We start from the raw sequence: 144,179 nt of genomic DNA on the forward strand, positions 1-144,179 counted from the left end.
ACTACCTACAGGATGAAGTTCAAACTCCTTAGTCTGGCAAGATCCTTCATGGCACTAATGTGTCTCTCTTCCCCTTTATTTTACTTTTTCCTATAGTTACTTTATATTTTGGCCAAAGATGATAATTGGCCATGAACTGAGGACTAGGGTTAGGAGAACCCTCTGAACTTCAAGAGAGGGAGAGCAAGAGGGAGAGAGAGAGGGAGAGGAAAGAAGGAAAGAGAGGGCTCTGGATTTAGATCTTAGCTTAAATCTTAGCTTCACCATTTACTAGCTCTATGACCCAAAGTAAGTTACTTAACCTTTCTGATCCCCAGTCTTCTTATTCATTTTTTTAAAACGGTACTACGCTGCAAGCTGGCTGTGAAGATTAAGTTAGATAACACATGCCAAGTGCAATGCTTTTGTAAAATAAAATGTGTTTTTAAGCTTACAGGAAAAAAAAGAGAAATGAGACATGTTAAAAACATAGTTTTTCAACGAAAATCAGAGTTGTTCTATCAGTACTTATCCTAGTGTATGGTCCATATCCAGAGCTAAATCCTTTTTTTTTTTAAAGCTGGGGCTGGGATCAAGCACACCGGCAGAGAGCTTAACCTTGGCAAGGTGAGGGAGCACGTCTTCCTGAGAGCCGGAAGCGTCTGAGATGGCTATGTGGAGATGGCTCCAATGGAAGCCGAAGAAGCTCCTGTCAGTTGGCCTCAATCTTCTCAGTAATGAAGGAGGTGAAGTCATCTCCTGAGAATGAGGGGGAGGGCTGGGGCTGGGGGCTTGAGGAGAGGGCAGGAAGTTTGGAGCAGCTGCTGCAGGGAATGTGATAGGGAGCCAGCAAGCGAGGAATGAACGGATTGTTGAACAGCCAGAGGGGCCAGCTTAGGGTAGAGAGCATGCGCTGGCAGTGAACCCAATGAGCAGGGTTTCTCCAACAAGCCAAGAGTGGAAACACTCACCTTCCACTCAAGGGGTCACCCAGGGCTGCAGATTGGAAGGGCAAGAGGAGGATACGAGTTATGGTGGTGAAGGATTCTACAGTGGGCACAGGAACGGTGGAAACATCCACAAACCTGGGCTAAAAAGGAAGGCTCACTCATTCGTTCAACAGATATTTAACCACCACATGCTGTATAAATATTATACAGGTACCTGGGCATGGGAGATGTTGCAAAGAACCAGACACATAAAATCTCTGCCTTCAACATATATCTACATAAAGACTTGTAGACAAATGTTAATAGAAGCTTCGTCCAGCATTGTGAAAAACTGGAAAAAACCCAGATATCCTTCAACAGGTGAATGGATAAACAAACTGTGGTACATTTCTACAATTACTCAGTAATAAAGAGAAACAAACGCTCGATACATGCAACAACATGGGTGAATCTCAAAATCAGTATGCTGAGTAAAAGAAGTGCATACTGCAGGATTACATTTATATAGAATTCTAGAAAATACAAATTAATCAATAGCGACAAAAAGCAGATCATTGATGGTCTGGACCAGTAGGAAGAAGGCACAAAGAAAGGATCACATGGAAACTTTTGGTGGTAATGGGTATGCTCATTAACGTGATTTTGATGATGATTTCATAGGTGTATACATATGTCAAAATCAACCATGTTATGTGTTTTAAATGTGTGCGCTTTTTAATGTTAATTATATCTCAAAAAGTTACAAAAATAAATTTTACATGTTTTAATTGACCTAAAAAAGCCCTGCTTTCATGGAACCTACAGCCTACATGGGAAAGATGGACAATAAACTATGATATTTTTAGACAGTGCTTTGTGCTGTGAAGTTAAAATAAATAGGGTAATGGAATAGAGAATAGCGTGGGGCAGAGAAAAAGGAGCAACTGCGTATAGGATGGTCAAGGAAGGCCTCTGGGGAAGTGATGTTTGAGCTGAGACTGAATGATAAGGAGGAAACAGCCTTGAGAAGATGTGGAGGAAGAATATTCCAGGCAGAGGAAACAGAACATGCAAAGGCCCTGAGGCAGGAATGAGCTTGATGTATTCAAGGAACAACAAGAAGACTAGTGTAACTTGAGTTTAGTGAGCAAGATGGAAGAGTATCAGAAGATGAGGTTTAGAGAGGTCAGCAAGGGTCAGATTGCATGGAGACTTGTAGACCAGGGGTCTCCAACCCCCGGGCCATGGACCGGTACCCCACCTCCCCACGTCCGTGGAAAAATTGTCTTCCACAAAACCAGTCCCTGGTGCCAAAAAGGTTGGAGATCGTTGTTGTAGACCACGATAAGGAGTTGAGATTGTATTCTAATTGGATGGGTCATCCAATGGAGGGCCTTAAGGAGAGATGGAACATGATCTGCTTTATGCTTTAATATTGCTCTTGCTGTTGTGTAAAGAACTGACTGCAGGAGGACCAGTTAGAAAGTGTTATATTAGTCCAGGTAAGAAATGATGGGGGTGTAGACTAGGGTGGTAGAAGAGAAGATCACGAGAAGTGGTCATATTTAGAATCCTTTTTGGAAGTAGAGTTGAAAGGACTTGGCTCCTAAATTGAATGTGGAATAGTGAGGGAAAGAACAGAATCAATATGACTCCTGTTTTGGCCTAAACATTTATAAAAACAGGGGGGGAGAGATTAATGCATTAATGCCTTCCAGCTAACAACCACCAGGAACAAACCTGCAGTTGAACAAGTTAGCTGTATTACTCATGGCAGGAATGAAGAATTCACAGCATGGTGAACCATGGGTATCTAAGTAAGAAGTGTAAGAAATATTAGAAAAGACTTATTATTATTGGGTTGGAGCTTATGTTAGGTGTTTTTAGAGTGGGTCCAAGGAAGCAAGTGTTCACTCTAAGTTGGATGCGATTACGCAATGAGGCTAATTCTGTGATTGGGTATCTTAATAAATCTTATCCAAAATGAAGGAAAGCTAGAGCAAGACTAAAGCTGTGATGGGTAGAGAAGTAGCGGTCACTCAAATTGGCTGGGAGAAGAGGATGTTTGGTACTTTGTGAGTTTCACAGTAACCTTGTTTTTTGTCTGTACTTAGATAACATTATTAAACATTCTTGTTTTGTCTCATTCCATCACAGTCACAGAAACATGTCTTGTCTTGTCTTGTCTGATGTGGGTGCTCTGTGAGATGATTACTGTCTGACAGGAGAATAACATGGCTTACATGTGAACAGCTTCTAACCAACAGTGAGGCCTAGATGCAAATGTCAGACCAGTTCCCAGATGGCAGGAAACTTTCTTTCTCAGGTGGAGGAGTAAATTTTGAGGGAAGGGACTCAAAAGCTCTGATTTGGGCATGTAAACTTTGAGACAGGTATAGATATCTAGGTAAAGATGTTAAGTAGGCAGTCAGATATGAAAGCCAGGAGCTCAGAGTAGTGGGTTTTAGGGATAAAATAATATATATCATTGTAAAGATGGTATTCGTATATGAAGATGATATTTTGCATGTTGGGACTAGTCGACATCACCAAGGGAGAGAGAATAGATGAAAAAGAAAAGAAGTCCTAGAATAGAGCCCGGGGCAACTCAATATTGAGAGGTTGAGGAGATGACAAGAAACCAGCAAAGGAAAGACTAAAAAGAAAAGGGGCTGGTGAAGAAGGAGGCAAACCAGGAGACTAAGGTGTTTTGGAAGTCAAGAAAAAAGTTTCAAGGAAGGAGTGATCGATTGCATTAAATGCTGCCAAGTGTCATAGAAAATGAGGGCTGAGAATTGAGCATTTGATTCAGCAGCATGCAGGTTCACTGGTGACTGTGACGAAGCAGTTTCATTGGTGTAGTGTAGGTGACAACCCTGCTTGGGTTGGGGCAAGATTGGAAGCTACCATTACTGAACTTTTACCCTGAACCAGGCACTATGTTAAGTATTCAATCTTCACAATTCTGGGAGGTAGGTATTATTTCTTCCATCCATTTTACAGATGGAGAAAGGAAGCTTAGAGAAAGTCAAGTAATGTTCCTGACATTACATAGCTGATGAAAGGCAGACGATAGATGTGTACCTAAGCAGTCTGGCTCTAGAGCCCATACCCTATGCACTACACTATCTTATTTTACTGGATGAAGGAGAAAGTCAAAAGATGGGGGCTTTTGAACTGACCAGCCCCCTGGACTTGCTAGAAGGAAAGCCCAATTCTCTGATGGTTAGTGTCAGTTACTTGGGGCCGGGATGGGGACTAACCCAGCTGATTCTAGAGCAGCTTCCGCCAAGCAGGGCTTGCCATTTGGCTGCCGCCTTGGCTTGGTACAGATGTATAGGGAGATGGCAGAAAAATAATACGAATTCTATCTTGACAGTTCTCCAGGGATCCATCCTAATATTTCTTTTCTCACTCACCTCAGCCATTCCTCTCTGGTGTCCTGTTTGTTAAGTTAGCCTTCCAGTGTAGAGAGACCTAACTGGGGAGGAGGCCAAGGGTTTCTCACCCTTCTGCCTGTCCTAGTTACCCCTATCCTCACCCCCATCCCACCCTCCACCCCAGGAGGCTCACCTGGAAATGCAGGTGCCCTCCTAGATGGCTAAAGTTTACAGTCTTCTGAACACCCCCAGAAGGAGTGGGGATAAAGAAAGAGCCAAAGTTCTGTCCTTGAGCTTACCACAATGATGTGACTGTCAGAGACGCCTTACCCAAATCAGATTTGAGAGTCCTAGGACAAGTCCCCGTTGACATCTCTCTCTTTCATCCAGTGTCTGAAAGCCACCGTTAAAGATACACTCCTTGGATCATCGCTGGGATGAATAGCAGATTAGATTAAATGAATAAGATCATTAGACCCTGGCAGTAGGGAAGAAACAGTTTTGGAGGACTGAGAATGTCAAGGGGAAGCTTGGAACAGGAAGGGGGAAAATGAGATGAATCCCAATTCCATAGTTTTGCCGAGGGCTGGTCCTGACCACAGTGGCCCCCAGAGTAGTGGCCCCACAAGAAGAGGAGCAAAATTAATGTGCCCCCTTGTCTCCATTCTTTCTCCTCCAGGCTCGCGGGAGCTGCAACCCCTGCTAGATCATATCTAGATCCTAAAAAGAGCCAGGGGAAGGCCTCTTGTCCTTCCAGAGACCTGAAGTGTTTTCATGAACGGACATCTTGTGAGTCAGTTATGCGGGAATTCAGCGAATTCGTACTGAAATCCAGTCATCCATGGCCACCCTGGTCCTCCCCAGGGTTCTAAGAGCATCTGGCAGTAGGAGTAGGATGTGACTTGAGAAGTTGTGGGAAGTTCAGTACACCTCTCCCCCAAGGACCTTCCCCAGCGTGCATAGACATCTCCAGATAGCTCTCCTTCCAGATTCCACTGAAATTCACAACTCAAGAGTCTTTCCTTGGGTTTCACCTTTACATCGCCCTGAGTCGTCTATTATAAAGTGTGAATACCCTAGAGGGGGAGTCATCTGAGCATTGATTAAGCCCTGCTGCTTCTATATAATTTAGCTGCTTGCATTTTTCTCTGACTTCAAGGGCACTGTGACAGAAACAATATGAATGCACTTAATGCTACTGAACTATATACTTTTAAAATTGGCTAAGATGGTGAATTTTATGTTATATGTAGTTTATCACAATTTTTTAAAATAAATAACTAAATTTATTTAAAAAAATGATTGGCTAGGTGGGACATCATTAACGTTTTTTAAAAACATCTTTATTGGAGTATAATTGCTTTACAATGGTGTGTTAGTTTCTGCTTTATAACAAAGTGAATCAGCTATACATATACATATATCCCCATATCTCCTCCCTCTTGTGTCTCCCTCCCACCCTCCCTATCCCACCCCTCTAGGTGGTCACAAAGCACAGAGCTGATCTCCCTGTGCCATGTGGCTGCTTCCCACTAGCTATCTATTTTACATTTGGTAGTGTACATATGTCCATGCCACTCTCTCACTTCGTCCCAGCTTACCCTTCCCCTTCCCCGTGTCCTCAAGTCCATTCTCTACATCTGCGTCTTTATTCTTGTCCTGCCACTAGGTTCTTCATAACCATTTTTTTTAGATTCCATATATATGTGTTAGCATACGGTATTTGTTTTTCTCTTTCTGACTTACTTCACTCTGTATGACAGTCTCTAGGTCCATCCACCTCACTACAAATAACTCAATTTCGTTTGGTTTTATGGCTGAGTAACATTCCATTGTATACATGTGCCACATCTTCTTTATCCATTCATCTGTCGATGGACACTTAGGTTGCTTCCATGTCCTGGCTATTGTAAATAGAGCTGCAGTGAACATTGTGGTACATGACTCTTTTTGAATTATGGTTTTCTCAGGGTATATGCCCAGCAGTGGGATGGCTGGGTCGTATGGTAGTTCTATTTTTAGTTTTTTAAGGAACCTCCATACTGTTCTCCATAGTGGCTGTATCAATTTACATTCGCACCAACAGTGCAAGAGGGTTCCCTTTTCTTTACATCCTCACCAACTCTTGTTATTTCATGTCTTTTTGATAATAGCCATTCTACCAGGTGTGAGGTGATATCTCATTGTTATTTTGATTTGCATTTCTCTGATGAGACTGGCAGATACAGAGAACAAACTAGTGATTACCAGTGGGGAGAGGGAAGGGGGGGCAGTATAGGGGTGGGGGAAAAAGGGGCTTATTATGGGATTATGTGAAATCATGTGTGTGAAACTTTTGAAAATTGTAAAGCACTATAGAGTTGAAAGAATCTTTCGTTCAATTAAAAAAAAACACATCTGATGAGGGACTGGTGGGGTCACCTGGTCCCATGCTCTGAGATCTAGCAGAGAAAAAAAGAGTTGCCTTAGTCACATCGTTTGTCTTCCTGGACAGGCTGTAGTGTAGGTTAAGTAACAAAAGGGGCTGTGAAGTGACTTTCCAACCAACTTCTTCTCTCAAAGCCATTCTGATGGGTGGTTCAAGTTCATCTAGGCTTGGCTATTGACCGATCTAATCTATTCACCCTTGGGGGTCCTCGTTCATGCTCCTTCACAGAACATTCTAGACTGCCCTTCCTCCTACCTCTCTCATGAAGCCCACAGCCTGTGATTCTTTCCCTTCATTCTCTTCTCTTATGCCCTCTCTCAATCCCTGACCCGTGTCTTCAGTGTCTAGACATCAGTTCTGGTGGAGCCCTGAAAGTACAGTATGTATTCTTTTTTTTTAAAAGGGCACTTGCAAGCCTACAGGTAAAGGGGAGTAGAGTAGGATGGTGAGACAGTTATGCACAGATTCCTAGTCATCCAAGATTCTGAGAATGGGGGGAAAAGGCTCAGAAATCTGGGAGCTAGTGGCCAAGTCACTGCAATCCTCTTCTTTATAAAATAAGAGTAGACTATGCAGTAGAGAATTTTCTCTTCCCCACTTTCCCTGCACTGCCCAAGGGCACTCTCCCAAGGAAGGAAAAGGAAAATATAAATGTAACACCTTATACTTCTATAGCTGCTGTACTTCTCCTTTCCCATATGTTATCTCGCTTGATCCTCAGATTCCCACAGCTGTGGAGACAGGCCCAGAGAGGTTAAGCAGCTCACCCTGAGAAACAAAGCTTGTTAAGTGGCAAAGCCAAGGCTGGACCCCAGTTCTCCTGATTCTCGTCTTATGCTCTCTCCACGACACCACAGTGCACTTGCTTTAGCCATCAGGCAAGCCTCTTTGGAAAGCAGCCCGTTCCCTTTTCTCTTTGTTAATACAAATCATGTGCAGATCTTTGGTTTCTAAAGGATATGACAAATTGAAAAGGAGATGGTAGCTACAAACAAATGAAAGACCCCATTTATATCCCTCTAGGAAAGTGACTCGACAGCACAGAATTATGTCTGTAGTGGGAGAAAAGCTTCTGTTTATTTTTGCACCGTCGATGAGCACTTCCAGACATTGGAACTCAAAACATCTCCTAGCCCCACTTGGTTGAAAGCCTCAAGTTACAAGTAAGGAAGCGCGGGTCATCTTCTTCGTTATTATTATGGAGCAAAGATCTGAACCTGAACTGAAACGGGACCTGCTTACACAGAAGAAATAGACTGCTGGGGGAGGGAGTTGGAAAAAATTCACTCTAATTGATTAGAATCACATTAAGGAGAAGGCTAAAAATTTCCCAGTTTGTACTGTCAGCTCGCGCTATTCAGGAACACATTATTAAAACTGCAGGCTGGCCAGGCCTCTAGTTTTTCTTTCTTCTATCTCTTGCTGACCACAGTGTGATCACTTCAATGCTGTTGACACCCACACTGGTTGGTAGAGAGTCAAGTGTCCAAACTTCTGGGAAACTTCATTATCTGGGACACAGTTGCAACCCTGAAAGTGTTTGGGGAAAGTGGGCAGTCGAGCAAATCGCTCTCCCCAGACCAGCTCACTTTTCTCACTGGGAAAACTCTGTGGCTACTCTCACTACATGTGCTTAATGAGGAACGTCATCATCATAAAAAAGGTTAAAATGTGTTTAAAAGCAGGAATATTTTGGCAGTGGGATTTGTTTCCCACAGCTGGCACGTTCATGCTTATTATGGGCATTATCCCAACTGCTCCCAGCTGCCTTTTTTTTGGCAATATATATTTTTTAATGTCTATGAAAAATAGTACAGATGCTTACAAAATTTCAACACCTAAAGCAGTGAGGATGCTTCATTATCAAACAACCTCGTGTCCCCAGTTATGCCAGATCAATGAGGGACATTGTTGTACCAGAAATTCAAGGCTGAGGCCTGCCCTCCCCCCCCATGCCCCTGGCATGGCTGGGTATCTGTGCCCTCCCTCCGCATCCCACTCAGGCCTCCCTGCCTGGCCCTGAGATGGCTCTCACAGCATCACCTCTCTTCGTCTCGTTATCTTGGACCACTGCCCAATCCCTGGCCCACACCTGCAAGGGAAGGGGTCGACCTTAGGGCTGGAACTAGGACTGGAGAGGAGCCAATGGGGTAAGGCCAGTATATCTTCAAGGAGTGAATCCTGGGAATGAAAGTAAGTTCATTTAACTTATTAATAGCTCCAGTAAAATACCATATGGGCTACAAGGTCAAAACCAATGCCTTGAATGAGGCTTGTGTATTATCAGTGCATTTTAAGTAACCCATAATATCTTTGTCCTGCTATAACTGAGAAAGCAGTTGTCTTGAAGCAAGTTGGCTTAACGCTAAGAGGTGATTTTATGTGTGTTTGATGAGGCCCAAACAGCCACCATCAGGTATAAGCATTTAAGCCCTAAGCAGGCAAGTTTCTGATGACCTTCAAAGAAGGAGAATAAATCAATAAGCCTACACCTCTAAATTTACCCATCATTGGTTAAGACAGCTTAGCTCAAGCATCTCCTCTCTGACTTAAGATTTACACTCTTTGGTGGCTTTTTCTCTTTTAATAAGCCGCTTCTTTGAGAGAGTTATGAAGGTGGCTTCTAAAAATTAACTTTGATAATAGCTAATAGTGATGGGTGTGAGAGGTTGTTTTAATTTAAAGTGTATCCTGAAAAACTGCAAGAGGTAAGTGGGAAATCCTTATTTAGCATTGTGATATTTGAAAGTGCTTCAGAATTAAGGGGAAACGAGTGGAGAAGTAAGAAAGTAGTTATAACTTGGAAACACTTGAAAAAACAACCCATTTAGCCATACATAAACCCTTTTCTTCACGCACAGTGATATCTGTTGCATTGGAACTGGATATATAGATATAGGTAACAAAACAACCCAACTCCCCAATCTAAACATTATTTCCAAAAGCAAAAAGGGTTCCTTCTCTATATAGTACTGGGTCTCAAGGCTGGGATCTTTGAGAAAAGAGTCTCAGGTTATTGTTTAAACGACCTTTATTACCTGCCTCTGACATTCCCCAGGTTACAGAGCAGGAGACGACTGAGCCTCATGTTCCATGGATGAAGCAGACAGCTGCCATGACAACTGAATCGATATAGGAGAGGCATTGGGAAGTATTAGGGTGATACGCCCAGCAATGGTTCCCCATGGCAAAAGATGGCAGAGCTACTCAAAATTAGGCAAGTTACCTTCAGGACGACAACTGGATGCAAGAAAACCATACAGTTGGGGGTAATAGGTCTTCCCCACCCTCTGAGCCCCCCATCCCCCTCCAGTCCCATTAAGTCCATTCTATGCCACAGACTGGTCCTAGTGTCCTGCTAGCTCCCTGCTGAAGGAGGAGGGAGGGAGGGAAAAGATGTCTGAGTTCTCTTCATTTTCTTTGTCTCTGTCCCTAAGGCAACAGGAAGCTGGAGCTGCCCCAGCCGGCCTGGCAGTGATGGCAAGCCCGTTGGCTCTGCAGAGTGAGCAGTCCCTGGCAGCCCCCGGAACAGCTGCCAGTTAGACGGCCCAGAGTTCGGATAGACTTCATTGCTTCAGTTCAATGCCAAGTGTTGGACGTGTTGGATTCAGTTCCCAGAGGGCTGGAGCGTGCTGTCAGGGCCGTCTGAAGACAAGAGAGCAGAGGCAGTTTAGTGCAGTGGGTTGTGCGGGGTCTGGGGGAGGCGGGGGGAGAGGAGGGAGAGGCTGGCCCGGAGGGGGTAGGGTGGTGCTTCTTCCAGGGCCTTCCAGACAAGGTCTCCTGGCCTCTCAACGTTGTCCGGGCCTCAGGTGAGGAGAGCCCTGGAAGGGGAGGAGAGGAAAAGGCGGCAAGGCAGGCGGGTGCCGCGCCCAGGGATGAGCGAGCTGAGGAGGGCGCGGGCGAGCCAGCGAGCTGGGGCGGCGGTTCTAGACCCCCTCGGCGCCCCGGGCGAGGGCCGGGGCGGGCAGCCCGGCGGGGGCGAGCTGGCGGCGGTCCTCGGCGGGCGATCCGGCGGCTGTCTCAGCGTCTGCGGCGGCCGGGGCACCGCCCGGGAGCCACTCGTGCTGGGCGCAAGCCTGGGACGGCTCGTCCTTGGCCTCGACGAGCTTGCGGGAGCGGGTGTAGGCCAGGATGAGGCCTCCGGCCAGGCAGGCGTAGAAGATCATGATGAGCAGGATGTAGAGATAGGCGTCGTTGCCCTTGGCGCTGGTCACCTCGCGGCCCACGAAGGGGTCGGGCACGACCCCCATGCCCATGCTCGGGCCGGGGCCGGCGCCCAGGCCGCTGGCGTTGCCCCGGTGGTGCAGCTCCAGCAGCAGGCGGCTCAGCAGGGTCCGCAGCCGCTGGCTCTCGCTGCAGTTCATAGCTGTCGGGGAGTGACACGGCGGCTCCAGACCGCTGCTGACCTTGCCCCCGGGCCGGGCCGAGGGGATGCGGGCGAGCGGCGGCGGCTGCACCCGGCTCCCGGGCGGGCGACGCAGTGGCTGGGGGACCCCGCCGCCCGGGCCTCCTTATCCCCTCACCCCGGCGCCTCCTCCCCTTCCCCACCACGCCCCCTCGGCCCGAGGCCGCCTCTTCCCAGGCTCCGGCTGTCTCGCCGCCCCGGGGAAAGGGGACAGCTGGTGGGGGGAGGAGAAGGGGACGCGGGAGGGGGCGAGGCCGGGAGAGGGGCGGAGGGGGCGGGGGCGCGCGGAATGCGCGGGGCCCCGGGCGGCAGAGGCTGGCAGGGCGGCTCGCTGGGGCCAAGCGTGGACCCCGGGCTGCGGAAGAGAATTCCTTCCACGTTCTGGCCACCTGCCCTGCAGGCCCAGCTTTGGCCCAGATACAGCATCTGGCCCCCACGAGGCGGGCCCTGCACCGGGGTTCCATCAGCACTCACGAAACGTGGCAGCCTAGACCGCGGGTCCACATCTCAGGGCGGGTGACTACTCCCATAGACAAGAAGCCTGGCCTATCTTTCCAGCCCTCACTGCTTCCCCTGGACCGAGGTGAGCATCTTATTCAGAAGATGCTCAGGACAAATTTGGTGACTGAAGTGGAGTAGGACGCCCGGGGCTTCCAAAAGAGGTTTCTGATATTATACCAGCCTCCTGGGAAGCACCCCTGCTCTGATTTCCTATCACATTTTTAGAGGGGCCTCCACATCTTAGCGTGTGAGTGTACCATCCATGATATGACCCTGTTTCCCGTGGGCGGCAAGCCATCTTCCCAGAAATGCAACCAAGTTCTTCCATTAAAAGGAGCAGGGACATTTAAATGGCCCTTTGGCTACACTCCCTAGACGTCTCGGGATCTGAAAAGTGCCAGTTCTAGAGAATATGCTTACCTCCACATCCAATTAGCCAGACACTCAGCTCTGTGCCTCTCTGGGGCTTGGGAACAGGTCTAGGCCCTGCTGGCTCATGAGGCAGCCATTTTTTTCTCAGAGGGTATCTTCCTTTAGGGGAAAACAAGTCACTAAGACAGAAATAAATCCATAGTATGTCAAACTGGAAACAGACTGGGATTCACAAAGGGAAAGTGCTCAAAGGCTTGATTTCTAGACAGCGAGTAGGAAAAAAAAAAATGAAGTAGTGCTGGTCAGGTCGGGTTGTATATGATTGCCAAGTAAGAACAGAAGGAATGAAACAAAGCTATATGCCTTTATGTATCCCTTGCAAACCAAGGTGCCTGTTCAAGACCATCCGGTCCAGGGACCATTCAATCTTCAGGGACCATGGGTTAAAAAAAGAAGGTTTTCTGATGCCTCTGCTTCAGTCACCCTTCAGCCCTCTGTCCACTCCGGGCTGTAGCCTTCTGTGTGTTGGAGTGAGGTTGGCACCAAACTATATCCAGGGTCTCAAACAGAGCCTTGCTTAACAGCCTCTGCATACATCTTAGAGACATTCCACGTGCCCCTGACCACTGGCTCCCTCCTAATCACCTTGCCTCAATGTCCTAGCCTCAGAGGGGCTCAGGGAAGAATTGTTCAAGGGAGTTGGCGTGACTAACGACAGAGGACACAGCTAGGCAATTCTCAAAGCAGTACCAACCTAGCGACAGGACTGTTAAGCTAAAAGACTCCCCTGATCTGTTAAAACATGCCCAGAATCTCTAGGGTTTTTTTTTTTGTTTGGGGCAGTGGGAGGAAGAAGCCCCTTCACTGTAGCATAAAAACAATCATTTAAACGTGTATTGTACTTTCAGCAGCCTTATGAACCAGTAGATTCAAATGGCGAAGCAGCAGAACTAGAATAATAAAGTTTGACCTTGTTCTATGTCATAACACGTGACTCTTGTCACATGGGCTGCCTCCATTTCCCCACCACTCCCTTCCCTGGAACCTTCTAGAGTCCAGCGCTTTCTGCCCAAACCACTCCCTGTAAGTAAGTTCACCAGCGGCCTCCCGGCCAAATTTAAGGGTCTCTGCTCAGTTTGCATCTTTGACCTCAAGGATGAATTTGATACCATCAACCACCCACACCTTCCTGTCCTACCCTTGGCTCTCATGGCATTGCGTTCTCAAGTTTCTCTTCTTATCTCTCTGACGCATCACTCTCTGTCTCCTTTGCTGGCTCCTCTTCTTTCCTCCTCCCATTAACTGTTGGAATTCCCGAAGACTCAATCCTCAGCTATTCTCTCTTAACATCCATTTCCTTGGAAAGTGTCTCCTTACATGCTTTCACCTACCACCTGGCATATATTTAGCCAAATTTGAATCTCTAGCTCTGATTCTTTCTTGGTAACATCTCTCAAATCCATCCGCTCCTTCCTTTCTGGTTTTATTGCCACAAGCTTAATCCAAGCTCTCGTTACCTCAGGTCAAATATGCAAACTGAGAGTCTCCTGGCAGATCACCCTGCCTACAGCCCCGTCCACCCTGCTATGGCTGGAATAATCCTCTACCAACACCACTTCCATCCACTCACCCCTGTGTTCAGAGACCCAGAGTTGCTCCCCACTGCTTCTTTAATGGAGCCCAATCTTCTTTGGTGGACCTGAAGTCCTCACCACCAGGAGACACCGCCTTCTTCCTTTGCACTTGAAAAACAGCATATTCCTCGAGTTCCTCTCCAATACTCTGTGCCTTTCACCTTCCTCAAAATACACTCACAAAAGGAAGTCTTGCTTGATTCCCCTTATTTGTGCTCTCAGAGCCCCTACAATGCACCCCTCCTGATAGCGCCCCAATTCAGACTGCAGCATTCATTGCAGAAAATTTGGAAAACACAGAAAAACACCAATAAGAAAAGTCAACAATAGCGCACATGGGTGGCATATGGACACACACACACACACACACACACAGGCACTATACATCATTGTTTTGTAGCCTATTTTTTCACTTAACAAGATACTGGGAATTTTTCCCCATGTCAATTACTATTTTTTACAACATCATTTTACTACCTATACAGTATTCCAGACTATGGATCTGCTATTATGTATTTAAATTAGCTCTTATTGTAAGATTTCTGATTAATTTCCAGGTTCTCGCTATTAAAGATAATGTCTTAATGAACACATACAAGGCCAATTCTAATTCCATTAAAAGAAATAATTACCAGAGAGAAAGCAAATTAGAAATTTACGGAAGACTGCCTTAGGGAGCAAGAGATGTATAGAAGGGGGTGGAAACAGGAATGGAGACTAGTCATAAAATTTAAAAAGGCCCAACCCTCAGAAAAAAACAACAGGTGTGTGTGTGGGAGACTCTGGCTTTCTTTTCACTCAAGGAGCTGCTGGACATCCCTTCAATCCCAGCCCTGAATGGCTGAGATGCCAACCCCCTTTTCCTCCCCACACTTAATGAAAGTCCGAATCCATCAGACAACGACTGAGTCTCATTCCTCCCCAGACTTCCAGCCCCTCTACACCTGTCCCATACCTGTCCCATCATCATCTGTTGATCTCTTGTCCCGAACTCACTTGTTTCCTGAACGGTAATCAAGTGTGTTGACAAAGGGAAGTAATTTATAATCATGTATTTTAGACTTTCAAAAAGTCTTGGAAAAGGTTCTGTTCCATGCCAAGGTTGTTTTAAAAGTACAATGGAGGCGCCATGGGCTAGGAAATGCTTTCACCATTCCTTGAGACTGTGAATGCTTCCTGCCAATAGTACAGCTCCATGGAAGTTGGTTGAATTGAACTGAGTTGAGTTTGGCTAGTTGCCAAAGGACGGGCACAGATGGTAAGCACTGTTGGAGTCCAGGAGGTTGGCAAAGCCACAATGGGCTCTGAGGGAGGGGAGGAAAAAAGTCTTCGTGAAGCACCAACTACAGACCCAGAAAGGATCACTCATTCATCCATTCATTTATTCCACAAATACTTGTTGCGCGTTACACTGTGCAAGGCACTGTGCTGGGTCCTAGAGACACACCAGTGAACAAGTCACACTGGTGAACTGCCTGTGGCTTTGGTGGCTTACAGCCACTTCTTTGTGAACTGGGGAAGAGCAGGCAGTGCCAGGATCTGGAGTGGGATGAGCAGTGGGCACGAAATCCAGCGAGAGTTCTGATTTGGAGAGAATTTTGACTCTGGATCCAAGTACTAGAGTCCAAAGCCTTGTTCAAAAAAGGAAGATCCCTCTTTATTCAAAAGAGGGAGGAGAATAAATGGGACAGTTCCTGGGTCCAACTGGGGCTTCTCAGTTGCTTCATGGGAATATATGCTATATTTGGGGTGGGGGGACTGGGGTTTGATAAAGATCGATATTTATGGGTTGGAATGGACCCCAGGGGCTTCGAGTGCCTACCTTAAAGATTTCTTGGCGGTCTTGGTGGGCTTGTGCTGGGGTCACCCTATAGCAGGCCACATACTGGAGCATTAAATATAGTCCCTGATCTCATTTATCAAATGCCTAGCATGTGCTATTAATTAACCTTACAGCAACCCTATGAGGTGGGTAGGGTTGATATTAAAACTATTTAACAGGGACTTCCCTGGTGGCGCAGTGGTTAAGAATCTGCCTGCCAGGTCAGGGGACATGGGTTCGAGCCCTGGTCCAGGAAGATCTCACATGCTGCGGAGCAACTAAGCCCATGCGCCACAACTACTGAGCCTGGGCACCACAACTACTGAAGCCCATGTGCCACAACTACTGAGCCCGTGAGCCACAACTACTGAGCCCATGTGCCACAACTACTGAAGCCCATGCGCCTAGAGCCCGTGCTCCCCAACAAGAGAAGCCACCACAGTGAGAAGCCCATGCACCACATCGAAGAGTAGCCCCCGCTCGCCGCAACTAGAGAAAGCCCGTGTGCTGCAACGAAGACCCAATGCAGCCAAAAATAAATAAATAAATTAATTAATTAATTTAAAAAAATCTATCTAACAGCCTTATGTCTTGGACACTGACCAATCAGAATGGACTAGCAAACAATCAGAATAGATGCTGGCTGTAAACAACCAGTATAGCCTTACAGACGCACAACATCATGCGGCAAAGAGGTAGGAGAGGGGCACAGACCAAATAGCTTCCCGATTCCCAGAAGATGAAACCAAGATCTCATCTCCTTGGACTTCAGAGCTGTCCCAGGTCTTTCTGAACCCCCTTCCTCCCTGTGGATGCCTCCACTTCTCCCTATGTTCATAGCAGGTACGTGAAAAGATCCCTCGCCTGCTGACTCCTCTAAAGCAATGATATCTACTGCAGCTGCCCCCTTCTCCCAGCAATTTTCTAAGGATGCCACTTGTTGGCTCAAAATTCTTGAATGTGCCCCATCGGATTGACAAATTATCACCTTAGTGTGGACTTCAAGACTCTCTGTGCTCTGGCTTGAAGACACCTTCCAATCATACTTGCAGCAATAACTACCCACATGTCTCCAATACCAGAAACCTTTTCTTTTTTTTTTACAAATTATTTTTTATTCAGATATAATTGACATGTAACACTGTGTAAATTTGAGGTGTCAAATGTGTTGATTTGGTACATGTGTATTGCAATATGATTACCACCGTAGCGTTAGCTAATGCCTATATCACTTCACATAATGATCATTTCTTTTTTGTGGGGAGAACTTTTAAGACACTCTTTCAACTAGATGAAATCTCACTGTCCTTAGCAACTCGACAGCATAGGATAACAGTGATATGTGTGCTTGTCAGATGGCCCCGACAATCCTTTTGAGGGCAAGGGCCGTATTCTTCCTCTTCGTATTCCTCACCTAGCCTGGAACAGTGCCTGGCATTATAGTAGGTGATCAGGAAATATTTACCTGGGTTTGAGGTCTGCCTTCCTCCAACGAAGGCTTTTAAGTTTGAAAAAAAATTGGCTCCATTCAGGATATGGAACTTTGTGGATACATTTTTTTCCAAAAATTTTTGCAAATTTCAAACATACAGTGGAGTTGAAAGAATTTTCCAGTGGTGCCTTGTTACTAGCCAGATTCTACCGCTAATGTTTTCCGATACTGGCTTTATCCATCCCTCACCTATCCATCTGTCTGTCTATCCAGTGTCTTTTCTTTTTGAAGTTGCAGACATCAGTACACTTCACCCTTAAGCACCTTCCACATACCCATCCTTAACTAGAGTTCAATATTTGTTTATTATTCTTTTGTTTTCCTTTTGAAGTAACATATATGTTCGATGAAATACACAAACATTAATTGTATATTTGCTGAGTTTTGACAAATGTGACTGCGTAACTTAGCCCCCTACTAAGATGTAGAACATTACCACCACTCAAGAAAGTTTCCTCTTGCCCCTTCCCAGGCGATCCCCTCCCTTCACCCCTAGAGGCAACCACTGCTTTGATTTTTTTCCATCATTGATTAGTTTTGCCTGTTACAGAACTTCATATATATGAAATCATATAGTATGAAGTCTTTTGTATAAGACTTCTTTTACTCAGCCTGATGTTTTTGAGAATCATCCACATTGTCGCATGTACCTGTAGCTTGTTCCTTTTTACTGCTGAGTAGTACTCCATTGTATGACAATACCAGTTTGTTTATTGATTATCCATTTATCCATTATCCATTCTCCTACTGATGGACACTTGGGTTGTTTCCAGTTTCTGTCTATTAAAAGTAAAGTTGCTATGAATGTTCTCAAACAAATCTTTTTGTAAACATATGTTTTCCTTTTTCTTGGGTAAATATCTAGGAGGAGAAATGCTGGGTCACAGGGAAGATGTAGTTTAGTTTTATAAGAAACTGCCAGACCTTTTCCCAAAGTGGTTGTATTTTTCTATACTCCCACCAGTAATGTATGAGGATTCCATTTGTTTGTGGTTACTTTTGCAGCTCTTTGCTTCAATCGCACACTTAACTTTGTCTTGTACACATGACATGCGTTTACTCTTATGATAGGGCCAACCCTGATTGTTTGTGGTTTATTACTTAAAGCTCCCCCCCATTTTCCTGACTACTAAATGCATAGCCAAACTCTAGATGGAGTTGCTAAAATGTGAGTCAACTCTATGAGATAATAGCTTTTCCTGAAAGCTTATGTGTGCCGAGCATTGTGTTAAGCACTTTATATGCATTATCTCACTTAATCCTTACAGGAACCCCATTATACAGATGAGGAAACTGAGGCCCAGAGAGGTTAACTTGCTCAAAGTCACATAGCTTGTAGGTGGTCGAGGCTTGAACCAGAGTCCGTAATCTATTACCATCATGCTATAATGCTGCTGCCTAAGGTCCTTTGTCCAGAGGCTAGCAGGAAAAAAAAAGAGCTTCTATGTTCCCTCATCTAACCCCCTTATTTTTCAGCTGAGGATACGAAGGTCCAGAGAGGAGAAAGGACTTGCCTGAAGTCCCCTATTAGTTAATGGCAGAGCCATCAGAATCCAAGCCTCCTGCCTCCCAGTCAGGAAATCTTTCCACTCCAGTGCACAGCCTCCTTCAATGCTTTGGGCAATTCGGATTTTATTTCTAGCTTTTTAGTGTATGACAAGAGTCTGAAAATCACTTCGAGATCTTTGAAAGAAGCCCGTGAATATAAGAGGGTGGAGTAAGGCCAACCTTCCCTTTGGGGCCAAAACATGAGGTCATAAATTGTCAAATTTGTGTCAATTCATACCTAAACGTTATCATGAAAAATGTTTCTCCCGCCCACTCAGTCTTCTCTGGAAAACAATGTGAAGACTTGGGGTATTCTGTGGGAAAGGAATGGGAAAGGAAGAAGCCGGAGGGCACTTTTCTCTTGGACTCCCACATCGCCATCTGGTGGAAGCCTTGCGTTTTTGTTTTTCTTCGTTTTTCTGCTCCCACGTTTGTTGCCCTTTTCTGTGCCACGCCCTGCGTTAGAAGCCGGGGATCCAGATGAGACTTGCTTCCGGACGTAATGGAGCTAAAACTCTAGGGGGCAGGGGGGAGGCTACCCAAACCCTTACAATGCCATGTGGTAAAGGCCCTATTAGAGGCAAATAAGACAAACCTGCATTTTCGTTCTGGCTTGGCTACCTAGCAGCTGTGTTACCTCGAGCAAAGTCACTTAACTTCTCTGTGCTCCGGTTTCCTCTTCTGTAAAATGGAAATAATAATAGAAAGCGCTCCCTGTAGGATTCTGTGGCAAGGACTGAATAAGATAATGCTGGGAAAGCACTTAGCAGAGTGCCTTGAACATATTAAATGTTCAAAAATGTCAGCAGTGGTTACTTCATTATTAACAATAAGCATACGGTGCTGTGAGGCCCAGAAGAGAGGCATTTAACTCAACCTCGGAGAGCTCAGAGAAGACGTCCCCGCGGATGCGACATCTGAGATGTTTTGAATAGGAAGTAGCCATTCGGATCCTTTCTCCACGTGGAAAGCAATATCCGCAACGTATGAATAAGGAAAACAACAGCGTTCACCTCCCCTCACCCCTGCATCACGAGGGACGGCACAGCGTCCTTGCCTCGGGGGTGCCAGGGGTTTCAGTGAGGGCCTCTGAGCTGGAAGATGATGTGGGAACATTTAGGAATTATTGGAATCGGGACCCAGACCAAGTGAGAAATTGGTTCCCACAGTGGGTAGGCAAAGCTTGACTTGAAATTAGATGCTAAGAGAAAAATCAAGACCAGTTGTGTCAACTACCACGTGTTTGTTTTAATTTTGACTTTGTTTGGGGGCAATAATGCTTCAGTGGCTCTTTATTCATCCAACATTATGTTCAATAGGCATGACGGAGCATGCTCATTTCCCACTGCCTCAAAACATGAATAATTCTGGGCCCCTCAGCTGCTCTCGAAATTTTGCCTGGCACACGCCATGACCACATCTGATTCTGTTCATACTGTTTTTCCCTGCCAATGCTTAACCCTTCCACATTGTCCAAGTTTTACTCATCCTTCAAGGTCTAGACTTTCTCATTTGTTCATTCATTCATGAAATATTTTCTTTTTTAAATTAAGGTATAATTGACCTATAACATTAATTAGTTATAAGCGTACAACATAATGCTTCAATATTTGTATATATTGTGAAATGATCACCACAATAAGGCCAGTTAACATCCGTCACCATACAGAGTTAAAAATTTTTTTCTTGTGATGAGAACTTTTAAGATCTACTCCCTTAGCAACTTACAAATATGCAGTACAGTGTTATTAACTATAGTTACCATGCTGTACATTACATGCCCAGGACTTATTTATTTTATAACTGGAAGTTTGGACTTTTGACCCCCTTCACCCTTTTCTCCCACACACCTCCCAGCAACTACCAATGTTTTCTGTATCTATGAGCTTGCTTTTTTTTTATGTTAGATTCCACATATAAGTGAGATCATGCAGTATTTGTCTTTCTCTGTCTGACTTATTTCACCTATTCCATTGTATATATACACCACGTTTTCTTTATTCATTCATCCATTAATGGACATTTAGGTTGTTTCCATATCTTGGTTATTGTAAATAATACTGCAGTGAACATGGGGGTGCATATATCTTTTCAAGTCAATGTTTTCATTTTCTTCAGATAAACACCCAGAAGTGGAATTGCTTGATCACATGGTAGTTCTCTTTTTAATTTTTTGAGCAACCCCCATACTGTTTTCCACACTGGCTGCACCAATTAACATTCCCACCCAACAGTGCACGCGGGTTCCCTTTTCTCCACACCCTCTCCAGCACTTGTTATTTCTTGTCTTCTTGATAATAGCCATCCTAACAGGTGTGAGGTGGTAGCTCATTGTGGTTTTGACTTGCATGAAATATTTTCTGAGAATGTACTATGTGCCAGGCACAGTGGCAGGCGCTAGAGATATAGCAGTGAACAAGACAGACACAATCTGTCTACCTTCCCAGAGCTGACAGTCTGTCTGAAACTACAGACATGAAAACAAAGCATTGTGACCATGTGTTACCAGGGCTTTCTCAGACGAGGGATATATCTAGAAGAGTGCTTTCCAATTGTTTTCACCACATAGCACACATAGATAACATATATGACCCCCTAGGATAAATGGATAAGAAAGCAGCCTGCCAGGGAGCTCTGGCCACTCCAAGGGCAGAGGGCATCAACACCTCAAGCACACCTAGCATCTCTGGGAGATCTCTGGTTGAGAATCTCAAGCTATGGCCCATGGCATTGCTGTTGCCCTCACCCCACTTTGTCCTTGCAGGCTGATGGGCACAGAAGGGAAGCTGCTGCAGATGAATACACACTCTTTGTTATTAGCTAGAAGTTGGTAAGAGTCACTCTTGCCTCTTCAGCACTAGGCTCGGACTGGAGGCTCCAAGGAAGCCTTCCCAGACAACTGAAGCCTAAAAAGGATCTCTGTCTTTTCCAAATTCCTACATATTTAGAGTCTTCAGCTCACAGTTCAGCTTCTAATTCACCCCCATAGTCTGACATTGTATGCTGAGAGCATAAGACCATCTTTTGTCTCCTCTATAGCAATACTACATATGAGAGGGCTCAGAAGTACTTCTTAAGTGTCATGTTTCAAGACAAAAGAAATCTTATTGGAACTTAAGAGGGCCTTCAAATGGAAATGGCTTTGCTATCTAAGAAAAGTTCAGTGCCCAAGCCATATTTTAAAACTTCAGAGAGAAAATCCCAAAGCTGTAAGAGAATGAGGTCATCCAGCTCCAGGCCAGTTTGGAGTTCTTCTCTGAGCGCAACCAAAGGCCAACCAAGATATCCCACAACCCCAGGAGATGGGGTCGAGAGAGCTATTGTTTATATCATGAGCAAAAGGGAAGAATTCACAAGCAAAGAGAGCCAAAGGGGCGTCTTGCAGAGAAAACAAAGACTCCTGCTGAAATGAAACAGAAGAGCCCACATCCTTTCCTTCACTGGGACTCCCTGAGAAAGGTTAATTCTCTCACCATCAAGAATCCTGATGGCTAATGAAATGCAGATCCAGTTTAGAAATGATGCAACCTCCAGGAAGGCTGGGGGGCAAATCTGACCAATTTTAACTCTTCTCTGTGCATTGCTTGCTCAAATAGTTCGTGATTCAGTCACTAGGCAGGAAACCTTCCTGATTTCCCTTTCTGGCTCCGTCTCTCTCCCCCACTCTTGGGGAGCTACATTGCTACTTTCCTATACTGATGCGTACAATTCACCATCCCAAACTGAACGTGGGCATTGGAATGCCTTATCCTAAGGAATGTCAAAGATACAGCTAAGGTAGAGCTGTTGACCATAAAGAAGAAAATATGTGCGGACATGTCTGTAACATATACATATGTATACATATATATATCTTGTTGAGCTTCTTATAACTCCATGAGCTAGAAAAAGCTGGGCACAAGAAGAAATACCTGACTTCAAAAGAATCATTTTCATAATTCTGCTTCAAAAGTCACTCTAAAGAGATACATGGATGGGTCAACGTATTCTCTCTTCTTTTCCCTTGTCCCTAGGAGTCTCTTGACTTTTTTTTATTATTGATTTCTCACAGCCCCAAGGCAAAAATATGAATTAGGTAAAGTTGATGTTTAGCACTGCCAAGCGGTCCCACCACTAGAGCCCATTTCTGATTCTTGATACCCTTAGGAGTGTCTTCCAAGAAAGTAAACTGGTTCTAGATCTCATTCTCTCAGAATCTCTCAGGTTTTCAAGTGTCAAAGGAAATAGCTAATCTATCAACACAAAAGAAAAATCAATCCCCTATCAACAGGAGAGGGTTAGGGGAACCAGCAGTTAACCAGGAGCCTCCTTCCTTGGTAACCTGTGAAGACTGCCCTCTCTTCTGTGAATTATTTTGTAGTTTAATCCTAAGGACAGGTGTTAAAGGAATTTACAGATCTAGCAAACAGGTCACTGTTGGCCAGTGAGAGAGGACGAGGCACAGGTACTGTTTTTTGTTTGTTTGGGTTTCGGTCGTTGTTATTGCTGTTAACCTTCCCATGTGATTCCTAAGTGCAGCCAGGGTGAAGAACAACTTGGAGGGATGAGCTTGGCAGATTGGAGAACACAAAAGTGAAAGAGAATGGAGTTAAGGTAAGACAGGTAAAGAGAGATCTTCTGATTCAGGGACTTGAATACCAAGCTGACATTTTGATTTGAATAAGAACAGCATCAACAAGGTGGTATTTTAAGAAGGTAAGTTTGGCAGATCTCTATACAAGATGGAGTATACTGCGTATACTGGCAGTGATGGAAAGAAAAGACTTGCCAAGAAACTAGTTAGGAGGTCGGTATAGCTCTTCTAGGTGAAAAGGGGTGAAGGTCTGATCTAGGGTGGTAATAGCGGGAAGAGAGTAAGAAATGAACTTTAGGCACATGATGTCATGTCTCTCAAAAACTAAGCCCAACTGAGACTGAAAGTGGGTGCAAACACTGAAATATACTGACATACTTCAGGTATTTTAAGTTCACCCAAGTTGTCTGTGTCCCTTACTTCACAGCTGCCTAGGTCTACTTCCTCCCAATCAAGCCCACAAAGATGCTTCTCATCAGATGAACCTTTCAGGTTCTCCCACACCCTTAATTAAACACACTTGTTCCAAAGACTGAACAGCTTGATGATTAGTACATGCTGGGCAGAATATGATGTACCTGATTGGTTCATCCTCTTCTCCTCCAACACACCCAAATACACCCAATTTTCAACTTCTCCTCTATACTATCAATCTTACCTGCTCATGCCAGACATGTCTGACCCTACCTACCCAGGATGCTCATGTAAACAAGATATGGGACATTTTCAACATGCCAGAAGATTCCTTCATGCCCCTTTCCAGGCAATACCACTCTCTTCAGAGAAAACCATTACCCTGGATTCTATCACCATAGGTCTGTTGTGCCTATTCTCGAACTTCATATAAATACAATCATAATGTACCGTGAATAGCTTCTTTCGTACATCATAATTATGTGAACATAATTTATCCATGTCTTTGCATGTAGCAGTTTACTCTTTTTACTTCTATGTAGCGTTTCCTTGTATGGATATACCACAATTTCTTTGTCCATTCTCCTGTTGATGGACATTATAGTTGTTTCCAATTTGTGGGTCATTATGAATAGTGCTGACATGGGATCAACTTATAGCAAAGCTTTTTTAACAAGCCCCACCCACACTGTTTTGGGAAATTTTCTTGAATTCTTGTAATTCCTTTTGTTTTGTTTTTTTTGTTCTCTCTCTCTAGAACTTCTGTTATTCAAATGAGGAATCACTTGGGCTGATCCCTTAATATTCTTATCTTTTTGTTCCTATTTTTCATCTTTAAAAAAATACTGTTTGGAATTAGATAATGGTGATGGTCGTACAAAATCGTGAATATAATTGTCACCTAACTGTACACTCAAAAATGGCTAAAATGGCAAACTTTATTATATACATTTTACCACAATAAAAAACATTTGGCCCCTCCAGAAGTTCTACTTCCTGAGAGATTTCCTCTACTGGCTATTTCAACCTTTCTCTTGAATTTTTCATTTCAGCCATCATGTTCATAATTTCTAAGAGATGTTTTTATATTTTTTTGTTTTCTATATATTCCTTTTTTGCAGCCTTATGTTGTTTAATGGTAGTTTTAAAAGTTTTTTTTTAAAGCTTTCTTTATTTACCCTGCAGAACCAATTTACTCCAATTTGCTTTTTTCTCCTTGCTTTTATCTCTAGTCTTCCAAGGTTTGGTAATCCTTGCCTTCTCATTTAAGAAGAGAGTACTAGTACTGACTGGGAGGTCTAAGAGTGTGGTTGCCACTGAGGTAGAAGAGGTGGGAGTATGATGGCAGGGGATAGCTTTCTTTCATGGACATCGTAGGATAGCTTTCAACCTGTGCTTTCCAAACTGTGGCTTGCAGACTCTCTAAAGCCGTGCTGTCCAACATGGAAATGAAATTAAAAATTCAGTTCCTCAGTCACACTAACTACATCTCAAATGCTCAATGGCCACACGTGACTAGTGGTACTATAATGGATAGCACAGATATGAAACATTTCCAACCTCACAGGAGTTCCACTGGACGGCACTATCTTGTGGGGTCATGAAATCAGTTTAGAGGGTGACAACCAATATTTAAATAAATGAAATAGAAAGTCTCATTAGTATTGTTTTTTCACATAAACATTGTCATAAAATATTGTTTTATATACACATAAGCGTGTGTGCACAGCATCGTGGATCACAGTAAAAAAAAATGAAAGCACTGCTTTAAATTATATGTGCACAACTCTGATTTTTAAAGAGAGAGAACATGAGAGTAACAGAAACTCCTTGTACCTAGCAGAATCCTCACTTCTTGTGATGGCATCAGCCACAGCCTCATATCCCTATAGGAAACTTGGGACCTAGGGCATCATTAAAAACAAACCAAAAATCACCTTGGGACAGCAAAATCACAATATGAAAGCTAGATGTGATGGGCCTTAGGGACAATTACACTCCCTATTTCTTCTGTCATTCATCTTTCCCTTTTTACAAAGAGCATCTTTTTTTGAAGTCCAGTCTTTCCCTTTCTTTCTTTTTTTTTTCTTTCTGTTTTTCTTTCTTTTTTCTTTATTTTTTTCTTTCTTTCTCTCTTTCTCTCTCTCTCTCTCTCTCTCTCTCTCTCTCTCTCATACAGGAAGAAGAAACTAAAGCTAAGGGGGGTATTTTGAGATTTGTCCATGGCTACAAACCTAGTGATACAATGAGCCCAGGTCTCCTCACCTCTAAATCCAGAAGTTTTTCTTCAAAGTCTTCAGGGACAAGCAATCCTTTAAGGCCCTGAGGTGCGAACCAATATGTTAAATAACTTGACTCATGAATGTTACCTGGACACAATGATAATGATAACAGCTAACATATGTTTACTATGTTTTAAACACTTTATATGGATTAACTCATTTTTACCCTCACAACCATCCTCTGAAGTAGATCCTATTTTATCCAGCAACCCCATTTTTCAGGAAGGAGAAACGCAGTGGAGGGATGTTAATGAACTTGCCCAAAGTCACACAGCGAGTGAGTGGCAAAGCCAGGAAATAGATTGAGGCAATGGTTCCAGAGCTCTAATACCATTTTACATACACCGTTGTACAACTCAGATAAATTAATTTCTCCCTAAATTTTAATTAGCCTAGAGGTAACAGTTACCATTTATTAGCACGTACTAATAATCCACACAACATGACTATGTTGTGTCCCACAGTATCAGTGCTGCAAAGGGACTCTACTCTATTAACTGTACGAAAGTAACAGCTTTGGGTGCAAATCCTCCAAACTAATAGATATGATTTATACGACCCAGGTTATCTGCTTAATGCAATTCTATAAACCTAGAGATGAATACTTCTGAAATATGTGTTTAAAAGTTTGGCTAATATTCTTCAAACTTGCAGATTTTATCTTGACGCATAATTAAGCACAAATTGGCTTGATAACGTGGGTGGATTTATTTCTTAAGATTTGAGTGCAAACTTAAAAACCAGAACAAACGAAGCTTTTCATCAAGGAAAACATGAAAACCTAAGTAACAATGCTGCAATCGTGCATTTTAACAGAAAGTAGAAATATGAATACATTCTAATTTGTAACTACATTTGAAAATTAAAATATTTCTCTCCAAATCCCAAATACCACACAATCTTTAATCTGTTCTCATCTTGTTACTCCAGAAACATCTGTCACGTGCTATCAGGAAAATATAGGCAAGGATTATTAATCAGTCTTTATGACCAAAGAAACATTATTCTCCTTAACTTCTGACTTTTTGAATCATTCATGTGTATCTCAGTTCCAAAAAGTGACACAATTATACCTCTACTCCAGAAAAAAAAAAAATCAATACGAATATCAAATATCAAGGAGGCAAGGTACTTTCATGTAATTAAAGCAAAAGTCACAAGTGTTCGACTTAGAAATGTACATAATTGTAGGAAAATTTTTAAGTACAACTTTATTTGATGGCTGACATGTAATAATAACAGTGAACAATTTAAACAGGTATAAAAATGTAGGATCAAAATCTTTACGCTCAAATACTTGAAAAGTCACTATGAATATGGAAAGATCTGTTTACATAAACACGTATATTTGTTGAGGAAAAATCAGGGGGTAGTGGCATCTCCCTGGTCCCTTAATAATATTTGGATTTTCGCAAAGAATTAGCAGCACCCAACCTTAAGTGTTAATTATGCGTTTCTAAAGGACCCATACAACAGATTAGTTGGCAGTGTTCTAGCTTTTGGGAGATGGGAGCGGGTGAGGGTTCAAATATCTGAGTACGCATGCACTCACACATTTAAAATCACCATTCCAAAAGGAGGGGACTCACCTACTGAAAAAGTCGAAGAACATCATCCTTAGAGGATCAACAGTGGGCCAGGAACAGTGGAAGCTGAATAGTAGTCTACTTGGTAAGAAGGATTTTTCACTCTTAGAAGGCAAGTTGGGAAGAATGAGAATACTCACATACACATAACTCAGGGAGACCTTGCTTCAAATTTTACACTGCAGAACACGGAACATTCTTTACAAAAACCTCCATTCTTGCTTATAATAACACCAGGTGATTTTTCCTTTTTACCACCATATACATAACATTTAAATATTTTCTTTATAAATATTCTAGAGCAAACAGAATGTGTTTTGTTGCAGTGGTGGCAACACTGTACAAAGCAATGTAAGCAACATATATATATAGGTATATATATATATATATATAAAATGATTAAGAAAAAAGTGCAAAGAATAACAGTATTAAGAATTTTTGTTTGTTTTTTTTTTACAGTAATTATGGTTCAAGTGTGAATACCTATCAGGGATATATAATCCCAGATTTTAATTAAAGATTCAAAAAGAAGCCCACATACCAAGTTACTGCACAAGTATCAGTCCCTTAGTAACTTCCCTTCTCCCAAATCCAGCATTTCCAGTTTCTAAACTCTTCTCAAACAGAAAAAAAGTGGTAACAGTGTGTTCTTCCCTTTAAGTTTCCAAAACTCATCCAAGTTAATTAATCATTCATAGATTAAAACAAGATAGTAGGGAAGTCATTCATCATAACACTCTTTTGCTAAAATTAAAGCAAAATGAAAGGCTTTTGGTAATACAAACAACTGATCAAGAATCAAATCAGCAACAGCAAACAGATCTTAAATTACAAGTGTGATTTAATACACTTTAAAATTAATCCCTGTTATCAGAGATAAGTTCAAAGTCTAAATCCTCTCCCAGGTTCAGTGCTGTGCAAGGGTTGGAATTTTAAATACTTATGATTTTATCACCTTTTCTAACAGAGAAAATGCTTCCTGTTAAAATTTGATTAACTTTCTATTATTTTAACTCTTGGTTTGTCTTATTTTGAACAAACAGAAACGCAATGTTCAGCATTTTTTAAGATGTACTTTTACTCTTAAGTCATTCAAATAATTACAGTTACTGATTTTACATCTCCAAGTTTCAAAAAAGCAGTTGAATTTCCCTTTAAATATATTACTAGATATTTTTTGGTGCATTTATATTGTTTTATTCTTACTTCAGGCACTGTAATTATTCACAATATTATAATGATTCTATGAGTAACCTACACAACAATTATGAATGCTAAAATGGTTTCCAAGGTATTATTTGATTCTGTATATTATATTATGATTCAATACAAATGATTGGAAGAGAATTTTAAAGCCCTGCAGCACTTCTGCTTTGAGTAGTGTTAATATATTTTTTGGTCATGCTTAATATTTGATGCATCTTCTGAACTAGGAAGACAATAGACATCGGAAGTTGCAAATTTCCTCAAACTACATTCTGCTCCAGCTCCAACTTATTTTGTTCAACATTAAATATTTTTTCTTTAATGAAACAAGTATATCTTAGGCTAATTTTTAAAAACAGAAATTTTGCTCTAAAATTAATAACACAGCTACAGGGAAATAACTTTTCAGTTTCAGCTTCACTAGAACTATGCAAAACTAAGTTAAAGTAGACTCAACAACTATTTTAATCACTTTGGGTTTTGTTTTTTTATTACCATGTTTTTAGAATGATACACTTTACATTCTAACAGACAGCTCAAACAAGGCTGAAAACTCCAGAACTGAAAAACCACCAGGCCACCTCCTGCACAACTGTAAGTAAGAGAGCAGCATTTTATTTGCCCCCATACATTCGCTCAATGTCTTTGAGGTAATGGTTCTTCAGTTCCTTCCTTTTCAGTTTGAAAGCATCAGTGACCAAACCAGTTTCAGGGGTCCAGGGCTCTGGGCTTAAGCGAACCTTGATTGGAGTTTCAAATCGCTCCAATTTCACTGAAATGAGAAAGGGTGGGTAGGAAAGAGGGAAAGGGAGGGAGAGAGGGGAAAGGAGGGGGAAGAGTGACAAGGGTTGGGAAAATGGGGGCGAGTAGGAGAGAGAGAAACAATAAAACATGAATTTTGCAGGATTCACCTAGATGATGCAGGTGATGAGACAAACTTAATGGTATGTTATAGTTAATTAATGATACCACCACCTTACAATTTCATTTTGTATTTCTCAAAGTACACATCAATTGTTTCAGTTGGATGGTTTTGGACTATGCAGTATTTTTTCCTAATATATATGTAGACACCCTCCTCTTCAGAGTCTTTCTATCTGTTGCGCCCTCTGCCTGGGATGGCCTTCCCCACTGTAGTTGCATGGCTCGCCTCCCTACCTCATCCAGGTGTCTGTTCAAATGCCACCGCCTCAGAGAGGACTCCCTTGACCACTCCTAACAAAACAGAAGTCCCTTTGTCTCTCTGTATCCTCTTATGCTATGTCTTCTTCAAAATACTTATCACCACCCCATATATTATATATTTATGTCACCTACTAGAATGTAAGCTCCATGAAAGCAGAAGCTTTGTTCTGTTCACTGCCATCCATAGGCTACACTGAGCCCTCAAGGAACATACATATTTATTCATTCATTCTACAGAAAATTAGCCTCTAGACAACTGTTCTTCATAAGCTATATTCAAATAAGAATCAAAAGGGGGGTTGTGGGTTTCATACTCTTAAATGATATAAGAATTGATGCAGCACATATTGGATTTGAGTTAAGACGACACAACACATGTTGAAAGAAATGTAAGAAAATGGTGAAAATAAGGACATAGAAGCAATCCATACAGTACTCAATAAATTTAAATTCAATAAATTATATTCAGTGAAGTTACTTATTATTAATACAAGGTCATCCTTAAAATTCTGAAGGCCTACTAACAGTAATGTTAATCTACAGATGAGCTTTATTTTATATGCAATTATTTAAAATAGCAATTTCGAAGAAGCAAACATCTGCATGTTTTAAAACTACTGCTAAACAGCCTAGGTAACTTGAGAAACAACTTGGTTTCAGTGATAAGCACAAAGAACTCAAATTCAATGAAGTTTTTGTTCTAAGGCTAGTCTGAGTTTTACGAACGCTTGAGTGAATTAGCGAGTTTCTCATTAAAATAAGAGAAAAATATAAAGCTGAGTGTGAAAAGTAATCTTTCAAATTACTTAGAACCAACTTCCTAAAAGTAATGCCTAAAAAGGTAATAAAGGAATATAAAACTTGTTCAAATTAACCATATCTACTCTGATGATAGATTATAGCTCAGCTATACAGAGGTGCCTGAAATAAGGTCACATTTGGATCTCAAGGGAATAGTTAAATTCTCAAATATTGATCTGGCTCCAAAACCTTTTATTTCATATTACTTTACCTACTTACATAGGTTGTGTTCCAGAAACACTGACAACCATGGGACAAAGCAGGCACATTATTTCAATTGCACACAAGCAAATTAAGCATTTGTTTTTTAATGCTGCATTAGAGGTTTCATAGTTTTGGAAACTCCTAAACATTATCTAGAACCACAAGCTGTAGAGAGCAACGGGCAATCACACAGTTTCCTATAAATTAAATAAATTTACAAATTGCAAACAAGTGAAAAAGATTAGGGGAAGAAAAAAACAAAAACAATTTTACACGTGGCATTTTATCAGAATTACCTAGGACATTATGAAATGTGACCTGCAGGTGGTAGCAAATGTCAATTTTTCTAGCCAATGATAGTTGTCAAATCACCCCAAAACCATCATTTTGCATTCTTAGGATACTACCTATACCTTGCACTTATATTTAAAACATGAAGAGGCCTGCTATGAACGATGTATGATTTCAGGCAGATTTAACTGAATACAATCAAAACTATTTTATACTTTTTGGCCTAAGTCTCTGAAATTATAATTTGAAGCAAAAGGTTAGTAAAATAAATCTTCTGTGGCACAGACGAGCTTACGAGTTATTTAGATTTAGCTCATGATTAGTGTTCATTATCCAAATCATGAATTGTTTGATTTCACGCCTCAATCCAAGCACAGGAAAGTTATGTAGGCCTAGTGGGTCCTAGAATTTTATTCCATTTTCCAGCCTGAAAAACTTTCCCCACTGTTGCTTTTACACAGGTGAATATTCAATGACAAATTATTCAAGTCACATTCTGCTCCATTAGTACGTTCAGAGAGTGACTAAGAGTAACAGCCTATTGGCTGAAATACTTTTTAAAATACTACATTTAAAGAAAAAAATGAGGATTTGTATCAAAGAAAATTCTGGAAGCCTGATGATATTAACATTAAAAAGTGTGATATGTCAATAATACTATAATTAACAAAACCAACTTTAAGAAAAAAATTAAGCTACTGTCTTTGTGCTTATACAGTAACTTACTTTGCAGATTATATTAATAGGTAACTGCTATTTAAAACTTTACAGTGACCAGAGTTAACCAGAAGAATGTTCTTCTTGGGGAAAATAGTTTTTCAACTTGAACTTGCTAACAAATGTTACAAACTATATTTTTTAACCAAAATGGAACCCAAGTAGTTAATTTAAAAAATAAATAATAGGGCTTCCCTGGTGGCGCAGTGGTTGAGAATCTGCCTGCTAATGCAGGGGACACGGGTTCGAGCCCTGGTCTGGGAAGATCCCACATGCCGCGGAGCAACTAGGCCCGTGAGCCACAACTACTGAGCCTGCGCGTCTGGAGCCTGTGCTCCGCAACAAGAGAGGCCGCGATAGTGAGAGGCCCGCGCACCGCAATGAAGAGTGGCCCGCGCTTGCCGCAACTAGAGGAAGCCCTCGCACAGAAACGAAGACCCAACACAGCCAAAATAAATAAATAAATAAATAAATAATAATTAAAGGTGCTAATAATTTTAAAAAATTTTAAAAAATTAAAAAAAAAATAATAGTAGCCTAGTTAGGGAAATAGGTGTGCTCATGTATCTCTGACAGGAGTATAAACTAGTCCAGTTTTTCTGGGGGAAGACGGAGTTATTTGGCAACATAAGGGAAAAAAGCTTTTAAAATATACATTTTTCTTGACTCAGAAATTCCATTTCTAAGAATCCATATTAAGAAAATAATTACATAAGAAAATTAATTAGATTAAAACAAATATATTCTATTTGTTTACAGTGGAGGGAAAAAGTCTAACAATAAGGACTTAAGTGGACACTCCTATACTGGAATACTATTTAGCTTAAAAAAATGGTAATTCAATTCTATATCTACTGACTTAGAAGAAAGTCGATGACGTTGGTAAGTTAAATATATATAACAGAACGTAATGTCACCACCCAAAGGTAACTACTATCAAGTGATTTTTACTTCCTCCTTTAAATTTTCTGTATTGTCCAGTACTTTATAATGAATATAGGTACCTGTAATCAGAAAAATGATATTTTCATTTCTTAGGAGGGAAAGCAATAGGTTAAAACTAGGTTAATAGCTTCCAATTAAACATGAAGAGTACACAGTTTCTCTCTGCTCCCCTGGAAAATAAACAGTTTAAAAATAACTTTTTAGGGTTTCCCTGGTGGCGCAGTGGTTGAGAATCTGCCTGCCAATGCAGGGGACATGGGTTCGAGCCCTGGTCTGGGAAGATCCCACATGCCGCGGAGCAGCTGGGCCCGTGAGCCACAGCTACTGAGCCTGCGCGTCTGTGCTCCGCAACAAGAGAGGCTGCGATAGTGAGAGGCCCGTGCACCGCGATGAAGAGTGGCCCCCGCTCGCCGCAACTAGAGAAAGCCCTCGCACAGAAACGAAGACCCAACACAGCAAAAATAAATAAATAAATAAATAAATTTACAAAAATTTCCTACCAAAATTCTAAAAAATAATAATAATAATTTTTTAAATTAAAAAGGTATTAACCACAAAGAAAAAATAGAAATGAGAGAAAGAGGACACTGGGTGAGAAGGCCCAACAAAATCTTAGAAGACCAAAAGCAAACAGGCCAGCAGTAACTGACTGGGAGCCAAGAGAGCTAAAAGCTAACTGCCCACATCGAAGAACGCCAACAAGAGGCAAACCAATCTCCCGAGCCCGTAGACAGAAGCTGAGGGACAGAAGACAGAGATGAGGGGCATGCTGAAAACAGCAGGGCTGGCCATCATCTGTTCAGAGGACAGTTCTCCCTCATCCTGCTCTTCCCCAACCAGGCTGGAGATAGATTTACCTTTTGGAAAAACTGAACTAGAGAGATTCTGGACTCAGGACACTTACAATAGAGGGAGGGAGTAAGGCTGAAAACCTAAGGGTTCAGTGAGGGGAAGACCTACCCACCCCAGCCCCAGCCCCCTTCCAATGCCCTTTTTTTTTTTGGCTACCAGAATATTGGCAGTCATGCTAATATCCCCCAGGTAAGAGACTGCAGAAGTCTCCTCTGGAGAAGTGGAATGACTCAAGACACTAACATTTGAATAACTTTTCAGTGAAGCCCAGCAAGCTTTCCAAACAGCTTTTTAGAACCTCATTCTCAAATATGAATGGACAGACAAGGATCAGCAGATATATGCGAGGCTGACCAAAGCAAGCAGAAAGTGGAACTTGAAGGAAACAGAAACAATAACAGAAGGAAACTTCATAAAAGGAATCCCTTCAACATCCTCAGAGGATGACTGCACCCATGAAAGAGCAACAGGATGCTATTAAAAGGACACTAAGAAAGCAGGAAAGAGCTCTTGAAAATTGAAATTCTGATTTTGGAAGTTGGAAGTTCAATAGACAGAGGCAATGATAAAGTTGCGGGATCTGCCAGAATATAAAACAAAAAGGACAAGATATAAAGAAAATGTGGCACATATATACAATGGAATATTACTCAGCCATAAAAGGAAACAAAATTGAGTTATTTGTAGTGAGGTGGCTGGACCTAGAGTCTGTCATACAGAGTGAAGTAAGTCAGAAAGAGAAAAACAAACACCGTATGCTAACGTATATATATGGAATTTTAAAAAGTGGTACAAATGAGCCTAGTGAGAGGGCAGGAATAAAGTCGCAGATGTAGAGAACAGACTTGAGGGCACAGGGTGGCAAGGGGAAGCTGGGATGAAGTGAGAGAGTAGCACTGACATATATACACTACCAAATGTAAAATGGATGGCTAGTGGGAAGCAGCCGCATAGCACAGGGAGATCAGCTCAGTGCTCTGTGACCACCTAGAAGGGTGGGATAGGGAGGGTGGAGGGAGGGAGATGCAAGAGGGAAGAGATATGGGGACATATGTATATGTATAACTGATTCACTTTGTTATAAAGCAGAAACTAACACACCATTGTAAAGCAATTATACTCCAATAAAGATGTAAAATAAATAAATAAATAAATAAATTGCAATCCTCCCACCCCCAGCAAAAAAAAAAAAAAAAAAGGACAAGATAGATTACAAAAGAAAAAGAAGATAATAAGATTAGAGGATGAAAGTAGAAGGTTAGAAGGTCAACAACCATATAAAAGTAGTCCCAGATAAAAACATGAACACAAAACGTAGAGGGGAAAAGCAATGAAAGAAAAGCAAACAAACAACAAAAGGTAAATGGAGATTTCCCAGAACCAAAGGGCAGAGATCTCTAGATTGAAAGGGCCCACACCAAGTAAGTATACGCAATGGTAAATGATAAAACATTCACACCAGGGCACATTAGTATGAACTATCAGAACAAAGATGGACCATTCCAAACACAGACTAGATGACCACCTAGCAGGGATGCTGTGACATGCAATAAGAACTAGTTAGGTTATTCTACCATATAACATTTAAAGATCCTTCCAACATGGAAATTCATTATGTATATTTAAGAGGCAGGTTTTTTAAAACACAACATAGTAAATCGACTATACTCCAATAAAAATTTAAAACAAACAAACCAAACAGACATCTTGAAGAGTCTAATGCACAGGACCTCATTAAATAACTTTTAGGGACATCAACAGATAAGCCATTTCTTACTTACTGGTATTTGCAGCTTCTCTAATCTCTTTCAGTATTTCAGCTTCCATGGCAGGGTCATTGCAGATATCAACCCAAGTGCCTTCCACCCCTTTCTGTTGTGCCAGAAGCGTCAACCTTTGCTGATTAGGAACCACAAAACTTATCACATAGGACTGGTCACTAAAAAATTAGAAAATAAAACAAACTAGAAACTAAAACATTAAGAACAATTATTCATAAATTATTCAAAGAAATAGTACACATAATTCTGAATATATATTTCTCTTATTTGTTACAGCTTCATTAAGAAGTAATAAAGCCCATAGTACTGCCATAAAGACAGACACATAGATAGCCCAATGATATAGAGAGTCCAGAATAAACCCCTGCATATATGGTTAAATGATCTTCAACAAGGGTTCCACGACCGCTCAATGGGGAAAGGACAGTCTCTTCAACAAGTGGTATTAAAAGAACTGGATATCCATATACAAAGGAATGAAGTTGGACCCTTACCTTATAGCACATACAAAAATTAACTCAGAATAGATCAGAGACCTAAATCTGTAAGAGCTAAAATTATAAAATGCCTAGAAGAAAACATAGGGGAAAAGATTCATGACACTGGATTTGGCAATGCTTTCTTAGATATGACACCAAAAGCACAAGGAAAAACAGAAAAATAGATGAAGAGTACAACAAAAATAAAAAATGTTCTGTGTATCAAAGGTCACAACAGAGTCTAAAAAGGCAATCTATGGAACTGGATAAAATATCTGCAAATCATACGTCTGATAAGGGGTTTATATCTAGGATGTATAAAGAATTCCTACAACTCAACAACAAAAACAATAACAAAATAACCCCATTAAAAATGGGCAGGGGGCTTCCCTGGTGGCGCAGTGGTTGAGAATGTGCCTGCCAATGCAGGGGACACAGGTTCGAGCCCGGGTCTGGGAAGATCCCACATGCCGCGGAGCAACTAGGCCCGTGAGCCACAACTACTGAGCCTGCGTGTCTGGAGCCTGTGCTCCGCAACAAGAGAGGCCGCGATAGTGAGAGGCCCGTGCATCGCCATGAAGAGTGGCCCCCACTTGCCGCAACTAGAGAAAGCCTTCGCACAGAAACGAAGACCCAACACAGCCAAAAAAAAAATTAATAAATAATAAATAAATTAAAAAAAAAACAAAACTGTAAGGAATTGGCTTAAAAAAAAAAATGGGCAAAGACCTGAAACCATAAAACTCCTAGAAGGAAACATAGGGGGAAGAAGCTCTTTTGACATAGGTTGTGGCAATGACTTACTGAATTTGACACCAAAAGCAAAGGCAACAAAATCAAAACTAAACAAGTGGGAGTATATAAAACTAAAAAGCTTCTGCACAGCAAAGGAAACCATCAACAAAATGAAAAGGCAACCTACAAAATAGGAGAAAGTATTTGAAAATCATATATGATAAGGGGTTAATATCCAAAACACATAAAGAGCTCATACTACTCAATAGCAAAAAAAAAAAATCAATTAAAATATGGACAGGGGAACTGAATAGACATTTCTCCAAAGAAGACATACAGATGGCCAGCGGGTACATGAAAAGGTGCTCAATATTACCAGTTATCAGGGAAATGCAAATCAAAGCCACAACAAGATATCACCTCATACCTGTTAAAATGGCTATTATCAAAAAGCCAAGAAACAACAAGTTTTGGTGAGGATGTGAAGAAAAGGGAAGGGAACCCTTGTGCACTGTTGGTGGGAATGCAAAGTGGTGCAGGCACTATGGAAAACAGTATGGAGACTCCTCAAAAAATTAAAAATGGAACTACCATATGATCCAGCAATCCAACTTCTTGGTATAAATCCAAAGGAAATGAAAACAGGATATCAAGGAGGTATCTGGTCCATGTTCATTGCTGCATTAATCCATAATAGCCAAGATATAGAGACAACCAAGTGTCCATCAACAAATGAATGGATAAGGAAGATGTGGTGTATATGTTCAATGGAATATTACTGAGCCATGAGAAAGAGATTCTGCCATTTGCGATAAAATTGATGAACCTGGAGGGCATCATGCTAAGTGTACCAAACCAGACACAGAAAGACAAGAACTGCATGGTATTGCTTAAATGTGGAATCTTAAAAAAAAAAAAAAAAAGTCAAACTCATAGAAACAGAGAGTAGAAAAGTGGTCGCTAGGGGCTGGGGGTGGAGGCTGATAAAAGGGTACAAACTTTTAGCTATAAGATGAATAGGGTCTGATGATCTAATGTGTAACATGGTGATTACAGCTGATAACACTGTATTGTATAATCAAAAATAAGAGGGAAAAAAATTTTAATGAGCAAAGGACTTGATTAGACATTTCTCCAGAGGTGATATACAAACGGCCAAACAAGCAGATGAAAAGATGCTCAAACATCACTAATCCTTGGGGGCAAGATATCCCCTCAAACTCATTACCGTGACTAGTATAAAAAAATTTTTTTAAAGTAGAAACAAATGTTACTGAGGATGTGGAGAAAGTAAAACCCTTGTACACTGTTGATGGGAAGGAAAAAAAATAGTGCTGCCATAATGGAAAGAGTATGGCAGTTCCTCAAAAAATAAAAATAGAACTACCATATGATCTAGCAATCCCACATCTGGGTATATATCCAAAAGAATTGAAAGCAGGATCTTCAAGAGATATTTGACTATCCATGTTCATAGCAGTATCATTCACAATAGTCAAGAGGTAGAAGCAAGCCAAGTTGTCCATTGATGGATGAATGACTAAACAAAATGTGGTCTATACATACAACGGAATATTATTCAGCCTTAAAAAGGAAGGAAATTCTGACACATGCTACAATGTAGATGAGTCCTGAGGCGCATTCTGCTAAGTGAAATAGCCAGTCACAAAAAGACAAACACTGTATGATTCTATTTATTCAAGGTATCTAGAGGAGTCAAATTCACAGAAACAGAAAGTAGAATGGTGGTGGCCAGGGGCTGGGTGGGGGGAGGGGAAATGGGGAGTGGTTTAATGGATATTGAGTTTCATTTTTGCAAGATGAAAAGTTCTGGAGATTGGTTGTACAACAGTGTGAATATACTTAATCCTAGTGAACTGTACACTTAGGATGGTTAAGATGGTAAATTTACGTTTTGTGTTTCTTATAATTAAATTTTTTAAAGGGAGTAATAAAGCCCAGAAAAATAAACCATATTAACACATAAAGAAAGAAAATGGTTCAATTTCTCAGGTTTTTTTATTTAGAAAACTTGTACTAGCTGTGTTACCCTCTTGGGAAAATTACCTATGCTAAGTTTCAGTTGTTATGGATGTTAAATGAAATAACTGTTGTGGCATAGCTAAGTATTTAGCAAGACATAGTAGGTGGTCCAGTAAATAGTTAAAATATCTGGATTATCTCAAATGACCTTTAAACTGTTAAATTCAAGAACTTTCATAAATTTATAACATTCCCCAACTCTGAAAGTTTGATGTTTCCCTTATGATTATATCAATTTTTTCCCAATTATCCTTTTACTGTAAGTATATGAAACACAAATGCAACTTTAAAATTACCTTTTGGCAAAAGCACAGATGTTGTCAATAAGCGGACAGTTCTTCAGTGCAGCTTCTACTTTCCCAAGAGATACATATTCCCCTGCTTGTAACTTCACCAGATCTTTCTTACGATCTGTAAGTCATGAAGCATGTTATGTTATCCATAGTACATTTATTAAGGTATGTCCAATTCTGATTTTCTTTCAGTCTCATCACCTTAATCTTTATTTATAAAGATACTTCTTTTAAAATCTTGTTATATCTAATGTTTGCCCATATACATCAGTTAAAAAGAAAATGCCTAGTTAAAGAAGTACTGGCTAAAATGTTATATCCTACACCAAAAGCTTTAATATCTTACTATAATGTTTAATATTATAATGAATTTAATAGAAGGAACAAAGACTTTGGGGCATTAGATTTGAATGGTAGCTCTGCCCGTTACTAGCTATGTGATCCTAGACATGTCATTTGACCGCTCCAACCCTCAAATTTTATCAGGGATAATGATGCCTACCTCATACTGGCATGTAGCACAATGTCTGACATACAGAACACAGTCAATAAATGTTAATTCCCCATTTTCCGGATTTGTCATTATCTTGTTAAAATGACAGTGCACTAATAACGCGCTGGCATAGGATGGCACATCATCAGGTTGCCTTTCATCCTTTGTGTGAGTGCTGACTTGCCTACCCATAGGCTGGGAACCCAGTCTACATGCCACCAGAGCCAGCCTTTGATTCCAGCACAATTAAGGATCAAGGGGAAAAAGGCGGTGGTGGTGTAGGTGGGGGAGTTACTGGTTCTAGACTGAGCCATGTTTCCTGGGAATTTCGCTGGCAGATCAAACTTCTAGGCGAAGAACCAATTTTCCCAGGAAATCTCTAACTATATTCAGGTCACATATGGGTCCAGAGACAGACTTAAATGGACCACTAGAGATAATGACTGAGGAAATTTTATGGCTTGAAAAGGATCTGAATGGGACCCAACAGAGTGGCCCTTATCAGCTAGTCAAATTTTTAACTTTTGCCTGATTAAAATGAGTAGTGTAAGGGCTATTTTGGAGTAGCTCTGAACTTAGTCTATTTCAGTAGGCTCAATAAGGGCAGTGCCAAGCCAACTGACATTCTCAGAAGAACAGATTAATGTTGAGGACTGACATTATAATTTTCTAAGAGTCCAGGCTAGTTAGAGTCATATAAATGGCCACTAGGGAAAATAACATGTCCACAATGCTTCTTGGGTGGGGAGGTAAATGGTGAGGAAGGCCTAGAATAGGGTATGTTACAGTAGATGGTTATACGGAACCAAATGTATCAATAGTTGACCAAAAGAAAACAAAACAAAGAAACAAAGAAAACCTCTTCTGAGCAATTTTTGTTTTCTCACTGCCAACTGCTATTTTCCTGCCCACCCTCCCTACCCCAATGCTGCTTCTGCTACCACTTAGTAAGGTGCACGTACTGCCCTGCTCTAAACATTTTACATGTATCAACTCATTTAATCCTAACAAAACCCCTACCAGGTCAGTATTGCTGTCCCTATTTCACAGATGGAGAAGCACAGACCAAAGTTAAATAATTTTTCTAAAGTTTAAACCAATGGAATCATCAACCCTATTAATGACTTGACCAATATTACCTTTCATATATGTGGAAGTTGCAAAAACTAAAGAAAAGCACAAAAAAGAGAATACACTGACCGATAATCTGTAAACACCCATCGGGATGGAATTCTCCAATATCACCAGTGCAAAACCACCTTTGGCCATTTTCGTCCACAGAATAATCCTCAGCTGTTTTCTCTTCATTTTTAAAATATCCCATGGAGATATTCTGTCCACCGATTACGATTTCACCTCTGGGGTTTGGCTTGTCGTGAACTGTATAACCACCTGGATGTCATAAAAGCAAATTAGTTATTGTTCTAAAACAAATTTACTTGTATTAATTCTTAAAGATCCTTTGCTACTATTGTTCCCCTGATCAAATTTTACTTCACTTTACGGGAGCATATTAGTTAATATTTCCCAGGATCATAAAATTTCACACTTAGAACATCATTAAAGCTTAGGGTTCATAGAGTTCTGTTAAGATAAAATCACCCCCAAGAAGGGTAACACTTGAAGTTGTTAGAAGTAAATTATTAATATGTTGATATCAAATGTGTTTCAGATATATTCTAAGGAGGTTTTAATCAAAGAGCATAGGTAGTTATAAATTTAAAACTATTCGATATTTCAGCATGACACAACCCACTGTACATAAAACATTAAACTCATTCTTATTATATAAAGCAAAGGTTCTTTCATAGCAAGGAAAACTCCAAATATGGACCCACTCTCCAAAACTGACATTAAAGCCCAGTACCAGAAAAATCAGAAAAATAAAAATTAAAGGCAAAATTCTCCTTACCAAGTTTTACAATATACCTTGTTTTTCTGATTCCACTGCTTAATAAATAACCCATTTAGTAAAGCAATTTTGATGCTGATGCCCAATATACATAGACACACACTCTCTATATTTTTTAAGATTTTCATTCTAAAATTGGAAAGGCATTACCACGGGAGAAAGGAGGACTTATTCCCAAGATGTAAAACGCTTGGGAATAAAATTGGCCTTTCAGTGTGGTATTTAAAAAGGAACGGTTGTTTGCTCATAGAGCACCACAGTAATGCACATAATAAAAAGTCACATAGGACAAACACTTTTCGAAACTTCGAATTTATGTCAGACAAAGCCCGTTCATTTTCTTGGGTTCAAACAACCTAAGGGATGTGTCCTACAAGGTAACTGGTCCTTTAAAGGGTGAGTCTATGGCTCTTTACACACAACAATATTGTACTATATTCATCAGACTTGTTTAGAGACTAAAACTTAACTATCCCACCCACTAAAAAGGCAATTATGTAATGTAATAGAGATGCTAAATATCGCTATGGCAGCGATCACATTACAACATTTAAATGTATCAAATTAACATGCTGTACACCTTAAATTTACACAATGTTGTATGTCAAATATACTAAATTGAAAAATAAAAGAGGGACTTCCCTGGTGGCTCAGTGGTTAAGAATCTGCCTGCCAACGCAGGGGACACAGGTTTGATCCCTGGTCCGGGAAGATCCCACATGCCGCAGAGCAACTAAGCCCATGCGCCACAGCTACTGAGCCTGTGAGCCACAACTACTGAGCCCGCGTGCCACAACTACTGAAGCCCTCGCGCCTAGAGCCTGTGCTTCGCAACAAGAGAAGCCACCGCAATGAGACGCCCGCACACCGCAATGAAGGGTTGCCCCCTCTCGTTGCAACCAGAGAAAGCCCGCACGCAGCAATGAAGACCCAAAGCAGCCAAAAATGAATAAATAAATAAATAAATTTTTTAAAAATAAAAGAAAATCTTAAGCTTTTTAATTACTCTTCCTTTGTCTGGCATGGCTAGGCTATTAATTATTTTGCAGTTAATGAATATGTTTAATACTTTTCACAATTTCATCATAGGAAGACTGCTTTACTTTTGCAGATTATCACCAGTGTCTGTAAAGCACAGGTTTCCTCTAAGTGGCTCGCCTTCTGCAGTTACTTATAAAAATTAAACTATACAAATAGCTGGACAATTGATTCTCAACTATAAAAATGTTTGCTGGGGGCGATTGGGATTGACATGTATACACTGATGTGTATAAAATTGATGACTAATAAGAACCTGCAGTATAAAAAAACAAACAAAAACAACAACTAATACTAAACTTTCTTTGGCTTATTTGTATGGAAATATGTTAATATAAATGTTTCAGACATTACACGAAATTTCTAAAAATCTTATATGTTCTGGTATAATGTTATAAGTCATAATTCTAGTTATTACTTTAAAATGTATATCTCAGAAATAACTAAATTTCCTTGTCAATTGCATTATTATGAACTTTCATCAAATCTTTAACTGTGGTCATTTTTAAGTCTTTTGGCATTTACAGACAGTTCTGCGTGTACTCTGATGCTTTTGCAAAAATGTTCCTATAAAAGGGTTTCATCTTCAAGGAATTCATGGAAAAGACTCTGACAAGTACTGGTTTCTGGTAACTGACTATACTGCTGAACTGAATGAATAAGCATTTTCAGAACTCTAATGGAAAACTGATGAACTCATAAAAGCGCTAACAAAAGATCAAGATGAAAAAGAAATTAATTACATGGGACTGAGTGAACTGATGAGGATGATTATAATTTTTGTGACTTTCTGTTTGAATAAAAAAAAATCCCACAAGGACTCAGAGGCAAAGAATATAGAAATCAATTTTCACTGCAAAGTAAAGGAGCTGTTACAGTGGAGGATTACTGGACTGAATGTCAATATTATGACATAGTATGAGTGTGTTTCGTGTTTGGTAATTGCAATCATTGTTGCTTTTGTTGTGGTCATCCATTTACAATGCTTGGTGTCAGTTTATTTATCTCTTGTAAAAATAAAATACAGTGTGTGTGTGTGAAAAAAAAAAAACAAAGCTGGAAAATTCCAAAATACTTGAAGGTTAAATGGTTCTATTCTAAGCAATACATGGATCTTGCTGTCTGTATGTGAACTGAATAACATGCACAGTGACCAAGCAAAAAAAAAAAAAAAAAAAAGAAATACAAATTATCAGGTCTCCTCAGATCTACTGAATGAGTCTTTCTGGAGGTAGGGTCCAGGAATTTGTATTTTATCAGCTTTCTAGATGATTCTCATGCTTGCTAAAGAGTAGGAACCACTCTCTATATGCCAGGTTCTGTGAAAATCTGTCCCCATTGCTACATTCTCTGTGAGGTTGTAAGGCCATATGGATAAGATAGGGAGTAAAGAAGGTAGTTTTTGAAAAGCCAGTAAAAAAACTACTTAATATTGTTCACATAATGCTGTTTGTTAACTTCCTCTTTTCACTTAGTTGTTTGGAATAGCAAATTTTCTAAGTGAGTTTAAGGTGCACTGGTGAATTAAATGCAAAACCTGGATTAAGGTTGAGATTTTCTTACTCCTTGTTCAGACCCAATCCATTCTTTTTATTTTCCTCCACAAGGTTCCCATTTGCCTCTTGAGTAATCCAGTGGAACTGTTTTTTCCTTACTAAACTTCAGGATGTACCAGGAGTCAGGTCCAGGAAAATGTCTTCAAAATAATTCTCTCCTTGGTATCTTTTCTGATATAAGATCTGGCCGAGAGCTTGTTCTCCACTGCAAAATCATATGGTGATTCACTGTTTACCAAAAGTTTGATTGAGCCAAACCAGGGATGTGATTTAGGAGACAGCAAAGTATGGTAGAAAGTGCATCAGTTTTAGTGTCAAACAGTTCTAGGTGTGATTCATGGTCTGCCACTTACTAGCTGTGCAATTAATGTCTCTGAATTTCAATTTCCTTGGCCATTGAATGTGCTGTGTGTTAAGTAATTCTTAATTCACTTGTTTGTCAGTCTATGGGTTTATTTGTATATGCCTATCTCACTACAAACAGCTGATGGAGTTAATGAAATAATTCACATCAAGTGTCTAGTCCTTTGCCTGGAACCTATAAGATATTTAATAAAAGTTAACTCTCTTTAAAAAAAAAATGTTTGCTGGGGTCAAGCGCTAAGAAGTTGGGGGGTGTGTGTGTGTGTGATTAGTCACTCTATCCCCTGAAAATATGGGGTTTCATTTCCCAGCCCAAACCTACTCACTAGCAAAATCTAGCTTCAAAAGATAGGATATACATCCTTCTCCAAATCCAGGGAATGCCCTGCTAAGAATTTTTTCCTCTTTACCATCGAGTATTCCCAAGTTCAGAATCATCATGCCTAGATTCTAGAGATTTCCCTTTCCTCTTGGGAACCTAACAATGTTACTGAAGAAAAAGAAAGCACAGGGAACAAGCAACAGCAAAGACTCGCTTGCTACCGCAGACAACCTAATGCTTTTTAAAAATGGAAGTCTAGAGGCTCGTGGTAGTTTTTAGCATATCTAGAAACACTAGAGCTTGTCATAAAATGCTTACCTTCCTGCCAGTCTTTTAGCTTAATTTCACAGCAAATAAGAGGGGCTCCAACTCTGCCCGTAGTATAGTCAGTAACTATAAGGGAAAGAGCAACAAAGATATTAATTAGTGTAACACATTTCAGACTCCCCCTAATGTGATTACAGGAATATTAAAGTTGGAGCCAGATTCTGAAAGATGACAAAAGAAGAGGCCATGGTGAGAGGAATGCAAAGCGTGACCATTTTTCAATAATTCAGCTTCATTTTTTTAAATTTATTTATTTTTGGCCGCACCGCACAATGTGCGGGATCTTAGTTCCCTGACCAGGGATCGAACCCGTGCCCCCTGCAGTGGAAGCATGGAGTCTTAACCACTGGACCGCCAGGGAAGTCCCTTCAGCTTCATTTTAACAGTGCAATTGATTTCAATGTTGGTACATCATTTTGGCTTCTCATGGCTACATTTCGGATAATCAAGTATAAAAATCTGTTAAGGGAGGAGAGCTGGCTCCACCATTACCTACATAGGATTCTGGTAAGACAGATTTTGATTGGAAGTCCTCCTCTACAACTCACTGACTGGATGTATAAATTGGACAAGTTACTTAACTTCTCTAAACCTCCATTTCCTCATCTATATAAAAGGGGATAATAACAGAACCCATTTCATATAGGGATATGCTGTGAGGGTTAAATGAGATGATTCGTGGACAGTGCTTAACACTTCTTGGCAAAAACCAAAGTGTTCAATAAATGTTAGCAGCTATTATCCAACATGATGATGATGATGATATTATCCTTTTGTAGTTTGTGATTATTGCTTGCAGTAATCAAGTATTTATGGACAACCTATTATGTACCTAGCATTATATTAAACATTGTGAGGAAAACACATTAAAGGTAAGGAGACACTGCCCTCAATGAGCTTACAAACAAACTACCTGGAGAGAAAAGCAAGTGAAATAATTTAGAGCACTTTTAAATACTAAATTGCATGGTACTGATGGTGAGAACAATAGCACCTTGGAGACTAGAAAGATCAATGTAAGATGAAATGTCTGGGAAACACTTAATTGAAGAGTTGCACATGAGAAGATGGCTGTGACCAGATGGCAAAAAGGGCATTGCAAGAGAAGGGAACAGAAAATACAAGAGAGAGTAAGAAGATTGGCCTGTTTGGAAACAAGAATCCTGGTGTGTACACAGGTGGCAAATAATGATGAAGAGGTACAATGGTGCCAGGTTAGAGACATCTTGAAAGCTACGTTCACCAGGTATGAAGCAGTGTTTGAGGTGGATGTGTCTAACAGAAGAATAGAGGATGAATCAGAAGTAATATAATAGAGGCAGACACAGCAGCTGAAAGGCTGTTACCACAGGGCAGTGTGAAGTAATAAAAGGTTAGATGCCAAAGGTGGCAGGCAGTGGAGGGAGCAATCCAATGAAAAAGTGGGAAGATCTGGTGAAAGTTAAAGATATTAAAAATAAACAATCAAATGACTTCAAAGCTAATGCCCTGAATGATTTTAAGGATGGTAATAACACTGTCAAACAATTTGGCAATGGAAAGATGGTTTTGGATAATGGCATTGACTTTGGACATAAGTTTAAAGTGAAAGTGAGATAGTAAAAAAATTACTATACCCCATTGTTTCACAACCTAGGGTGATTTGCCCCTTAAGGGATATTTGGTAACATCTAAAGATATAATTCATTGTCATATTATCTGGCAGCTATCTAGTGGCTAAACATCCTACAATGTGCAGGAGAGCTCACAGCAATAAAGAATTATCTGGTTCAAAATTTCAGCAGTGCTGAAGTTGAGAAACCCTGCTATAGGCTGTTGAAAACAACAGAAAGCAAACAAGAAGTCAGGGCAGGAATACAGATTTGAGAGGGAGCACAAAAGTGATACCTTATTCCAAGAGTGCAGTTCTCCGAGGAAGTGATCATTTAGAGAAAGAAGATTACAAGACCAGGGTGACAGAACTTTCAGGACTGACAATGTGTCCTAAGTATTTACGAGGCTTAAAAATAAAGGGTACACATGACTCAACTACAAGTTTCTAAAACTAAAATATGTAGATTTTCATTGAATCTGATATTACTTAAGAGGTATAAAGTTACCATGGTTCCCAAAGGCAATGCAAATTGGCCTTACCAGTAGCAATTAACATAATTATTTGCCACATTAAAAATGCTTACCTTCAGTAACTGTGCCAGCACCACACGATTCTGTCAGTCCATAACCCTGACCAACCGGGCAGCAGAAGCAGACATTCATGAATCGTTGTGTCTGCGGAGACAGGGGTGCTCCACCAGACAGCATCATACGGACATTCCCTCCTAGCAAAGCCTTCACCTTTTTAAACAGTATCCTTGATAAAAGGGGTGATAAATGATTTTAATATATGCACAGATTATTCTTGGTGACACACTAATTCATAGGCTCTGGAAAAGATTTCTCAACGTTGGTTGAACACCTATATTTCAGGACCACTGTGATAATGAGAGGTGAACAAAGCAACAACTAGTAACACATTGAAAAAAATGCCAGAAAAACTCTTAAAAAGGCAAAAAGAAAAATGTATGGTGTCAGGAAACTACTTTGACACACAGTAAATGAAAGAAAAGGATGATGTCAAAGGAAAAAATGTAAAGTTACCTTTGGAACATTTAGTCATCTATCTTATTTCCCTTCCAATGAAAAATGCTTCCCCATCTCAACTCCCCAGCACCACATTTAAAATAACCGTTATATTCATACACTTAATATGCTATTTTATGAATACAATAAATCAGAAACCTTCACGCCAAATAAATCTTGAAAATCACTTTTTTGAGTTAGAAATGGCATTTTTTAAACTCAACTGTCTTGACACAAAAGTCTACTCTAGTTTTTCTTCATGAGACCAAATATTATAATTAAATCTTAAATATGTACTCAATTATTAACATTTGTTAATTTGCCAAGATCAGAGTTCAAGGTCCTCTGCTTGCTATACAAGCAATGAGGCTTAGAAGTGAATAAAAGAGAAATACAACGTTATGATCATGGTGGTGATGCTCAAACTAAATTAACTTGTCAGTTACTTACTCATCTTCCAGATGTAAAAACACAAAAAGATTTAAAGGCTCAAACTACAGAGTCTATGAGATATACTTACAGATTGCAAAGCGGTGCATCATACCCCTTTTTGATCTGTTCCAATTTGTAATCATACCCTATCTTGAACAGAGTTTTCTGGATATAATTCATCTCTTGGACTTTGCTCATAACATTCTTATAAATTCTATCCATGATTTCCTAAAAGGCAAGCAACATATTAAATAATCTGAAAAGAACTACACCAACACTGAGACAGTCTTAGTCGAAAATACCTTATTTACAATATCTTAGGTAAAAGTCTTTAGTAGAATGGAAATATTTATTATATTGTAGGATTAATTTCACTAACTTGTTCACTATTTCAAAAACACTAAGGACAAGTATAGGGGTTTCTTCAGTTCTACACACTAAGTTTATCTAAAATTTTTTAAACATTGACTGGAGAATAAATAGTTCATTCACCTATCACATAAAGATAATTTTTTTTAATTCTTTTCTTCAAATATATTCACTTATTCTCAAATAGCACTAAAACATCCAACTATGTTGAATCTAATCCTGATGTTTTTCTTACTACTACCTTGTGACTCTTACAGCCTGGCAGAGAGTTTTACAGTTTCTTAAAATTCTTATGTCCCTACAATTTAGGCATGTCTATTCCATTTTAATAGAAGCTAAGATAACAACAAAAAAAATAGGATTCTTGTTCACAGCTCCTTGGAAAATTAGAAGTAGGACTAGGTTTGGGATATACTGACTCCCAAGCTAATACATGCAAAACAGAAAACAAAAAAAACCCAAACAAACCAATAAAAGCCCCAACTATCACTAAATGATGTTTTCTTGGCATTACTTAGCACAAATTAACAAGAGTTATTGCATAAAGCACACCTATTTATAAACACCTAGTTTTAAATATTTAAAATAGCAATTAATGTAAATTCAGTTGTGCTATAATGAATAACTCTATGGATGGCTCTTTCAATATTAGAACAGAGTCATTCACAAATGAGGACAGCAGAACCAGCCCTTGCATTATGCTAAGTGAAATAAGTCAGACAGAAAAAGACAAATACTATGTGATCTCACTTACATGCGAAACCTAAAAAAGCTGAATTCATAGCAACAGAGAGTAAATTGGTGGTTGTCCGGGTCTAGGGGGCGGGGGAAATGGGGAGATGTTGGTCAAAGGGTACAAACTTCCAGGTGAATAAGTCTAGAGATCTAATGTACAGCATGGTGACTACAGTTAACAAGACTGTATTGTATACTTGAAAGTTGGTAAAACAATAGATCTTAAATGTTCTCATCATAAACACACAAATAGTAACTATGTGAGGTGATAAATGTGTTGATTAACATTACTGTGGTAATCATTCCACAATACATATGTATATCAAATCATCACACTGTACACCTTAAACTGACACAATGCTATGTATCAATTATATGTCAGTACAGCTGGGGGGGTGCATGGTACAATGTTGTTTTCTACATTTCCACAAAAGGTATCACTGTTGGATAACTGAAATCTTTGTTTATATCTGTGACTGAGAAATCCCAGAAGTTCCCTAAAATGATTTCAACATCCTATAACTATCCTGCTTTAAAAAGTGTATGGAAACCAGACAAAGATGTCACAAAGAAAGAAACCTACAGGCCAATATCACTGATGAACATAGATGCAAAACTCCTCAACAAAATACTAGCAAACGATCCAACAGCACATTAAAAGGATCATACACCATGATCAAGTGGGGTTTATCCCAGGAATGCAAGGATTCTTCAATATACACAAATAAATCAATGTGATGCACCACATTAAGAAACTGAAGAAGAAAAACCATATGATCAACTCAATAGATGCAGAGAAAGCTTTCGACAAAATTCAACACCCATTTATGATAAAAACCCTCCAGAAAGCAGGCATAGAGGGAACCTACCTCAACATAATAAAGGCCATATATCACAAACCCACAGCCAACATCCTTCTCAATGGTGAAAAACTGAAACCATTGCCTCTAAGATCAGGAACAAGACAAGGGTGCCCACTCTCACCACTGTTATTCAACATAGTTTTGGAAGTTTTAGCCACAGCAATCAGAGAAGAAAAAGAAATAAAAGGAATCCAAATTGGAAAAGAAGAAGTAAAGCTGTCACTGTTTGCAGATGACATGATACTATACATAGAGAATCCTAAACATGCTACCAGAAAACTACTAGAGCTAATCAACGAATTTGGTAAAGTAGCAGGATATAAAATTAATGCACAGAAATCTCTTGCATTCCTATACACTAATGGTGAAAAATCTGAAAGAGAAATTAAGGAAACACTCCCATTTTACGATTGCAACAAAAAGAATAAAATACCTAGGAATAAGCCTACCTAAGGAGGTAAAAGACCTGTACTCAGAAAACTATAAGACACTGATGTAAGAAATCAAAGATGATACAAACAGATGGAGAGATATGCCATGTTCTTGGATTGGAAGAATCAACATTGTGAAAATGACTCTACTACCCAAAGCAATCTACAGATTCAATGCAATCCCTATTAAACTACTACTGGCATTTTTCACAGAACTAGAACAAAAAATTTCACAATTTTTATGGAAACACAAAAGACCCCGAATAGCCAAAGGAATCTTGAGAAAGAAAAACGGAGCTGGAGGAATCAGGCTCCCAGACTTCAGACTACACTACAAGGCTACAGTAATCAAGAGAGTATGGTACTGGCACAAAAACAGAAATATAGATCAATGGAACAGGATAGAAAGCCCAGAAATAAACCCATGCACGTATGGTCACCTTATTTTTGATAAAAGAGGCAAGACTATACAATGGAGAAAAGACAGCCTCTTCAATAAGTGGTACTGGGAAAACTGGACAGCTACATGTAAAAGAATGAAATTAGAACACTCCCTAACACCATACACAAAAATAAACTCAAAATGGATTAAAGACCTAAATGTAAAGCCAGACGCTATAAAACTCTTAGAGGAAAACACAGGCAGAACACTCTATGACATAAATCACAGCAAAATCCTTTTTGACCCACCTCCTAGAGAAATGGAAATAAAAACAAAAATAAACAAATGCGACCTAATGAAACGTAAAAGCTTTTGCACAGCAAAGGAAACCATAAACAAGACCAAAAGACAGCCCTCAGAATGGGAGAAAATATTTGCAAATGAAGCAACTGACAAAGGATTAATCTCCAAAATTTACAAGCAGCTCATGCAGCTCAATATCAAAGAAACAAACAACCCAATCCAAAAATGGGCAGAAGACCTAAATAGACATTTCTCCAAAGAAGATATACAGATTGCCAACAAACACATGAAAGGATGCTCAACATCACTAATCATTAGAGAAATGCAAATCAAAACCACAATGAGGTATCACCTCACACCGGTCAGAATGGCCATCATCAAAAAATCTACAAACAATAAATGCTGGAGAGGGTTTGGAGAAAAGGGAACCCTCTTGCACTATTGGTGGGAATGTAAATTGATACAGCCACTATGGAGAACAGTGTGGAGGTTCCTTAAAAAACTAAAAATAGAACTACCATATGACCCAGCAATCCCACTACTGGGCATATACCCTGAGAAAACCATAATTCAAAAAGAGTCATGTACCACAGTGTTCATTGCAGCTCTATTTACAGTAGCCAGGACATGGAAGCAACCTAAGTGTCCATCGACAGATGAATGGACAAAGAAGATTTGGTACATATATACGATGGAATATTACTCAGCCATAAAAAGAAATGAAATTGAGTTATTTGTAGTGAGGTGGATGGACCTAGAGTCTGTCATACAGAGTGAAGCAAGTCAGAAAGAGAAAAACAAACACCGTATGCTAACACATACACATGGAATCTAAAAAAAAAAATGGTTATGAAGAACCTAGGGGCAGGACAGGAATAAAGACGCAGACATAGAGAATGGACTTGAGGACACAGGGAGGGGGAAGGGTAAGCTGGGACGAAGTGAGAGAGTGGTATGGACCTATATACACTACCAAATGTAAAACAGATAGCTAGTGGGAAGCAGCCGCATAGCACAGGGAGATCAGCTTGGTGCTTTGTGACCACCTGGAGGGGTGGGATAGGGAGGGTGGGAGGGAGATGCAAGAGGGAGGGGATATGGAGATATATGTATACGTATAGCTGATTCACTTTGTTATACAGGAGAAACTAACACAACATTGTGAAGCAATTATACTCCAATAAAGATGTTAAAAAAAAAGTGTACGGTTTGCAAATGTCAAATCATGTTGTAAACCTGAAACTAATATAATATTATACATCAACTATATTTCAATTTAAAAAATCACCCCCAAAGGAAATAAATAAATTGTACCATGTGTACCCTACCAATAAATCATGTGTATGTCATTTTTTTTCAAAAAGTATGTTGGGTGGAAGAGAGCATATGGGAGTGAGACAGATGTGTGAGAACCACTTCCACCGCTCCTTCCAACGCTATATACCAATCACAGGCACAGAAAGGGCTTAATGAGTAAGGACCACAACACATTTGCAACAAGTTGGCAGGGTTTATTGTTAGCACATTCAGTCACCCTTTACCTCAACCTAACATTACATGACGTTCAGTGGAGTCACTGCTTATCAGCAGCAATTTACTCTGAATTCTCACACTGTGAACATGTGACCATTACAGTACTAAATGGATCTTTTATTCTGACTCAGGAAAGAAACAAACTCAGAAAATAGAATCTATCCAAAACAATTCTCAATAATAAGATTTTTGAAAGCCTTATTTACAGACGAGTGGGAGAAGCTAAGGGAGCCAATAAGGTTTGGTGAAGCATCAATGCACTAGCAACATAGGAGGCCATTGACTATCCCTAGGCCTGAAGAAATAAGAGGAGAGAAGTATTACTGGAACCTTCTAGAGGATGGTAACCATGGGAAAGACCTGGTTAGAGCCAACAGGGAAGAGACTGTCCAATGAGCACCTGGCAACAAGTGCCAAAATTCACAGCCCAGCAGGGAGAGGCAAAGGCAGTAAGTATGCAGACCTCTCTCCCTGCCCTCTGAACTTTCATGAGTGCCAACAAGTGGCTAAGCCCCACCAGAAATCAGAAGGCAAGCAAGTCCTCCCGGTAATTCATCCACAGAAATTAGCCTCCCAAGACACAAAGTCAAGAAGAATGAACAATGGGTAATTAAAGGATACATAGCATATCAGCTAACTCCTGTTTATCTTTCAGGCCTAAATTCAGACATTACTTCCTAGACTCCTCGGCCCTTCCCCCTCCCTAATTATGTTCTCCGATACTGTTTCCTAGGAACTCCTGGGTAATAAACCCAACACACTGTTTCCCAAAACAAAACAACAAAGACAATCCTAAATAGACAGCCATAGTGGTTGAGAAGTCTCTGCGATCAGACTGATAAAAGAGTTCAAGCTTTAATGACCACCTATGGGCTCTGTGACCTTTGGCAAGTTTTTTTTTCTTTATAAAATGGGGATAACAGGACCCACCTAGCAGAGTCTTAGGGGGGATTAAGTGAGATGATCCATCTAAAGCACTTTAGCACAGTGTCTAGAACATACTTAAGTACTATGCTACCTATTATTAGCATTTTATTATGCTTTTAATCAGAAGCCTCTCCTTTTAGTTTGTAAACTTGCTAAATTCTACAGCACCTCTAAACAAAAAAGCAACTGCTACTCTGATCTGTTCTAATTCTTTGGTTATTTGGTAATTTTGTAATTAGAAGCTAAAAAAAAATTTATCTTCCATCTGTAATTCTTAGAAAAAATTGGACTGAACACTTCATTGCATAATCGCAGGCTTTCCGTGTGCAAAAACAATTCTTTGAAAGATACTGGGATAAGATGTAAAGTCTGATCATGATACAAGCAGTAGTGATACTCACACTGGAGTTTCCGAAGCCTAAAGCGCTAGAATATATTGGATTATACAAGTTAGAAACACTGCGTTAAATATCTCATAATTTATCATTATAAGGCTATAAAATGTAACATCTTATTTTTATAAAAGGCAATATTTCACATAAGGATTTTGAATATCTAGAATTCAACTTTTTTGTCTGGGAGTTCTCTCAAATGACAGTTTCCTTAGTCTTTCTTAGCCACCATAAGGGTCAGGAGGCTTGGATTCTAGAATCAGCTCTGCCATGAACCAGCTCTGCAACCTTGGATACACTGCCCCAGTTCTCTAGGATGGCCTAGGTTGCCTCATTTTTGAATCAAGTGATTAAACAAAATGATCTTTAGAGTGTATTCTACCTTTAAAATATTATGACCAATTCTCAGACTAGGTAATTTGAGCTAGGTCAGTTTCATCACTTAATTTTCAAGAATTGGCAAACCCTAACAGGCATACACTTCAGAAGTTTGCCATTTCATCTTTTCCCAGTGCTTAGCTAAGATTTTAAGACACACGTTTTGCCATAATTTCCCCAAAGTAAAATTATTTTAAAATGTAGAAAAATACCTAAGAGTGTTACTTTTTTAAAAGTCCAAGTGCAGGCAGTGAATGACATAGACATTCTGTACTCACCGGGACAGCTGCCATGAGCGAAGGCTTCAGTACAGTACAGTCTCCTTTGCTTCCCTTTTTAATTTTGCTGGACTAGAGTAAAGAAAAAGTAAATAGGATCAAGGAAAGAAACCTTCAGCAGAAAACGTTATAATTCAAGTATTAACAAGAGCAAAGACAGACATTTTTTTTTAACATCTTTATTGGAGTATAATTGCTTTACAATGTTGTATTCGTTTCTGCTTTATAACAAAGTGAATCAGTTATACATATACATATATCCCCATATCTCTTCCCTCTTGCTTCTCCCTCCCACCCTCCCTATCCCACCCCTCTAGGTGGTCACAAAGCACCGAGCTGATGTCCCTGTGCTATGTAGATGCTTCCCACTAGCTATCTATTTTACATTTGGTAGTGTATATATGTCCATGCCACTCTCTCACTTTGTCACAGCTTACCCTTCCCCCTCCCCGTATCCTCAAGTCCATTCTCTAGTAGGTCTGCGTCTTTATTCCCATCTTGCCCCTAGGTTCTTCATGGCCATTTTTTTTTTTTTAGATTCCATGTATATGTGTTAGCATACGGTATTTGTTTTTCTCCTTCTGACTTCACTCTGTATGACAGACTCTAGGTCCATCCACCTCACTACAAATAACTCAATTTCGTTTCTTTTTATGGCTGAGTAATATTCCATTGTATATATGTGGCACATCTTCTTTATCCATTCATCTGTTGATGGACACTTAGGTTGCTTCCATGTCCTGGCTATTGTAGATAGAGCTGCAATGAATATTGTGGTACATGACTCCTTTTGAATTATGGTTTTCTCAGGATATATGCCCATTGGTGGGATTGCTGGGTCGTATGGTAGTTCTATTTTTAGTTTTTTAAGGAACCTCCATACTGTTCTCCATAGTGGCTGTATCAATTTACATTCCCACCAACAGTGCAAGAGGGTTCCCTTTTCTCCACACCTTCTCCAGCATTTGTTGTTTGTAGATTTTTTGATGATGGCCATTCTGACCGGTGTGAGATGACATCTCATTGTAGTTTTGATTTGCATTTCTCTAATGATTAATGATGTTGAGCATTCTTTCACGTGTTTGTTAGCAATCTGTATATCTTCTTTGGAGAAATGTCTATTTAGGTCTTCTGCCCATTTTTGGATTGGGTTGTTTGTTTCTTTGCTATTGAGCTGTATGAGCTGCTTGTAAATTTTGGAGATTGATCCTTTGTCAGTTGCTTCATCTGCAAATATTTTCTCCCATTCTGAGGGTTGTCTTTTGGTCTTGTTTATGGTTTCCTTTGCTGTGCAAAAGCTTTGAAGTTTCATTAGGTCCCATTTGTTTATTTTTGTTTTTATTTCCATTTCTCTAGGAGGTGGGTCAAAAAGGATCTTGCTGTGATTTATGTCATAGAGTGTTCTGCCTATGTTTTCCTCTAAGAGTTTGATAGTGTCTGGCCCTACATTTAGGGCAAAGACAGACATTTACACACGGAATTTGATCTCTACTGCTCTGTGAGTTATCTGTGCCAACTAACATAACCTACAAGTCTGAGGTATGAGTGCATTAGTGCTTTATGATGTAGATTATTTCTTCTAGCACATTTCAGCCTTTCTTAGAGGAGAAACTCTGATCCAGGATAAAAGAAAATGGAATATTTTGGTAAACTGAGCATTTTTATTAATAACATATCACACATAGCACAGACCATCCATTTTCAAACAAAAACAAAAACAAAAAGCAAAAAACTTCAACTAAGGTAGATAAAGCAGTAAAACAAGCCTGAAGATAATTTTAACTTTCTTTGATTAGCCAAAAGGCAAAGCCACATCTCAAAGTCACCACTATGAACATCAACTAACATCATACAGAAATACTAATTTGATAACATTTTGGTTGATAGAATACTGAAGACAATGGAAGTAATTATTTGTCTCAAAATAACTTTAAAATATGTAGATAAAGCAATGCTAACAAATCCTCAAGGTTATTTACTGCAGCTGCATACTTTTGCAGCCAAGGAGAAAGTTTTAGCTGAATTAAAATATCTCATGTTTTAGTAATCTATCCTCAGCCAAACACTGTAACTTAATATGGTCATGCCAATATACTGAAAAGCTTGTCACCTGGTCAGAGAGAGTAAGTGGAGAAGAATATCCAATCCTACAACCATAGGTAAAACAAGATATCTCTGCTGTCAGTTCTAGTACATGAGCCAAAGGCAGGTAGCCAATATATGTGTCCTTTGGTCTAAAACAAAGTAAGAGAAACATTTTAGCCATTCTTACAAAGACACTGTAACTTAGAAACATCAATGACCTTAGCGTTTTAATACAGACTAGAGAATGCCAAACATGAGCTCTGATTTCTAAGAAGAAAGTTGAATAATTCTCTCTTACCCCAGTCCAGGAATTCTCTCACACTGGCCTGTCATTCCAGCTATCAGATTGCTATGATGCATCATCACTCCCTTAGGTCGACCAGTAGAACCACTGGTATACATGACGATAGCCAAGTCCGAAGGAGTTGGTCTATTTGGAGGAACGCTTGCTAAATAAATGACAAAGCACCAAATTTTCTCTAGTTTACAAGTCAAATTGCTAAGCAAAGGTAAGATTTTTAGATTTTGCCGTAATGATAAACTATTTAAAACAAATACTCTCTACTGTTAATCACCAGGAAAATGGTTATCAAATTCTGGTTACCTGCAATGAGAATTTCAAACTCAATCTGGCCCATCTTCTGGATATTTAGCCTAATCCCTGTCTGTTCATGCCTCTCTGCACAGTGCTGTTTACAGGGCCTTGCTGTGGAAAGATATCTAAGATTTGGAGAATCAGGAAGATAAGAGTATTTTGTGTGAGCTCCTCAAGCCTCCGTTTTCTCATCTCTAAAATGAGACAGTTGGACTAGATTATGGTTCGTAACCACTAGTGGGCATGAGAATCACCTGTGGAACTTAAATAAAATACTATCTCTGGACCCTAGTTCTGAAAATTCTGATTCTGTATGTGTGACATGGATCAAAGGCTCCACAGGTGACACTCATACACAATCCTGACTGAAAACCACTGGACTTGATTTTTTTCAAGTTTTTCAAAAAATAATTTTATTTTAAAATAATTGAACCATGGATATTGAATTAGAGAACCATTATACATTTAACATATTTTTATTAGATTCCAAGTAGCAAGTAAAATCCAAAGGATATCAAACCAAAACGATAATGCCTACTGGTTTGATTGTTGCTTCTTGAAATCTATACAGGAAATCATTGTTTAAAAGTATTGAAAGTGCAGTGAGATTAAAATTATAGCAGGAGATCCTTTCTCTCTGCTACACACACACAGACACAGACACACACACACACACACACACACACATATGCTCACTCACTCCTGTAGTTAGAATACTTGGTATGTATCTGGATTGGGGATTCTTTTGCGTCTTCCAGAATTAGTGCTTTTTCCCCTATCAGGGCATACCATACTTTGATTCTTTTTAATCAAAATCAGACAGGAATTTTTGGAAACTAAGAAAAAGAGACAGTTTAAAGGGGTTTACAAGCCCTTCATTTCCTACCAAAGGTAATATCTAATCAGTTTCTAAACTTCGTTTCTTCTTGCCCTCTGTCTGCAGGTAGGAACGTTTAATCATCTTAAGGGTCCTGAGCCCCAGTGCCATCTCTGCTTACTGAATGATTGGGGGAGGGAAATAGAGAGGTCTTCCCAACAGATTACAGTCAGCCGTCTTGAGCAGGGATCTGCAGGCTTTCTTTGCAAAGGACCAGACAGTAAATATTTTAGGCTTGGAGGGTCATATGGTCTGTGCCAAAACTACCCAACTTTATTGCTGTAGGGTGAAAGGAAGCATAGGCAGTTGTTAAACAAATGGATGTGACTGTGTTCCAATCCAACTTCATTTAGAGAAACAGAGGCAGGCTGGAGCTTGTTAACCTGTCTGCTAGAGTTGTGCTTCTCAAACTATCTGCTGTGAGGACCCTTTTTTCCCCTAATAATTTACGGATGGGTGCATTTGTAAAATACAATAAAAATGAATTACTGGAACAACGAAGTTAAGAAGACATAACATAGAAGCTTAACATTTTTAGATGAAACAGGCAACAAATCACATTTCAATAAATATAATTAGAACAGTCATACACAGGGAAAAAGAATTAGAGAAACTATAAATGTTCCTTGAAAGTATCTTTCAGCCTACTAATAAAGAGAACTGCTATTACAAGACTTAACGTTTTTTGTCATTCCACAATACTAACTAAACAAAAAGTTGAGTGAAATTTCAATTCCCCGTTTATTAAGTGCCTACATGCACACTCTAAACAAACACTGTGTATGTATATATATATATGTGTGTCAATATTTTAAATTTTAACGTGACATGAATTTGCTTCCAGCTCTTAATCTATCTAGCCTAGGTTGGATGGACAAGAGTGCTGCCCACAAGAGATAATGTATATCTAAACTGTTCATATAGCTTTTTAATAGCTTTATTGAGGTATAATTGATAATATAAAGAACTGAATATATTAATGTGCACAATTTGATGACTGAAAGTAGACAAACATCCGTGATACAATCACCACAATCAGGGCAACAGGCGTGTCCATCACTTCCCTAAGTTTCCTTGTGTTCCTTTGTTGTTGCTGTTGTTGTTGTTTTTGATTTGATCTTTAAGGCGACATCAACTCTAAGATTCTAACATGCTAAGTTTTAAACAGCACACTGGGGCTTCCACTTTCAAGACAGTGTATTGTGCTAACCTAGTAATCTCCTTTCCTTTCTAGAACACACCAAAATAACCAAGAATCCCCAGGCATATGATCGCAATTAAATAAATAAAAGTTTAATAAGGTTGTTGGATTCTAAAAAATGAGTTTATACTCTGTATGATACTATAATGATGAAACATGTCAGTATACATTTGTCCAAACCCATAGGATGTGTAACACCAAGAGGAATCCCTAATGTAAACTATGGATTTGTGGTGATAATGATGTCAATGTAGGGTCATCAATTGTAACAAACATACCACTCTGGGATGCTGATAATGGGGGACGCTGTGCACATGTGCACCTTCCCCTCAGTTTTGCTGTGAACCTAAAACTGCTCTACAAAATAAACTTTTTTACAAATCAGTTTATAAAATGAATCACATTTCTATATACAAGTTAAAATAACCATTTTAAACGGTATGATTTAGTACTGAGATAACCAAAGATAAAGTTATACTTAAATGGGGTAATGTTAATGCTCCTTAAAGGTATCTACTGTCATAGTTTATAAATCAAGCAAACGGGGACTGCATCCTTCTTCTGATGACTGATGGAAGCGGCAGCAGTAGATATGTTAAGGTCTTCTCCGGCTAAGCACACCATGTGACACTTCACTTCCTGTCATCACCATAACAACTGTCTACTCAGGTGAAGTATCACCCCAAACATACGTGTCTTATTAACTGTAGAGATGAGTGGACTAGGTGGGACCTGTGGTCTATGATGCTCGGGCTCACACAAAATTATGAGGACCAATACCCCCCATAGTTTTGTGCCAACCAATCCCTACCAATCAGGACTTCCCAGTCAAGTTTACCACGATCTTGCAGGGTCAACCTGGTGTTGAGAGATAATTCTCCATGGGGCTCTTGAGTTTCTGTACATCTTGCGAGCAGAGGCACTGACTGTTCCAGACTGTCTTTGCAAGGATGACTGCACAGTGAACAGCCTTGGAAGACAGAGAAAGTGCTTCCCTGCAGAGCAAAGAGCAGGCATGTGCACTGTCCAGTACGATAAAGATAATATCTCTCCCCAGAGCAAAGGGCAGGCATACTTATGCCTGTGATAAAAGACTCGGATTACTCATCTAGTAGAGTATCGTGATCTTCTCATTAAACATGAGAAAGAAAAATATTTCAGTGGAGTATTTCATTTGCTCAACCCTCTGTCCTGATGACCAACTGACATTCTGATATAAGACACACTTAACTTGTTTCAAATGAAACACCAACTACCATATCAGTGGTAGAATAATCCAAGTATGGTTTTGGCAAACAGCTCTGCATCCTCTGAGACATGATGAAAATCAGTAGCATTAAGCATTTAAGAAAAAAAAAGTTTACTGAATGGAAGGCCTGAGATCTTTGCCTTACGTGAGTCCAGATTGGAAGGTTATAGTAGGTTTCTTTGAAAGAAGAAAAGTTTGGCAGCAACTGCCATAAGCCTCAACCATTTAGTACTATTTCAAATAGTGGTTACCTTTTTGAGGAGAAAGGGAGAGAAAAATCTTAGTCATATACGGTCTTGATAGTTTTTAAACATTTTTAAAGTTTTTTAAATCAGAGAACTTTGATTTTTTTTTTTAAATCAGAGAACTTTTTTTTTAAATCAGAGAACTGGTTTAAATCAGAGAACTTTACAGCTTTCACTTGCATTACTGCTTTTCCTAACCTACTGGAATAACAAGCCTTGAAGAGATTAATCAATTTGTTTTAACTGCTTTACTTACAGTATTCTGGCTTGGATCCCAACTCTTCTACTGATTGCATGCTGTGAATCTTAAATCCTTCAGGGTATTCTGCCTTATTGATCGTCTTATTATCCACATAAATGATATGTTTAACACAGTTAATATCCAACAATGCATTCTGTTGAGCAGAAAGAAAATCCAGTTATTAAATATAGGTATGCAATAAACTCAATTCTTGAACATTCTCCTATGCTGTCAAACACTACCATGAATTAAAAGAAAATTTCATACTTACCTTAAGTTTACTCTCCAGAAGTTCGACACTAGTAATCAGATAGGTAGCCTCAGATTCATTTAACCCGTGAACTACAGCTTCTCTGCCAAGTGTGGCATATAAAGTCACAACTACATAATAAAAAATGAACACAAAAGTTAAATGATAAACATTTCTTAGATATACTATTTAAGTCAACTTTTAATGACAGATATACTCACAGATGCAAAGACATTTTATAATCTAATTGGATTTCATAGTCTCTGCTATTACCCTTCAACCTTGCCTCAAACTTCCTGGTGGTTACAAATCTTTCTCACAAATTTTCGGGATTCTAACTTTTTAAACCTAAAGAAACCCAGAAATACTGGAAGTGCCACAAACTGGGCAAAAATCATCAGTCAATTCAGTTTCTCAAGGCCAATAGGTTCTGGCTGAACACTTGCTTGGAAAACAAGAGGATCTCAGGACAATTTCACATGTAAGCAAAGCCCACTCTCTCTCCCCTCCAAAAACACCAGGCACTTACGAGGAAAGTTGTACTTAAAGCAGGTCTGTGCTGCGATCATCCATTCAGCCCTGGTCTCACAGAAAATGGCAATAGTGCTCTTTGGCTTCAGTCCCAAGGCAGCGAGTCCACTACCAAAGTTATTCACTCTGCGGTTCACTTCGAGATAGTTCATCCATTTATAATTCCCAAGAATTAACTGTTAAAGTGAGACATTCTGTAATATTAGCATAGGTACTCAAACAAGCAACTAACATACTATTCAAAGTGTAGAACTCTAAAAATACCCTCAAGTGAATATACACAGATGCTGTGAGCACCTTCCGAGAATTAGTTACGGGCACTATGATGGAATGCCAGCATGTTTTAAATGCACTTGATTTACAATCAAGTAAAGTGTACCTTCCCCTTTAAAAACAATAGGAAGCACAAAAATGCTTTACCTTCTTAAAAACCTTTCCATTTGGCTGCATTTCATTTTCTTCACTTAGGATTTCCCTGGTCCCCAGGCTGTCCTTCTTCCCAAACTTGGATACGGCATGATCGAATAATTTATCCAGGGTGTCTACTCCAGGGATGTGTATGACAGCTAGTGAGTCGAAGTGCGTGACAGAGCGATACGGACTTCCAGGTTTGTCTGAGGTGGGCTTAGCTTTTATTCTCTTTGCCATAGCGTTTTTCTTCTTGGCATTGGTAAGAAAATACCACGGAATAAATACAAGGGCACTGTATACTGTTATTAACAAGTGGATAGGCAGCAAAATAATGGTGAGCACATTTTGCTTAAGTTTCATAGTGGCAAGGCTTCTAAAATGGTGTTTATTTCTTGTTATTCTTTGGCTTCAGAAAGCCTGATTTTGCTGAAGAAGGCAATAATGGAAGCGGTAGTAAGAGTAGCAGAAGAGTCAAGGCAGTTCAATTTTAATGATACAGATAAGAGTTAGTAATCTTTGGAAGCCGACAATAAAGTACACCTGTAGGTGAAGACAGTGAACCAGGCAGAGAGCAGGGAAAACAAAACAAAACAAAAACAAAACAAAAGAGTATTAACAAGTTGATAGACCATTGATTTAAATACTCAGGTCTTTATTAGTTTCTATAATTGATTTGATACAAGAAAGCGGAAATAACTGGTCTGAAAGACTGGCATTTTCCAGTTTGAATCATTACGGCCATAAATTTTAAATTTAATTTTTATAGGTTTTTAGGTATACTACACACCACTCTGTAAGTCAGTCGTGTAACACTTCTAGTGCCTATATGAGGGCAGGCATGTGGTATTTAAGTTTGGCTACACTTTGGGAGAGTAGTGAATGCCAATATTGAGGTTTCTCTTAAATATGTATATGTAAACTGGATAGCTCTAAATAGGATTCGGTTTTGTATCCAAAAGAGAGAAAAAATCCACCAATTTCGGTTTATTTCTCAAAGATCAACCCAGAAATATTATTCTGAGGTCTTCTTTAAGATAATTTCTTGGTAATGCTATTATTCACTACCTCCTATCCCCCAAATTGGAGCAATACAATCATAAAATCATTTCCTACCTGCCCACTTTGTGCTCAAAATTGCACCAGTTGCCTGGGAGTGGGAGTATTAAGTCCACAGTAGTGTAAGTCCTGGCCCTTACCCATTACGAGTTAACACTTGTGAGGCCATCAGCACACAAGATAGATCCAGTGTTTTTCAAACTTTGTTTGCAGGAGAAGGTGGCAGCGAAACCATTTCTTCAAATAAACGCTCATGCAGACTTCCCATATATAGACACTAAAGTGGAATTGCTCTGGCTGAAGCAGGGATTGGGGGTGCCCAGAGTCCCACCCTGGACTTCCTGGAACCCCACTCCCAAAGTGACCACTGGAGCCTTTCCGATGAAAAGCCTGTGGAAATACCTAAGTGCTACGGTGTGCAGTGCAAGCAATAAATGTGATAGCAGTTCAGAGCAAGTGCAAAATGGTCCGCAGTTACTAGGGGAGGCTTTGTGGAGATTAGACTTAAGCTGGACCTTATGTCGGGGATCTGGAAACAAAGGAGAAAGAATGGAGGTCATTCTGGGCTGGGGAACCACGTGATAAAAGATAAAGAGGTAGAAATGAAAAGACTTTGGGAGAGGAGAGACTGCCAAAAATAAGGACACTCACCTGAGTGGGGCACAGAGTACTTGCTGGCTAAACGGGCCACAGTAGTACAGGGTCTGACAAATCAGGCAAAGTAGTTTTGATTTGATTTGACAGGAAACTGCAGGTCAGAAAAAACAGTGCCAAATGGAAAGGAACTGCAGAAACGGCCTCAGGGAGAATAATGTCTCTCCAGCAGCCTGCCTTCAGCTGAGAAAGCTGTTTTGCAGAGTGGCAGTGTATTTCAACTACAAAAATTAAAATATTAGTTCACTTTGAGGAGACAAATTGAAGTGCATCCTTCTGCAACTCTTGTGGAAATGGACTACTGACCCCAAGAGAGTTGTGCGTTTTTACACCAACTACTATAAAATGGTAGCTTAATCCTTAATCCTGCCTCTGCTTTTGTTCATGTCCTTCAACTGAGTGTGGTGAAATGAGCAAGAAACTACAGGTGAAAAGACCTGGGTTTCAGACCCCATCTCTGTCACTGACTGGCTGTGTAACCTTGGGCAAAAAAAATCTGTCTGAGCTTAGGATCTGACTAGATCAGTAGCCCTTAACTTCCTAGAGGTGATGCGCCCCTTTCAGAATCCAATGAGAACTATGAACCGAGTTCCCCTCAGAAAGATATGCAAAATGGTATACACAAATTCAGGGGATTCCTGAGTTCCCTGGAATCCATCCTTGAACACCAAAGGGTGACACCACCCTTACACTAAAAATTTCTGGCCTAGATGATTTCCTGGGGCCCTTCCAACTTTAATTTTATGATTTATTATACCTAGAAATTGCTTTCTCAGTCTCTTTGACAAGTCTAACAATCCTCTCCTCCATCAGACGTTCCATGACTAACCAAATCCTCGATAATCTTTCCTTTTTCTAATTTCCCACATCACTTGAAATGTCTACCACTCATTCTGATCCTTGATTATACCATCATTTTTAAACATCTAAGCACCTAAGTATAGAGCACAGACCAGGAGTTCTCAACCCTATCAAACCCAACACCTCTTTGTTATAACAAATACTTTATAATATTCCTTTATACACCTAAAGGACAGTCACAGATGATAGTCTCAGATGATAGTCTACCTACACACACAATTTTTTAAAATAATTCTTTACTGGTAATATAAAGAAGTACTGAAAGGAAATCAATTCAAAATAAATACTTATTTCAATATGTAAATTATCAGGGACAATACCAGAAGTACCACCTCAGGCTCACCCTTGGGGCTGAAGAAGTAGAAGACAGCTTTTGAAGGGCTTACAATCTAGCTAGATTTAAACTGTATTGTACGTGTTCAGTCATTCATGTTGTTATATACACTTAATCTTTTAAACAGACTTGCCTTAAGTCTTGGAGGTAGGGAAACATCTACTTAACCTCATAGTACAGAGACACATACACATAAACACACACACACACACACACACACACACACATAGAGCACACAAGGCTCAAAGAACATTCAGGTAAAGAGAGATCAGAGAGGTCATTTAGTCCAGAAGTTTTCTAATTCTTTCTGGTGGTACTGGGGGCAGGGGGCGAGGCATGGCTCATTCATTTGAATAAAATCTTATGTGGATGTGAAAACACAAGTACAGATAAAAGCAAAAGGCAGAGTTGATTTGGTGGGGGCACACTGGAACCTCCATTTCAGCTCAATATTTGAGCTGCTGATATTGTCTAATCTTTCATCTCAAAGAGAAGCAAATGTGTGACAGTACAAACTGTAACCAAGGCCTGTCCCCAAGTCTGGTGCTCTTTCAAGCTCCCCAGCCAGGCTCTGCCCAGTTCTGCCTATCATCTAAAAATCCTTCCTTATCAAAGGTTTTCCAGTGTTACATCCAGCCTATTGATAAATTCATTAAAAAAAAAAAGATCTGAACTCCTACTATGTGTAAGTTTTGAGCACTTAACACAAAGATGAGTAAAACATGCTCTCAATCCTTTATATGCACGTGTGCATGTACATATGTGTCCATATGTATGGTAGGGTGCAGGGAGATGAGTTCACAAATATATACAGTAGAATATGATAGATCCCATCAGAGAAACAAGAACAAAACGCTAAAGGTATTCAAAAGAGGGATGAGATTACATCCAGTTTTGGGGGGACAAAAAGAGGGAGGAAGGAGAACCATCCAGAAAGGTTTCACAAAATAGCACAGTATTTGGAGTCAGTATGGAGGATGGATATGTTTTCAAAAGGAGAGGACAAAGATTGGGAAATGAGGACAGTCCTCATGGACTGGGGAATGGATGGGGGCAGAACTGCAAGATGTTTTCAGAAAACAGCCAAGTAGAGTAGCAGACGCTCTCGAGCTTTCTGTGTAAAGTGCTGTTCCCCTTTTATGATCTAAGTCAATGGGAAAATTGAATTATCTCAGAGTCAGTGTTACTAGAACGCCACTATACTATAAGAGACACGTGTATGATGATTTTGCAACTCAATATTAAGCACCCTGCTATTATATTAGGGGAAAATGAATTGTTCTCTAAAGAAGAGAAAGTCTGATATCCTGGGTGGTAAATGGACTAAACAAAGTTAGGAGGTCTGGCTTCTAACCTCAGCGTCTGCTCTTATGTGTGACTTCGGGTGAGATATATGACCTCTCACCTAAAAGCTCTGTACCAGTGGCATTGTGTGTAAAACAGGAATATCGCTTGTGTCATCTACTCCATGGCACTGTTGGGAGAATCCTTCGTGGGATCCAGCTTCGATTTCATGAGCGTTAACAATCAGTTCCTGGAATACACTTTCGACCCGCTTGCATCTCTCCCTCTTCGCGGTACTCACTCGGCTAAACCACAACCTGGTTAAATCCTGTCCGCCACCTAATCTGCACTTGTCCCCATGCAGCTGAATTTGGCTGGAGAAACACCCAGCTGTGCTGAACGTCCCCCTTTAGATCCGTGATTGCTCCCGCAGGCTTGCTCTCCTGGGGTTACCCTTTGTTCTCTCTCTTCAGACCACCGAGGCTCCTCCGCCATCCTCATTCTCAGCTGCTGACCTGGCTTCCCACTTGGCTGTGGCCACGTGCTCTCTGCTCTCCCGTGACTAGAGATGGACTAGTGATGCCCCTAGCTAAGGCCGACCCCTTCACCTGTGTGTGACACCCCTGTCTAGACCACAAAGACCTGGCGGCGCCACTCTACCGATTCTTCCCTCTCTCTCCTGCCTCATTCATTTTTCCGGCTCCACTGAATCGGTCCCATCGGCATCCTAACAGGCTATTATTTCTTTCATCTTAGAAACCACTCCCTCTCTTGTACCTTCCTCTCTGGCTACGGCCCCATTTCTTCTCCTTCTCTGTAGGAGAAGGAGAAGAGCTGTCTCTGTGCTCTGTCACCCACTTCCCTCCTCCTATTTCCTCTTGAACCCACTACGCTCGGGCTTTCCCCTCTACCACTCCACAAAATTGCTCTGATCAGGGTCACCGATGACTTCCATGTTGTCAGATCCCAAGGTCAATTAAAGCTCAGTCCTCATCCCCTTTGACCCACCACCAGCCTTTAGCCCCGTTGACCCCTCTTTTCCTGCTGGAAACTTCTTCACTTGGCTTCCAGGAGACCCCATTCTTCAGGTTTTCTTCCGCCTTCCCTGGTCATTCCTTCTCCATCTTCTTTGCTGCTTCTTCCTCATCTCCCTGACCTCTAAATGCTATAGTGCTCAGTCTTTGAACCTTTTCTTTATCTATGCTCACTCCCATGGTGATCTCATTTAGTCTCACAGCTTTAAATAGCATATACATGGTGATGACTCTCAAAATGTTCCCCCCTTAGCCTGGAGGTCTCCCTTAAGCACCTAGGTTTGTATATCCAACTGTTTCCTCAACAGATCCATTTAGATATCAGTTACATATTCAAATTTAATACATATGTTGAAACTTGAGCCACTGATCGTCCTCCCACAAACCTAGCACACCCAGTCTTGCCTGTTTCTGTAGTTCCAGTTGCTTTGACCAAAAGTCTTCGATGACCAGGTTCACTTTCACTCCCCTCTCTTTCTCACACATTCCACCCCCAATTCAACAGCAAATCCTACCAGCTCTACTTACAAAACAGATATCAAATTCAACTACTTCTCACCACCTCTACTGCTACCATCCTGGCTCAAGCCACTATCCTCTCTCACCTGGATAAATGCAATAGCCAATCTGATCTCCCTGCTTCCACCTTTATACTAAATTCTAAACTCAGCAGCCAGAGTGCTCTAGTTCAAGTGCAAGTTAGATCATACCATTCCTCTGCCCAAAATCTTTCAAAGAATCCCCATATGACTCATTCAGAAATATAGTCCTTACTCTGACCTAGGAGATGGGATCTGTCCTCCACCTCAAGTTTCCATCTTCATCTCCAACACTTTTCCCTGTCTCATTCTGCTACCGTCCCACTTGTTCCTTGCTGTTTCTGGGACACACCAAGCATGACCCTGCCTCAGGGCCCTTGTACATGCTATGCTCTCTGACTGGAATGTTCTTCTAAGATACCTGCACAGCTTATTCTCTCACCTTCTTTTTGTCTTTACTCAAATATCACCTTCTCAGTGAGGCCTTCTCTAGCCACTCCAAAATCAAACCCCAAGACCTCCTATCCCTTTCTCGCTTTATTATTCTCCTTAGTACTTGTAACTACTATGTCATATGCTTTATTTTTCATGTTTATTATGAATGCCCCCATTAGAACATAAAAGCTCCAAGAGGCAGAGAGTTTATTGTTTGCTGCTGAATCCTCCTACAACAGTACCTCTGTGTGTTAACTGTTCAATAAACTTGTTGACTGAAATAAGAATGGACATGGAGGGACTTTCCTGGTGGTCCAGAGGTTAAGAATCCGCCTGCCAATGCAGGGGACACGGGTTAGATCCCTGGTCCGGGAAGATCCGATATGCCGCAGGGCAACTAAGCCCGTGCGCCACAACTACTGAGCCCACGTGCCACAACTACTGAAGCCCGAGCGCCTAGACCCTGTGCTCCGCAACAAGAGAAGCCACCGCAATGAGAAGCGTGCGCACTGCAATGAAGAGTAGCCCCCGCTCGCTGCAACTAGAGAAAGCCCGTGCGCAGCAATGAAGACCCAGCGCAGCCAAAAGAAAAAAAAAAAGAATGGACATGGATTGCTCTGAAACTATAAAGTAAAAATGGACGTAAGTGCAATAGCCGGAAGACAACCAACCTTAGCCATCTTTTTAAAAAATCACTTGTCCATGCCAACACTCTAGGAAATGGTATACTCTTAAAGTCCCTGGTAATTAATTTGAACATGTGTTTAGTTGCTTGAGAGAAAATATGAAACTGGAAAAACTGCCTGTTACATGGAGGGAAAAGACAGTTGTTATAAAAGCAAGAGGGTTATAGAATTTTTACTATGTGCTTTTTCACGGATGCCTTTCAGAGAGGAATGCTGTCCTGCCATGTATGAAGAGAAATACTGCTGTCCCACCAGGAGGACATAAACTCTGAGTTGCGCTTCCTTGAAATCAAGTGATGCATTTCTATTTCAGCTGTAAAAGGGTAGGGCATCAGCTTCAGCCAGGGGATAGCTAATCATTCCTGTTTATGTTCGGCATTCTATATGAGAATCAGATTAATAATGACTTATTGAACCTGTACTAGGAGCTAGGCACTGTGCTCAGTCCTTTAGATACATTATTTCATTTAGTCCATCAGAAAACCCTTTTGAAGTAATACCCTGATGACACAGCTGATGATATAACAGTCTCAGACAGATCATTTGCCCAAGTTAACACAGCTAAGTAGGGATTTGGACCCAGGTCTATCTGATTTTAAAGTCCATACTTTTAGCTGTACTGTCTGTGACCTTGGTCATACTGGTATAATCTAAATGAGTGAGAGTGACAAACTTTGTATATGAAAAAAATCCTGATGACAACTTTAAGCACTGATCTGTCCTACAGCCTAAGGCATTTTTATAGGGGAAAAAGGCCCTTTAGGTGTCTAGTAAGTCCTAGAAGTGTAAGTGAAAAGCAGATGCAATTTTTCTTATTTTGAGGTCAAGTTTAATGTTAAGTATTTCATTCCAGTTACTTCAAACGCTCTGAGATAGTTAGGTTAAACACAAAAAGCATTAGTAATACATTAAGCTCTAGTACACAAAGTAAACAAATACTACATACTGATTAAAGTCTGAATTTAAAAGAAATCATCTTTCCCAGCAGCATGTGACACAACACCCATTTAAGAATTAAAGAGAAAAACTAATAAACTGAAGTCAATGCCAAGACACTTTTTTTCAAAAGTTTTTTTCAAAAGTTTTATAAAATAAGACTAAACCAAGCAAGGATGCACACATCTACCAAGCTGAAACACGTGGTAGGGCAAATTAACTTCATCTGTCCTTCTCACCTTATGAAAACACAAAAAATATAAACTTGATAATCAATGATTAACTATGTCAGTGCTACTTTAAGAAATCACATTTTCAAATCACACATCACTTAAGGGTAATTTAAACACCAAATAAAGAGATAATTTGCCTTCTGAAAAGGATAAGCTGTATTCACTAAACTTTAAATCAGAAAATTATAAAAAATCCAAGAGATTAAACAGGTAAGCATACCGGTTGCACTTTAAAAGATCATACTTCTACATAGATATTACATCACCAAGACTTCTGTAAAGGGCTGGGGTGCTTTTTTTTAAAATCCTATTTTCTTTCACACACTATTAAAAAGCTCCAAATGATTTTAAAACATATAGGAGAAAGCTCATATACATGTTAAAGAAATTGGTTGCCTTTGGTTCATGAAATCAAACTTTACAGGAGCTACATTACAATATAATTAACTTTATATTTTAATATTAAAACTTTTAACATTAAAACACTTGTAGACAAATGACTTATTTAGCCATTTTCCTACAAAATGGCTAAATAAGTCACTACAACTCAGCTACCTGGCCACCGTGATGTGAAACTGTATCATGGTAGAAAACAAACAAAACAACTTCACTCTCCTCTTCAGTAGTAAATATACCTTATAAGTGAGATTAATAAAAGAACTCAAAGACTGATAAATCTGTTGAAGACTGAAATCTTACAGCCATTCAGTCAACTCTTGACACTAAACCTAAAACATTAAAATTAACATTTTAACATTAAAACTTTTTAAGTGTTAATATTTTAAGAAAATAAAAGTCATTAAGAGTAGCTAGCAGGATCTTTTGCTAGCAGGAAGTCTACAAGACTGAATAATCATGTGAAATATACATCCGTCTGTCCCTTGTAGGTCTCATCTGACTCAAAGTTAGTAAGCCAATATAATAAATATGAAATAGCTTATACAAGCAAACTTTTAACCCGGTATACAGTAATTATAATAAATACATTTGAAAACTGAAAAAAGCAAAACAAAAACACCTAGGGTGAATATATAGATGCTCTCTAACACCACATTGCACCTGTGCCTAGCTAGTTTGACTAGGAGTGTCTCACAACTATGACTGATCTTTGGGTGTGTCTCTAACAAGATTAACCAAACCCGTTTACTTCATCACCTGGACAGGTATTAACTCCTGACGTCGCCATCCTGCTAGTCTCTTCCCACCTTTCCCCAGCAAAGAAAGCACCTCAGCTGCCATGTCGAAGATGCTCTTTCTTGTTCTAGCACGTGTTCCCTCCCATAACGCCTTAAGAACATCCTCAGCATTCATTCATCAGATAATGCTTTTTCTAGGTCATCGGATAGTATATAATTGGGACCCTACTCACATGTGTTAAAATGAGATCTAGTATGTTGAAATGAGATCTAGGAGCCCACGTTGTACTTCTGCACTTCACACACAGTGTGTATAATTACATATCTCTTCCTCATTTTAAGTGATCGCAACACACGATTTCTTTTTAACATCTTTATTGGAGTATAATTGCTTCACAATGTTTTGTTAATTTCTACTGTATGACAAAGTGAATCAGCTATATGTATACATATATCCCCATATCCCCTCCCTCTTGCGTCTCCCTCCCACCCTCCCTATCCCACCCCTCTAGGTGGTCACACAGCACGGAGCTAATCTCCCTGTGTGATGCAGCTGCTTCCCACTAGCTATCTATTTTACATTTGGTAGTGTATATATGTCAGTGCTACTCTCTCACTTCGTCCCAGCTAGCTTTCCAAAGTTGAGAGTGGGCTGGATATAATTTAATCCAAAGCTTACATGTAAGGAATTTTGAGGATACATCATGCTAGAAGTGGCACCTACTGACAAAGCATGATGTTACAATCCAACTTTATCAGACATCATGAAAAAGGGGAGACAAACTAAGTTCTAGGAGTTATGTGTTTAGAGAGAAATATAAGGGTTCAGTGCTGTAGAAGGGAAGCAGCCGGCACAATGACAATTCCAGTGTTCTACAGCTGCTGCTAAAGAGGATCTGCTACAGGTCCCTGTAGACAAAACCCTGCTGCTACATTAGACGGCCCATCACGCATGGTGTAGACTTGAATTTTGTCTGTAAAGTCTTCCATTTACTGGATATTTTTTCTTTATGATCTTAACATTAGTTAATCAAAAACAACTGGGCTACAGATCTGACCTTTCAAATTAGCTCACAGTTACAAATGTGTTTCATCTGAGTGAGAAATATGCAGACTCTACTGTCATCTTACCTATTTGTTACTCATCTGTCTTCTATCATCTTATCTACTAATTATAATAAAGTAATACAACTGTGGGCTGCCAACCATGAACTCAGGTTCAAATAAAAATCTGTAACCAGCAGTGATACTTCCCACGGGAGTACCTTTGTGTTATAGGGAGAATTTTGCAACTTACATCTTTTTTGGCCACATGCCCTATCTTCCACCTTTGCTAGAGGAGGGACCAGTTTAATAGGCTGGTTCTCTGCTAATGTTGTTTCCCAGTACTTCACACTGTTAAAAGTTATGCAGCAATGTAGTCTTAAACCATTTCTTACAAAATGGCTAAATAAGTCACTACGACTCAGCTACCTGGCCACCATGACGTGAAACTGTATCATGGTAGAAAACAAAACAAAACAAAACAAAAAAGCTTCACTCTGCGCTTCAGTAGTAAATATTCCTTATAAATGAGGTTAATAAAAGAACTCAAAGAGTGATAAATCTGTTGAAGACTGAAATCTTATAGCCGTTCAGTCAACTCTTAAATATTAGTGTTGGTAAGAAAAGGGCACAGGTATTCCAAAGACAATGAAAAATTCAATACGTATTTTTAAATTAACATTATTATTAATTCAATATGTATTTAAATTAACATTGTTATTAATTCAATATGTATTTAAATTATTGACATTGCATTAGTGTGTGCCTGACACTTGAGAAATTAAAGAATTCTTAACTAAAGAAGGAAGCCACATGAAGTCAAACACAAGAAGCCATGGAAAAGTACTCCTAGAGGTAATGTCTCCATGTTAGGGATGGGTAATACTTTCCATTCTGTTCTCTCTTCACGTTCATTTGTTTACCTGGCCCATGCGAGCTTCACAAACGTGAGTGAGGCAAGGGAGATGAGGGAATTAGGTACTTCTGTTTTGAAGTGTATTTGGGGATAGCCAAGGCAGAGCTATGCCAATTGAAGAGGAGTCTCCAAAGTGTCTGTTGACTCCTGAACACAACTGGCCAGATGGTCTCGCTAAGGCTCCTGGCAAGTCCAGCTCTTCACCTTGGTAGTTTTTTTCTGTTACACATCTAGATGGGCTGCAGGCCAACTACTATAAGTATTTATCTATGTGTGTAGGGTGTGTGTGTGTGTGTGTGTGTGTGTGTGTGTGTGTGTGTGTGTGTGTGTGTGTGTGTGTGTGTGTGTGTGTGTGTGTGTGTGTGTGTGTGTGTGTGTGTGTGTGTGTGTGTGTGTGTAGGGGTGGGGGGAGGGGGGGAGAGCGAGAGAGAGATAGAGAGAGAGAGAAAGAGAAAACAGACTCTCTGGATAAATAACTATAGAAGCCTGAATACTACAGCCCTCACAATTGCACTATGGTCTATTTCCCAAAGGAAACACTGAACTTACTGGTATCTTCTTTGTCAATCATGGGATAGCATGCTGCCTATGTAGCTGAATTCAGGGACAACTAATTCTGATGAAAATCTTTGGTCATATTCAAGATGTTTCTAATGCAGGCTGATCAGTAGACTTTAAGCCTTAGCTTTACAAGAACATTGAGTGCTTTGAATTAGCACATAAGAACTACTAGATCTTCTGTTTCAATTTCATAATCTATTATAATGAAAGCAATTCTCAGAAGACCAGAAATACAAGAGAGGCAGCACTGTATACAGGGCTTTGGTCCTAGCTCAGCAGCTTGCTGAGCTGCACTACCTGGAACAAATTAAATAACCTCCTGTCTCTTTCCTCATCTGTACAATGAGAAAGTTGGATTCAGATTTTAAGATATCATGGACCAATAAAAGTTTTAAAAACAAAGAAGGCAGCAATGACACAGCTGCCAATTTTTTTTTTTGGCCAGGTATGGACATAAAAACAAAAAACATAAACCTATCATTTACTATCACCATCATTTCATAAAATACAGAATGCGTCTAACTCCTCAAAATTAGGAGGATATATCTTATAATAAGAAGCAATCCTTTAAATGGAAAAAGTTTAGCTTTAAAAACCTCATGGCCTGGGGCTTCCCTGGTGGCGCAGTGGTTGAGAATCTGCCTGCCAATGCAGGGGACACGGGTTCGAGCCCTGGTCTGGGAAGATCCCACATGCCGCGGAGCAACTAGGCCCGTGAGCCACAACTACTGAGCCTGTGCGTCTGGAGCCTGTGCTCCGCAACAAGAGAGGCCACGATAGTGAGAGGCCCGCGCACCGCGATGAAGAGTGGTCCCCACTTGCCGCAACTAGAGAAAGCCCTCGCACAGAAACGAAGACCCAACACAGCCAAGAATAAATAAATAAATTAATTAATTAAAAAAAAGTCTCATGGCCTGTTGTCTTATTTTCCTCACTTCACCATGGACCAGTAAAAACTCTTCACTGGCGAGGGCACAGTCTAAAGGTCAATGTTTGGGAATCCCTGGACTAGGTAATTTTCAAGGTCCAAGGCCCAAACACTAAAATTCTAACTTTAGGTGCTCTGTTGTATTTCTTTCATTCTATATTATAGTCTAGAGTAGGTGCCTCAGTGAAGGACAGTATAGATGCTTAGATTTTTGAAGATCAGAAATATATGTAAATCAGTTTGAGAAACAGTAACTAGAATAAGCTTCAATTTATTGGAGAAAATATACACTACTACAGATTCAACTTCATCAATATTAATGAACCATTCACTGGACACTTACACTTATTAAGCTCATTTTACAGATGAGGAAATTGAGGCAAAGGGAAGCTAAATAGCTTGTCAAAGACACACCGCCTCAGTAGCCAGAATTGGAACTCCAATCTGTGACTCCATTTTCTGGTAATACTCAAAAGAAAAAGATTGTATTTGGATTTTAAGTATCACTTCCCCTTTCATAAGTGAGTGACAGATAGTTTAAATTTTAGAAGTTGCCCAGAGTAAAAAGCTTTCCTATTTTACTTTCCCAAATATTGCCTTTTTAACACAAACATAAATACTGGCAGGGCTTTTCTAATATAAAGAGAGGAAAAATGCCTGTTAGTTTGGTCACTTAGTTTTCTCCAAAAGCCGACAAGATTGCAAATATAGAATTTTTAAAGGACGAATACTTACAGATTTCCTCTTTTTCTCTTAAGATGAACCCGTATATCTTTCGTGATTCCAATCTGCAATAAGAGACAACATTTATGTGTATAGTGACATGAGAAAAGATCCCCTTTAAAAAGAAACCTCGGACTTCCCTGGTGGCACAGTGGTTAAGAATCCACCTGCCAACCCAGAGGAAATGGGTTCAAGCCCTGGTCCGGGAAGATCCCTCATGCTGCAGAGCAACTAAGCCCGTGCACCACAACTACTGAGCCTGCGCTCTAGAGCCCGCAAGCCACAACTACTGAGCCCGCGTGCCACAACTACTGTAGCCCGTGCGCCCAGAGCCCATGTTCCACAGCAAGAAAAGCCACCGCAATGAGAAGCCCATGCACCGCAACAAAGAGTAGCCCCCACTCGCCACAACTAGAGAAAGCCGGCACACAGCAACGAAGACCCAATGCAGCCAAAAATAAAAATAAAAATAAATAAATAAATTTTTTAAAATAAATAACTAAATAAAAAGAAACCTCACGTGCTGTTTCACATTACCTGTGCATGATAAGCCAGGTACCAAAGGAAAAACAAGAAATGACTAAAAGTCGTGCTATTGGGATCTCACAAAAGTAACTGAGTCTGGCTCTAAGAAACAGTAATCAAAACTCTACAAGTGGGGTTTACCCCAGGAATGCAAGGATTCTTCAGTATACACAAATCAATCAATGGGATACACCATATTAACAAATTGAAGGAGAAAAACCATATGATCATCTCAATAGATGCAGAAACAGCTTCTGACAAAATTCAACACCGATTTATGATAAAAACTCTCCAGAAAGCAGGCATAGAGGGAACTTACCTCAACATAATAAAGGCCATATATCACAAACCCACAGCCAACATTGTTCTCAATGGTGAAAAACTGAAACCATTGCCTCTAAGATCAGGAACAAGACAAGGATGTCCACTCTCACCACTGTTATTCAACATAGTTCTGGAAGTTTTAGCCACAGCAATCAGAAGAAAAAGAAATAAAAGGAATCCAAATGGGAAAAGAAGAAGTAAAGCTGTCACTGTTTGCAGATGACATGATACTATACATAGAGAATCCTAAACATGCTACCAGAAAACTGCTAGAGCTAATCAACGAATTTGGTAAAGTAGCAGGATACAAAATTAATGCACAGAAATCTCTTGCATTCCTATACACAAATGATGAAATATCTGAAAGAGAAATTAAGGAAACACTTCCATTTACCACTGCAACAAAAAGAATAAAATACCTAGGAATAAACCTACCTAAGGAGACAAAAGACCTGTATGCAGAAAACTATAAGACACTGATGAAAGAAATTAAAGATGATACAAACAGATGGAGAGATATACCGTGTTCTTGGATTGGAAGAATCAACATTGTGAAAATGACTATACTACCCAAAGCAATCTACAGATTCAGTGCAATCCCTATCAAACTACCAATGGCATTTTTCACAGAACTAGAACAAAAAATTTCACAATTTGTATGGAAACACAAAAGACCCTGAATAGCCAAAGCAATCTTGAGAAAGAAAAATGGAGCTGGAGAAATCAGGCTCCTGGACTTCAGACTATACTACAAAGCTACAGCAATCAAGACAGTATGGTACTGGCACAAAAACAGAAATATAGATCAATGGAACAGATAGAAAGCCCAGAGATAAACCCACGCACATATGGTCACCTTATTTTTGATAAAGGAGGCAAGAATATACAATGGAGAAAAGACAGCCTCTTCAATAAGTGGTACTGGGAAAACTGGACAGCTACAAGTACCATTATATTTTAGAATGATGATAATCAATTTTAGCCAAACAGAAAATCCTTCATTTTACTCCTAAGTCAAAAATTATTCTTTTCAATGCTAGAAGAACATATAAATTGTATATCCATGACAACAATGAATATTTCTTTATGTAGTTAAATCTGCAGTATCCAGGGGTAAGTTCTTTGTTTCACTTTCTAAGTTTTGAAGCAATGTTTATTTATACTATACCCACTGTCTTTACCCTAGCTCAAAGACAGAGTCTAGTTTGAATGTGAAGAGAAATACTTCAACTCTAGCTAAGAATTCTATTATCACCCATTCTGTTACTTAACTTCTCCCCTTATAATTAGTATGGTAAATTATGTATATAAATTATATATATATACACACACACATATAGTTTTATCATTAGTATGTTTTTATATATATATGCACACATACACACACACACACACAATTTCCATACCACACATATGTAAATTGTGTGTGTATAAAAATGACAAGTACCTAACCTACAATATACGTACCAGACTTCACCTGGGATGGGAAGATAAGCTACATGCATAGAAATTCCACTCCTTACTTCCCAAGTTGCACACTTTCAGAACTGAAATAGGCTTTAAAATGAGAGTAATGAACTAGTCTCTAAAATCAAACTCTCCTCCCTTGCCCCTCCAAATGGACTAAAATAGGGTCTACTTTCTAGAACATTAGGAAAGCAACTTATATGCTTCCCTACACAGCAAAATTAAGAATTTCTTTCTAATCAGTATTGATTAGTTTTACTCTTAAGATGAATGTAAGAATAGTAGAAAACAAAAAAGAGTGCACTATCCCTATCCTTTTGATTACCTTGGATGAAACTAACAACAGTATCAAGAGGGAAAGGCACATTCTTTTTAAAAGCTCTCAATAGAACAACTGCATTTAAATAAGAATTTTTTAAAGCAACAAATATCAAAAATCTACTTGAAAGATCCACCTAAGATATAGCTTGACTATTAGGAAACAACCACTGGGGAAGAAAAGTTTTAATAGATGAAAATTGCTGTCACATTGAAAATTCTTGACTCAGGACCAGCAATCTTTTTTTTTTTTGCTTTTTTGTTTTTTTTTTTAATTTTTAAATTTTATTCTATTTTTTTCTACAGCATGTACTTGTTAGTCATCAATTTTATACACATCAGTGTACGCATGTCAATCCCAATCATCCAATTCAGCACACCACCATCCCCATCCCCCACGGCTTTCCCCCCTTGGTGTCCATATGTTTGTTCTCTACATCTGTGTCTCAATTTCTGCCCTGCAAACCAGTTCATCTGTACCATTTTTCTAGGTTCCACATACATGCGTTAATATGCGATATTTGTTTTTCTCTTTCTGACTTACTTCACTCTGTATGACAGTCTTTAGATCCATCCACGTCTCAACAAATGACTCAATTTCATTCATTTTTATGGCTGAGTAATATTCCATTGTATACATGTACCACATCTTCTTTATCCATTCGTCTGTCAACGGGCATTTAGGTTGCTTCCATGACCTGGCTATTGTAAACAGTGCTGCAATGAACATTGGGGTACATGTGTCTTTTTGAATTATGGTTTTCTCTGGGTATATGCCCAGTAGTGGGATTACTGGATCATATGGTAATTCTATTTTTAGTTTAAACTAAGGAACCTCCATACTGTTCTCCATAGTGGCTGTATCAATTTACATTCCCACCAACAGTGCAAGAGGGTTCCCTTTTCTCCACACCCTCTCCAGCATTTGTTGTTTGTAGATTTTCTGATGATGCCCATTCTAACTGGTGTGAGGTGATACCTCATTGTAGTTTTGATTTGCATTTCTCTAATAATTAGTGATGTTGAGCAGTTTTTCATGTGCTTCTTGGGCATCTGTATGTCTTCTTTGGAGAAATGTCTATTTAGGTCTTCTGCCCATTTTTGCATTGCGTTGTTTGTTTAATATTGAGCTGCAAGAGCTGTTTATATATTTTGGAGATTAATCCTTTGTCCGTTGATTCGTTTGCAAATATTTTCTCCCATTCTGAGGGTTGTCTTTTCGTCTTGTCTATGGTTTCCTTTGCTGTGCAAAAGCTTTTAAGTTTGATTAGGTCACATTTGTTTAGTTTTGCTTTTATTACCATTACTCTAGGAGGTGGATCAAAAAAGATCTTGCTGTGATTTATGTCAAAGAGTGTTCTTCCTATCTTTTCCTCTAAGAGTTTTATAGTGTCCAGTCTTACATTTAGGTCTCGAATCCATTTTGAGTTTATTTTTGAGTATGGTGTTAGGGAGTGTTCTAATTTTATTATTTTACATGTAGCTGTCCAGTTTTCCCAGCACCACTTATTGAAGAGGCTGTCTTTTCTCCATTGTATATCCTTGCCTCCTCTGTCATAGATTAGTTGACCATAGGTGCGTGGGTTTATCTCTGGGCTTTCTATCTTCTTCCATTGATCTATGTTTCTGTTTTTGTGCCAGTACCATTTTGTCCTGATTACTGTAGCTTTGTAGTATAGTCTGAAGTCGGGGAGGCAGATTCCGCCAGCTAGGTTTTTTTCCCTCAAGACTGCTTTGGCTATTTGAGGTCTTTGTGTCTCCGTACAAATTTTAAGATTTTTTGCTCTAGTTCCGTAAAACATGCCATTGGTAATTTGATAGGGATTGCATTGAATCTGTAGATTGCTTTGGGTAGTATAGTCATTTTCACAATATCGATTCTTCCAATGCAAGAACATGGTATATCTCTCCATCTGTTGGTATCATCTTTAATTTCTTTCATCAGTGTCTTATTGTTTTCTGCATACAGATCTTTTGCCTCCCTGGATAGATTTATTCCTAGGTATTTTATTCTTTTTGTTGCAGTGGTAAATGGGAGTGTTTCCTTAATTCCTCTTTCAGATTTTTCATCATTCGTGTATAGGAATGCAAGAGATTTCTGTGCATTAATTTTGTATCCTGCTACTTTACCAAGTTCATTGATTAGCTCTAGCAGTTTTCTGGTAGCATCTTTAGGATTCTCTATGTATAGTATCATGTCATCTGCAGACAGTGACAGTTTTCCTTCTTCTTTTCCAATTTGGATTCCTTTTATTTCTTTTTCTTCTCTGATTGCCATGGCTAGGACTTCCAAAACTATGTTGAATAATAGTGGTGAGAGTGGACATCCTTGTCTTGTTCCTGATCTTAGAGGAAATGCTTTCAGTTTTTCACCATTGAGAATGATGTTTGCTGTGGGTTTGTCGTATATGGCCTTTATTATGTTGAGGGAGGTTCCCTCTATGCCCACTTTCTGGAGAGTTTTTATCATAAATGGGTGATGAATTTTGTCAAAAGCTTTTTATGTATCTATTGAGATGATCATATGATTTTTATTCTTCAACTTGTTAATATGGTGTATCACATTGATTGATTTTTGTATATTGAAGAATCCTTGCATCGCTGGGATAAATCCCACTTGATCATGGTGTATGATCCTTTTAATGTGTTGTTGTATTCTGTTTGCTAGTAGTTTGTTGAGCATTTTTGCACCTATATTCATCAGTGATATTGGTCTGTAATTTTCTTTTTCTGTAGTATCGTTGTCTGCTTTTGGTATCAGGGTGATGGTGGCCTCATAGAATGAGTTTGGGAGTGTTCCTTCCTCTGAAATTTTTTGGAAGAGTTTGAGAAGGATGGGTGTTAGCTCTTCTCTAAATGTTTGATAGAATTCACATGTGAAGCCATCTGGTCCTGGACTTCTGTTTGTTGGAAGATTTTTAATCACAGTTTCAATTTCATTACTTGTGATTGGTCTGTTCATATTTTCTATTTCTTCCTGGTTCAGTCTTGGAAGGTTATCCCTTTCTAAGAATTTGTCCATTTCTTCCAGGTTGTCCATTTTATTGGCATAGAGTTGCTTGTAGTAGTCTCTTAGGATGCTTTGTATTTCTGCCGTGTCTGTTGTAACTTCTCCTTTTTCATTTCTAATTTTATTGCTTTGAGTCCTCTCCCTCTGTCTCTTGATGAGTCTGGCTAATGGTTTATCAATTTTGTTTATCTTCTTAAGAACCAGCTTTTAGTTTTATTGATCTTTGCTATTGTTTTCTTTGTTTCTATTTCATTTATTTCTACTTTGATCTTTATGATTTCTTTCCTTCTGCTAACTTTGGGTTTTGTTTGTTCTTCTTTCTCTACTTCCTTTAGGTGTAAGGTTAGATTGTTTATTTGAGATTTTTCTTGTTTCTTGAGGTAGGCTTGTATAGCTATAAACTGCCCTCTTAGAACTGCTTTTGCTGCATCCCATAGGTTTTGGATCGTCGTGTTTTCATTGTCATTTGTCTCTAGGTATTTTTTGATTTCCTCTCTGATTTCTTCAGTGATCTCTTGGTTATTTAGTAACGTTTTGTTTAGCCTCCATGTGTTTGTGTTTTTTACATTTTTTTTCCCTGTAATTCATTTCTAATCTCACAGCGTTGTGGTCAGAAAAGATGCTTGATATGATTTCAATTTTCTTAAATTTACTGAGGCTTGATTTGTGACCCAAGATGTGATCTATCCTGGAGAATGCTCCGTGTGCACTTGAGAAGAAAGTGTAATCTGCTGTTTTTGGATGGAATGTCCTATAAATATCAATTCAATCTATCTGGTCTATTGTGTCATTTAAAGCTTCTGTTTCCTTATTTATTTTCTGTTTGGATGATCTGTCCATTGGTGTAAGTGAGCTGTAAAAGTCCCCCACTATTATTGTGTTGCTGTCGATTTCCTCTTTTATAGCTGTTAGCAGTTGCCTTATGTATTGAGGTGCCCCTATGTTGGGTGCATATGTATTTATAATTGTTATATCTTCTTCTTGGATTGATCCCTTGATCATTATGTAGTGTCCTTCCTTGTCCCTTGTAACATTCTTTATTGTAAAGTCTATTTTATCTGATATGAGTATTGCTACTCCAGCTTTCTTATGATTTCCATTTGCATGGGATATCTTTTTCCATCCCCTCACTTTCAGTCTGTATGTGTCCCTAGGTCTGAAGTGGGTCTCTTGTAGACAGCATATAGATGGGTCTTGTTTTTGTATCCATTCAGCAAGCCTGTGTCTTTTGGTTGGAGTTTTTAATCCATTCACATTTAAGGTAATTATCGATATATATGTTCCTATGACCATTTTCTTAATTGTTTTGGGTTTGTTTTTGTAGGTCCTTTTCTTCTCTTCTGTTTCCCACTTAGAGAAGTTCCTTTAGCATTTGTTGTAGAGCTGGTTTGGTGGTGCTGAATTCTCTTAGCATTTGCTTGTCTGTAAAGCTTTTGATTTCTCCATCAAATCTGAACGAGATCCTTGCCGGGTAGAGTAATCTTGGTTGTAGGTTCTTCCCTTTCATCACTTTAAGTATATCATGTCACTCCCTTCTGGCTTGTAGAGTTTCTGCTGAGAAATCAGCTCTTAACCTTATGGGAGTTCCCTTGTATTTGTCGTTTTTCCCTTGCTGCTTTCAATAATTTTTCTTTGTCTTTAATTTTTGCCAATTTGATTACTATGTGTCTCGGCGTGTTTCTCCTTGGGTTTATCCTGTATGGGACTCGCTGCGCTTCCTGGACTTGGGTGGCTATTTCCTTTCCCATGTTAGGGAAGTTTTCGACTATAATCTCTTCCAATATTTTCTCTGGTCCTTTCTCTCTCTCTTCTCCTTCTGGGACCCCTATAATGCGAATGTTGTTGCGTTTAATGTTGTCCCAGAGGTCTCTTAGTTTGTTTTCATTTCTTTTCATTCTTTTTTCTTTATTCTGTTCCGCAGCAGTGAATTCCTCCCTTCTGTCTTCCAGGTCACTTATCCGTCCTTCTGCCTCAGTTATTATGCTATTGATTCCTTCTAGTGTAGTTCTCATTTCAGTTATTGTATTGTTCATCTGTTTGTTTGTTCTTTAATTCTTCTAGGTCATTGTTAAACATTTCTTGCATCTTCTCGATCTTTGCCTCCTTTCTTTTTCCGAGGTCCTGAATCATCTTCACTATCATTATTCTGAATTCTTTTTCTGGAAGGTTGCCTATCTCCACTTCATTTAGATGTTTTTCTGGGGTTTTATCTTGTTCCTTCATCTGGTACATAGCCCTCTGCCTTTTCATCTTGTCTGTCTTTCTGTGAATGTGGTTTTTGTTCCACAGGCTGCAGGATTGTAGTTCTTCTTGCTTCTGCTGTCTGTCCTCTAGGACCAGCAACCTTATGATACTGATTTTAGAAAATGTTTTGGACAAATCGATTGCATAATATCAAACATTGGACTTACCAAATCTCTTCCTTCCAAGTTTACTCAAGTAGTATGGTGATACATGGGTGATTCTGAATTCACAAGGCCTTTACTAAAATACTAAAGAACTGAACAATAGTTGAAAGAAGTATGTGTTACTTTAAGAGACCTTGACCAGGAATTACTGCTGTGTAATAAACCAAATGTTCCAAAATCCTGGACAATTTTTGCCAGAAGTTACATTTTGTTTTCAAAGCCATGACTCAATAAATATACGTACAGAAAGCACTAACATAATGAACAATAAGCACTCATGAAGCAATATTTTTTTATTAATTTTTATTGGAGTATAGTTGCTTTACAATGTTGTGTTAATTTCTGCTGTACAGTTCGTGAAGCAATAATTTTAGAAGAAAAGTATTAGCATTTTCCTCTACATTAAAGATGAGATTGATAAACTACTTGAAAAGGAAAAATATATTTTTAGAAACACAGACTCTTAGAGCTAAAATATGGCCTGTTTCAACAATTCTCAAAGTATCTGGGGCTGCCAGTTCGTTGTAGTACTACTGTTTATAATATTACATCCCCCACTTTCATTTCTGCCAGGAATAATTTTTATTTGCTGAAACAGACAGCAATGCACTGGGGAATCCATCAAAAGTAGTTCCAATTAAGAATAAAGAAATTATTCATTGTTGCCAAATGTATACAGAAAGGCACTTTTTATCCTGTTGACAGAAGTGTAAATTGGTACAAGCTTTATAGAAAGCAATTTGGCAATAGGCATCCAGACGCTTGAAGTCACATATAACTCATGACTGAATAATTTCACTCTCTACTTCTACGAATATCCTAAGGAAATAGTCCGAGATGCACACACACACAAAAAATGTAGACAATAGTCACCATTGTGATATAAATAACAGAAAAACTGGAAACAACATCAAATGCCCAAAAGGAGATTGGTAAAATAATGATCTATCCTTATGATTGAATACTACACAGTCATCAAGTGCAGTGTTGTCAAAGATATTTAAGGATATGAGAAAACGGTCAAGATACATGAAGTGAAATTGGTTTAAGATGCAACTTAACCAAATATATGCAGGCTACAAGCTGAAATGTTAATCTCTGGGTTGTAGAATTATAGGTGATTTTTAGTTTTGTCCTTCTATTTTTCCCTACATTTTCTAAAACTTCTACAGTGAACATATTACTTTTATCATTCAATACATAAGTAGAAAATACAGCACCAGTCTCAACTAATTCTAGCGTGTGCCTGTGTATATATGTGTGTGTTGATAAATGACAATGAGTATGGCCCTTAAGGCATTTGGCCCCACTCACGTGGTGAAGAGATGCTACAAAAGGAGCCAAAAGTTGACTTCAACCCCACTACGGAAAGAAGATTTGACACTTCTGTTTTTAAACTAGACTCAAAGAAAAATAAACTTCTTTCGCTCATGTAATATGATCTATGAAGCGAGATAAAATGAGTGGGTTTTTTTTCTTGCCATAACTACAATGTTAAATGTTTCCTAAAGCTAAGCATCCCCGTGGTACCCTCTGTCAAAATGTGGCTAACAAAAATTGACTACTACTGGCAAGTGAACAGACAATATCAAAGAGCCAGATAATCATGAGGGGTTCCATACAGATGGAAATACTGTATCAATAATTTCCTTAAAGCCCAGAGTTCCACTCACTTATCCTATTAAAACAAACAGGAACGCAAATGCCAGATGATACCAGCATAAGATTTAATAGGTATGAGAAGAGTCATACTGGCACTCCTCTGCCCCATAAGGAAACCATTTTTCAGCTAACCAGATGAAGGTATCATGGGCAAAAGGCACCAACTGGGTACCCCTTCTTTGCTTACCACACAGGTGATGAAAGGGACGGTGAAGGGAGGGGATTTCAGAAGTCAGCTCTCCATCAGTATCCACTTGTTTACAACCTGAACTCTGGGACCAACTACTCAGAACTTTAGAGGCTATCATCTTACCTAAGAATGTCTTGCTTCAGACGTTCCAATCAACTGTGGTATCAGCTTACTAATGTGTACTAGCTGACTTCAAAAAGCAGTAGGAGGCAGAAAAGGCTGAATCATTTCTTTCCCTCAAAGTTTTCATTTCAAAATGTTTCAGGCAACAGTAAAGTATCATTAAGTAATCTCACTTCCTGTAAGGCCCACACAGCTCTGTGTCCTGCAGTAACCTCGACAGGGCCTAGCAGCACTGAGTTCACAATGCCCCAAAATTCTAAAAGGAACACAGCTGCTACACATACAATTCCACTGCAATATACAATAATACATTTACTGGAAAATTAATGGTTTTACTCCAAAGTAAAGGGAAAGCTACCTGTGGCTGCTGGTTACCTCAATCGGGTTGAGCCAGTGCTTCTGAAGCTACTAAGCTCACAAATTTGAGCTCTACGTGAATTGGTTAAAACAAGGGTAATCACATTTCCCAGCTTGCCTAGGTCTGTCCCCTGGTTTACACATGTTGTCCCAGAGTAATTCTTATCAGAGTGTCCCCCCGCCTTTTGGCAAAAACATCCCTAATGATGACCCTAGTAATAACCCTAACTCTGGTCGCACGGAGAACAAGGCAAGAATGTATAGCTACATCAGCAGAAGCCTACCTTCACTACTGGAAAGACACTTCCAAGTACTAAGTCCTGACTGAATCCACAGTCACATATAAATGGGAAAATAAATGAAACAACCAGCTTTGTGCCATTTAACACACACACACACACACACACACACAAACACACACACGCAACTTTTTATTCCAAGTGTTTCAACGATAACAAATTAGAATCTTAAATAGTTTACATACAACTATTTATAACCCAACTTCTAAAATCTAGAATTAAATTTTAATTAATAATTTCAAACCGAAGTCAGTTCCTCATCTTACAAAGCACATGCTTGTATATTAAGTACATTAAGGACAAATCAGATCTGTTGTAAGAAAATATCTCCACGAATAGGCTTTTAATTCATGTGACTTTTAAAGACTATAGTCCTATTTAAGAAGTTGTGTTTACCCTTTCACTAACTTAACCTAAATCAGAGAAAAGGATATTGCCAAATCAACTTCAGCAAGCAAACAAAAATTCTAGCCTTGCGGGGAATACATACCTTACACTCATTGTTTAAAAATACGACCAATTACAACTCTACAACCGTAGAGTTGCATATCAAATGAGGTATCTGATTCCCAATCAATGATAAAAGACTAAAGCAAACCCGAGACTTTCCGGGCTAACCCAGATGCTGTAAGCTTAAGGAATTTTTCACATTATTTATAAGCTCTAGTTCTTGGAAGAGGCTGTACCCGGTACAGCTTAACGTTCAGTTTTACTAAGAAAGATTTTATTTAACTTGGCCCTTAAAAAGACCACAGATGAACAGGATAAGGCGCTATGCTTCATCAAAGGGTAAAGGGGGGGGGAAGGAGCCGGGGAGGGGGGCAGGACAATGAAGCGCCAGTATCTATAACGCAGCGTCCTGCTGAGGTAGTTGTGAGCCAACGTGCTGGAGCCAGACGGCCTGGGTCCAGTTCCTGGCGCTACCACTTACTAGAATGGGGTGACCTCGGGCAAGTTCTGTGCCCTCTGTGCCTCATTTGCTACAACTCTAAAATGGAGGGAATACTACTCCTACCTCCCGGGACTGGTGTGAAACTTATAAATGAGTTGATCTCACAGCTCGAGCCATCACAAACTTCTTTTAGGTTCTCAAAAGCACGAAGCTTAATGTCTCACCTCTGCGTCTAGCACATCCTTTTCTCTCTGCCAAGAACATTCTCTTCTCCCTTTTCCTGGCTTCCTTTAGGTCTCAGTTTGAATGACGCTTCTAAAAAGCCTTCCTTGACCTCCCCGCTTTACGTCAGGTGCCTCTGCTGTTTCCTCTCCCAGCACAGCACCTAAAAGCGTTCAAGTTTCTGTTCCCCGGCTGGGCTGTAAGCTCTTTAAAGACAGAAGTCATCTCTGTCCCCATCGCTGCTATAATCCCCAGAACCTAGCACAGTCCAGGTACACAGTAGGTGCTTACTAAATAGTTCTTGACTGAAATAACAAGTCATGCTAAAGAGGAAGGAAACCAAAGAATGATTTCCCAGTTAAATCTTTCACTCTATGTGTGTATGCCTCCTCACATCTGAGATACACAGGCGTGCTTCCTCTCATACACTGACAAGCTTGAAATTAAACACAAGAGGGGCCACATTCTGGCAGAGTACAGATTTTACTCCCATTCTGGGTAGGAATCATGACTTCATAAGCAGAGCAAATAAGTCTGCTCAGTATGTTTACACGTATGATTTCATGTCTCATATTCCAAGGCCTTTACTTAAATAAGGATATCACAGCAAAATTATATGGCTAGTGTAGCGCTCTGATTCTTATCAGCTGGGCTAAATGAAACCCGGTACTGCAACTGGCACAGATGGAGAAAAGAAAAGGAAGATGAGACCATAAACATGGGAGAACAGGAAAGAAAGAAAAAAGTGAAAGTAGAGGTGAGAGCAACATCAGCTGCTCGTCTACAAGGTACCACTCGGTGGCGCCAGTGCCCCTGGCTAGCCAATACAGATACAGAACCAGGAGGCAGAGCCGTCAGTCAGCCTGTATTTTCCAGAGCTTCGGCTGGATGATCAGAAGTCTATTTTCAACACGCTGATGGACAGATGCAATTCACCGGAGTTCAAGTTCTCTGCATATGTCATCAACATAGGCATAAGTCTTAAGGATGTTGTGTTTATCAGAGACACCTGGAAGGTGATTTGTCAACATTTTTGCCTGGTGAAATGTTTCAGAGTCAGCTCACCATTCTAAATGCAGAGATTCTCAGTAGAGTGAGAGGCCAGGGGTTCTCCGTGGAGTGAGAACGGAGGAAAGGGATCAGAATGACCTAGAAAGCTTTTTTAAACTATTAGGTTGAACCATATAAAATTGCCAAGAGTTGAAAAGCTGTTACACACAAAAATATAGCAATTTCAAATGGTTCAACCTAATACACACATATTTAGAATCACTGGGTTAATGAGCCATTGTTACTGATAAGAGTGTCCTATTTCTCAGGTTTGTTGGGGGGGAAAACGTTGAGAACACACGCATAGTTTGGCCTTAAATCATGAAGAATTAAGTGAACAAAGAAATGGAAACAAAATAACTAAGGACAGGGAATTCCCCGGCAGTCCAGTGGGTAGGACTTGGCACTTTCACTGCCGGGGGCCTGGGTTCAATCCCTGGTCAGGGAACTAGGATCCCTCAAGCCACTGGCATGGCCAAATAAATAAATAAATAAATAAGGATAGGGAATAGATTAAACTATATTAAAAATAGCAGACATGGGAAGATGTTCACAAAAAAAATTAAATGCTATATTAAGTGTAAAAAAGCAAATTACAAAACGGTATATAAAACACACTTTGTTTTTTAGGGGAATCCAAAAAGGTTTGGGGGATATGGAAGGATATATACTAAAAAATCTCAATAGTTGTCTCTGCGTAGGGGGACGACTGGTACTTTGTTTTTTTTATCCATACATGTTTTCTAAAATAAACATGTATAACAATTTTGGATCCTGGAACAGGAAAAAAATTGAACACTTTGGTAGTAAAACTAGGGAAATCCAAATAAATTCTATAGTTTAGAGTATTGCACCAGTGTCTGTTATGTAAAATGTTAACATTAGGGGGAGCTGGGGAAAAATATCCAGGACCTCTGAACTATCTTTACAAATTCACTGTAAATCTAAAATTATTCCAAAATGAAACATTTATTTTAAAAAATAAGCCATGTATTAAGATCACATTTTTTAAATCCAGAAGAAAAAATCCATTTGGTTAAGAGATTCCTACATTTAAACAAGAATATGGTGGAATAAAACTTCTTTGGTAGAAAGAAGTCTTGGAAGAAGCTATGCCTTCTAGCATGACAACCGAAAGCTGTAAAGACTTAATGACATATGCAGTGGCTTTCATAATATGAAAGTGATGTTATCCTATTGGGCATAGGCTCACTGAAGCAGGAAACAAACGGTTGAGTCTCTATTTTCTTTGGTTTTGTAATCATCACTGCTGAAGACTAACCACCATAAGGACATTTGAGGGAAATAATTAAAAATAAGTATAGCCAGTAACCACCCTTTTCATCTGTAATATTTTTAAAAATTTAGTTTCCCAAATCCTGGGCAGCTACAGGTACATGCACATGCATTCATTCAAGAAAAATTCAATGAGCATTTATTTACCAAGCCCACTCCTTCTGGAGCTTACTGTTCAACAGACAATATTTTAAGAGGACATGAGACTAACATAGAGAGCAGACATATACGTAGAATAGGAAAGGAGGCATACCCATGAGCCAACCCTCAACCCTATAATAATAGCCCAACCAGACTTTTTTAAAAAGTTAATAATAATAGCTACCCTCTGGGATTATCCAGTTATACCTGTTGATGCTTAGGTACCAGCTGGCTTGCTCAAAATGGATTTTTTAAAATTTCCTTTAAATATTGGGGCAAGGAAAATTATGCAAAGCCTGAAAATGAGGTTCTGAAAAGGAATAAAGGAAAGGACAATGCAGAGCTAAAAACACAAACAGAAAACTAAAAGGTCTGGATCAATTTCATCTGCAGACTACTATCCACCTGTTACAAACAGGTTATAACCTTCTGGTTCTAATCCTCCAGCAAGTGTAAAATTTGGAATAGGTTAGTTCCGCTGCAGAACACACCCAAGGGAGGTTTCCTTACTCGTAGGTTTCCTTACTCGTAGGTTTCCTTACTTGTAGGTTTCCTTACTTGAGTATTGACAGTGTGTCAATATAAGGCACTTTTGCAGAAGATGAGATCCAAAACAAGAATTTCAAAAACAGATTTAAAGAGAAGCACCAGTGTACTAAAAACTCCCCAGCAGAGCAGAAGTCTTTTTCCCATCTCAATGAGACACTGTTTAAGGAAGGGGAGTTATGTGTCCCCATAAAAAGGTCAGCCAAGAAACTTGCTATAACTTCCAACAGTGTTGATATTTCCGACCAGCAGATATCACCCATTTATCCCTAAAGCATTTAACTTCCGCTGTATCTACGATGGGTAATTTGCCTTTAAAACATCCCTTTGCAGTTATTTCTGTGAATAGTTAAGCGAAAATACATCATCTTTAAATTAGGTTATAATTCAATCCTCCTGGAAGCATCTGCAAACAATGTGAGCAGCAGTAAAAGGTAAAGGCAGTTCGCTTCCTCATGTACTATACGGGGCAACCTGCTGCTTACTCTTCTTCAAAAGCAAAACTAAGGTCAACACAGAGGACGTTCTGAAAACAAACGTTCTCTGTTAAGCATACATCTTGAGGCCTGATGGTTGTGTGACAGCAACAGGCCAGATTTTTAAAGAATAAGAAAAGGGATTATCAGAATGCTTCCAGCACCTCCATCTTATGGTTTCCAGGGTTGCTATGCCTGAAAGTAGAAGAGAAAGGCATTGAGGTTCGGCGCCCGGTGCCAAGTCCAGGCAACATCCTGATCTTTCATCAGCAATGGGGTATTGCCGGTAAAAGCAAGAAAAAAAAAATTTTTTTTTTAAAACAAGGTCTAGCAATCGCAGGACATGGCCCCAGATCTGGCCAAGTACCAAACTCAAATTCTAAAAGTTTAGCTCATTCCACAGAACAATTTTATGCAACCCAAATATGTAACTGTATGACTTTGAAACATCATTGATTTTCTTTCACACAGGAGGCAGAGGTCAGCAGCAGAGGCAACAAATCTAAGAATTGATTTTCCATCCTAAACAGACTCCTAATCACTCCTCTCAAAGCAGAAGAAACAATTTCTCATGATCTCATGACAAAATGTTATGACATCTAGAAGAGACCAGACAAATAAAATGACCTTAGTGTCACATTAGCTAGGAATGATGCAAAATTAAAGAAATCAACTCTTGGTTGAAAAGCAATTCTTTCAGCCAAAATTAGCTGCTTCAAAATGAGTTGCTTGCATCTCATCAAAGTCATTAAAGTAACATATATGTGTTTCATAACAACAATCCTGTCTTTGGAAAAACAGAGTTTTGACTCACTTTTGCAGATTTCCACCGGAGACTGTGATAGCAGATTAAACACTGCAAGGCTTCTCAACACACTCTTAGCTTAGGAACCCAATAGGCTACAGCTGGTTTTTTAAATATGTCTCTAAAGAACAAACTGGAGTTGAGATTCCTAGTTTTCAAAACCCAAGGTACGCTCTGGCTAGAGACCATATGTTCATGGCCAACTCTCACTCCTTTGATCATGCCCTAGTATAGCACTGACCTCCTATTTCCTGTGGGCAGTGCCCTAAGCAACATGACCCTTCAATCAAAGGCAGGGAGGGAGGTGGTCAACAGTCTTCCTCACTTGAGGACAGTTAGAAGCTAGATTGTATGGAAGCACTTTCTCCCTAAGAGGTTAAAAAAAAAACCCTACAATCTTTAGGGTTAGGGGCTTTTTGAGAAAAAGATCAGCTGTCTGAAAGTTAAGTTAGGAACGACCCTCCCATTGCACCACATGTACTATATCACTGCAATCATAGGCCAATCACTCCACACAAACATTTCATATAACCAGATAACAACGGCTCAAATGCAGGGTACCACTGAGACAAGACAGAGATTGGGAAGCTATCTGAGCACTGGAATATTCTTCCCCCAAGAGCCAAGTAGAATATTCTTCTACCTTTGCAGAGCCCTTATGCTTACAGTGACTCCAGAATGACCCTACTGAGCTAGGATTCAAGTCAGCCGGCAGGGCAAGTACAAGTATCTTTTTAACCCTAATGAACACTTTGTACTTCTGGGGTTGATCACCCCTCATTCAATTCTACTCAGTCCTAAAAGAAAGGTGTAAAAGTGAGGTTGGGGGGCTTCCCTGGTGGCACAGTGGTTGGGAGTCCGCCTGCCAATGCAGGGGAAATGGGTTCGAGCCCTGGTGCAGGAAGGTCCCACATGCCGTGGAGCAACTAAGCCCCTGCGCCGCAACTATTGAAACCCACGTGCCTAGAGCCCGTGCTCCTCAGCAAGAGAAGCCACCGCAATGAGAAGCCCGTGCGCCGCAATGAAGAGTAGCCCCTGCTCGCCGAAACTAGAGAAAGCCCGCGCGCAGCAACAAAGACCCAATGCAGCCAAAAATAAATAAATAAATAATAATTAAAAAAAAAAAGTGAGGTTGGGGAACTCCATTTCAAAACATGGATTTAAAAAGGAGGTGGGAGATTCACCAGGGAAGTTTCCATTTTGCAGTTGTCTTTTCTAAAATTACTTGCAAAGAAGTAAATTCTTTGGGGGATACTTCCTAAAGAAAGCTACTCCCTTACTAACAGTTTAATATTCAACAATCTCTTGGTGATCAAGAGAATATTAAAATTAATGTAAATATGTGCATAAATTAAAAACCTGCTTCCACATAAAAACCCGGGCCTTTATACTTGACACTAAAAACAAAATCTAAGCAAAGGAATCCAAAAATTTCTGGTGGAAAATCTGTGTTATATAATGTCCTTACGAGTTCATTCTGCTTAAAAATGTATAATGTATAACTATATTTGAATGAATATGCTAATACTGACATTCCTTTCTATTGGGGGAAATAAACGCTACACAGCTTTCCATCTGCAGGTTGCTATAATCCACCAAACAGTGAGCCTGAACCATGACTCTTCTAGTTTCCAGAGTATGGAAACCACCTGCTTCACAGAAATTCTAACCTACTCCTGTAAGGAAGTGCCTGGGCACAAACGGAATCCCAAATATTTCACCAAAGGCTTTAAACCATCCTAAACTAACTTTGCACCAAATCCTGAAGGTCTCTGTGGTTCCAAGTACAAGAATACCATTATCCTAGGCTGCTTTTCTCTTTCCTGCTCTATTTGTCTGAAACACATTCATCTGACAGTTGTTTGTGGCTAGTTCTGCCCAGTTCTACCCCTCAGTCAAGTGATGGTTTTTCAATTAGTCTTTTAAGCTATGCCTCAACTTAGTATCTTCAGTGGTCATGGGGAACATAGCATCTTTTACTTGGATGCATTCCGTGAGATACTAGCGCTAGTTCTGCCTTCTCTTCTGTTTCCAAAGCCATAACTGAACTTTAAGCTCATTCAACCAAGTTCCTGTTTCCTGTCTGCGGGAAATGTTCAGCTTTCAGTTCATTTGAGAAGCAGAAATGACTAACGTATTCTGAGAATAACGAATGATCACCATCTCAGCGGGAGCAGCTCTGCCCATTTCTGCAGGCTTTCCCTGATGACTCATCACTCGGGTACCCCCAGGGGAGTGGTCCTTCAAAACCCTATCATTACTGTTTTTTGGAGTATTAAAATGCTTTAGGCACATATTGAAGGTAATAAACAGGATACCTAAGAGAAAACAGGTATTTCACCATGCCTTCCACTGCCTTAACTTCTTAACAACCACTAGAAGCCACCATAAATATTTCCAATACCTCTGTTAAAAGCCTCATCTCACATGTCCCTGTCATTAATCAAGCGAGAAATGGGAAACCTCTATTCTGACTCCCACATAAAATCTGCTAACTTCACAGCGCCTATGAAAGAAAAATCCTCTTGCTGTGAAATCAATTCCAGAAAGGCCAAAATGCACAAGATGCACAGCCTTGGAGAGCGGCAATGCTATTTCAATCGTCATAACAAAAATATGAGTAGCTATGCTGGGCCATCACATTAACACAATTGTCTACAAGGTAGAATCTTCTTTTATTAAATACTCTATTGAATTCATCATAAACTAAGGTCTTTTCACCTCTAAGTCCCACAGCATAAACCCAGAAAAGGTTATAAAGAGCCTACGGCGGATGTGCTTAATAAATGCTTCTAGAGGACATGTGAGGAGCAGAATACGTACATACTTGCCCAAATCAAACACAGTTCTCCTAATGTTCAATTTTATATACTATAGACTGAGTTACCATAGACAAAAATTCATGTTGCCACAGAGACCTAGATTTTCTTTACTTTTATAAGTTGTGAAAGAACACAACTAAGCCCACACATTTACCAAAAATTAGAGCGGTTGGTTTTTCTTTGAACCAAAATAACTGTTCAAGCTCAGTTTTAAAATCTTCATTAAAACCAAACTCCACCCAAAAGATTCCTAATGACATTTTAATACATTGCACTTATACATCATTACTAGTAACTACAATTTAAACAACGTGTGCATAAATTCCAAACAGAACTGAACTGGTTTAACATTGAGGATTTTTTAATTCCTTGGTTATTTACTTTTGGTGGCCATGACTTTAAGATTATAGTTTGTCCTAGAAACCAGTTATTTTAAGTAGAACACTACATTTACATGGCACAGTGTTGTTCTTTTTCCCACTAAGATGTCTTTTTCACTTATTCAGAGTTACCGAACGTGAAAGATGCTCACAGTATACAGTCAAGTTAAAGGAAGCAAATTACAAATCGGTATGCACAGTAAGAACCCATTTTTGTAGAAAGAAGACACATATGTTTGCACACATGCATGTGTGCACACGTGTGCATGCAAGTATCCATACATGTGTGTACACAAACGTGTCCCCAAAAGTTGACAATAGATCTCCCTGGGTATGGGATTATGGTGCTCTTATTCTTCTTTATACTCATATTTTCAGGGCAGAAAATTTAGATAATACAAATAGTACTTTAACAAAGGGAGAAAATTATTTTTAAAAACTACCTGAGTGCTCTCCAAATACAAGGCACTCACTCCATTTCAGAATCGCATTGTAATTATCCTCCAGTGTGTAATGTTGCATATGAGGAATCTGTATAATTACTATCAAAATAGTAATCATAAATTAAAATGCATTGTAGAATTGTATAGGGTAAAATGTATAAGTATCTCTATACTGCCTTCCTCTAACACCACTCCCTTTTGCCCTAGAGATAACCATTTGTGGTGCATATCGATCACACTTTTTTGTATTAACCATATGCATGGTAAGGTTTTGTTCTTTTAGATAAGTGGAATCATGGTATACGGACTGTTCTATAACTCCCTCCTCTGCCCCCCCCCACCTTTAACAACATATTTTGGAACTCCTATGTCAGTTTATATAGGTCTGAAGGGTTTCTTTCCTTTAATAGCCCCATGTTATTCCATAGAACAGCATGTCATTATTTAAATCATTCCCCTTCTGATGGACATTTAGGTTGCTGCCAAGTTTTCACTGTTATGACCAGTTTCACTGCATTGAAATCTTGTATGCATCTTTATACAAATGTGCAGATATTTCCTTAGAATAGCTTCCTACAGAATTGCTGGGTCAAAATATATGCATATTTAAAAAATGAGAGGATTTTAGTACCCTCTATCAAAAAGCTACACAATTTGCACTCTCATTAACAGTGTATGAGAGTGCCCATTTCTTTCAAAAAGTGGATATTATAGTTTTTGCCAATGTATTTGGTAAAAAAAAAAAAAAAAGGTTTTCATTTCCCTAATTACTAGAATGAATTTGAGTATCTTTTCTTTTTTAATCATCATTTCAATCTCTTCTTATGTGAAAGGCCAATTCATAACCCTGTGCCACTTTTTCTAACAGGTGCCTTTTTCTTATTGATCTGTAGGAGCTCTTTACATATCATAGATATTACACAGTAGAAACCTTTTTATCTAATGTTATTTGGAACACTTGATTAGCTAACTGAAAAGGTCAACTAAGGTGAACAGTCATAAGAAAATATGCACATGACAAACATTTCATTTTATCTTCATTTTATCAGTGGTAAATGTACACTCGTTCATCAAACTTTTGATAAAGGGCCAAGAAGCCAAGACCTTTCTTTAACTCCAGGCCCACAGACTGTAAGGAAACTTAATTTGAATTCTTAGATAATGTAGAACTTCAAAGAACTTAAAAGACACTTGCAAGGAACTATGAGTAGAGAACCCTTCAGATTTTTATATTTATTTTATACAAATCTTTTATCGTTGTCTTACCCACACCTAATTATACAGTAATAACTTGCTTTCATCAACTCTTTCCAAAGCATACCATATGTTTTGTTATAATAAACCTATCCCCCAGCTTCAACAATTGTCTATACGTGCTGAATTTTATTTCTTTCGCATCTCTATGCACTCCGTACCTCAACCCCCATATAATCTGAAGCAAATACCAGACATCATATCATTTCATATGTAAATTTTCAGTAAGAACTTCAATTCCCCACTACTCAGACTGTATCACATTATAAAACATGAAAATAAATTACATATTTACAAAAACAAGAACAACGAGCATATATAGGTTCAGTAATAAAAGCATCTGTTGTGGGGCTTCCCTGGTGGCGCAGTGGTTGACAGTCTGCCTGCCAATGCAGGGGACACGGGTTCGAGCCCTGGCCTGGGAAGATCCCACATGCCGCAGAGCGACTAGGCCCGTGAGCCACAGTTGCTGAGCCTGTGTGTCTGGAGCCTGTGCTCCGCAACAAGAGAGGCTGCAATAGTGAGAGGCCCACGCACTGCGATGAAGAGTGGCCCCCACTTGCTGCAACTAGAGAAAGCCCTCGCACAGAAACGAAGACCCAACACAGCCATAAATAAGTAAATAAAATAAATAAATAAATAAATAAAAAAAAAAAAAAAAAAAAAGCATCTGTTGTACTGGTGGGTCCACAAGCCTGGCTTACCTGAGACCAACCGACTAATAGCAAGTGTTCAGTGCACAGTGTATTTTACAAAAGAAATGAGTATCATTTAATATGGTGAGTCAGTTAAGTAGAAGTCAACAAAAGCTTCCAGTGCATATGTAGAAGTTATTTTCCCCCAGTCTGTCATATGCCTTTTTAACTTTGTTATGGTGTCTTGTGCTTTCCAGAAATTTTAAAAATATATACTTAGATGTTTAAAATACATCCTTAATGTATCTTTGTGTATGATGTGAGGCTGAGATCCATTTCTTTCCAAATATACAGCCCACGGTGCTAACTCAATTTCCATTTTCAACATTACTTGTAGGTAGGACGTTTAAAACAACTAAAGTATGAACTTCTAACTTACGAAAGGAAGCTGTGCAAACAAAATAATAAACCAACAGTCTTAAGGTCAGCTTGATAGGCTCGAACTACTATGTATTTAAAGATCACAGAAGTTTGCGGAGCAGGAGCAACAGTACTGCCATACCTGGCTCCGTCATTACCACTCTGGCTCACAGCAGGCTCTCCAAAGGACATCGCAACTGGATAGGCCTGCTTCTGAATCTCACTATTTGCCATGCTTGTAAATTGACATTCACACTGAAATACCGCACACTTGACGACAACGACAACAAAATCAGCCTTCCCAACCCTCTATCCATTCCTTAATGCTGCTCCTAGACGACAGTGCCTTCAGACTTAGTTAAAGAAAATGAATACACTGTTCTGAACCACAATTTCCCATGGAAATATACCTAAAAGATACTAAAAGTCAAGGTAAAGTTTGTCAAATTTCCTTTATAACATAGAGACTCAATAATTTTTAAGGTTGCTTTAATCTCTGGGCAAACTTTTTGGGTAAAATTTACCAGAGAGTAAATTGGCTTTTAGGGCCGTAAGTTCTCTGTTTCAACTCTGACATTGTATTTTGAATGCAGCCAGACAATACATAAATGAGTGGATGTTTTTATTCATAAAAACAGGTGGTGGGCAGGATTTGGCCACCAGCAGTATTTTACCAGCCCTTGTCTTATACCAATGATTGATCTTTTTCAAATCCACTACCCTGGCTATACACTTATTTGAGCAAATATGGTGACGCTGAAGGGACAAGTAATAATGTCAGTACCACCTTACAGAAATGAATACTCTAAAAATCGATCACTAAGCTCTTCCTGTAAGTTCTCATAATATGAGCACATATATTTTTCAAAATATAACACTGTAAGTCACCTTAAAACTAATGCTCATTTTAAAAGATAATTAAAATGAACATTAAGTAGCTACTATAAAAGAAAAACATGCAGTCTAGACAGACAAATTCAACAGTCTTCTATTCACTATTCTGAGTAGCAAAAGCCTACTAAATCTATCATCATATTCGCAACTTCACTACTTAAAATGCAGACGCACACTTTCAAAGTACATTTAAATGAAAACACGATTTTTTTTCTTTGGACTACTTACCACAAATGTTGATTAGAAACTATACAGTTTTGCCAAAATATTTTAAAATTAGAAAGTGAAACCAAAAATCTCCTTGGCATATGACGTGTCTACTTAATTTTAAAATATTAATTTTAATGTTTCATTTGACTGCCTGGTAAGGCAGAAATTATATTTTAAGGCACAAAAGGATGGCAGCCATTTTTTTTTTTTATTTTTTTTTTTTATTTTTTTTTTTTAGCCATTTTAATATAGTGAGAGCACGTATATGAGTATGTACACACACTGTAAGTCATCAAGACCACTAGTTCGAAGAATACATCTGAGCTCCAGGATTGCTCAAAGAAAAAAATATTCACACTGCTTACAGAAGTACTGGATGTTATACAGAACAGCAAGGAATAAAATTAAATAACAAAGGTACATAAGACCCCTTGACACCAAAGGCATGATCCATAAAAGGAAAAATTGATAAACTGGACCTCATCAAAACTGAAGATTTTTGTTCTGCGAAACCTCCCTGTGAAGACGACGAAAAGGCAAGCTGCAGGATGGGAGAAGATATTTGCAAACCATGTAGCCAACAAAGCACTAGTATTAAGAATATATAAAGAACTCTCAGAACTCAACAGTAAAAAAAAAAAAAAAAAAATCCAACTAGAAAATGGACAAAAGACATGACCACACATTTCACTGATGAAAATACAGAGATGGCAGATAAGCACATGAAAAGATGTTCAACATCATTAGCCACCAGGGAAATGCAAATTAAAACTATGCAAGATATCACTATATACATATCTATCAGAATGGCTAAAATAAAAAATAGTGACAACACCAAGTGTTAGCAAGGATGAGCACTGCTGGGGCACGGGCGGGGGTATGTAAGATGGCACAGTCACTCTGGAAAGCAGTTCGGCAGTTCCTTATAAAACTAAACGTGCAACTACCATACGAACAGCAACTGCACTCTTGGGCAACTATCCTAGAGAAATGGAAATTTATGTTCATACAAAAACCAGTACACAATTGTTCATAGGAGCTTTATTCATAATAGGTTACAAAATACGGGAAATAGCCAGATGTCCTTCAATGGGTGAACGATTAAACTATAATACATCCACAGCATGGAATACAACTCAGGAATGAAAAGGAACTAACTATTGATACAGGACACATTCCCTGCATGAATCTCCAGGGAATTACACGGAGTGAAAAATAGTCAATCTCAAAAGATTACATATCACATGATTTCATTTGTATACCATTCTTGAAATGACAAAATTATAGGCAAGGAAAACAGATCAGTGGTTGCCAGGGATCAGGGAGGGAGGGAGGTGGCTGTGGCTATAAAAGGGCAACATTAGAGACCTTTGGGGTGTTGGAATTGTTCTGTACCTTGACTGTGGTGGTAGTCACACAAATTTACACATATGGTAACACTGCATAGAACTAAATACACACACGCAAGTGAGTGGATGTAAAACTGGAGATCTCTGAATCAGGTGGATGGCCTGTATCTGTCTCAGTTTCCTTGTGACATTATGCTACAGTTATGCCAGATGTTACCACTGGGGAAAATTAAAGGGGATTATTTTTATGATTGTATGAGAAGCTACAACTATCTTAAAATAAACAGTTAAAAGAGAAAGGAAGAAAAAGAATATATAAGACCAGCCAATAGCAGGAGTGGAAAAAATAAAGCTTTCATTTTTGCTAAAGTCTCAATAACTGAAAGTCAAGGAAAGAAAAAAAAAAAAGGAATGCCAAGAAGAGAGTCTACAGGCTACAATTAATACAATCATCTCCTCCTCCCCTGGGGAGCCTTAACTTCCCCAGGATTTTGCTTCTGTTCCTGATTTGACTGTTGTTAATAAAAATAAACTGACATAAAAACTGTCTCTCCAAAACTCCCACCATCATCACCTCCATCCTGGACTATAAAACTAAACCTTGCAGGGTAAGGATTGTCTTCTTAACCATCATATCCTAGTGGCCTGGCACAAAATACGTGACAGATGGAGGAACAAGATAAGTTGAATGAACGAACAAATGAATGAATGACTGAGATGCCTGCATAGTCTTTTCAAGCGCCTAGCCAATTACAGTTACAAGGCAGTATGTACACATTCCCGTACAAATTTCTTAAGAGCCCTGAATGTTTAAAAAAAAAAAAAGTGTGGTATGCACACCCTTCACTTGCAAGCCTAAGTTAGCAATACCTGACTTTTGTAAAATGCTTCCCAATTTATAGACTTCCACATATAGTCATTCATTTGATAAGGATGAATTAAGAATTATGCATATATAGATTGGAACTAGTGTAAGCAGATCTTTCAGAAAAACGTTCTAAGTAACTAAGGATTTACCTTAGCTTATTTTAACTAAGGATTTACGGCACAGCCTTAACGCAAATTGTGATATATATATATATATATATATTTTTTTTTTTTTTTCAAATTGGGGGACTTATACGGATTATTCTGCCAACATCAAGACCCTTTGACAGATGCAAAAATGAAGAGAGGTAAAGCGACTTATTCAAGGTTATACCATCAGCCAGCACTGGAACTGGCACCTGAGCCTCTCCGGAGTCCCAATTCATTTCTCTTCTCACTGAATTGGGCAAGCCTCTCCTTTCTCCACCCATCTCACCCCTACCCAAAACACTCAAACAAAAATCGTAATCTGAATCGCTTATTTTTAAAATGGGGCTTTTAGGGGGAAAATTGAATTTATTCAAGATGTTAATTGTTGCATTACACCTTCTGTGGATTTTTAGGTGTCAAATTACTTCTCCTATCAGAACAATAAGGTACTTTATTCTGTGGTGCGAGCAGACTAACAGTTTAATGTTTCATCCTCCACCTAAATGGCAGAGAGGGTGTTAATTATTACAGGAGTCTTACAAGTCTCACACTTCTTTTCAATCGAAAAGATGAGCTATATTACAATCCAAGGAAGAGGCCTCACACTATTAAAATCTTGACTGATATGCTCATTGACAGAACAGTCATTGGATCTCTGCTTACAGCCTTATGTATCAAGAGCAGTTAAAACTATTTGTTAGAGGCGATATAAAAGAAAAAGTAACGTGGCAAGCAACTACCGGGAAATGAGGATTTCATCAGGTTAAATCTCCGTTATGCTGCAACATGTTACTAAGCATGAGTTTAGAGGTCCTAGAATCAAAACACTAGAAGGAACCTTCGTTCAACATCCTCATTTTTGTAAATGAGGAAACTGAGGCGTTGATTAAACCATTAACCAATAAAGCAGACTGCTTACTTTTTCAAAGGGATTCATTTAAATGCCATTTCGCCCTTATTCTCCATCTCGCCGTTTCTTAGAGGGATGATTTTTTTTTTTAAGGTGAAAAGAACGATTAGAGCAAAGTCATTTCAAGAGGGTGAAAAAAAAATGCCTTTGAAGGAGGAGATGGCTGGAGTGAAGAGAAGAAATGACGTCTTATTTAAAATATGTAACCCCTTAATGGGGGTTAGGCAGTGAATCATATTCTCCTCGATTCTTCTCTGTGCTATTGACATCGACCACAGTTCTTTTCTGTAGGGCAATCGAATGAGAGGAAGAGGAAGTGAATACAGCTGATGCTAAATATACAGCACCCATGGAGAACAGGGATGTAGATAGGTAGAACAGGAAAAAATAAGAGCATGTTTCTGCTAGAAACCAGCCGTTTTTCTAACCTACCGAAAGATACGGAAGCTAAGAGGATATCGGAAGCTAGGGCATCCCACAAATTCGAAGGGCGGATGCTTCTAGGGCCAGAGAGATCCCCTAGCTCTCAGATATAGAGAGACTCGAAGGGGACAAAATGGAGTTGAGGTCCAGGAGCGCCCTAAAGGTCGTTTGGAGGTCTGGCGAGCCCCTGATGTGCTCATTTGGAAAGGGTCATGGCAAAGCCTAGTACCCCGATCGGGAAGATGCTTTTGGCTCTCGGAGGGCGGTGAGCGGCAGGAAGAGGCAGGCCAGGGTCTCGAGGACCCCAGACCTCAGCAAACGAGATGATACCGGGACCTCGGGAATCTTCCTGGCCCCGGAGGAGGCGGGAGGGTGGAACGCCCGGGCTCCAGAAGAAAGCGAGCGGATTCCGGTAATGGAAACGTCCCCTCAACCTCCTCCGGGCTCAGGTGTGGGACGACAGCTTGGCCGGAGCGGGGGCCCCGGCACAGCGACAGGGCAGGGGTTGCCGGGGCAGGAGCCACGCCGGCCGGGGTTACTCACCGGAGGCGCTGCCTGCGGCGTCTCCGCAGCCGGCCAAAGCTCGACACGCGAGAGGCTGGTGGAAAGGAGCCGCGTGCCCGCTAGTGCTGGGGCGAGGAGGGGCGCGCCACGGAGGCCGGAGAAAAAGCCGCAGCGGCGCGCGCACACACGGAGGGCCGGCGGAGGAGAAGGCGGAGCGAGGCGCAGCGCGGCGCGGGCCCGGAAAAGACGCGCCCGGAGGGGCGGGCGGAGCGGGGGCGCGCGGTGGTGTGGCACAGCCGGCCGAATCGCCGGCGAAGGCGCGCTCGGCCCACCCACGCTCCCGCCTCCGCTCACCCCGACGTCAGCCGAAAAGGAGGGCCCGAGCGGGCCGCTAGCGGCGGGGCGGGGGGGTGTTCGGTGTGCTCCGGGGGTGCTGAGCCCGCTAACGGCTCCCCGCGGGCTCACCGCAGGGTCCAGCTCCACTCCCCGGGGCCGGGTGATTGAGCGTGTTTTCGGGAGGTCCGGGCGCCTGATTTCAGCGAGGTGCAGAATGGACCCACTCCCGCACCTGCGCTCCCTTCCCAGGACTCCACCCCAGAATGAAAGTTCCCCTCGGGTCGTCTTCCAGCTGCCCTGTCAAGATATTCATCTTGGGACTTCACTGCTCTTCCTATAGAGAGAGATCTTAACGTTCTTTGCCTAAGACATCCTGCTTCTCCAAGCCCCAGCTAACGCCTCTCTTCCCTTTATCTCGCCTCTCACTGCGTTAAGACCCCATCCAGCCATCCCCACTTATGAAATATCACAAGAATGCAGGGTTTTCACTTAATGCCTTGCATTTCCACGATGGTATAATGGCAAAAGAGCGCATAACTGATAAGGAAATGTCACCGCAGCACTATGACATCTTACTGGCCCCGACTGTTGCTTCTGAGCCAGTCCTACAAATACTGTTCCTAAGAGATTCAAGAAATTGTTGTTAAAAATAAAATGTTGGCGAACAGTCTCGGGGTTTCAAAAGAGACAGACCATAATTGCAAATGAGCCACGACAAACTGCCAAGAATATATCACCAAAAGAAAGAAAATGCCAGTATGCTTCCAGTTGTCTGATGCATGATGGAGGGCTAGCTTCCTCTTCTTGCTAGGAATGGACATGTCATTTCACTTGCTGTTTTGTATTTTCCCATAGAATTACTGGAGGTAACAACGTGTGTGTTTATGTGCGTGTGTGGTGTGTGTGTGTGTGTGTGTGACCACCTCAGATTACAGGCTAGAGTTGTTCTTAGACTTCAGTATGCATCTGAATCATCTGGGGTGATTGTTAAAATATGGATACCTGGATCTGAGCAGGGCTGAGAAATATGAATCTTTAATAAGCATCTCAGGTGACACTGTACGTGGTTGGAGGCCCACAGTTGGAGAGCATAGAGCTACAGCCTTTGTATGTTACTTCTTTGAAGTGGGATTACTCATCCAATTTACAACAGGCCCACCCACTTATATATAATATGCCTGTGAATTTTGCTATGGCAGTCACATAACTTCCTTTTTCGAGATTGACCTAGAAAGTTCAGGACTTCAAACAACAAGTTTAATTGTCATGTTTATTTACAAGATCTTGTTGTAATACCAGAAATAACTAATCATTTCTCGGCTATATAATTCACTGGGTACCTATAGTGACAGAGCACTGTCATGTACAGTAGGGTTAACACAAACGAAATCAAAGAAATGATCATCCCTGCCCTCAACAAACTTAGTGTCTAGTGGTGGAATTAAAACACAGACACAGAACAGACCCAGTGTAGCACATAAATCAGACCAAAATGAAAAAGAACACGTAATGAAAGAGTACTCTTGTCAATTTCCTTTACTAGCAGTCACTGAGCCCAGACCTTTTCCATTAGGTAACTTCCTCTGAACACTGAGTCAGTCCTAGGTTACTGAAGTTCCTCCAACTTTACGAGGTATAAAGGGAAGAGCCTGAAGCTATCAGTTTTTGTTTGTATGTATGAATATGTCTACATATATACCTATGTATAAGGATGTCTGTAAATATAGATATAGAGGTACTTATCAGACAAGAAACTAGTTGAATTTTCAAGATCGTTATCACTTACACTACTCATTAATGCTGACGGTTCTGGCTACCTTTATCACCTACTGTACCCCACCTTTTCCTCTCCAGTTAACCACATCCCGGGTGAAGAGGATAAAAGAGCTACATCTCCAAAAAGGAAACCAAGTGTATCCACACTATTTCTAGCTGCTCTTTTTTCACTTTTTCAGGGTCAAAATAAACCTTGCTTAATTTCTTGTCATCAGAAACCCTCCAGAACAACTACCCAGGAACAAAACATTCCCCCAGCCAACTGTCTGACATTTTAGAGAGAACATTTGCACCATTGTTTAGTAGTTTGGAAGACAGGGGATTATTATCCCTAGTTTACAAATAGAGAAACAGATGCAGGTTAAATGACCTGTCTAGTCATACAACTAACTAGTAGCAGAGCCTGGATTTCCTACCACAGTTCCCAAGACTCCTAGACCAGGGTGCCTGCCACTACATCAGGCTTCCTAGGTAATAAGTTTTGCCCGGAACTACTAGTCCAATTAGAAACAGAAGAGATAAACATATGAAAATGGAGAAGAGTTAGGAAAATGTACAGTGCAATTGACAGATTCAAAATACAACATAAAAGACACCGAAAGCATGGAAATTAAACTGAAGGCAAACAGAATTTACCAAGACAGCTCTGTTAGCAGGTACTGATACATAGGCCTTGCCCATTTTACTCTCCTGTAACAAGAAGCTGAAACAGATAGCCAGGCCGCTCTTGGCATTAGTTATTTATGGAAGGGCAGAAAACAACTGTTCTTCATTGACTGTGTAACAAGCCTTTGCATGTTAAACATACTTCACATGTTTGTAAAATAATAATTTCCTTTTTGGTCCCACGACAAGCAGCAGGACTTTATAATAATATTTGCATAGACAAATGATGTTATGCTTTGTCATTCATGAGACCTTTTTTTTTTTCTCAGACCCAATAACCAAGCCAAATATTGTCTTCAATGGCATGTCTGAAACAACTGGTGAAATCAGAAACCTAGGCAGAAGATGCTCTCACTGTGAACATAAATAATAACCTAGGCTACTCCTTTCAAAAATGGCCAAAGCCACTGCAGCTAGATTTAATGTCATTTTTTGAGAAATGACTTTTTTATCTTTTCAAACAACCATTTCTTGTCATTCCAGTACATTTCACTGGCTTTTAAATTAATTGAAAAGCCAAAACAAATGGAAAGACATTGAACGCATCTGGATGGGAAAACACGGTATAGTAAAAACTCAGTTCTTCCCAAATTCATCTGTAAAGTCCAAATCAAAATCCCAGCAGGGTTTTAATGAAACTTGAATTTACTGTCTCTCATTAACTCATTCTTTCTCTTTTGAAAAACGAATTCCTATCCCCTCTAAATAAAATCCTCCACAATATCCTTGCAAATTGCTTTAGCAACCTTCCCAAAAAGAAAAAAGAAAAAAAGAACAAAATATTCATATTATCCATAAGACCAGAGGCAAATTCATGGGCGGTGGTAGTCATCAAATCTGCAAAAAGTTACCTTTTGTATATTTTGCCCATTTTCTGTAGTGATTCTAGCCCAGTAATGTTAGGGGAAAAGGTCATCAATATCATAACTCACCTTAAATCTCTATTTTCCTTTCCTTTTCACATACAAGAATATTTGATTTCATCACCCATTCTTAAAAGACAAGGCAAATTTTTAAATTTTTAAATTTTTAAATGTCCCTTACTCAGAATCATTGACTACTAGAGTCAGGAGGCCACATAGAGTCAGAGTAGCAGGAGGAAAACTATTTGGGCTTTGGACTTGGACCACCCTAGACCGAGTTATATAACCTCTTCTGAGCCTCAACCTCCTCATCTGTAAGTTGAGGATAATAATGGTACCTCATGGGGCTTCCCTGGTGGCGCAGTGGTTGGGAATCCGCCTGCCAATGCAGGGGACACGGGTTCGAGCCCTGGTCTGGGAAGATCCCACATGCCGCGGAGCAACTAGGCCCGTGAGCCACAACTACTGAGCCAGCGCGTCTGGAGCCTGTGCTCTGCAACAAGAAAGGCCACGATAGTGAGAGGCCCGCGCACCGCAATGAAGAGTGGCCCCTGCTCGCCGCAGCTAGAGAAAGCCCTCGCACAGAAACGAAGACCCAACACAGCCAAAAATAAATAAATAAATAAATAAATATTTAAAAAATAATAATAATAATGGTACCTCATTCATAAGGCTTTTCTGAGGGAGGGTTCAATGAAATCATGCTCCTAAGATGCCTGGCTTATGGCAAGCATGTAGAAAATGGTGCCTATTAATTACTAACTTTGACCTCCTCATTTCACAGGTGAGAAAAAAGGAAACTAGAACCAAAACTCGTATCCTTCCATTACACCACACCAATCTTTCTCCAGATTCTCCTATTTATTGAGTGACTTCTTTAAAGCCAAGGGCTAAATTCCTTTCGAAGTGGTCTACAACCACCACCTTCACTTTCATTCACTAAATCACTCTCTGACCTCCAAGCCAACCCCCATTCTTTTCAATCCTCTAAATGTACCCTTTCTAATGCCTTCTGTGAAATCCACAAGCCCCATCATTATACCTAGGTATTCACTCTGCTTAAACCTTCGAACACTCATTCAAAGCAATCTTTTTTCAAACTAAAATACTGTAAGAAATCTGTCTCCTTCATTTGGACCATATATGGCACCTGGTACAGGCCAAGTTATTGTTATTCAAATGGAAAATCTTTAGCAAGTGATTGGATAATGATGGCCACCAGTTATTGAATACCTAGTATGTGCCGGGCACTGCCCCAAACACATTACATGTATTATTTCATTTTACCCTCGCAATGAGCCCATGAGGTGGATGCTATTATTATTCCAGAGGAAATGTACATAGGACTGAATAAGTAATGTTTCACATGTCCATCTCATTATCACATAAACCCATCTAAGAGAGAAGCAAAGTGTCATTTTGGAATATCCTACTTCTATATTAGACCCAGGGAAAACCCTTCCTATAAAAAGACATTTAAAGCAAATACCTTGAAGGAGAATTCATAGATTTTGAAAGTCACTTTTAGCTATGATATGTATCTAATCCATCCATACAGGCAACTTTCAGAATCGGTGGCTAACCTCAACTTTCTGCAAGCTCATTTCAATGGTATTTATGAAAGAGTTCAACAAATCTGATTTTATTGCCCCTGGGCAAAATTCAAGTATGGCAGTCTAGATCAGTTTATGAATCAGTTCCTGCCTGAGACTATGCTCTCTCTTTATTGAGCCATGGTGCAGATTAGGTCCTACATGAAGGTGGACAAACTCTTAGTAGCTGTACACCACTGTACATGGAATAATACATTTCTGAAAAGCTATTTACAAAGCAAATTTTCACACAGCAAGCCCCGCTTTCCACTGATTGTCTCTTTATTATATATATATATTTTTTTTATTACAAACAAAGTGCGTGTTTACTTCTTTTGTTCAAATAGAAGTATATGAAGTAAAAGAATCTCTGATCCCTCTCCACAGACATAACTGTGAACAATCTGGTATATATCATTCTAAATGTTTGCTGTGCACATATACAGGCACATATACTTATTTTTTCAAAATGAGATTATGCATATTGCTCTACAAATTGCTCTTATGCACTTAATAATATATCACAAACATTATTCCATGTTATTATGTTTGTATGTAGATAGATATCTAAAGAATTATACCTCATCCTTTTTTCACTGTTACACAGTATTCCATAGTATGGATATACCATAATGTATTAGTCATATACCTATTCGTGTACATTCAGGATTTTTCTCGAATTTTTCACAATACTCCAATTAATATCCCTATGCATATATCTCTGTGTATTTGTTCAAGCATTGCTATAGTGGAGCCCTATAAGTGGAAATGATGCTGGGTCAAAGAGTATGTGTGTTTTAAATTTTAAAAGATACTGTCAAATTGTCTTTTAAAAGGGTCAAACAGTCCTACTTAGAGTGCACAACAGTACCATTTTCCTTATATTCTTGAAAACATTGAATACTATCAATCTTTAAAAATCTTGCCAATCTGCTAGGAAAACAATGCCATCTCATTGTTGTTTAATTGGCTTTCATTAAAATGTTTGATAACTGTTTATATTTTTCTATAGAAGTAATAACTATTCATTATAGAAAATATGGAAAACACCAAAAATGCATAAAAATGCTTTTTAAATCCACAATTCTGCAGCCCAGGGAGAACCACTGTTAATATTTTGATATATTTTTTATTAGTTTTTTCTTATGGATTTTTTTTCCAAAATTGGATATTGTGTGCTTTTTTCACTTGACATTTAATATGAGCTCTCCCCCATGTTACTAAAAATTATTTTAAAACAATGTTTAGGATTGCATAATATTTTAGCATATTGAAGTCATAATTTACTTAACTAGTCACCTATTCTTTGCCCGACATTTAGTTTGGGTCATAAATTTTTCCAATACTATAAATGATGTTCTGAGCATTCGTGAGCATAAATTTGTGTCTCCCTAATTATTTTGTTAGAATAACTCCTAGATATAGACTTACTGAATCAAATGATACATTTCAAGATAATTGAATCATATCACCAAAACAGTTTTTCTCTGATTTTCAAAAGAAATTGAAAACAATAATTGTAGTAATAGTCCCATTTATCAATAAACCCCAATAAGAAAACAAATGCAAGTACTTATTTGCTGTAAAATCACAAAGGTAATTTTATTTTATTTTTTTAATAAATTTATTTATTTTTGGCTGTGTTGGGTCTTCGTTGCTGCACGCGGGCTTTCTCTAGTTGCATCAAATGGGGGCTGCTCTTCATTGTGGTGTGCAAGCTTCTCACTGCGGTGGCTTCTCTAGTTGCAGAGCACGGGCTCTAGGTGCGCAGGCTTCAGTAGTTGTGGCACGTGCGCTCAGTAGTTGTGGCTCGCAGGCTCTAGAGGGCAGGCTCAGTAGTTGTGGCGCACAGGCTTAGTTGCTCCGCGGCATGTGGGATCTTCCCAGACCAGAGCTCGAACCCGTGTCCCCTGCATTGGCAGGCAGATTCTTAACCACTGCGCCACCAGGGAAGCCCACACAAAGGTAATTTTAAATTAAATTAAATATAATGATTCTTGAAATAAGTCACCAACAAAATAAATAGTGTTTGGTTCAGCTTAGAGAGGTTGTTTGTTTTTTATAAATTTATTTATTTTATTTATTTATTTTTGGCTGCATTGGGTCTCTGTTGCTGCTCACGGGCTTCCTCTAGTTGTGGCGGCAGGGGGTTACTCTTCATTGAGGTGCGTGTGCTTCTCATTGCAGTGGCTTCTCTTGTTGCAGAGCACGGGCTCTAGGTGTGCGGACTTCAGTAGTTGTGGTGCGCGGGCTCAGTATTTGTGGCTTGTGGGCTCTAGAGCACAGGCTCAGTAGTTGTGGCGCACGGGCTTACGTTGCTCTGCGGCATGTGGGATCTTCCCAGAACAGGGAACAAACCCATGTCCCCTGCATTGGCAGGCGGATTCTTAACCATTGCACCACCAGGGAAGTCCGAGAGAGGTTGTTTCTTTTGTGTAGAATTTGAGTTTCGGAAATTTTTTGGCAGGAGTACAATATTTTAACATTCTGCTGCAGAAGAAAAGTCAAGAAAGAGATAGCTTAATTGAACAGAACACACTAACCTTAAAAGTCCCTTTCAGCTTCAATCACACCTCCCTCTCCCACACCCCATATTCTACCCTGTTTCCCGGCATTTTGCAGAAGCTGCTGCTTTCTGGGAAATAAACAAGCTGACCTAGGGCTAAGAGAAAGACTAAATACAGAAACACAAGGAAAGCACTGATGCAAAGTACACCTGTGAATTAACAAAAAAGAAATAGCCAAGAAGTAATAAATATATGAAAAACAGGTCTTAAGATAATGCAGAACAGACCACTTTTCTGATTAAGTTCTGTGATCATAAATTTTGATAGAGCCTTTATCTTATCTAGTACAGTTTTTTTAACATCTTTATTGGAGTGTAATTGCTTTACAATGTTGTGTTAGTTTCTGCTGTATAAAAAAGTGAATCAGCTATATGTATACATATATCTCGATATCCACTCCCTCTTTCATCTTCCTCCCACCCTCCCTATCCCACCCCTCTAGGTGGTCACAAAGCACTGAGCTGATCTCCCTGTGCTATGCAGCTGCTTCCTACTAGCTATCTATTTTACATTTGGTAGTGCATATATGTCAATGCTACTCTTTCACTTTGTCCCAGCTTACCCTTCCCCCTCCCCATGTCCTCAAGTCCATTCCCTACATCTGCATCTTTATTCCTGTCCTGCCCCTATGTTCAGCAGAACCTTTTTTTTTTTAGATTCCATATATATATGTGTTAGCATATGGTATTTTTCTCTTTCTGACTTACTTCACTCTGTATGACAGATTCTAGGTCCATCCACCTCACTACAAATAACTCAATTTCATTCCTTTTCATGGCTGAGTAATATTCCATTGTATATATGTGCCACATCTTCTTTACCCAGTCATCTGTTGATGGACACTTAGGTTGCTTCCATGTCCTGGCTATTGTAAATAGTGCTGCAATGAATATTGTGGTACATGTCTCCTTTTGAATTATGGTTTTCTAAGGGTATATGCCCAGTAGTGGGATTGCTGGGTCATATGGTAGTTCTATTTTTAGTTTTTTAAGGAATCTCCATACTGTTCTCCTTAGTGGCTTTATCAATTTACATTCCCACCAACAGTGCAAGAGGGTTCCCTTTCCTCCACACCCTCTCCAGCATTTATTGTTTGTAGATTTTTTGATGATGGCCATTCTGACCGGTGTGAGGTGATACCTCATTGTAGTTTTGATTTGCGTTTCTCTAATGATTAGTGATGTTGAGCATCTTTTCATGTGTTTGTTGGCAATCTGTATATCTTCTTTGGAGAAATGTCTATTTAGGTCTTCTGCCCATTTTTGGATTGGGTTGTTTGGTTTTTTGATATTGAGCTACATGAGCTGCTTGTATATTTTGGAGATTAATCCTTTGTTAGTTGCTTCATTTGCAAATATTTTCTCCCATCCTGAGGGTTGTCTTTTCATCTTGTTTATGGTTTCCTTTGCTGTGCAAAAGCTTTTAAGTTTCATTAGGTCCCATTTGTTTATTTTTGTTTTTATTTCCATTTCTCGAGGAGGTGGGTCAAAAAGGATCTTGCTGTGATTTATGCCATAAAGGGTTCTGGCTATATTTTCCTCTAAGAGTTTTATAGTGTCTGGCCTTACATTTAAGTCTTTAATCCATTTTGAGTTTGTTTTTGTGTACAGTGTTAGGAAGTGTTCTAATTTCATTCTTTACATGTAGCTGTCCAGTTTTCCCAGCACCACTTATTGAAGAGGCTGTCTTTTCTCCATTGTATATCCTTGCCTCCTTTGTCAAAGATAAGGTGACCATATGTGCATGGGTTTATCTCTGGGCTTTCTATCCTGTTCCATTGATCTATATTTCTGTTTTTGTGCTGGTACCATACTATCTTGATTACTGTAGCTTTGTAGTATAGTCTGAAGTCAGGAAACCTGATACCTCCAGCTCCATTTTTCTCTCTCAAAATTGCTTTGGCTACTCGGGGTCTTTTGTGTTTCCATACAAACTGTAAAATGGTTTGTTCTAGTTCTGTGAAAAATGCCCTTGGCAGCTTGATAGGGATTGCATTGAATCTGTACATGGCTTTGGGTAGTATAGTCATTTTCACAATATTGATTCTTCCAATCCAAGAACATGGTATATATCTCCATCTGTTTGTGTCATCTTTGATTTCTTTCATCAGTGTCTTATAGTTTTCTGCATACAGGTCTTTTGTCTCCTTAGGGAGGTTTATTCCTAGGTATTTTATTCTTTTTGTTGCAATGGTGAATAGGATAGTTTCCTTAATTTCTCTTTAAGATTTTTCATCGTTAGTGTATAGGAATCCAAGAGATTTCTGTGCATTAATTTTGAATCCTGCTACTTTACCAAATTCATTGATTAGCTCTAGTAGTTTTCTGGTAGCATCTTAATGTGAGGAAACCTCTAAAATTGGAAATAAATACTAATGCAAAGACCACGTCAGCTTCTCTCATCTGAGATGACCAGCTTCAGCCTTTCCATTGGCTTTGTATATTAATCCCAAGATTATGAACATGCTGTACCTACATGTAACATAACCCTTCCCAGATAGATCGTAAGCTCTTGACTCTTCATCAGGGACTAAAGCTGTCAGTTTTACTCCCCTGGCAACGGCAATGAAATGACCCAGAGCTCCCCAGGTCTTGTGCCACAAGGCCTGGAAGGAGGCTGTATGGATGGCAGGGCAGAATCACCTTATCATTTAGTATAACCTTTTCCACAAGTGAAGGGGGTGGGATCATTTCAAAACCCAGTATCTTCCTGCAAAAAATAAAATGCATCATCAGATTAAGTGAAAGTCAAGGTATCTTCACTTGAGGTCACAGAACTTATGGAATTTAAGACTGGTGAAGTTCAGGAGGTGAGAAATGTTTTAGCCACTGACTAGGAAATAGTGTTATGTCCTGTCTGAGCCAGTTGCATTATGTTTGATAAACAAATATCTACGACACACATTGCAAAACGTAGATTAAGAAACCTCAGGGCAGAGGACAGATCATCACATGTAGAAAATACCGAGGCACTTAGCCAGTACACAAAGAGGAGCATGGCTTCAGAACTTGAAAGCCTGTGTCCCTAGGCCTTATTTTTTTTCTCCTTTTTAACTTATTCTGTTGATACATGTTTGAACTGAGGCAACAGTTTTAATTTTTATATATGCAAACATAGAAAAAGTATGCATTGCCTCTGAAATTTAACATAACACATGAACTTCTCAAATAGAATTTTAAAGCTGTAATGGACTTTAAGGATAATCTAGAGTCCAATCATTCATTTATTTACAAATGAGGAAACTGGGGCTTCAAGAGGTTAAGTAATTTATCCAAGTTTACAGAACTAGTTATTTCAGAACTGGGGACCGGAACACAAATCTCCTGACTGGGCTCAAAGCTCAACCTATTTTGCTACATTGCCTACCTCATGTCAATTTGCCAGACGTTTGATAATCTAACCATAAGCAAATTACCATAACCACATTTATTAAAGTGCCCTGTATTGCTCAGATTAAAAGAATAATCAGGAATATCATTTTAAAAAAACAGGAAAATATGGTTTGTTCTATTTATGTGGAATGTGTCTGAGAAAGCAAATGGAAATTTTGAGGGGAAAGGTGATTTCTTCTCCATTACCTAATTTGTTAAAGAAAAAAAGTAAACTCTTCCAATACATTTGTCGATTTTCTGCATGTGGTCAATCTACTCTACAAAGGTCCACTCCTTTGTAGAGGAGGTTGCAACCTTCTCTTTACCCAATGGATACATGGAGTTGGTGGTCAACTTGCCCCATCTATAGGCCTTCCATATTTCCTGTCTGCCACTTTTATGACATTCCTGCTATGATACAGTTAAATGTAACTGTATCAGCAAATATTCAAGGCCAGTAAGACCTGATATCAGAAAGGAACTTTCCAGTGTTATGGAAAATGTGATATTCTCAGGAGTTGAGGCCAGGAAGACATTTGGGGTATCTGCCAAATATAATTTTATAACACTAGCTCTCTCATTCCTGTTTGCTTCTGATCTTTCTATCTTCTGCACAGGATAAAAGAAACTGTAAAAGTTCAGAAATATTCTAAAGTCAGAAATAATCTGAAGATGGTGGAATAGAAGGACGTGAGCTCACTCCCTCTTGCGAGAGCACCAGAATCACAAATAACTGCTGAACAATCATCGACAGAAAGACACTGGAACCCACCAAAAAAGATACCCCACATCCAAAGACAAAGGAGAAGCCACAGTGAGATGGTAGGCAGGGTGCAATCACAATAAAATCAAATCCCATAACCGCTGGGTGGGTGACTCATGAACTGGAGAAAAATTATACCACAGAAGTCCACCTACTGGAGTGAAGGTTCTGAGCCCCACATCAGGCTTCCTCCCTGGGGGTCCAGCAATGGGAGGAGGAATTCCCAAAGAATCACACTTAGAAGGCCAGTGGGATTTGATTGCAGGACTTCGACAGGTCTGGGGGAAACAGAGACTCCACTCTTGGAAGGCACACACAAAGTAATGTGTGCATTAGGACACAGGGGGAAGGAGCAGTGACCCCATAGGAGACTGAACCAGGCCTACCTGCTAGTGTTGGAGGGTCTCCTGCAGAGGCAGGGGGTGGCTGTGGCCCACCATGGGGACAAGGACATTGGCAGCAGAAGTTCTGGGAAGTACTCCTTGCTATTAGCCCTCCCGGAGTCCGCCATTAGCCCTACCAAAGAGCCTGTAAGCTCCACTGCTGGGTCGCCTCAGGCCAAACAACCAAGAGGGAGGGAACTCTGCCCCACCCATCAGCAGACAAGTGGATCAAAGTTTTACTGAGCTCTGCCCACCAGAGCAACACCCAGCTCTACCCACCACCAATCCCTCCCATCAGGAAGCTTGCACAAGCCTCTCAGATAGCCTCATCCACCAGAGGGCCGACAGCAGAAGCAAGAAGAACTACAGTCCTGAAGCCTGAGGAACAAAAACCGCATTCAGAGAAAGACAGACAAAATGAAAAGGCAGAGGACTATGTACTAGATGAAAGAACAAGATAAGACCCCAGAAAAACAACTAAGTGAAGTGGAGATAGGCAACCTTCCAGAAAAATAATTTAGAATAATGATAGTGAAGATGATTCAGGACCTCGGAAAAAGAATGGAGGCAAATATCTAGAAGATGCAAGAAATATTTAACAAAGACCTAGAAGAATTAAAGAACAAACAAACAGAGATGAACAATACAATAACTGAAATGAAAACTACACTAGAAGGAATCAATAGCAGAATAACTGAGGCAGAAGAACGGATAAGTGACCTGGAAGAGAGAATGGTGGAATTCACCGCTGTGGAACAGAATAAAGAAGAAAGAATGAAAAGAAATGAAGACAGCCTAAGGGATCTTTACGACAACATTAAACACACCAACATTCACATTATAGAGGTCCCAGAAGGAGAATAGAGAGAGAAAGACCCGAGAAAATATTTGAAGAGATTATAGTTGAAAATTTCCCTAACATGGGAAACGAAATAGCCACCCAAGTCCAGGAATCACAGGGAGTCCCAGGCAGGATAAACCCAAGGAGAAACACACCGAGACACATAGTAATCAAATTGACAAAAGATAAAGACAAAGAAAAATTATTAAAAGCAACAAGGGAAAAATGACAAATAACATACAATGGAACTCCCATAAGGTCAATAGCTGATTTCTCAGCAGAAAATCTACAGGTCAGAAGGGAGTGGCACGATATACTTAAAGTGATGAAAGGGAAGAACCTACAACCAAGATTACTCTACCCAGCAAGGATCACATTCAGATTTGATGGAGAAATCAAAAGCTTTACAGACAAGCAAAAGCTAAGAGAATTCAGCACCACCAAACCAGCTCTACAACAAATGCTAAAGGAACTTCTCTAAGTGGGAAACACAAGAGAACAAGAGGACCTACAAAAACAAACCCCAAACAATTAAGAAAATGGTAATAGGAACATACATATCGATAAATACCTTAAATGTGAATGGATTAAATGTTCCAACCAAAAGACATAGGCTCGCTGAATGGCTACAAAAACAAGACCCATCTATATGCTGTCTACAAGAGACCCACTTCAGACCTTGGGACACATACAGACTGAAAGTGAAGGGATGGAAAAAGATTCCATGCAAATGGAAATCAAAAGTAAGCTGGAGTCGTAATACTCATATCAGATAAAATAGACTTTAAAATAAAGAATGTTACAAGAGACAAGGAAGGACACTACATAGTGATCAAGGGTTCAATCCAAGAAGAAGATATAGCAATTATAAATATATATGCACCCAACATAGGAGCACCTCAATACATAAGTCAAATGCTAACAGCTATAAAAGAGGAAATTGACAGCAACACAATAACAGTGGAGAACTTTAACACCTCATTTACACCAATGGACAGATCATCCAGACAGAAAATTAATAAGAAAACACAAGCTTTAAATGACACAATAGACTAGATAGATTTAATTGATATTCATAGGACATTCCATCCAAAAACAGAAGATTACACTTTCTTCACAAGTGCGCATAGAACATCCTCCAGGATAGATCACATCTTGGGTCACAAATCAAGCCTCAGTAAATTTAAGAAAATTGAAATGATATCAAGCATCTTTTCTGACCACAACGTTATGAGATTAGAAATAAATTACAGGGAAAAAACATAAAAATCACAAACACATGGAGGCTAAACAATACGTTACTAAATAACCAAGAGATCACTGAAGAAATCAAAGAGGAAACCAAAAAATACTGAGAGACAAATGACAACGAAAACACAACGATCCAAAACCTATGGGTTGTAGCAAAAGCAGTTTTAAGAGGGAAGTTTATAGCAATACAATCCTACCTCAAGAAACAAGAAAAATCTCAAATAAACAATTTAACATTACACCTAAAGGAACTAGAGAAAGAAGAACAAACAAAACCCAAAGTTAGTAGAAGGAAAGAAATCATAAAGCTCAGAGCAGAAATAAATGAAATAGAAACAAAGAAAACAATAGCAAAGTTAAATAAAACTAAAAGCTGGTTCTTTGAGACGATAAACAAAACTGATAAACCTTTAGCCAGACACATCAAGAAAAAGAGGGAGAGAATTCAAATCAATAACATTAGAAATGAAAAAGGAGAAGTTACAATGGACACCACAGAAATACAAAGCATCATAAGAGACGACTACAACCAACTCTATGCCAATAAAATGGACAACCTGGAAGAAATGGACAAAATCTCAGAAAGGGATAACCTTCCAAGACTGAACCAGGAAGAAATAGAAAATATGAACAGACCAATCACAAGTAATGAGATTGAAACTGTGATTTAAAATCTTCCAACAAACAAAAGTCCAGGACCAGATGGCTTCACAGGTGAACTACATCAAACATTTAGAGAAGAGCTAACACCCATTCTTCTCAAACTCTTCCAAAAAACTGCAGAGGGAGGAACACTGCCAAACTCATTCTATGAGGCCACCATCACCCTGATACCAAAACAAAAGACACTACAAAAAAAGAAAATTACAGACCAATATCACTGATGAATATAGATGCAAAAATCCTCAACAAAATACTAGCAAACAGAATCCAACAACACATTAAAAGGATCATACACCATGATCAAGTGGGATTTAACCCAGGGATGCAAGGATTCTTCAATATATGCAAATCAATTAATGTGATACACCATATCAACAAACTGAAGAATAAAAACCATATGATCATCTCAATAGATGTAGAAAAAGCTTTCGACAAAATTGAACACCCATTTATGATAAAAACTCTCCAGAAAGTGGGCATAGAGGGAACCTACCTCAACATAATAAAGGTCATATACGACAAACCCACAGCAAACATTATTCTCAATTGTGAAAAACTGAAAGCATTTCTCTAAGATCAGGAACAAGACAAGGATGTCCACTCTCACCACTATTATTCAACATAGTTTTGGAAGTCCTAGCCACGGCAATCAGAGAAGAAAAAGAAATAAAAGGAATCCAAATTGGAAAAGAAGAAGTAAAACTGTCACTGTTTGCAGATGATATGATACTATACATAGCTAACCCTAAAGATGCCACCAGAAAACAACTAGAGCTAATCAATGAATTTGGTAAAGTAGCAGGATACAAAATTAATGCACAGAAATCTCTTGTATTCCTATACACTAACGATGAAAGATCAGAAAGAGAGATTAAGGAGACAATCCCATTCACCATTGCAACAAAAAGAATAAAATACCTAGGAATAAACCTCCCTAAGGAGACAAAAGACCTGTATGCAGAAAACTATAAGACACTGATGAAAGAAATCAAAGATGACACAAACAGATGGAGATATATACCATGTTCTTGGATTGGAAAAATCAATATTGTGAAAATGACTATTCTACCCAAAGCAATCTACAGATTCAATGCAATCCCTATCAAATTAACAATGGCATTTTTTACAGAACTAGGACGAAAATATCTTAAAATTTGTATGGAGACACAAAAGACCCTGAGTAGCCAAAGCAACCCTGAGGAAAAAAAGAAAACAGAGCTGGAGGAATCAGACTCCCTGACTTCAGACTATACTACAAAGGTTACAGTAATCAAGACTATATGGTACTGGCACAGAAACAGAAATATAGATCAATGGAACAGGATAGAAAGCCCAGAGATAAACCCATGCACCTATGGTCAACTAATCTGTGACAAAGGAGGCAAGGATATACAATGGAGAAAAGACGGTCTCTTCAATAAGTGGTGCTGGGAAAACTGGACAGCTACATGTAAAAGAATGAAATTAGAACCCTCCCTAACACCATACACAAAAATAAACTCAAAATGGATTCGAGACCTAAATGTAAGACCGGACACTATAAAACTCTTAGAGGAAAACATAGGAAGAACACTCTTTGACATAAATCACAGCAAGATCTTTTTTGACCCACCTCCTAGAGTAATGGAAATAAAAACAAACATAAACAAATGGGACCTAATGAAACTTAAAAGCTTTTGCACAGCAAAGGACACTATAAATAAGACAAAAAGACAACCCTCAGTGCTATGTATCACTCAGAGATGGTCCCTTACTGTCCTAGCTCATCAATGATACTCTCTTGAGTCTGGGGCAGGAAGACACAGTGGAATAATGTTTTAGAAACTAAAGCAGGAACTCAGGAAACAGCTTTAATAGCACTCCTTCCAGGAGCTCTGATAAAGCTAAGAGAGGACCCATTACTGTAGGTGCCAGGTGCTGGTACAATAATGGTATGAGTTAATGCATCAGGCAAGACCACAGCCTAATGAGATCTTCTTTCACTCACCCATTGACAAATTGAGGCAGAGATCTGCTAGTTTATTCATTCATTCATTTACCTGTTATATGTATCACACCCTAATAAGTGCTAAGAAAGATGCAACAGAAATTAACCCATATTCAGTATACAGATGGTGCCTAATAAACATTCTTTCACTTCCAGAAGCTTAAAATATTTTACAGAGATAAGATACTGGAAAGAGCTAAGTAAATATAAAAAGTACGATATCAAGGCAGTGTTGCACGATAGAAAGAACATAGGTTTCTACCAATATCAAAATGTATTATTTAAAGTTATTTCTTTATTACTTAAAGTTATAGGAATTAAAATTGTGTTATTCATGTAAGACTAGACAGATCAACGGTATAGAACAGCGAACAGTACCATAAATAACCATGTAAATGTAGATGAAAACAACAAAAAGATACCACTTTCAGCAACCATATTAAATGTTTGACAACACCACCTGCTGGTAAGAGTGGTGAGAAAAGGGAAATCTTATATAGAAAGTAGGACAAATTAGAATAGCTACTCTAGCAAAGCAATTTGGCAATATTATATAAACCCAAAAACACTCAAACCCTCTAATCCAACAGTTCAACTTCTAAGTATTTTTTCTACAGCAACTTTTACACAGTTTCTTACACAGAAACTCCGCCCAAAGAGACACATAAAAATATGCACAATGCATCACTGGGGAAAATGTAATGTCAATTAATCAAAGAATGGTGCTATGAAAAGAGAACCATAGATGTCGAATTTTAAACAAAACTTGGTCATTTACTAAGAATGGCATTGCAGGAAGGAAGGAGGGAACGCTTAATATCCAGAGGCTAGGCAAACACCATACCTCAGTTCCTTAACATGTCAAAAATCACAAACTTTCTTTAGTATATGGCACTTCCTTAAAAAGCCCTTCAAGAATTTTTTTGGGTTTTCAGAAGCCTTCTGACATACAGGTGGATCTCATGACACTCAGCAGGGAGGGGAGAGCAGACCTCATTATCACATGTCAGCAATCTTCAAAAGGTTATTAAAAAGATATGCTTGTAATACATGTTTGAAAGGGGATTAGAGTGTCTTTCCAAAAAAACACAAGTACTTATCATTCTGTTAATGGGTAAGATTTATTTAATGAAGAAGATTTTTTTTCATCAGTGGACGAATAAAATATGGTACATTTATTCAATGTATTTATGTGAATGAAATTGATCTATATGTACCAGCATGCGGACAGATCTAAGTAAAATAAATGGCTGCAAAAAAAAAACAGACAACCCTCAGAATGGGAGAAAATATTTGCAAACAAATCAACAAAGGATTAATCTCCAAAATATATAAACAGCTCATGCAGTTCAATATTAAAAAAACAAACAACCCTAAACAGACATTTCTCCAAAGAAGACATACAGATGGCCAAGAGGCACATGAAAAGCTGCTCAACATCACTAATCATTAGAGAAATGCAAATCCAAACTACAGTGAGGCATCATCTCACACAGGTTAGAATGGGCATCACCAGGAAATCTACAAACAACAAATGCTGGAGAGGGTGTGGAGAAAAGGGAACCCTCTTGCACTGTTGATGGGAATGTAAATTGATAAAGCCACTCTGGAGAACATTATGGAGGTTCCTTAAAAAAACTAAAAAGAGAATTATCATATGACCCAGCAATCTCACTACTGGGCAAATACCCAGAGAAAACCATAATTCAAAAAGACACATGCACCCCAATGTTCATTGCAGCACTATTTACAATAGCCAGGTCATGGAAGCAACCTAAATGCCCATTGACAGACGAATGGATAAAGAAGTTGTGGTACATATATACAATGGAAAATTACTCAACCATAAAAAGGAATGAAACTGGGTCATTTGTAGAGACGTGGATGCACCTGGAGACTGTCATACAGAGTGAAGTAAGTCAGAAAGAGAAAAACAAATATCGTATATTAACGCATATATGTGGAATCTAGAAAAATGGTACAGATGAACCGGTTTGCAAGGCAGAAATAGAGACACAGATGTAGAGAACAAACGTATGGACACCAAGGGGGGAAAGAGGGGGGTGGGAGTGGTGGTGGTGGGATGAATTGGGAGTTTGGGATTGACGTATATACACCAATATGTATAAAATAGATAACTAACAAGAACCTGCTGTATAAAAAAACTAAATAAATAAAATTAAATTTAAAAAAAAGAAATAATCTACACTGAAAATGTACAATAAACACAGGACAAGATGCTCAGCCTCATCAGTCGTTAGGGAAATGTAAATTGAAACCACAGTGAGACACCACATTCACTGAGAAGGCTATAAAAAAAGAAAAAGGAAAATAACAAGTATTGACAAGAATATGGAGAAATTGGAACCCTCCCACATTGTTAGTGGGAATGCAAAATGGTACAGCTGCAGAAAACAGTTCAGCAGTTCCTCAAAAATGTAAACACAGAATTACCATATAATCCAGTAATTCCACTCCTGGCATATACCCCAAATAACTGAAAACAGGTAATCAAACAAATACATGTACAACCCAATTCCCTAGTAACTTTATTCATGATAGCCAAAAAAAAATGGAAACACCCCAAAGATCCATCATTTTGTGAATGGATAAACAAAATGTGGTATAACCATAGAACCAAATATTATTTGGCCATAAAAACGAATGAAATACTCATATGTGTTACTACATGGATGAACCTTAAAGACAGCATGCCAAGTGAAAAAGGCCTGGCACAAAAGGTCACATAATGTATAATTCCATTTTTTTTTTTTTTTTGGCCGTGCCATGTGGCTTGCGGGATCTTAGTTCCCCGACCAGGGATCAAACCCTGGCCCACGGCAGTGAAAGTGCTGAGTCCTAATCACTGCACCGCCAGGGAAGTCCCTATAATTCCATTTATATGAAATATCCAGAATAGATAAATCCATAGAGACAGAACGCGGAAAAGTGAATGTCAGAGGCTGAGGGTAGAGGAGACACTGCTTAATGGGGGCAGGGTTTTACTTTGAAGTTCTGGAAATGTTTTGGAACTAGATAGAGGTGGCGGTTGTACCACATTGTGAATGGGCTAAATGTCACTGAATTGTATAGTTTAAAATAGCTAATTTTATGCTGTGTGAATTTCACCTCAATAAGTTATTTACTAAAAATCTGCATTGAAAGAACAAAGCAAAAGATGATAAACTTTCTATTTTCAAAAGATCATGAACTGGAGCATCAAAGAAGACAGTAATATCTCAGTAATACCTCAACGCTGTTAGTAATACTTCAGAAAATAAAACTGAGTAGACAACGTTCCCTGGGGGTAAAATCTATGTTCAGTGAGTTGTGAGGTATTTTTCTTGCTCACTTCTCTTGGCTTGTTTTCTAAGAGTGAAAGTTTTCAATCTCTGCTTGGGATCCTAAGCCCTAAAGCCTAACAGCTTCAGCATTGATGTTTTCACCTGTCCTCAAGGGTTTTTCCACTTCTCTTAAATGGGAAATAATCTAGGAATGAAATTTTAATTATTTTTAATTCAATTCTGAATTTGTAATTACTTGAATAAATTCTTCACTTATATGCAATACAACAAGCATAACTATTTTCTGATCTAATGAAATTTATATACCATGTAGTGTGCTCCTAAATGATGAAGACTTCAAACTACAAATAGTTCTTTTTAAATATTTTGAACTTGAAATTTTACTCCCCAATTTTCATTTTTTTCTTAAGAGCCTACTGAAGCAAAAAAAAAAAAAAAAAATTTCTTAGAAATTCGCATTTCCAGAAATTTAAAATCTTTACTCCAAACTCATTTATCTATCCATTTTGTCATTAAATAAATATTCATTTAACTCCGACTCTGTGCCAGACTGGGTGTGGGGCACACAGATACAAGCTAAACTAAAGAAACATGGTTCTTGCTCCTAGAGAGCTTGTATGTTAATGTAGAAGACAAACGAATAAGATAACTTCAGAAAGTGGTAAGTGCTATGGACAATATAAAACTGTGGGATCAAGAGTTTTGTGTGGCGGTATACTTTAGACAGGGTGATTGGGGAAAGCTTTACTGAGAAGGTGATGTCTGAGCTGAGATGGGGTTGATGAAAGGAAGCCAGCCATGCTTAAATCTTGGGGAAGCGTAGTTCAGGCAGAAGGATCATCAAATGCAAAGGTGGTACAGGCAGTCTGGGCTCGCACCTTTCACAGTTGGATGGATCAAGAGAACCAAGGGCAGAAAAGCATGGAAAGAAGACAGAAAGGTGGGGAGGGCCTGGTTTTTCAGAGTTTTATAGGCTAGCGTGAGAAGTTTGATTTTACTCAGATGCACCTATGCTCTGAAAATGTCTTTCAGCACCAGAAGTCATCTGGACAAAGAAGTAGCAGAAAGAGTTTGGTGAAACACACACACACAATTTTAAAAGGGCTCTACCAAGATAACTACACCTTTCTCTGGTTGTGATAAATTAATTTGATCAAGTTGAAAGATTGTTTTCTTCCCCTCTAGTCCAGGGTTTCTCAACCTTGGCACTATCGGCATTTGGGGCTGGGTAATTCTTTATTTGGGGAGCTGTCCTGTGCATTATACCATGTTTAACAGCATCCCTGGTCTCACTAGATGCCAGCACCACCCCTCCCCTGAGGTTGTGACTTCCCCCAAAACATCTGCAGATGTTTCCAAATGTTTTGGGGGATGCAAAATTGACCTTGAGTCAATTTGAGTACCACCATTCTAATACAAGGCAAGGAAGTGAAAAGGAGCACGTACAGAGGTAGACTTTGAAGGAAATGGCATTTTCTTTTTCATTTCACCTTCCCACCTCCAGGGTCATTCCAAAGCCTCTCTTGATTCCCAGAACTCATACACTGGTGCTAAGTAAATATTCAGTAAATTCACTCAGTGCACACTACCACTCCGTACTATTCAAAATTTTTCAATAGCAGGGTGATAGGTGGAGGATACCACTGGATTTGAATAGTCTGGGTAGCTGCCTCAACTTTCCGGCTCATTTTGAACAGTCTTAGAGAGATTAAATCTCCTACTTTATGTCTATATAACACCAAAAGAATTATTCATTTTATGTATTCCAACAAAGTTCTCTGAAAATACAACTTTTATTCACTGACTTCAATTATGAAATTAGACCTGTATTTCCATATGCAATATCTAGCATAGTAGAACATCCAAGACTCTAAAGCAGGGTTTCTCAACCTTGGTGCTATTGACATTTGGGGTCAAACAACTCTTTGTTGTGGAGATCTGTCCTGTGCATTATAAGACCAGCAACCACTGTCTCTGCCCACTAGATGCCATAAGCACCCTACCCAGACTGTTATAAAAATCTAAATGTCTGTAATAAATATCCAGGATTCCATACAAATGTAAGTGAACAATGAATAAATAAATATGGGAGAAGAGACAGATCTCCTGTACAGAATTCCAAATAATTTACGTAGATACTCCCCCTTTGACAAGATGGAGCACACCTCACGCTGCAAGGGAGGGCTACACAAGCATGTGACTTGCTTCCAAAGAATAGAGTATGGGATGGGCGGGGCGGGAGGTGGATGGGAATAACTTTACACTGGAGAAACCTCACAAATACTATCTTCAACAGGTGGTCAAGATTAACACCATTAGTGATGTCATGTTGATAGCCTTACATATGATGTGATGAGAATGGCACTTCACCTCTATTGTCCTTCCCCTTAAAAACCCACAACGCCAGTCTAATCATGAGAATAACATCAGACAAATAGCAATTGAGGAACACTCTACAAAATACCTGACCTGTACTCCTCAAAACTGTCAAGATCATCAAAAGCAAAGAAAATCTGAGAAACTGTCACTTAGAGAAAGCTAAGGAGATATGACAATTAATACAATGTGGTTTCCTGGATGGGATCCTGAAACAGAAAAAAGATACTAGGTAACAACTAAGGACTGAATAAGTCATGAACTTTAGTTAATAATAATGTTGCCCATATTGTTTCTTTGGTCATAACAAGTATCATACTAGTGTGAGATGTTAACAATAGGAGAAACTAACTAGAGGTATTCAGGAAATCTCTGTACTGTGTTTGCAACTTTTTTGTAACTCTAAAGCTATACTAAAGTTTAAAAGGCTTCTTTTTAAATGTCTGCAGACATTGCCAAACATCGCCTAGGGGGCAAAACCTCCCCTGATTGAGAAACAGAGCTCTAGGTCAATCTAACCATTTGCTTTTTCGTTATAGCACTTTCCATCCCTTGTAATATTTTACCAAGTCGAGATTCTTCTCTGTGTTGTCAGCAACTCTTGATGTTCAAGAATTTTTCTTATAACTTTAAAATCTCCTGAGTCATGACCCATAGCTTCCAGAACTCTCCTCCTCTCCACTTTTGTCTGGCAATTCACAACATACCTATTGAAGTGGGGTTTACTGTCATTTCCCTCATGGGTAACAATATCTAACAAATCAAGTCTGTAAATTCTTCCATTTCAAGACATGAGGTAATTGTTCAACTATTTCTTTTTTATGGTTTGAAAATCTTCATAGTGCGATAACTAATTTAAAAGGGCTACTTGTGGAGTTTGGGTCTTTTGAACACGAGCCACTGGTTCTCCCTGCTTGGCCCTGCAATAAACCTTTCTCTGCTCAAAAAAAAGGGTGGGGGGAGTACTTGCATGTTTTCACTGTTGCAGTAACTGTAGTTCGAGAGTGATATTATCTTCATAATAAGGCTGGTTTTCCTGAAAAGATACCCCACTGAATTATGGAACAGAAGTCTTCTGCTTTAGATATAAAGTAGAATTAATTCAAGGCAAAGAGGTCTACCAAACTCAACGTCACCCATCACTTTCCATAGCGTTTCATGATGAAAACCCATCTTAACTCATGGTTGTTCAGCCACAAATACTAATTAATCTCTGCACTCTTCTGGATCTAAAGAGGAAGGAACAAAAGAGTTTGACTCAATATTGAAACTAAACCTGAAAAAATGAAAGAGAGCAGTAAGAAAGAATGACAAAGACAGTCAAAACCTCTTTCAAGGTTGAATTCTCTTTCTGAAGTGGTGGTTCCTTTTATACCACTGTTTCCTTCCTCTGATATGCTCTTCCTATTTCCACCCAGGCCCTAATAGAAACATAGCCTATGTTTTTAATATATGTGTAAGAGACTATCTTGACTAGGCTGAAGCTAGTGCTAGAACTTTGTCTGAAAAAAATCAGCTGACACTTTCCCCTATTCCTTCCTTCACCTATTAGCATAATTCTGTATACATGGAGACCTTGTGGTTTGGCCTAAAGAAGGAGTGATAAGTTGGGTTTTTGTTTGTTGGGTTTTTTTTTTTTTGGTTTTTTTGCTGGGACACACGAAAGAAGAAAGAGAGAGCTTGAAAGAATAGAGGGAAAGGTAGAGTGTTGGTGCTCTGGCTAGCCCTTTGGATTCAAGGCTCAGTGTGGAAGACAGAGCCAAAAGCTGAAGAAACCATTTTCATGAAGGACCTCCTGTGATTCTAGGCTCAAATATTGCTGTTTAGGGCCAAATTGATAAAATTAATTGATAAAAGTTGGGTGAGGGTCCCAGATATCAATACCTCAAGGACTGAAAGCTCAGTGCTATTTGCATGAAGGGTATCAGCAGCAGAGGTAGTGATGAGGTGCCTTGTCTAGTAGGCTGGGCTATAAGAATATGAATGATACTGTTATAAACACATGCGGTAAACCCTCTTGCTGAGGATGGCTAGAAATAACTGGAGAGTCTTTGGAAGGGGGTTACATTCCTCTGTGAGCCTGCAGGGCCCTGCAGCTGATGAAATTTGGATAGCAGTGTTCATGTGATCTCATTTCACCCTCTGGAAAAGTCTGGCATATTTGTGTTAAATAATTCTTGTCTTCTAGGCCACGCTTCTAATAAAAACTGGGACTTCTTAAGCCTACCTCCATCATAGAAGACTGCTACTCCTCCAGGCCTAAGCCATCACTCCCCTCCCAGAGCTAAAGGAATTCTACTGCAGTTTCCACCGAGAGTCCTTCAAGCTATCTTATCTAATGTCATTAACTGGCTACAGTTCTTATCCTCTGTAAATTCCCAAGAGTTAGTCTTCCGCAGATAGTCTCTTAAGTCAACAAGGATTCCTCTTCTCCTTCAGAGGAATCATCTAGCTTTATCCCCCGTGGTAAGCTCTAAATATCCTTTTATAAACACTTCACACAGGGAGCCACTTGCTTCCTTCAGTGACCAATGTTTCTTTTTATGAAAGTAGATAGCTTCAAACCATTACTTTGCTGAAAATCCAGACTTTTACAACTCTTGGATAAATATAACACTATTTTGTTCCTTGTCTCATTTTCTTTGAACCGTTTACTTAATGTGGAATAACAGGCATTCATGCTCTTTGCATTGTGACAGATACAAAAAAAATTTCCATCAACACTAAGATTTCTAGAACATATTATCAACTGACAAAAGATTTAGCACAGATTTCTTGAACCCTAGTCACTTGTCTTATTGCTAAGATTCAGATGATGTCCATAAGATCCCATAATAATATGGTCAGTTATATTGTAGATATTGGTATCCTGACCATTCCCCTCAGTCACTAAGGATGTAAAAAAAAATTGTGTAGTAGGTCCATTTTTATCTTTGGTAGCCAAGACTAATAACCCAGCAAGGAATTTAGAAACTCATCTTTGGAGTAAGCTTCCAATCTTCTTCTCAATAAGCATGTAATTCATACAAGATCCAAGTGCTCCTGTAGTCTGAGTGTGTGCCATGGAAGATATTCACAAGATGACGTGCAAATAATCAAGGAAATAAATGCAAATACTACTGAGGTCATTTACTGGCTATATCAATGGAAACATTACATAACATGCTAAGATAATCATGGAGATAGACAACTAAAAACTAGTGACAAATCTTGCTATCTAGACGAAGCAGAAAATCAAAATTATAAAATCGATGTCTCAGGAGATTAAGGAGGCAAGAATAGTGTTAAAGCAATATCAATCTTTAGATCAATCCAAAGATCTTCAGAGTTGGGTCTAGGGTTTCTTTAATAACTATATCATCATTGTCTCTAAAATCAAATGAAAAACGAGGCTCACCAAAAAAAGAGGTCTTAGAATGAAGGTAAGTGGAATTATACTAGGCCTGTTGCACATCCTAACAGTTTCCACATAGCAGGTACAAGTTGGGTAACTATAGACAGGTAGTCCCTCTCCCCAGGAAAATGCCATAAAGTCGAAGTAAAGCAGAACTCTCAGGATTTTCCCATTACTGTAGAATTTCAGACATCCTCGGCAGATAATAATCAAGCAAGTCATCCACAAGCAGAAACTATGATAACGTGCCTTCCACTGTACTAGGTGCCACGGGAGATAATGAAAGAGACATAAGATATAATCTCTTATTGTGGAGACAAGACTTGAATACATAAACCAGAGGAAGCTATAAAACAAAACAAATGGGCTAAATGCCCTGGTACTGACTAGAAGTGTCAGAACAAGTGCAAAAAGGCCAAGGTAGTGGAAAGTTTTACCGAGAAGTTTGGATTTGATGCAGACGGATCCTGAAGGAGGGCAAGAGAGGATAACAGAATACTTCCTTGGAAGAAGAAACAATATGAGTGATGGCGGAAGCTGGGAATGAACATGGCATGTCAAGGAGAGTCTGAAGACTGGCCTGATTGGAGCAGAAGATTCATGTTGGGAAGAGTTGAAAGGAAGTTTGGGAGAGACAGACTGCGAACGGGAATAGACTTTTAGAGCTGTGAACTGTGAAAGGCCACAGAAACGGCACCTAGGTCTCCTTACACACATGAGTGTAGAGGAAACTGCCTCAGTTTTGAGACTCTTCAATCACTCTTCCACACATGGAAGACTCCACCAACAGTGGCATCTTTTAATAGTACAAGAGGCGGTGATCATGATGCAGAGATGGAGGCAAGTAATCATAAATAAGAATGGCTTAGGGTGTAGTCCCTGTCTTCTGAGAGTTAACCATTATTGCTCCACCCATTGAGGTTGAAGTCCTTTTCTTACCAAAAAAAAAAAAAAACTTAACCCTTGCCTGGGGAGAATAATAGCTATTTGATCAGTTGTACAGTTAATATACAATGAAGTGCCTGTCATTCTAGCCTGCCAATATTTCAGTAAGCAACTCACTCTTTAACACAGATCAGATTACCTTTTTGTTTTTAAGGTTTTTATCTAAGCGTTGCAGAGATAACATCTACATTGAAAGGTGGCATTAAAAACATAACAGGAACTTCTGGTTTCCTTTCCAGCATATAATGAGCTTGGAAGTCGGCACTCCATCCTGACAAAAAGTAAAAAGCTGAACAAACTGAAAAATCAACAGCTCTTCTTAGATCCACAGAAGAAGTGAGGTCACAGGGTAAAATGTTCCCTTAAAATTGGAGAGACAGACAGGCAGACACAGAGAATCACAGCTTATCTAAGCAGAAACCTCCAAAGGAACCAGTCTGGGTAGGAAAACCTGAATTGTAATTGATGAATTACTGGAGGCTTAGTGTGGACAAGTCTATGAGTTAAAAACTCAAGGGGAGACCCCACACTTTTGTGAGTTTTATCTCCTGGAGCTCTACCAGGTTCTTTTTTTTTTTTTTTTACTATTTTTTTTACTATTTTTTTAACATTTTTATTGGAGTATAATTACTTTACAATTGTGTGTTAGTTTCTGCTGTATAACAAAGTGAATCAGCTATATGTATACATATATCCCCATATTTCCTCCCTCTTGCATCTCCCTCCCACCCTCCCTATCCCACCCCTCTAGGTGGTCACAAAGCACCGAGCTGATCTCCCTGTGCTGTGCGGCTGCTTCCCACTAGCTATCTATTTTACATTTGTCTACCAGGTTCTTATAGTGAGGAAAAGAGGGGAATTCCCTCAGGCTTCTGGCAGGAAGAAGGGAAAAGTATCCATTTTCAAATAGGCCAGAGCATTCTGTTCTTCTTAACAAGACTTATCCTCAAGAGAATCTATTTTACCAGAGCCTAACCTATTAGGGTTGTAGTGGAGCCTGACTTACTTGGAGGAAATGAAATACTCAATTTTAGCTTACTCTAGCCTTCCACATGAGGAAAGAGAAATACCCACTCCAACTCCCTCCAGCCATTCTGTCCTACCTAAGGTGAGAAGGGAGGACTGAGAAACACTGATGAATTTTATAGCCCAGGGGTGCAGGCTCATTAAAAGACTGAGACCTAATCATAGGACTATAGAAAACTTTCTCTCCCCTCTACACATTACCAGCATATCACTAAAGGCCTATATACCGAAGATCTTTTCATTCAGTACAACATGACTTGCTTTCAACAAAAAATTATAAGGTATACTAAATGGCAAAAAAAAAAAAATACAGCTTGAAGGGACAAAGCAAGCATCAGAACCAGACTCAGTATGGCAGGAATATTGGAATTATGATCATGAATTTAAAACAACTATGATTAATATGCTAAGGGCTCTAAAGAAAAAGTAAGCGATATGCAATATAAGCAGAGAGATGGAAATTCTAAAAAAAAGAATACAAAAGAAACACTAGACATCAAACATACTGTTACAGAAATGAAGAATGCCTTTGATGGCCTCATTAGTAGACTGGACACAGGTGAGGAAAGAATCTCTCAGCTTGAGGATATATCAATAGAAACCTCCAAAGCTAAAAAGCAAAATAAACCCAAAGCAAGCACAGGGAAGAAAACAATAAAAATTAGAGAGGAAATCAATGAAATTGAAAACAGGAAATCAATGGAGAAAATCAACAAAACCAAAATTTGGTTCTTTGAAAAGATCAATAAAATCAATAAGCCTCTTGCTAGGCTAATTAAGAAAAAAGAGAGATGACACAAATTGCTAATATTAGAAATGAAATAGGTAACATCATTAAAGATCCTATAGACATTAAAAGGATAATAAAGGAATACTATGAACAATGCCATGACCACATATTTCTTAACCTGGAATGGACCAATTCCTCGAAAGACACAATCTGCCAAAACTCACACAAAAAGAAACAGACAATCTGAATAGGCCCATATCTATTAAAGAAATTGAATCAATAATTAATAACCTTCTAAAACAGAAAGCACTAAGGCCAGATAGGTTCACTGGTGGGTTCTATCAAACATTTAAGGAAGAAATTATGCCAATTCTCTGCAATCTCTTTCAGAAGATAGAAAGAGAGGGAATATTTCCTAACACATTCTATGAAGCCAGCATTACCCTAATACCAAAACCAGACAAAGACATGACAAGAAAAGGAAACTACAGATCAATATCTCTCAGGAATATATAAGCAAAAATCATCAACAAAATATTAGCAAATCAAATCCAACAATGTATAAAAGGAATTCTATACCATGACCAAGTGGGATTAGTGAAAGAATAGACAAATAAATCAAAGGAACAGAGTAGAGAGCCTGGAAATAGACCCACAAAAATACATATATTCGACTGATCTTTGACAAAGGAGCAAAGGCAATACGATGGAGCAAAGATAATCCTGTCAACAAATGGTGCTTGAACAATTGGACATCCATATGCAAAAAAAAAAATCTAGTTACACTTCCCACGAAAATTAACTGAAAATGATCATAGACCTAAATGTAAAATGCAAAACTATAAAACTCCTAGAAGATAACGTAGGAGAAAACTTAGATGACCTTGGGTATGGCAATGATTTTCTTAGGTACAACACCAAAGCCAGAATCAGGAAAGAAATAATTAATAAACTAGACTTCATTAAAATTAAAAGCTTCAGTTCTGTGAAACACAACACCAAGAGAATGTGAAGACAAACCACAGACTGGGAAAAAAATATTTGCAAAAAAACATATCTGATAAAGAACTGTTGCTCAAAATATACAAAGAAGTCCTACAATTCAACAATATGAAAATGAACAACTCAATTTTAAAAATGGACAAAAGACCTGAACAGATACCTCACTAAAGAAGATATACAGATGGCAAATAAGCATAAGAAAAGATTCTCCACATCATATATCATTAAGGAAATGCAAATTAAACAACAATAAGATACCACCACACACCTATCAGAATGGCCGAAATTCAGAACACTGACAACAACAAATGCTGGTGAGGATGTAGATTCTGGTGGGAATGCAAAATGATACAGCCATTTTGGAAGCTAGTTTGGCAGTTTCTTACAAAATTAAACATGCTCGTAATATATGGTAGAGCATTCACACACTTTGGTATTTATCCAAATGAGCTGAAAACTTACATCTACACAGAAAGCTGCACATGAATGTTTATAGCAGCTTTATTCATAATTCCCCAAACCTGGAAGCAACCAAGATGTCCTTCAGTAGGTGAATGGATACATAAAGTGTGGTACATCCAGACAATCGAATCTTACTCAGCGCTAAAAAGCAATCCAGGCATGAAAAGATATGGAAGAACTTTAAATGCATATTACTAAGTGAGAGAAGCTAATCTGAAAAGGCTACATACTGTGTGATTCCAACTATATGACACTCTGGAAAAGGCGAAATTATGGTTGCCATAAAAAGGTCACTATAAAAAGAGGGGAGCCAGAGTGAATGTGGTGGTTACCAGGGAATAAGGGGGGAGAGAGGGATGAATAGGCAGAACACAGGAATTTTAGGGCAGTGAAAATATTCTGTGTGATACTGTAATGGTGGATACATGTCATTATACGTTTGTCAAAACCCATAGAACATACAACACCAAGAGTGAACCCTAAGGTAAACTCTGGACTTTGGATGATTATAATGTGTCAGCGTAGGTTCATCGATTGTAACAAATGTACCACTCTGGTTCGGGGGAGGCCGTGCATGCCTGGGCACAGAGAGTATATAGGAACTCTCTGTACTTTCAGCTCACTGTTGCTATGAGCCTAAAGTTGCTCTGAAAAACAAAGTCTATTTAAAAGGGGAAAAACCACAATGGACAAAATGTTAAAAATTAAATTATTCTAATGGCACTAATAAGGTGGCATTCTTTTCAATGGTTTACATCAGAAATTCCAGTTGCAAAACTCTATGCCTTTTATTTCACTGGTATTTAAATTTATGGGAGCCCTAACTAGGCCTATTTTTTGCCATCCTTGAATCTACTGTTACAAAACATAAGTAACTATTTAAACTTGGGCATGGCCATGGAATCCAGCCAGTAGCTTTAAGGAATGTAAAAAACTGAAAAGGCCCAGTGTTTGTTCTCCAGGGAAAAAAGTACTGACCCAATGTACTTAAACATACTTAGTCATTCATTCAACAAATATTTATCAAGTGCCTACTATGTGCCAGGCATATAGTGTGTGCTAGGCTCTAGGAATACTGTGCTAAGTTCTTGCTCTCAAAGAGCTAACAATCTAGTGGAGAGACAGACAACAATCAAGTAATCACACTAACAGATGTCAAAAAGGAACTATAATAAGTGGTACAAAGGCTAGTACACAGTGCCCAGACACTTGATAACAGCTGGAGTTGACCTGCTTGGGGACTCAAAATGAGATCTAAAGGATGAATAAGAGGTGAGAAAGGAAGGAACAACAAAGAAATCAAACAAAGAAATCCGGATATGCAAAGGCCCCATAGCAGGAGGGAGCATGGTGGCATGAAGAACTTAAAGACAAATGTGGCAGTAGGTGAGGAAATTGTAGGGGTCTGTGATAAGGCTGGAGAAATAAGTACTTGCCAGGTCATGCAGGGCCTTGTAGGCTACATTAAGGAGTTTTCTTTGTGTTTATTTTAAGAGTGATGGGAAGCCATAAAGCTTTTAAGCATGAAGACAATATGGCATCCCTTATGCTAAGACCATTCTGGCTGCAATCAAGAGAACAGATTAGAGGGGAGCCAGAGTGAATGTGGGTAGATGAAGAGCTATTGCAGTAGTCTAGGAAAGAGGTGGTAGGATGGTGGTAATGGAGATCGAAAGAAGTGGATGGATTCTGGAGATTTTAGGAAGTAAAATAAGCAAAATTTGACCCCAGAAAAGCAGGTTTCAAAGTGGGGGAGGAACAAAGAGGTATCAAAATATCCCTAAGTACCACTGGATAGCATGGTAGCGCAATCCACTGAGAGAGGGAAGGCTAGAAGAGGACCAGGTTGGGGAGCAAGTTGAGTTTGAGGTAGCGTTGGGACATCCTAGAGGACCAGTCCAGTTAGGCATTTGGATATACCAGTCTGAGGTCAGATGAGAGGTCTGAGCTGGAAATATAAATTGGGGAACTCATGGGTGTGCATGTAGCAATTAAGCTGTGGATGTGGGTGAGTTTGCCCAGGGTGAGAGCATAGACATGGGAGACGACTGAGGACTGGGCCGCAGGAAAAGTCAACATCTGTAATGATAAAGTAGCTGTGACAATATGTGGATTCTCTCTCCACTTCCGGAATTCAAAAATCCTGAATTCTTTCTTTCGCTTTGCCACTGAATCACTTGATAACGTCCAAAAAATAACTCTCCCCTCTTTAAATCAACATTCCATTTCTTGAAGGGGATTGTGCTATTTTTATGAGGGGGTACTTTTACTTTTTACCATATATCATTAGGAAGATGTTAGTAAATATACTGTTAATACTTCTCAGTAAAACTGGAAAAAAAATATATATATAGTGTAAATACTGTTAAGTTGAGAATATGATGGCAGAAGTTTAACTTGTTAAAGTAATGAGCCTTATTCATAGATGCGTGGGACTCAGAGATAGCTGCTGTACTCTTCCAGAGTGGTTTCTGGCAGGGTGGGAAAAGGGTAGCCCCTGTACTATTGTGATCTTCAATATGGTTGGGTCCTACCTACCCAACCTTTCTCTGAGTGTAGAGCTATGCTTTCAAATTCTATAGACTTCTGGTCAAAGACTGCTCTGGGAGAAAGAGAGACAGAGACAGAGACAGAGAGGCAGAGAGAAATCCCTTGCCTTCTTACTCAACTCTATAGTGCATTTTTTTATGCCCTTGGGAGGTAGAAGGGAGGAACAAGCGAATAATTTGGTTGATTCAACATGCTGACCTCTGAGTCGAAAAGTTACTCAATAATCCTTTTAGCAGGCGATGCTAAAAGGATTATTGGGGGGGTGGTATTCAGAGTCAGGAGTCTCTCGCTCTAATACTGACTCATACACTAGGTTATCTTGGGGTAAACCATATCAACTCCCTCCGTTTCCATATCAGCAATATCACCTGTCCCCCCATCTCTTGGGGTTGTTATGAGAGTCTGATGAGACCACAGATCTGAAAGCATTTTGAAAATGTCAGGCATTATCATGCCAAAAATTAAGCCATCCACTGGGAACTAGTCTGTTTTGAATAAGACACAACTTCTTTGTTACACCATACAAGTATCAATTCCTGTTCTAATTGTTTTATTTCCAAACCATGTTTCCTTTGAAACTAAAGGTTTCTGAGCTATTGAGATATAAGCTGGCTGCTTTTACCTCTGCAACTAAATATAAAAATATCTAAATAAAACATTATTATATTAATCAATGGTCCAGTTTACAAATGGAAACTCTAAAAGAAAAAATGTAAAACCAAGATTAGTTTTTATCATAACATGACCTGAGCCCACTAGACCTTACATTATCTAGCTCCCAACTATCTCCTTGACCTCCCCATGTACTACTTCCCTCTTCCCTCACTCTGCTTTTGCCCTTTAGCAAAGGCCTCCATGCTATTCCTTGAACAACCCAAGCGCTGTCTTTCCCCACGGACTTTGCTTTGCTGCTAGTCATCCAATTCCCTCTGACATCCCTCATTTCATTCAGGTCTCAGTGGATCCTTAACTACCCTAACTGCCCTCCCTAAAGTAGTACATATCCCTAACACTGATCATCCATGTCTCTCTCTCTCACTCCCTCCTCTTAACTTGCTTTATTATTCTTCGTAGGACTTATAACCACCTGACGTCTTGTGTTTGTTTTTCTGTTTTCCTCCCGACAAGTATGTAAGCTCCACGAGAGCAAGGGATTCTTGTCTGGTTTGTTCCACTGTTGTATCCTTAGTACTTAGAGCATATAGGTACACAATAAATAGCTGTTGAACGGAAGAATGAAAGAACATATTCCTACCACTCCTCTGGCTGGCAAAGCCCTTCCTAACACAGCACCTCAAAACCATGAACTTAAGAAATCAGAATGGAATGCAAAGTAGCAGGATGCTTCCGCTGGGCACGATCATGTGGCTGGTTTTGCAAAAATGTGGAGAGGGGCATCAAGCTCACACAGGGTATTTTGACCTAACCGAAGCCCTTAATGCCATCGACAGAACTGGGCTTCGGCAACTTTTGAATAAATCTGGCTGCCTCGAGAAGTCTAGCAGGTTCACAAGTTCCCTCTTACTAAAACAATATGGGCCTGTTAGTGGGAATTGGACATTTCATCTAGGTGTCCTTTAAGCTTGTTATCTTAGCAAATTAAGTGTGTTGGGGTCAGCTACAAGCTATACTTAGCATTAATTGTCAGGTTAGATTCACCAATAACCAAGTCCTGGAATACAACCAGGCTACTGGCATTGAAACAACTTGAATTCATTGAAACACAAACCAGAGAATAGAGGACACGAAACTTACTGCTGCCAATGCTGACCGCAAATGGTGCAGTTATCAACACAGAAGGCCAAGGCAAAACTTTGTGCACAAACTGAAGCACAGTATGTCCCATCTGTTGGGGGGGGGGGTGTGGGAATCTTAATTTTGTTGCAATTTGGGTATCTGCTCTGTAAATGATCTTGTGTCTGAGATCGTACGACCGCTTTATGAGAGGAGGGGATAGTCAGAGTACATCACTGAACTAACCAGAGCCCGTAAGAACAATGAACAAGAAAAAAAAGAAAAGGAAAAAAAGAAAGGAAAAAAGGGCTAAGCATTGATTGTGGAGACAAAACTGTTTTGATGAAGTCTGTTCAATCATATCAGAAAATTTGAATGAAATGGGTTAGATTTTGTACTCATAATTCATTTAGTGAAATGTGTTCTCATTATTTTTAATATGTATAGAGTATGGCTTATTGATTCTGCACTATAGTTAATTAATTACTGTTTGCTTCCATCTTCCGTTTTGTTTACAAGGAAGAACTAATCAAAGTATTGAGATATTTCTACTTCCACTCACATGCTCACAGGTAGCCAGATCTCTAAGCAGTGAATCCAATACTTGGAACTATATCCTCATCTACTGGCCATGACCTAGGATGAGGTGAATCTCCTAGTGGAGAATTCTTTGTTTTCATCCTCTTCCCCTTCAATGCCATCTCACTTCCAACTACAATAAAGACATTTATTGATTGACTTTTATGTGTCTGGCAGTCTGCCAAGCACTGGGATTTTTTTTTTTTTAAACCTTTCCACATCTTACCTTCAAACCTCAAAACTCTGAGTGGTCCCTCTTGGAAACAACAGCACATGAACTGTCTTCATATTTAGAAATCAGAAACGGGGTGGCTTTTTTGGAGTGAAGGAATCAAATGGGAAGGATGGTAGAGTGGTTAAAAGCACAGATCCTGTGTGGAGTCAAAATCTTCCAAATCAAATTCTTGCTCAGGTACTTCCACAAGCTGTGTGATATTGACATGCAGTGTAACCTCTCTGGGCCTTACTTGCCTCATCTGTAAAGCAGGAATAATAATAATAATCTATGCACCAAAGAGTTGTTGTGAGGAATATATGAGAAAATTCCATGTAAGGTGTTAAGAGCCTGGTTCATTGAAAGTGCTCAATAAATATTAGCTATCATCATGCAAGGTACTCAAAATTTGCAGGCTCAGTAGGGCCGACTTTGGCTACAAATCAAAGAACACCTTCTTTTGTGAAGATTGTGTGGAAAGACTATTAGTTGCCTAATATCCTTTTGTGTTAAGCCCTCACACACAGTGATCATTGTAAGTGTGTAACCAGGAAATCCAGCAATACATGGGAAGTTAAACTCAGATACTGGGCTTTCAAAAAGCCCATACATTTCTTTAAAAAGGAGTTAGCAAACTTTCTCTGTAAAGGGCCAGATGGGAGTTATTTTAGGCTTCACAGGACAGTTTCTATTGCAACTACTTGACTCTGCTGCTGTGGGGCAGAAACAGTCATAGGCAATATGTAAATGAATGGGCATAGCTGCGTTCCAATAAAACTTTATTTACAAAAACAGGCCATGGGCCAGATTTGGCCCATGGGTCATAGTTGGCCCACTCCTGCTCTAAATAGTTATCCTAGCCTATCAGGATTCTAATGGCCATTTCAGCTGAGTAACCACAGAACGCAAATAAATTGCAGAGGGGAATAAAGGGAGTGAGAAGAACTGAAGAAACCGGAGGATAAGCAGTGGCTCCTCCAATGTGCCTCCCCCATCCTACATGGTATTAGATGTCTTCCATGACAAGGGAACAGCATATTCCATTCATTCTCTCCTTCATTTCACAAGTAATGGTGAAACACTCACCAGGCCCCAGGCACTGTGCTGTGACCTCTAATGCTGAGTGAAAACAGACCAAGTCCCAGCCTTCATGTGACTTACAATCTCATCAGGTAGGAATAGGGACCAACATCAGTCCAATAACCACACAAATAAATGGAATCCCACAACTGTGCTGGGTCCTGCCCAAGCTTGTAAGAGGAGGTTTGCTGTAGTCATGGAGCTCAAGGTGGGCTTTCCTGAGGAACATAAATCTAAAACTGGAGCTGGCACCTGACAAATGAGTGGTAATTAGGGAAGATAGTGGAAGAGCATTCCAAGCAAAGGGAACAGCATGGGCTCTTCAGTGGTAGAAAGTATGGTGTGGTCAAGGGATGAAAATAAGGTCACTGTGACTTGAGTCCAGAAAGCCAGGTGGAACGTGGTGGGAGAAGGGGTTGGGAAGGGAGGTAGAGGTCAGACCATGCAGAAACACCTAGAAGCAATCATTTATTTATTTATTCAGCAAATATTTACTGAACACTATGTTAGGCTCTGGATACTGTGGTGAAAAAAGGCAGACAATTAAACAAGCACACAAATAAATCTATAATAACAAAGTTCCACCTCTAGAATTTCAATGCCCCAAAACTCTGTCCAGTGGCCTGATATATATTTTTTTTAATTACCTGGCCTGTTCCCAAGATGCAGTCCCAATTTAACAAGTGCCCTGGTTAGAGCTATACATTGATATATTACTCACTCTATCCATTTCTTTTTGGAATCATGAATGGATTTGATATATCATCCCCAGGGCTCAGCCTGTGAAACACCGTGTATCTCTTTTCTGGGTGTGAGCTTCCAGACAGATGTGGCTCCCTTGGGCTGTTCATATTGACAAGTCTACGCAACTTGCCATTGACGATGCTATCATGGGCAAGACTGTGACAATCAATTAATCTGAGTATTTGACATATAAATTCAATGTTTAAATCTGAGCTCTTTTTTTTTTAATTTGCCACCTGCTTCTCTTACATATTTATTCCTGTGGCAAACTCTATCAATATATTCTAGCTTACATTTTTAAATCCTTAGAAGAAACAGGGATCTATTCTAGGGAACTGCAAGCTTAACAAATGCTTTTTGATTTCTGATGACTGTGAAAACCTAACAAGACTTTTAAACAGTTTCAAAGTGACTTCATAACAATGATACTGTTTCACTCAACGCCTTGGCCTATTTTTCTATCAAAGAAGAAAATTAAAATGTCATGGAATGACTCCCTTTATATAAAGCTGGGCTGATTGCTATCCAGTACTTGACCCTGGAGCAGTTGTGATTCTCAAAGTATCGTTCACAGATGCTTGGGGGTTCCCATGACCCTTTGGGGGCACTGGAGAGGTCAAAATAGGATTTCCTTTTCCTGGAGTGTTGGCATTTGTGCTGATGGTGAAAAAGCAGTGGTGGGTAAAACTGCTTGTGCCTTAGTGTGAATCAAGGCAGAGGCATGAAACTATACTACTAGTCATTGTATTCTTTACCACCATCCACTTACAGAAGAAGACATGCCAGTTTGCTTAGGAATATCCTTGATGAAGCAGTAGAAATTAAAATTATTTTTCATTAAAATGTTATTTTTGTTGACATGTGATTCATTATTATTTTTATTTTTAAGCTAATAAATATTTTTAATTGTCTTAGTTTTAATTTCTAATTTGATCAACATGGATAGCTATCTTTAGGGTCCTCAATAATTTCTAAGAGTGTAAGAGGCTCTTCAGAACAAAATATTTGAAAACTGCTGCTCTCTTAACTTTCCAAGCATGACTCTCAACTAGACAAATTTTCAATTATGGGTTGTACGCAGACTTTTCATATCTCCAGGTCTATCTCTTCTTCATGACTTCTCAAAAGTAATGACTAAGGGCTCTAAATTAGCCTTCTAAAATTCCTTAAACATTCTCCTGTGTGTTCACCCAATTTGTTTTTCTTCACTCTCTCCTAGCATGGTGTTTTGGAAAGAGTGACCTGCATTTTCCAGAATATTGGTGTAGTGGGCAGTGGTAGTTGTGTTTCTTGTCTACCCCACACACTTGCCCATTGTTCTTTGCCTAGTAACATTATCTTCCCTTTAGTGAACCCTCTCCCCATTCCTTCTCTTCCTGGTGAAGCTGTCAATCAAGGGCTCCCCCTTTACCCTCAACTCTGCACTACAAGAATGGGCACATGGTCCAGGCCCGGACCAACCATAGCACAGCATCTCCTGGGAAACGGTGATTGGCCGAAGGGATAGGGCACGTGACCTAGGCTAAGCAAATTGGAATCCTTACCCAAAATTGTCTGAAGTAAAGGTAGTCCTCACTTTGATCATGACTTTTTAAGGGCATATGATTGGGGCTACTACCCACAATCTTTCCCACCATATAAAGAGAGCCTGCATATAGAAGGAATCCAAGCAGAGACAAGAAGAAATAAAGATGATTAGAGAGACATTTCTGGTAACTTTGATTCCTTATTTCAATCTCTGAGGCCCTGGTTCTTGGCAACATTTTCTCCCTTCAATTCTGCCAGGTATCACAGAGTTATGAGAACAAATAAATCCACTTTTGTGCTCAAGTTACCTTTCCAGTTGAAAGAGTTTGGAATAGTACATTTGAGGAAGTTACTTAACCTTCTGACTTCAGTTTCTTTATGGGAATACCCACACCCTCACCTCACAGCTTGGGAGGATTTAATGAGACAATATTAAACACACTGAAAACGGTAAAGCATTAATCAAGTGTTAAGTGTAACAAGTATTCTCTCTCTCTACCCCAGAAGCAAGGTGGCTAGACTTCCTGCCCCAAAACTATATTTAGACCACTAAGTATACTCATCCCAAATCCTTGGGTCCAAGAATGGCTTAAGAGGTCCTTAAATTTCTTCTGGAAGTCAAGTAAGGTTTAGAAACCCTTTATAAGACAGTTATTGTATCTAGAAGTTTCATCCTGCACTTAGGGCAGCTCAAGAATTATGAGGACACCAGGAAAGCAGTGACTATTCAAGAATCTGATTGGAGGTCTGGATTGGATCTCAGAGGACTTCAGTAAGTCCAGAACAAAAAACCACTGAGTCTTCCTTCCTGAGAAGGTTCAGTCAGCCCCGAGTGAAGACCGGCTAGAGTCTTCAGAAGATTGTCACATGTTAACCAAAGAGGACTCCCACACAACTAAATGCCACTTAATCTGAAGCATAAATGAATGAACCAAAAAAAAAAAAAGCTCAAATGGTGGGAGGAACACAGTCAGGTGAATCATCTATGGCAGATGGAATTTGGGGTGTAGGTGGGGGCTACTGCCATGGGAACATTAGCGGCTTCTACAGTGTGCTTATTAGCTCTAGGTTACCAGTATATTTTAGCCCAGTGTTTTCTCACTGTGGCCCGGGCTATCCAAGGACTCCATTGGATCAGAACCAAGCTGTTCTCATTCACTAGTGACTACTTTATACTATGCCTTTTCAGAAAATGACAGAAGGAAACGTGAAGCCTCCTGGGGGGCAGTCTTTTGTTCTTTTTCATCAAAAGATTGACTTCCTCTTAAATGACTCTTCTATTATTTCTCATTGTCTCCTTAACTGAATTTGAGTATGTGGCTACAGAGAGCTCCATTCTCCAGGCGAGGCTTCCCACCAGGAAGTGGATCATTTCAACGGGAGAGTAATTTTATTTCAATTGTTAAAATAGCAATCCTCCCCACTCATCTCTCGAAAAATTCAAGGACAGTGAGACAGGCATTTGCAGTTTATATTCCAGGTAAATATGTAGCATTTTTACTCATTAGCTGAGAAACAAGAATGGCTTTTAATTTTGAAGGAGGATTTGATCATTAATATTCTTTGTATTGTTTTCAATTCTGCCAAGGACCTTCCAGATGGTCTTGTTTCTAGGGGGAAATGTCTTACTCATCACTCAGCTTTCTTTTTATCAATAATATAACAATGCAATAACTCTCCTTCCCTTCTGGTAGTCCTTAGGCCCTCTTTCCTGCCGTTGGTGAGAATGCATGGGGTTTCAGAAGCATTAAATTCAGAGATGAACACAGCATGCTTGTTGAAGGCCTGACTTTACAATATCATCACACCACACACACACCGGCCCTCAAATATCATTGAGCTTATTCCCTCTGTTAAAAAGCAAATTTAATCTCTGAGAACTTTGGTTCACCTGTCTTAGTAGGTAGTATTCCCTTTATAACCACACAGGAATCAACTCTGCAGTGCCTTAAAGTAAATTTGGACATGAAACTTGTAGCTTTACCAGACCAAACTGGAAAAAAAAAGTCGGTTCAGTTCTCCAGAGAGCAGGAAACTCGGCGGCCAGGTGAGGCCAGAGCCATGCTCTAAACAGTCCCCATGACCCAGATCACCACAGCTTTGGCCCTACAGACTGAACAGACCGGAACAGTGAGAGCAAATCAGACTTTCATTAGCTCTGCCTTTCTGAAAAGCATGTTTGTTTGATATGGGGAAACAACCAGTTAATGTTCTACGCCACTCAGGTGTAGCTTTATTACTTTTTTTATACTTTATTACTTATTTATAACGAGGTAGATTTAGCTGGCACCGGAAAATTGCAGAATAGGAAGTTCCAAGGAAGGGGCGGAGCTTGGAAGAGCCGCTTCTCTGACAAGTAGAAATCTCTGTGTGACACTGTTACAAGGCCATTTGGCACACTTTGCTTCCTGACCCAAGTCAGTCAGGTACATTATAAGCTCCAGGGCACCCTCAATTCACCCCTCCCCCAACTCCCGAGTTGTTCTACTTCCATGCATGCCTTCC

General features: G+C 39.4%; 2 protein-coding genes across 8 annotated transcripts; both read right to left on the reverse strand.

Moving 5' to 3' along the window:
• Positions 1–9,747: 9,747 nt before the first annotated feature.
• KCNE5 (potassium voltage-gated channel subfamily E regulatory subunit 5) lies at positions 9,748–11,178 on the reverse strand. Its single transcript, XM_036840116.1, has one exon. The coding sequence runs from the start codon at positions 11,078–11,080 to the stop codon at positions 10,643–10,645; it is 438 nt and encodes a 145-aa protein (XP_036696011.1). The 5' UTR covers positions 11,081–11,178; the 3' UTR covers positions 9,748–10,642.
• A 15,270-nt stretch (positions 11,179–26,448) lies between these two features.
• On the reverse strand, positions 26,449–103,177 carry ACSL4 (acyl-CoA synthetase long chain family member 4). Of its 7 annotated transcripts, XM_036839427.1 has the most exons (17): positions 102,987–103,170; positions 75,588–75,640; positions 63,923–64,019; positions 62,225–62,461; positions 61,803–61,980; positions 61,295–61,404; positions 61,039–61,177; positions 56,914–57,064; positions 56,641–56,764; positions 54,531–54,602; positions 48,028–48,167; positions 47,066–47,238; positions 44,880–44,954; positions 40,571–40,762; positions 38,881–38,995; positions 35,328–35,485; positions 26,449–29,323 (listed from the first exon to the last, which is right to left on the reverse strand). In XM_036839427.1, the coding sequence occupies exons 4-17, from the start codon at positions 62,450–62,452 to the stop codon at positions 29,166–29,168; spliced, it is 2,013 nt and encodes a 670-aa protein (XP_036695322.1). In that variant the 5' UTR covers positions 62,453–62,461; positions 63,923–64,019; positions 75,588–75,640; positions 102,987–103,170; the 3' UTR covers positions 26,449–29,165. The 7 variants fall into 7 exon arrangements, with proteins under 7 accessions (XP_036695322.1, XP_036695319.1, XP_036695318.1 ...); XM_036839424.1 differs by lacking the exon at positions 63,923–64,019 and having other exon boundaries at positions 62,225–62,641; positions 102,987–103,172; XM_036839423.1 differs by lacking the exon at positions 63,923–64,019 and having other exon boundaries at positions 62,225–62,755; positions 102,987–103,172.
• Between the last annotated feature and the right edge of the window lie 41,002 nt (positions 103,178–144,179).

The sequence above is a fragment of the Balaenoptera musculus genome, chromosome X (assembly GCF_009873245.2).
Source record: "Balaenoptera musculus isolate JJ_BM4_2016_0621 chromosome X, mBalMus1.pri.v3, whole genome shotgun sequence".
In the NCBI taxonomy this organism is placed as follows: domain Eukaryota; kingdom Metazoa; phylum Chordata; class Mammalia; order Artiodactyla; family Balaenopteridae; genus Balaenoptera; species Balaenoptera musculus.

Coding starts and splice junctions, on each gene's coding strand:
- KCNE5 (XM_036840116.1), bottom strand. CDS start 11,080: ATGAACTGCAGCGAGAGCCAGCGGCTGCGGACCCTGCTGAGCCGCCTG.
- ACSL4 (XM_036839424.1), bottom strand. CDS start 62,575: ATGAAACTTAAGCAAAATGTGCTCACCATTATTTTGCTGCCTATCCAC. Junction 61,178..61,294: donor TTCTGGAGAGTAAACTTAAG/GTAAGTATGAAA, acceptor TCTGCTCAACAG/AATGCATTGTTGGATATTAA. Junction 35,486..38,880: donor ATCTGTGCTTTTGCCAAAAG/GTAATTTTAAAG, acceptor CTAATTTTTTAG/TGACCAGTCCTATGTGATAA.